Source organism: Aythya ferina (assembly GCF_964211825.1).
Source record: "Aythya ferina genome assembly, chromosome: 22".
Taxonomy (NCBI): Eukaryota; Metazoa; Chordata; class Aves; order Anseriformes; family Anatidae; genus Aythya; species Aythya ferina.
This window is the reverse complement of record NC_140320.1, coordinates 4,270,183-4,412,875: the sequence shown is the minus strand read 5'-3', so window position 1 is coordinate 4,412,875 and position 142,693 is coordinate 4,270,183. Positions and strand designations below refer to the sequence as shown.

General features: G+C 48.6%; 2 long non-coding RNA genes across 2 annotated transcripts; both read right to left on the bottom strand.

Moving 5' to 3' along the window:
* Positions 1 to 32,912: 32,912 nt before the first annotated feature.
* Positions 32,913 to 119,871, bottom strand: LOC311422452. Its single transcript, XR_014685368.1, has 3 exons — positions 119,702 to 119,871; positions 37,276 to 37,402; positions 32,913 to 33,761 (listed from the first exon to the last, which is right to left on the bottom strand). It is a non-coding gene; the product is annotated as an uncharacterized lncRNA (long non-coding RNA).
* LOC311422453 lies at positions 101,217 to 102,329 on the bottom strand. The gene is made up of 2 exons (XR_014685369.1): positions 102,224 to 102,329; positions 101,217 to 102,028 (listed from the first exon to the last, which is right to left on the bottom strand). It is a non-coding gene; the product is annotated as an uncharacterized lncRNA (long non-coding RNA).
* Positions 119,872 to 142,693: the final 22,822 nt, after the last annotated feature.

The following is a 142,693-nucleotide window of genomic DNA, read 5'->3' as shown; positions in this document are numbered from 1 at the left end:
TATTGCTATGACACAGCATAAATCCACCCAAGTTATGCTAACAAGTAGGATTTGGAAAAAGTTTAATCAAAGTTTTCCTACGGAGTTGCAATCAGTAGGAAACTGCTGGTTTTCACCACTCCTCTGTCTGCCATCATCACAAAGCTCCTGAGAACAGAGAAAAGTGAAAGCTTCAAGGGTCAGAGCTGGAAATCAAATAATTGGGACACCAGTCTGTTCACATTTTCAGGCCCGTATTTGTATTGCCATCAGCAGCACAACAGTAGTACCGTGTCTTGCAGGGCCCTACGAACGGAGGGATTTGAGTACAGATTAACAAGGTTTGGGGTATCTATTTCTGACACGGTTTTATACTGCCCTGCTCCTAACAGCTGTCTTGTAGCACAGTGAGAACTGCAGCAGTCACCTTGTTTGGCTCGTTCCCTCTTTAGCCTGGAGCTCTGAGCACCAGCTCCATTTCAATCCATCACTCTTGAGGCTGGATGTCTCCTCCTAAGAAAGTTCCATTCCTCTGATCAGCTCCCCTTTTCTCCTACAGAATTTCAACAAGAACTTGGGCTCCTCACAAAGCCAGGATGTTCTCCTCCCCTCTGCATATCAAAAGCCAGAAAATTGATATTTCTAGACTCTGGGTAGCAGGAGATGAAGGTTCATTCTGCCCCCGACCTCACTGGCTGGGTGATAACGCAGCGTGCCGGTGCATCCTCCTGCTGCCAGCATTGCTACAGCAGCAGCAGGGAATTGCCCGTGTAGGCAAGGCTCACAAACAATTTCTGCAAAGTGGATGATAGGACTGTAATTTCTTGTCTGATGTTGTCAGGGACTCATGGCAAACTCAATTAAAAGTTGAGGCCAGAAGGGGAAAAACTAACGATGTGTATGCCTATACATACATATATATATGTGCATGTGGATGTGTCTGGGACAAAAATGATGATTGAAATGTTCCCGTGCCCCAGCAATAGGAAGCGTCTGCTTTTGGCAAAAAAAAAAAAAAACAAAAAAACGGGGGAATCAGAATGTGCTGAGAAAAACCAGGAGCACAACCGGGAAGGAATCCAGCTGACAAATTACACTGAGAAAAGATCTCCCAGGCACAGGAGGCAACGAGTTGCAGTTCTGATTGAATAGACTTGTTAATAAAAATACATTGAACAAAAAAATGAAATCGAGAGCAAATCCTTTTAAATAAGATTTTAGCTCTGCCCTAAATCCATGGCTTTATTTATGAGTTCCTCTGCCCTCGCTTGCTTAACAGGACAGTGGAAGAAAAGAGGCGAAACCAGACTGAAAGGTGGCCTGTCCCTCCCCAGCTCTGACCCAGAGGCACAGCTGTGGGCAGAGGTAGCACACCACAACAGCTTTGGAACATATTTTCCCATCTTTTAAAGTTAATTTTTGCCATCTGGTTTTCCTGGAAGTGGAGACAACCTTGAAGCAGTGAAATCTCGGTCATCATACTGTATGCACAGCTCTGTCCTATAGTAGGCCAATACCGCACCTTTACAGCAGCAGCTTTGGTCTCAGCCCCCTCCATGGAGCTCTGTTCCCTCTGCTTTGGTGTTTTTCCCTGTTATGAACACCCTGGAGGTCCGTAGCAGGTCCCAGCTCCTTGATATTATGGCTGGAGGGCTCCATGGAGCAGTGGCTCCATCAGCTTGTGGTGGGACAGGAGGAGAGCTCTGTCTGGGGTGACCCTTTTTGTGAGGCACAAGGACAGAGCACTTTGCAGACTGGGGCACTGCACTTCTGTGTTTCACAGGTTTGGTTTTTTGGTTGCTGGAGTCACACCAGCTTCTCACCTGTAATGAAGAGGCCAAAGCCGTGCTTCATTAGCACCCGTTTCAGGTACATGATTTAATTGTCAGCTTTGGGAGACACCTTTAGTGTCACATAGGGAATTGGGAGCTGGTGCAAGGGACGTGCAAAGACACTGCAAGGAGGTGTGAAAAGGGATGTAAAACTCGCAGGGCTGAAGCTGCTTAAAAAATTGAGCTCTGCAACGCTGCTGGGTGGTGCTGGGCCAGCTCCAGCGCTCCCAGATTGCTAAATCCCAGTGCATATCATCCTGATCTGTCCTGTCCAGCCTGCACCGTCACTTGTCTCATCCCCACAAGTATCACATTGCATAAAAATTGTCCCTTCCTACCTGTCCTTGCTCAGCATCGCTGCTTGGACTGCTTTTTGCTACCTTACTTGGTGCAGAAACATGACAAGCACCACTGGAGGGCCCACAAGTTGTTTAAAGGAGTCTATCCTGTATTTGCCACCCCCTGGAGTTAAAATATAATGAGATCTATAAATAATAAATAAATCAGCAATTCTTTTTCATGTCTTTAGTAAGGCTATTCTCTAAGGCTACATAGCTTTTAGAATTTTTAATGGAAGTGGAAGGGGGGAGCTAGAGAGTTTTCCTTCTTGATTTTAAAGATAAACACATGATTCCTGGAGCTGGAGCTTTAAGAAGAAAATCAAGAAAATGAAATCTGATGAAACTGTCTGTTTCAGGCCAGTGCAGAGGAAAGACAGAAGGAGAAAATGGACCAAATTTTGCTTGGAGTTTCCTAAGAGAAACATCTACTCCCACCAGAAAAACAGATGAAGATTTTCGTGCATGTATATATGGCAATTTGAACAACTCCTTTCATGCAACAGGGTGTTTGAGAAGCGAGCTCAGTGCCTGATAGATCTACAAAGAGGGATGATAAATGGGGAAGAGGAAACTGGTTTGTACTTATTACTACAGGTCTTGTGAGCTGGTGATCAAAACAGACAGCTTTGTGGTCACTCAGTTCAACAAGCAGGGCAAAAAATAGCAATATTAATCCCCCCCCCCATAGCTGAAAGGTGATTGTACTAAGTCAATTCAAGCAAAATACCACTGATAAAACTGAGGAAGACCAAAAGAAGAACCCATCTTACACCCCCAGGTTCTGTCTCAGCAAAGCCTGCTCTGCCTGCTTCCTTCCTAATGAGGCATTTTACAATGCTGATGAGAAAATTCCCTGGTGGAATGGAAGCACCAGGGTGGGGACTGGGCATGTGCTCAAATTTATACACAGGAAGATGAAGGAAGGCACATGGGAAGATGAGCAAAGGTAGACAAGACCTCAAGTCACAGACCTCAACATTTGCAGTGTCTCTTTACCTTCATCACCCCCCTTTCCTCCCCCTAGAGAAGGAGCCAAACCAACACACAGGAGACCTGTGCTCTCTATTTACGAGAGCCTTCTACCCAGTTAGCCAGGCCCAGGAGAGCTTTTTTGCTTTTGTTTTCCCAAGCACCAGAACAGCACGGCTAATCCTGCAGAATAATATTAATGTAATCAATATGATTATGCCCAAGAGAGAATGTCAGCCACCATGAAACAACGGAGCCAAAGGGATCCAGTAACAGAACAAAGGCAAGGACAAGAGCTTATTTTGGGATTTGTTTTGTTCTTCTGTCATTCTCCATCCAGTTTTCCCTGTACTATGCAAATAGAAATAGATAGAGCATTATTCCTGGGCACTGCCAAAGACAGCCAGCCTCGTGTTATGGCTGAGTGCTGGGGAAAGACCCTAGCTGAAGGATCTGCCCTGCTGGCTGGCTGAAATTACCCGAAGCTATGACTTCGCTGCCAAAAAAACATGAACATGCTGCCCATGCTGTCTGTACCTTGGTGCTCAGATGAGTATCACACAGCCCAGTCCTGATGGGGAGCACCAAGCTGAGCCTCCTGCAGCGGGGCCGAGCAGAATTTGTGTGCTGCTGTCCCCAGACAGCCTGCCTGCAGCGGCTGCAAGCGGTTAGCACAGACCTGAGGCCATGCTCCTGAACAACAAGCGCTCGCATCTCTTTGCACTTGAAAAGTTGACAAACGCAGAACAAGCCGATTATCTGAGATCTTGAAAGCACTTCCCCACACAACCCTAATTAAGTGATTTTCTAGTGCTCCCACAGCCGTACCTGGATGAGAACCTGAGTCCTGTATCACAGAATCACACTCGTCTTCTGAGACTGCATTTATGGAGTGAGTCACTTCCTAGCTCAGGAAAACCTGCGGCTTGCTTTTGAGAGCATGGAGTTTTCTTTCTGGAGTATTTCACAACACCAGAGCTGGAAGGGAGGATTTGTCTCCAACACAGCTGTGCCTGCATATTCCCTCAGCCTGAGCACGGCTCTGACCGCAGCCACCAGCCACCCTGCTCACATCTGCATTGCTGAGAAACTTTTGGTTCAAGTTCTCCTCTTGGGGTCAGCATCTCCTACCCCTTCTCCTACCCCCTGGTCCCTTCAGTCTTTTTCTCCACGCTTTTAAATCTCCCATTACCGCTTCTTCTAAAAGCTCTGAGATGGTCCCCAGGGGCCATATGAGAGAAGATAAATTGAATGAAGATTAAAATGCGGATCTAGAGTTGCTAATGCCCCTCAGGAGTTATACAAGCATCCACTTGGAGAGGGTCCCATCTGGATAGCAGCAAGAAATGCTGGAGAACAAACCTGGAAGGTTAGTTAACATGTTTGCTTTCTCTAGATCTCACACCCTTTGACTTTCATCCCTTTTTTGGTGGGCTGGGAAAGCCTGGATGATCTTCCAGAGTATGCCGGACTTGTGCACGCCTGGCCAAGTGCTTTCACCTCCTAAAGTCTCAGAGGATGAAGGCTACAGCACAGACAGGAGACCAAGGCCAGCTAAGAAGGGCTGGACTCAAACTATTTGGGAACAGTGAGAGCTGCTCAGGTGAACACAAGAATTGGGCTTGCCCCTTAGGCAGCATCAGAAAGTGCAACAGCAAGGTTCAGCTCTGCAAGCGGCGATGCCTCCAGCCCAGAGGTGTCTGCACTAATCACCTAGCAATGCCAGCTGGCTGTGTTTTAAACCAGCAGAGTAAAAAAAATATAAAAAAAAATACTTTTGAGCTGCAGTTCATCTCCTCCTTGCCCAACACACCCTGAGTTTTTTGCTTGGGACCAAGCACGGTCCTGAGCTGCCTGCTCTGGGAGTGCTGCAGCCCTCTCTCCTCTTCAGCAGTGTCTGCAGGCAATGAGCTACTCGCTTCTCCCAGATCCTCATATGCTCTCGTAATGCCTTTGTTTTTGTCATAGATTTTTGTGTGCACACGTGTTAAATCTGGGCAGGAATGCGTTTGAACCTTGAGCCAGATTAGCCTGGGTTTTATTTATTCTTGCTGGGACTTGCACTCCAGCCCCTGGCTGACATTATATTAATTGTTTCTGTTGTGTTACCCTTACAAGCAAAGGCTGTGTGTGTGTGTGAAGAAAGCCTCGTGTGCCTTACAAACATGTTTCAGCACCCCTTTGCTTCCTCCCCAGCCTGTTCCAGCACTGGCACCCCCTGAGCTGGTAGCCCTGCTGCTCCCTGCCTCTCCCAAATTCTGTTCGTCCCTCTCCAGGACCAGACTCATGTCCTGCTCCATCCTCCTCCCTGATCACCCCACACCCTCCTGTGTTTCTCCTTCTCTCCCTGCCTGCCTTCGTTGCCTTTGTCCCACAAGCAGCAGCCCCCAGACCCCAAATTCTTCTGTCTGTGGGGTCGGGGCTGCTGCTGGGGTGAGCCAGCAGTGCTGCCGAGCTGCCCATGGCCTGCTTGTGCCTTGCTTCAAGAGTGGTCAGAGACAGTCACCAGGTGCCTCATGCTGTGCTGTGCTGTGCTGGCAGGTTATTTATATGCAAATGCCCTGGCTGCTTATAAACACGATAACAAAACCTTGCATGGAGCTGGGACACGGGCCTTTTGATCCTGTGGCCCTCCCCTGCACTCTAGGCCCTCCTCAGGTCTACCAGGGTCCCCCATTGCCCTCTAGCTCCCCTAGAAAGCATCCCAGTGACCCCCAGTTTCCTCTAGGATGCCCTACAAGCCTCCTTTTGCACCCTAGAGGCAAAATAGGGACTCTTCCTGGAATGTAGAGGTCACTGGAGGCCTGGCAGGGCTCACTAGTGCACCCTTGGGCACACTGGAGGCCTCCCAAAAGCATCCTGGTGAAGAAACCAGCGAGCAAGCAGCTTTACCCGGGGGCTGCATCCGAAGCCCGTAGTGATAAAGCACCCCTGCTCCTCGCCTCCTTTCTGTCTGTGCTCACTCCATCTCCTGGCATGTTTAATTTAAACCGTTTGAGAAGACCATATTTCCTGGAGACATTACTCCTCCGTCAGCACCAGAGGGACCAAGCTCTACCTGAAGCTCCTGGGCAAAAGCACTACACAAGTGGTATCTATCTGACTTACAAACGTGATCCCATTATAGTAATAACATCACCTCCGATGGTGCTGAGGTATAAATAACCCCCAAACTCTGCATTCAGATCCTTATTTATTAATTCATTTTGAATCCCTACCTCTTCTGAGCTGGGAGGGTGCTGTGAGGACTACTCCAGCTTTAAGACAAGGAAGCATCCCCTGTGACAAAAACAAAGCACGTGTGGATAATGAAGAAAATGCTGATTTCACATACATCTGTAAAGGCTGAGTACGGGAGAAGGGGATCTGGATCCTGAGCCCATCCCTTAGGATGACAAGGAACAGAGAGCTGGTGGCAGTGGGGAGCTCTGCGGGGAGGTGTGCTGTCCTGCTCTGCACCCCAGCCTCCTCTCCAGCCTCGGACACAAGCTCTGCACAATTTTGGCACCAGCATGAGAAGGGTCAGAGCCCTCTCCCCTCTCCCCAGGGACTGAGCAGCTCTCAGCATGGCACAGGAGCTGTCTGCACCCATTTGGTGCCCTGGCTGGTGACTTCCCCATGGAGCTGGGCACTGCAACCCCTGAAGGAGCCCGTCAGCCAGCGCTGCGAGCCACGCAGGGATTTCTGCTGGCAAGGGCGCAGTAATTCATTTCGATGACACTTGCTTTCTTAATATTTTAATCAGGCTGTTAAGCTCATGACTGGAGAGACACAGACGGCTGCCACCCTTCCCACTGTGCCTTCCCCTGCCGGAGCCAAGCCCCGCAGCGAGCGTGGCGCTGACAGCACGCGGATCTCCGCTTGTCCCAGCTCCTGCATCACACTGCCTTCCACGCCAGTGACCCAGGGACACGTTACCCACCCTCCTGCACTGAATTCAATAGTGCTCATGTCTTGGCAAAGCAACAAAACAAGGGGGAAAGTCAAGGCTGAGGCGCAGCCAGGGCTGCAGGACTCGCTTCTGCCTTCCCTACTGGCTGCAGATGGCTAAATGCCACCACAGGCTCACTTTCCAGCCAGTCCCGCGTCATTTTCTTGTGAGTGACTGGTAATGAAGGCATCAGGGGAAGGACGGAAACCCTCAACATTCAGCCCACGTGCAAGATTCATGGTATCATTTATTGCCTAACAAATTCCCCGCTATTTCAGTAACTTAGGACATTTTTGATGTCCTTGATCTGTTTTGCTTTCTTCCCTCAGGTTTCTGTAGCTGGGGAGCTTTTGGTCTCATTTTAAATGTATTATCCTAGCGTTTGCGTATCCTAAGGGAATGTTTCCAAGACTTGTGCACAGAGAGGAGATTTTCAAGATGCTCGCGGACACATCCATTATGGGACTGCATATTTGCAAGGGACGAGGTTTGATGAGCCAGATGATTGCTTCTAATCCCGAGTCCTGCATCGTATTAGTGTAAGCTGCAAATTTACAGTGATCATATCCAGGTGCTGTGTTCATCTGATGCTCGTTGTGCTCACAGGAGTAATCAGGCTGTTTCAGAGAGACTTCCAAACAGGTACGGAAGAGGAACCTGGTGCACAGCAGAGGAGGGCAGAAGACTGCTAAAAGCTTTCCTCACTGTGATTCAGCGAGCACAGAGATGAATACTGCAATGAGCTGAGATTTCCAGTTCTAACCTGCAGCTTCACACAGTCCTTTCTAGGAGAAAGAAAACAAGGCTCTGAGGACTACATGTCATCAGCTCCAACACTCAGTGCAGAACTAACTGGGCTGAGCCGTGGCAAGCTCCAGACAAGGGACATAACAGAGCAACTGGGAAGGCAGTGGTGGACATCCCAGTCTGCTCTTCAGTCTGGCAGCTGGGTTGGACCCAGCCCTGCACAACACAAGATCGCAGGAGGGAGTCGGGTCCTTTGCAGACAGGCCAATAAATCCTTCCTGCCACCGCCTGCACTCCTGCTCCTCACCAGTACGGTTTGACAGGGAGAGAATTGAATAGCGTTGCTAACAGACAGGGAAAAAGTTACAGGGTTCATTTAGAAGGCAGTAAAGAGGGAATTTTCAATTTCCTTTTAAAATCGCAACGTAATAATTCTTTCATAGTGGTTTCAACAGGGGAGCAGGAGCCAAAGGGACCTCAGAGCATCTCAGCATCCAGCTCCACGACTGGCTGGGTGCTGTGCTCTGAACAAGAAAACAATGGTATGCAGGAGGGGACTGCAGGCAAACACAAGGGCTGGTGCAAATTTTCAACACCTGCAATTCCAACTAACACTATAACAACCTCTTTATGTTGGCTTATGTTCCAAACAGGTAAGGAAAAGACCCCTCTAAAGCAAGCTACAGTATCCTAAGGTAAGCAGGGCGTTGGGGTAGCCCTGGGGAACGAAGCCCTGGTGACATTGGGTGATGTGACCGAGGTTTTAGAGACAACCTGTGGCACTGCAAGGAACTGATGCTGAGCTGGGTCCAAGTTGAGGGTGAATGTAAAATCAGGCTTCTGCTTTGCGTGTATTCACAGATATATCCTGTAACAGCCTGGGAGCGTGTGCGTGCTTGCACAGGGTCAGACAGTCCTGAGGATACATGTGATGGAATTAAATTCCTACCATTAATTAATTCCTGTTGGTGCCTCCTGTTAAATGACTGGGATTTCAAGGCCATCCCTGAAAGATTGGAACAGATATCAGGAAGGTGTGCTGTTATTGAGGCAGTAAGGAGGGGGTCCTGGAGGGGCTGTGAATACGTGCACATGCCAGTGCAGCTGAGTCACACAAGCCAAGGAAGCCTTTGCACAGAGCTAAGCCAAATAATCACAGGCTTGCTCGGTGAACTGTTTTCCCATTCTTCTTGCCATCACCTTGTAAATAGCTACAAACCAGCCTCAGCTGGACATACAGGGAGATGATTGATGCAATCAGCTTATATGTAATTACTGACCAAAGTAATGAGGGCAGTCTCCTGGTGTTTCATTGGGATCTAATAACAATACATACATAATATATAAAGATACACACATACCATTTTCACACACTTGTATTTATATTTATGCCCATGGTTAGATGATTAAAAGAGCTGTGAATAGTCCTGAAGGCTCTGTTTTGCTATTGTATTAGGGGTTTTGAGAGGATGCCAAGAGCTGATTGCTGCTACAATGCAGCAGTTCCTATTTGGATCACACAGGCCACACATAAACATATGAACTCCTATTTAAATCCATTCTGCAGTTCCCTGCTCTTTGCATCTATTCCATTTTGTATTAGTATTTTTTCTCCCTCATCATATGGACAAGAGCTTCATTTGTTAAAGCCAAGTGTGATGCCACAGGGATCAATAGCATAATGATAAATTCTCTCTAGCTCAGGATCTGATTCTCAATCTTTTATCTGAATTACTGTATTGATCGGTGGAAAAAATGGATTACAAATAAAAATACAGGACAATTAAATGCTACGCAATTAACACTAAGCTTCAACAAAGACAACTTAAAGACAAAGGGTAGAACTCAGTAATCAGCTTTTGTTCCTACTTTTTTTTAAAGATACAAACCCTTATGCCTCAGTGGTCAGGCCAGCCTCTAATTGGTATGTACAAGGAAAAAGCTTTCCCCATGGGGAAACAGGTCTAGTTACCCACTGGTACCTTCTTCCCTAGCATCTGGAGCCATTTATTGCAGGAGGCACAGGCTGCTCTGGTAGCCCAATGGCTCGATCCTCTAAGGCTATTTCTCTGGGAAAACAGCCAGGCTTGGATACCAATTATCCCATCTGAAATCTGGAAAAACTCCACCGACTTTAATAGGAATGGTTAAATTTGGAATAACTTCATGTAGAGGGTTCATCCAGCCTGAAACGTGCACGGAGGAGGTATATTTCAGCTTGAACTAGAAGGACCTGAAATGCAACGCCACTGGGAACAGCAGGAGGGAACAGGGAGCGCCCTGAGTGCTGCTTGGAGGCAGTGTGACAAGAACTCCTCCCCCAGAAAACAGTCGCAAATTGGTCCCATAAATCTGCATTTGTTGCTATCACTACGGATTGGGGGGTGTGGAAGGGGAAGGGACAGAGCAGTGGGATTTATTCCTTTGGGAACAACACCAAGGCACCCCCCAGAAGCAGAGACGCTTTGGGATCGATTAAGCTTGACCTTTAGGCTATGCCACGGTAGCAGCCTGGCCTGGTATTATCTTTTGAAAGCACTGGTAGGAAATGGCTTCCAAAGAACACAGAGCAAAGCTGTTTATAGGCCTTTATTCCCAATATATAAGCAGCTCGGAGCTTGATAGCTCGCTGTTAGACAATCTGTGGCTGTAGGTCACTCTCTCAAATCTTCATTTATGTCAGGTAATGCCATGCATCATTGATTTCAATTGAGGAGACGCTTATTAATAAGATTTAGTGTATTGGATTCTAAGACTAGCAGAAAGACCATTTATGTCACCATAATGATCCAGAAAGCTGGAATAACTCATCACATCACCGTGTAATTTTCATTAGATGCTTGCCACCATTTTCAATGTTAACAGCTTGCCTAGAACATCTGGGCTCTACCGCAGGTCTCAGGATCTGAGACCCATATCGCAAATAATGTGGAGCTTGCAAAGGATTCTCTGTTAGAAGAGATTAAAAATATTAAGATTAGATTAGTCAGGGAGGAGATGAATAAAAGGTGACATGATAGAGGCATGTAAGGTAATAAATGGCACAGAGAAGGTCAGCTGGAGGCTCCTGGTTTTACTTTTCATAATACAAGAATCCAATTAAATTAAAAGGCTATTCATTTAAAACTGATGAAAGGAAATACTCTTTTCACATACGTGCAATTAGGCAGCAGAACTCCGGAGTACGAGGTGCTGCAGAGGCAGGAATTTAGGATTGCCCCAGAAGAGGGCGTGTTCTCAGAGGCAGAGCATCTTAGCTCTCATCTTGAGCTCTGCGGGATAAAAGGCTTAGAGGGATACAGACTCCTGCTTTGGCCTATAAATCAAGTGCAAGAGATTCAGTCCGAAGCTCATAACAGCTGGCCCAAAGACTTCCTTTCGTTTTAGAGGGGTTTTCTCCTGTCCATGGCTGGTGTAGGTGGAAGGGAATGCCCTTGTGTAATTTTATTGCTGGCCTTTACTGGGAACCACACACTTTCTGTCCTCTGAAACAGCAGCACCGGGTTTGGCTGTCATGGGATGCAGATTGAAGTAGGCATCACTGAGTCTGTTGATCGTGGCAGAGGAAAAATATCCCTACCTCCATTCCTGAATGAAAGGATTTCAGCCTTAAAGTGAAGTGATGCAAACTCATCTATCTTTCTGAGAGAAAAAATAATGTTTATAATTAAATTAAATACCATTTTTTAAAGCAAGCCTTTAGGAGGCATCGTCTTCAAGGTACGAGTGAGAAGACACGGTTAATAAATCTGTCTAACATATGCTTGGAATATCAGATGAGCAGTCACCAGCACAACCATTACAATAAAGATGCAGCATTATTTCACTATCGTTATTTATTTGCACGCCAGCAAATGCCATCCAGATTAGGCTCCTGTTACGCTAGGAACTGTGTATACACACGGTAAGATAAGTGCTGCTAAAAAGCACTTGTGATCTCAATTTAAATTAAGCACAACAGGTATAAGTAACAAACAAATGTGGGCAATGAAAGAAAATGGATAAAAGCTTGAAAGATAAGGAGTGCCCAGAGGCTGCTTTTTTTTTTTTCTTTTTTTTTTTGTTAAGAACCATAGCTAATGAATGGCCTGAAAAAAAATAATGTATTAAACACTGTTTTAAGCAGAAACATCCCTAAAAAACAAATTCAGAGTTTCATAATGATAAACATTTATACAGGAAATCTGATGCTGAGAGTTATGCTTATCCAATCAGGGATTTAAAATATGCTGTGTAACCACAGACACGGATCAAAGCTGCTCCAAATACACTTCCCCGACACTCTTAACTGACAAGATTTAGGCCAAGATTTATCAGTTAGAAACTATTTTTAAATATCATGTTGCCATTAAACATGTTTCAGAAAGTTGCAATCACGGAGTATTCACAGAAAGCAAAGTGGCTGAAACTGCCACCAAAACTCCTTTTGAATAAAATGAATGTGAGGACTGAATGGCACCATTTTCCATTTGAAAATGTCATTCTCTCAAAATCAAAATATGTTGTGAAAATGCACTAATTTTGACTGGGGGATATAAAAGAATATTGACGATGATGAGATGTCTTGGTTTGGCATTTTTAGCGTAACAGTCTCTGATGTTTCCTTGTGAAATTATTTAAATTCTACTTTTTTCACCTGATAAAACATAAACATCAACACTGAAGCAAACAATTACAGTTTTGTCAACTGATGAAGGTCCACCTAAACAGCTTGGTGGGTTTGTGTCTGTTCCTGTTATATCACTCCTTATAAAAACCATCTCATGTCTGAACTAAATGTGTTCACAGACCCATCTGTCAGGTCCATTTTTAGCTTAAACCAACGAGACATGGACCGAGAACGACAAGAACTCATCTCCAGAACCTCTAGAGCCGACCACAGGAGCGACTGCAGCCCGCGATGGATTATCAAACTGCTTTTACTGGGATAATTCCCTGATTCTTGCTTCACATCCCCGTTTTGAAAGGATGAAACAAACCGGGGGTGGTTCTGCATGTCCTGAGCTGCTGCTGGGGCTGTCCGCAGCCTTTCATCCACACATTTGGGACCAGCTCTGCTCTCCTACCAGGTAACCTGCATGGACAAAATGCTTTAGAGCCCTTCTGTGTGATAAAAGAGACTATTTGGGCTCAGCCTCTGGCTGGGGAATCCCACTCGCCCACTTTTCTATTCTTTACCCCCATTTCTGAGCTTCTCCCTCCATTTCTCCTGGCCATTACCTGCCATTGTGGGTGACCTGTGGATGCATCCCCTAGAGATGACAGAGGGAGGTTTCGACAAAGGTCTCTGAGCTGAGCCACTCTAAAAGTGACAAAAATGTAAAACCCCGCTGAGCTAAATGCAACATGAAAAGGGCAAAGCTAAAGTGAGCTCAGCAGAAGCAGTCCCCCTTGCTCAGAACAGACTGCCTCAGCAGAGAGCAGGGCTGGCCTGCTGTTACCTCGCACTTCTGAGCAACAGGGCTTTTAATTCAGCACCCGGGGGCGAGAGGGAAAGGTCTGTGCCTGATGACATTTCTTGTCTCTGATCCCATCTGCGGCCACCAAAAGTTCAGCTGGCGTTTCGGAACACGATGCCTGTCCGGGAGGCATCATGCTGCCAACAAACTCATCCCCGAGTGGCTTCAGCGTACCAAGAACTCGAAAGGGAAAACCTCTCCCACCCTCAAAACCTCAATTAAAATGAGGAGCGGAAGGTGTAAGATGCCCTCTGGTCATCACACACGCACCTCTTGCCTGAACCCATGCAGACACACGAAGCACACGCCGTCATTTCCAGCACTGGGAGAACGGGATGTCATGCTGCATCCCAGGGGAAAGTGACCACCAGATTGGAGCTGAGTATAATATAGACAAGAGCACTGTGAAATGTCACTCTGCTTGCTTTAATTTCCCCACACAAGTGGGAGAAAGTGCTGCTGAGTTAAGCTTAGGGTCTGGAAAGGCGATGTGCGGAGCGAGCCAGCTGCCCTGCGTTCCCATCAAAACCCCTGCTGCTGCTCTCCTGGAGGGCACACGCTGCTTCCTCCTGCTCTGCCCCTGTCCTACAATTCATGGTGCACACTGAGATTGGGAAAGCAACACAAGAAAACAGTTGAGATAAATATTGTGGAAGAAGAGCAAAACTTTGGCAGCCAAGCAAAGCTCCCATGGAGGGACGTGCAAGTGCACGCACGCCCGTGAGCGGGGACACTTGGGCTGTGCCAGGGAGCAGGATGACTGACAGCAGCCTCTCGAGGGCTACGAGCCAGGCACAGCAAAAAGCCACCGCTGTAAAGAAGCAATTTGGCAGCGGCTGGTGCGCGGAACCACTCCACGAAACAGCAGCAAAGACCAAGGTGTGAATCCAGCCCACGCAGCCCTGGCAAAGTCCTGCTCATTTCCTCGCAAAATGGGCTCTAAAGTGCTGTGAATCACCCAATTCCCAATTTATTTCTGAAAGCCATTCAGGAGAGGGAGAACGACAGAGGAACATCTGTGCTGGTAAGATATACTGGAACCCAAACAGCAAACAGTATTTCAGTGGGAATTAAACTTCTTCCCCTTCTTCGTGCTTGCAGTTGACAAGAATTTTCATGCAACAAAGGGAAAGGAAAGAAAAGCATTTGGCAACACCTCGGCTGTTGTTCTTTTCCCAGACAGCTGCTTGAGCAAGGTTTTTATCTGCCCAGAGGTTACAGCTGACTGGTTGTGCCAGCGTCATTAGCAGATAACACGAGCAGCTTGTCTGGAAAAGACAAGCCCCCATCTATCCCGCTCCTGCTCTCCTGTGGGGGTCACCAGCAGATGTCTGGATGAAAACACGACAGACACACTGCCCTCCCCAGCTTTCCCAGCTCCCAAACTGTGACTGTAGGGTTTGGAAACACTTCTAGATGAGGGATCCCAAGGATGCTTTCTAATTCCTGACTGGAGCACGCTGCCCAGGCTGGCACCATCCCCTCGGTGCAATGGCAGAGAGGTCCCTCTGCTTCCCGTGGGATGATCTCCATGGCAAAAAAAAAGCAGCGAGGACCAGAGCAGAGATGCCCTTGCTCCAAGGGGACAGCCGTTCAGATGGCAGAGGGCTGGGGATGTACACTGTGTGCCCAGCAGGGAAGGCTGCCTGCAGCTGTGGCACTTCTGCTCTGTGGCACCAGGATCTCAGATCCTATCCTGGTGGTTCCCTAGGATTAGAATAATACCGTGCTTTGGTAACAGCACAGTGCCCTTGAGGATCTCAGCACTGACTAGTCATTTTGTATCAGCCATGTGCTGAAAAACACTCCAACAAAACATGTATACAGAGAGGAGAATTCCCATCAAATGCCTGGATTTCAGTAGAGCTTCACGGGACTTGACAGACTCAGGCAAAATGCTAGGGAGGGCACTTCAGCTTGCTACTTCTCTGTATGGGCTCATTAATTAAGGCCTCGTATGAAAGCATCCCATAGTTTTCTCCTGTGGTGGCCAGGCAGTTCAGAGCAATGCTGCCGCTGTTCTTTCAGGGCTGTTCCTGCAGCACACACGAGCTCTGAGCTAGCAGAGACAGGAGCAGCTGCTCTCGGAGGAGCCAGGAGGGCAGCTCCAGCACATCCACAGCGCTGAATAGCTGACAAAGCTGCAACAAAATTTTCCATCCTTAATGATGTTATTCCCCTGATCAAAAAGCATCACCTCCTGGCAGTGCAACACGCATTTTGGAGAGTTTTTGTGTGTACAGGGGCTTGGTTATAGAAGGGCTGCTGGGTAGAGTCAATTAGTGCATGAAGAAGAGCGCTACGGGACTGAAGACCTCTCCACCATCCTGGGGACCCTGTTCTCACTGCCATGGGGTGGGTAACACCTCTGCCTGTGCTGCAAGGTGAGTGTTTTGCCCTCTCTGCAGTGGCAGAGGGAGAGGGGGGTCTCCTCCAGGACAATAAACTCTCAGCCTGCTTTTTCCTGCTTTAAAACCCATCAGTAACAGTGCTCTTATCACCAGCTCTCTGCATCCTGTAAACAAATGCAAAGGGCTAAGGTTTGAAATGGAGACCCTGCCTTGGCCTGAAAGGAATTCCTGGTTCAGATGGTGGAGTTGTTCCTCCGACCAGCTCCAGCCAGCTGCTTGCCTCTGAAATGGAGCTGGCCAGCTTTCTCAGCAGCTCCAAAGCCCTCACTTCTAGCTTGCCCTAACTTGGCCTTCTTCCTTTTTCCTCCATGCCAGCAGGAGTATGAGGACAAGGAGAGGTAAGAACAGGTCCAGCTCTGCTCTCGTCTCATCCTTGCTTCTCTCTGGAACCTGGGCATATCTCAGTCCTTTGGATTTCCTACAAAATGGGATAGTTGCATCCTGGCAGATGAGCAGAGCACTCACCTCCACGGTAACACATCTCACCTGAGGATGTAATTTTTCCTTATTCCTTTCCCCTGTTCCAAACCCTGCCTATTTTATCGTATTAAGACTCAGAACAGAGTCCGTTCAATCCGAAGAAAAAGCGTGGCATTCAGCCTGTGAGGACCAAGCAAGGAAGCAGGGGACATAAAGAAAGAAAACAAAGAAAAAACTCACAGGCGATAACTACAATCAAAATGCTAAATACTTCTAAACACACATGGCTATATATCAATTCAGATAAGTAGATATAAAGCTTCCACAAATATATTTGGGTTGAGAATGAAAAGGTTTCTGTCCACCTCCAGAGCAATGAAGCTGTGGAAAGGGGCAGGGAGGGACACAGGCACAGCCTGGCTACTTTGAGAGCGGAGTCAGAGCAAGACATTTCATTATACTTTCACAAGGAGCCCTGAAAATGAATAAAAACTGCAGACAGGAGGCGGGGAGGAATAAAAGGGAGAGAGAAAAATGTCCTTTAAAAGATCATTTCAGATGAAAGAGCATCATTTTCCATGGTCATATTACATTGAAGATTATATACTAAGGTACAAAAAATGTCCCTAAATATCAGGCTGGGACATTTACAGTCCTGGTTTAGAGATACATAGATCCCAAGAGCAAGACACATCTTGATCTGTCCAAGCAGAGAGAAAGCCACGACTCCTGGATTTTCCACTCGGTTTTGCTCTCCTCCTCTCCCAAGCTCTCTAATACACCACCACCAAAACTAGTCTTGGAAATCAAATTTTTGGGAGAAACTTTGGGACAGACAGTGATCTTTCCCATCCTTCCTGCAATGGGAGGAGAGGAAAGGAGACCTGAAAAGCTAATTGGGTCTGCAGAATGCTTTGAAGACCTGCAAACTGATGAGCTGTGCACAACAAAATGCAAAGTCCCATCATTTTACTGCTGTCAGCATCCCCGTGTCAGCCCGGGAACTGAGCCTGCAGCCCTGCCTGACACAAGGCAAACAGAAGCTGGGACCTCTCCTGTCTCCTGCTGCTCATCTCAGGAGCTGTGCCTGCAGGCTCAGGAGCCCTGGCCCTCTGGGGAAGGTGGGCACTCCAGGCCCCAGGGTCTTTGGTGGTCCCAGCTGCTTTCCCTGCTGTCCTAGACAAGTAATTTCCACTTGTCCAACATTTCTCATCTCTCCTTTCCCTCTCACCTCCAACACCATCAAACGCTGCTGGCCGTGAATTGCCTTTTGGTAGAAAAAAAAAGATCAGCTCCTTCCTTTTTCTGATTCTCTGAATTTAATTAGGCTCATTCTGCACTTGCCTCGACGACACACGAAGAAAATTAATGTTACCAGCAGCCATCGCAGACTTCCACTGGGGCCCGTGGGAGTCTCCAATTACTTCTACTATTGGGCTACGTCAAGGATAAGAATAAAGGGCTTTAATTATTGACCCTACAGTGGTGGGGAATGGCAAGAAGATGGATACTTGGCTACCTCACGGGGTCAGCACGGGATCCTGATAGCTGCATTTGGAAGGAAATACAAAAAGGGTTGTCAGGAGCAAATAAATTCTGAGTGTGGAGCCCTCCAGCAGCCTACAGAACCGCAGGGCAGCGTGATGAAGAGTGCTCCTCGAGTTCACAGGAATAGTGGTGATGCACGTTTCTGAGCAACTTGCACAAGTGCCAGCCCTAAAATAGAGCAGCTGAGCATCCGCAGACATCTCTGCACACAAAACTTCCCATTTCACTCCCCTCGGTTTAATCCTTCATAACACCGCTGCGCTGAACACGAGCTATTGCATGACCTTAAGGGCGAGCAGAAAGGGGAGATTATGTGCAAGAAGGAACATGGAAGTCAATAATATTTTTTTTTTCTATCAAATAGATTTTCCTGGAGTAAAATGCTTTCATCAACACTGAGGGGAAAAAAAAAAAAGGAAAAAAGAAAAAAGGAGAAAAACTAAGGTTTCTTACATTTTGGGGGAATCAGACACTGGTAATGTAGAGGAAAACTTTCACAACAGAAATTATTTTTGACAGCAAAAACGTCTTTAAAACCATGTTTTACATGTTCTAAAAATGGCTGCGAACACGCCTAATCTCATGTGTGCGCACACTCACTTGCAGAACAATTTTAACAAAGCCATAAAAAAAAAAAAAAAAAAAAAGACATTTCTCATAGGAATAGCAGAAAACCAAACAACAAAAAAAATCACCCCTAAGCGCTCTCACCCAGCCATTTCTAGATGGGAAGGTTAAAATCCACTTTCCTGAGAATTCTAGCACAGAAACCAGAAGTGGTGGAGGTGCCAAGGCTTGCATCAGTCCACTCGGGCCCCACACTGACCTCGGCACAAATCTGGCTCTTTTCTAACCCCGTTCTTTGCAAAGGAAAGCTCTGAAATGCTTCGGACAGATGAGCTAAGTATGTCATGAGGTTTTAAACAGCCCCAGCTTTCAAGTCATAGTTTCCACTAAATAATTCACTATTTCATAAAAAAAGAGGTGACACGTTTATTACCTATATTTTTATGGGGTATCCAATGAAATTTTATAGGAAGTGTTTGGCTGCTGATGAATCAAACCCTAAAAAAAAAAAAAAAAAAGAGGGGATTTGTCATCCCTCTGTTAATGCAGGTCTATATTTCCCATTAAACAGTTCTTTGGCTTCGCTGTAGCCAAGTTAGCTGTTCCCAGCGAAGGCAGCACGGCGTCCTGCTGCAAGCTGATGAATCTGGGTCTTTGCGGACCGGCGCCGCGTACCTGCCGCCGTCGTGCTGCACATCTCCCGGCGCTGCGTCACACCCAGCTAGCACAGCAAGTACGTGGGCTGAGCACCATATGGAGAAATGTAAGCAATTTAGGAAGATGCGAAACATCTATTTGGAGCCTAATTTAGCCAGGAGTCAACTTTTTTTCTTTTCTTTTTTTTTTTTTTTTTTTTTTTTTTTTTTTTTTTTTCTAGGAAGGATTTTCAACATATATATGGAGAAAGTAAAGGGTGAAGATATCTCTGCATTCAGCAGATGGGTCAGACCCAGCATTAGTGTTGTGAAGGATGCAAACCTTCCTTTACCATTTCCCTGCCAGCCAGATTTCTCCATAGCTCTTCGGGTACAGGACAATTAAAGCAACGACCCACAACAAAGGCTCTGTGGTTATGAAACACCTACACCAGGAAGGCAGCTTCATCCTGCAGCTCTAAAGCTTCACAGGCTATAGGAAAAAACAAACCAGCCTTTTTTTCTTTACTGCATTGTCACCCATCTCCAAATCTGGCCACCACTTTCCCTCAGAGCCCTGGAGGAAGGTGGGAACAAACTGGTGTCCATTTTCCCTAATGCCTCATTGCAGGAAAAAATAGGTGTCATTTTTAGGGTCTGTATTGCTCAGCTCCAAGAGGCTTTCACTCTTTTCCCTTCTTGAATGGCTGTAAAATCTCTCTTAAGGTTTTTAAGACACATAAAAACAGCAAAGCTTGAAATGCTATGTAGGTGGGTATGACGTATGAAGGACAACTTCACTCAATCCTACAGCCAAATAACAGCTCTTTGGGTAATTAGTATCTGATATTTTTAAACAGATGGGTCCCTCTGGCTGTGGGCACCTACAAGGCTGAAATCAATCCTTAACAAGTATTATATTAATTTCCAAGATCCTAGTCTCTGTGGACAAAAACCTGCTGTCTTCCCACGAACGCTATAATGATGAGAACATTAATATCAGATAATTATGACTTTGAAAGATTAAATGAAAAACAGTGATGATGAGGAAAAGACATTATGTTAAATAAAACTACTGCTTGTGTAGGCTGTTAAGACTCGTCTGTTGACAGATTCAGCCCGAAATAATAAAAGCAAGAGGAAGGAAGAGGTGGTTTCTTTCTGTCCAAAGTGGCAGAGGTGCAAATCTGAGGAAGGACTCCCAGGGAAACAGAGTTATTCAGAAAGAAAAAGCATCTCCATTGATCTATAGTAAAAATGCTTAGCCCCTTTTTATAATGCTTTTCATCCTCAGAGCTTTTCATCTTTTCAGTGCATGCTCAGGGTTTTGATTTGCCCGATTATGCTTCTAACAATAAAAACACAGAGCAATCCTACAGTCTTTCTTTGAAGGATCTTATAGGGTCAGGGAGAACATCTGCCTAACCTGTGATATGGACAACTCTTCTTATCTGCCATCAGAGAGAGAGAGTTGTACAGGACACGGGTGCAGGTGGGCAAGCCTTGAAGTTAGAGCCAACATCTGAAGCCAAGATTAAGCCTGAGTGTCTGAAACTACAAACAAGAATCAAGGTAGTCAACAAAGATCAGGAGCTGAAGAGAGGATCAGTGAGGGAAAGATCAGAAGATGCCACTGGAGCAAGCTGAGAGGTAGGAAAGAGATGGGCTGTAGCCATCGGATGCCTCAGCTGTCCTCCCAGAAAACAGCTACTGTCTCGCCATTGCCTGAAGCAGAGCTACAGCCTCGCTGCTCCATCACCCACACCGAGCAACAGGAGCAAGTTCAGAGCCCCTCTTCAGGCCCAGCAGCATTAGCAAGCAGATATGCTCAAAACAATTGAAAAAGTGAATCCCTAGGTCATTCCGGTACGGTTCCCTCCTTGCATGAGGTCCCGTACCTCCTGCTCTCCTGGCCAAACAGGGGTACTGCAGTGCCCCAGCATCCCAAATCCTCAAACCCTTGCACGTCCCTGATGCTCCCATATTCTTATTTCAGGTTTTTGCCTCTCTCCCTCTGAGGCAGAGGGAGAAACAGTCCCTTAAGAGGTAGAGACCAACCTGTTCATGCCTGCATCCTTTGCTGAAGGCTAGCACAGGGCAGAATTGTAATTGCTCGCCCAGCCCCATTCCAAGGCGTGAAAGAGGCATGTTTTCTTCCCACCTCCTTTCATTTTGCTTGCTCCAAAGGAATTTTAAGAATATAAAACCTTACCGCTGTGTAATAAGCACAATCCTCTTAGAGCAAAATTTGACAGGCGCTGAAAGTATCTTAATGGATGTATTATTTCAAACGCTCCTTTCTGTTTGATATCTGGCAAGCAGAGGGAAATGTGATTAGAGGATGCTGGGGACGCCGCATAGCTGGCCTCCCTCCCTGCCTCTCCTATTCAGATGGTTTCCCCCCTGTTGGTGACCTTTTGAATCTGGCTCTGATCTGGACCCAAATGAGAATTTCTGACCCTTTGATGGAAAAGGTAGAAAAGTTTGTGTGCACTAAATTCCTTTTCTGCTCCTTAAAAAAGTTCTTAAATAAGGTTCAATGCAATCCTTTAAGCCAGCCGCTTTTATCTATTTTTATATGGAATTTAAAGGTTTGTTTCCCACCACCACTTCCCTGTTGGTTCCTTTTTGATCGAATTACATCAGTAGCCAAGGGTCGAAATGTTCCTTGTAGCCATCATGAAACTCCAAAACGAAGATGCTGCATTGCACACCAGCAGTGCTTTCAGCGGTGACAGCTCTGAGTCAGGATGCAAGCATCTCCTTCACCCTCTTCATCATTACGGTTTGAATGCAGTTTTGGCTTATGAGCTGGTGAGATGCTGCATTTTTCAAGCTGTAACCAGGCTCTAGTATCCAGGCGTGTCGGGCTCTCCATTACCAGTCATGCCTTCTCCTGTGCTCTGCCCTGCTCTGTACAGAAAATGTTGTTTGTAGCAGTCCGTTTAGTGGCTTCAAGGCTTGGGCAAGCCTCCTCGCTACTCTCCCTTGAGGAACATTATGTCAACAGATCCTCATCAAATCTCTAATTATAATAATTAGGAGAGGATGATCTAGGAGCTAACAAGCGTGTTGACTCTGTTCGTGATGCCGTCAAACTTCTTCTTTCCCCTTCACTCCTCTCCCCAGCACGCAGCCAGGGCTAAAGCCTGACCTCCCCACTCTGCTTTCCCCAGCAGGCACACGGGCTTCAGGCACACCGGGGTGCTCTGGTTACAGCAGGGGGGGAGATTCCCAAGCTACCCCAGCTGCTGCAGCTGTTAATCAGAATAAATGAAGATAGATCAGGAAATAAAAAAAGAAAAAAAAAAAAAAAAAAAAAAAAGAAGCTACAAAATTCAACACAAGGAAAACTCTTGAACTCAGATACTTTGAAAACTAGACTGTGCTCCGGACTTCAAATTTCATGGCCCTGAAAAATTCCTATTGATTTTAATAGCATAGATCAGGTCCTGACGCACATCGATTTCCATTATCTTTCTCTCTCCTTCTGTTCTGCTGCTAACACCCATTCCCCTGGGATGCGACAGTCCTATTTTAACACGCTGCTTTCTCTGCAGGGGATAGTGCTTCATTAGCAGTCTCGAAAGGTGGGAGGGAAGCAAGTTAGCTCTGGGACATATGGCTGGGCCAGATCTGTCCCTGGTGTAAATTCAGCTAGATGCGTGCACGTGTTCTAGAAGCAAATCTGGATGTGACCCATTTCTGTGTGGGATGCGTGCTTTTAGTTTACTGCTGGGTTCTGAGCACAGCAGAGCCCCGTTTGGATACACCGTGAGCCTGCGGGGAGGCTGAGGGCAAGGATCAGTGATCTGCAGATGCAGAAGCGAGCAGGTGGAGGGAGAGATCATGAAACACCTCCTCATCTTTATTCTCAAGAACCAGATACGGAAGCGGTCTAGACAAAAGTGACAAGATGGGTAAAATGATGGTAATCTGCCTTCCCTCCTCTGGCTCGCTTCCCCCCAAAAACTGTTTCAAAGAAAGGAAGGAGAAATCTCAAAGCCAAAAAAAACACATTTTCTCCATTAAGGTTATTGATTATCCGAGCAGACCAGAACAAGATCAAAGTGAGAGGGGGAAAACGGGCAGCTAATTAGAGAAAAAAACTATCCACGAGAAAAAATATCGGAAAGCAGAACCAGACCCTGGCATAGGTGGGGAGGAAGGCTGTGAGGCAGGTTGGATGCTCAGGACCTGATGCTCCAGCAACACCCCCAGTCTCTGCCCACAGGTGCACTGCAAGGAGAGCCTGATTGCAAGGGAGCCGTGCAAATCCGTGCTGCTTTTATGGTCATTGGAGCATATGTTTAAGGCTTGGTTTTCAGAGGTGCTAAGCAACCTGTGCGGTTCAACAAGAGCTGCTGTCACATTTGAAAAATCAGAACAAGAAACATTCAGTCACAGCAGTGTGCTGGGTGCTGCACAAATCAATAGGGGGATCAATAGAACAAGATTAGTATGGGGGCACGGGTGTACCAACACGTTCCTAACTCCCAGCTATTGGTAAACACTTGCACATCCCTCTCTAGAAATAAATACACTCCCTCTCACATGCAGATGCTCCTACACACGGATAAACAAATGCTCATATAAATTCAAATGAGAAAAATACTTTATTGACGTGACAGGCGCTACGAGCGCAGCCAAAATGCAAGAGGAGAGACCTGTCAGGGGGAGATAGGATTCAGCAGCCGGGTTGAACATGCACAGCTTCACCTAGCATGGGACATGGAGGGAGAGCAGAAGAGCAGGGAAAGCAGTCCTGGGCCACCAGCTCTGCCAAGGCAACCTGGGGCACTGCGCCTGCGTCTCCTCGTGCAGCCCCAGCGCATCCCTGGCACCCTCTCTCTGCCTCAATGAACCTCCCATGCCAGGAGCACTTCTCCTCCTTGCCAGCACGCTCTCAGGAATGCTCTTCCCTTTCTCCCATCCAACACAAGCTGTCCCCTCCCTTCCCTGAAGTTTCCTTCTCAGCTATCAGGCATTCCTGTCTCTCGTTACCTCGCACCTCTACGGCTTGTCGGGCAGGGTGGGAGCGAGCCAGAGCCTCCCAGCACTTGGCAGAGCTGATGGAAATGAGGCATCAGCGGGTTCTGCACCCACAGGAAGGTCTGCGGCCAGTTGGGACCAGCAGTTGTGAGAGTAAAAGTGCAAAACCACTGATTGTAAGAGACGGGGGTGGAACCTGCTGGGAAGAGTCCAGCACCGCACACATGAATCACGAAGAAAGAAAATCTGAGGCTGGAATAGAATTCCCCTCCGGGTTGCGAGGGTGCAGCTGATGGAGATGGTTGTGGTCAGGAAGGAATTTTCCCCCAAGGGACCTTGGCAAGAACCAAGGGAAAAGAGGACAAAGATATACATGTATTTTCTTCTTGAGCACAAAGCAAGAATTCCAAGAAGGTGAGCAGCTCACGCACTGAAAACACTCCTCTAACAATCAAGTCCCTGTAAATGCCAGGTTTAATTCCTCCCTGTGGTACTCTCTCAGCCTTTTGAGGTCCAGAAAATCTGGGATCCAGCCCCTTGCTCATCTCAGACAGCACTGCCAGCAAATACTGAAGGAAGAACAGAAATGCAAGAAGTGATTCTACAAGTTAGGGAGAGATGATATTAAAAGACTTGATTTTATGCATCTCCAGATAAAAGCCCAAGCCATGGAAGAGTTAAGTTAAATACTGCTGCCTGCTGCATGTATGTTGACCCGTCGTTCTGCTCCACTAAGATCTTTCTGCTTACAGGAAAAGCCAAGTTAAAAAAATCAGGTTTTTGATAAACCATTAAAACAAAAGCCACTTTCTATTCCAAACATTCACAGTAGCTGCCTCCACAGGTGACTGCTAAGTAGACCTCTAGCAAGAGAGCACATCTTGTTTGCATAAAATGATCATCTCTGCAAGTAAAGCTAGACATTTATGGCTTCTGAGATTTCCCCTCCTCCCCAGAAATTTTGCTGGGCACCTCCTCCAGCTCTGATTCAGCATGAAGCGAGGTCTCAGCCCCTGGGTGGGACAGCCCATGTTTCCTATGCGTCTGCCCTCGTGCTCCTTTTCTTCCAGAGCTCTGGGGAACATCATGGCACCCAGTGCCCAGGGCTGGTGGGTGCTCCGTGAAGACAAGGGACCTTTAAAAACAGCACCCGTGTGCCAGTGGGGCTTTCATAGCAGAGGAACAAGAATTCTTTGCATTTGGCCCTCATGAACATCTGTGTAGCTGCTCCCTGGGGATAACTGTCCTCTCAATCACTGAACACACTGTCCAGGCAGTGTATGACTACATCCATGCCTAGCTCATATAATTTATTCATTTCCCAAGGTGGAGCACAGCAGCTGGGTAAGGCAGGACACAAGGACAAGCCAGAAAGGGACAGCCAAGGAAATGAAGGAGAATTCAACGTCCACTTGAATGTGCAGAGAAAATCTTAATGAGACGGCGGGATGCAATTACTCACGTTGGAGTTCTGCCAGCTAATAGCCATGCAAAATACCACAGATCTGAAAGGACAAAGGGTTTGGGGACCTCTGCTGTATATCAGCAAGACACAGCTATCCTGCTCAAGGACAAGGATGGGAAGCTGGAGACACTGAGGCTGGCATCCCACTATACAAGAAGAAGACAAGTGCTGTCAGAACAATGTAAGGAAACAGAATGTAAGAATATTGCAAAAGCTTTCCCAAAGTGGAACACCCCAATTTAGTCAGACAGGACAGCAACAGAAGAGGGTACAATGTTGTAAGGAACACTTTGCCCTGTGAAGGTAGAAGTGAAACAAAATGCAGAGGGGAAAAAAAAAAACACTACCAACCTACAGCATCCAGCCAGCCAGCCCACCTCCTGCCCCATGGGAAGGTTTGAGTTAGAGGAGCTTGCCTTGCGTTGGCTGATTGCAATTACACCATCCGCTGTCTGGCTGGAAATAAAATGAAATTGCAACAGAGTTCCAGCTTTAATTGAAATTTCCTGGGATCTGTTATTACACGGCAGAGATTGTTCTGCAGCACTAATGAGCCTTTGCTCAGATGATTATCCAAGTGTCTCTCCAGTCGCTATTTCATTATTGTATTATTAATGATCAGATAGGATTGTCACAGCTGAGATGAAGCTCGAACATCAGACAACAGGCAGAGCAGCACGCGGCTCAGAGCACGCAGCCAGGGCTGCTCCGACATCCCCCTGCCGCCGTGGCACCGCTGGCGTGCGGAGCATGAGGTGCATCCCAATCCTGCTGGGGGGCAGCAGGGGCACTGTGCTATTTCTTTTTTGGTGCATTGCACTACTCAGCTACACGAACCCTGCCGTCCCGATGAGTTTAGTGTGCTGTGTGCGGGGCGCATTGGAAAGGCTGGTGCTCTCCAGACTCTGTCTTCCAAGGGATATTTCTTTTTATTCTCTCCATCTTTGCTCATGCTGTAGTTACGAGGCTAAGACTAAACAGGGAAGCCTTTTAATTCATTTATTGTTATCATCCAGTGAAAGGAGGACTGTAGCTTTCCCATTTCATTACTGGCCTCAGGAGCCTCCAAGAGTTCCCCTGAGTGTCCAGCTGGGTTTTGCAGCGTGAATCAATCACCAAACTTAACATTCAGGAGCTGCTTACCAACCCCCTTTTCAGTTGCTTGCAAGTAACTCAGACCCTCTCATCCACCAGGCTGCCCTGTGCAGAGTCCAGCACGGATCCTGCTTGGCATTGAGGCTGGCAGCTCTCGGTGTTGGCGAGAGGAGACCCGCAAGGTTTGGCAGCGCAGAGGAAAACCTGGCTCACTGCAGCCCGAGCAGCTCAGCAAGCGGCTCCCCCCGGCCTCCAGGAGCAGAGCTGCTCACAGCAACGCTGCTGAAGGACAGTGCTGCATCTGTGCAGTTATGGGACGTCACGTTTGTCACCGTCCCTTCGCTGGGTCTCCAAAAAATACCCGAGTAAAGCCAGCTCCACTGTCAGCTGCAAGACTGCTCCATTGCTGAATGCAAGGCAAAAAGCCATCGCTCATGAAAAAGCCTGGAACAGCACGAGATAAGCTTGCAATCTCATGTTACCACACACTCGGAGAAAGATACGTATTTATGTGCCTGAAAGGCCCGTTTCCCTTTCTAAATAACAGTGCTAAATCCCATTTCTCTGCTTTCAACAGCACGGCACGGCCCGGCGCTGCAGATCACCAGCCCATCCAAACCTGGCTGCTCAGCATCATCTCGTGGCTAACTGGCCAGAACATTGCAAGTAGGCAGAGGCATCTCACAGCCAGCTCTCAGATACACCACACAGGGCCCTGAGCTCATCCAAACTCTTGAAATGCACCATTCTTCCCCGTTTTGATCAGAATCCAGGAGTTCTGGTTCTGTTTCCTTCCAACTTCGCACGCTCCTTTGTGTGCGGTGTCTGGCAAATTACTTCTCTGTATTTCAATTACTTCAGATGCAAAATGGGATAAAATGTTAAATCCCAAAGCTGGGTGGCATTTCAGGTGTTTTATTGGTGGTTTTGTGTGTGTGTTATTTTTGTTGTTGTTTTTGAGATGTAGCCAGAAACAGAAAAGGAGCACTTTCAAAACAAGGGGAAATATCTGCAAAGTCAAGGTGAGTTTAGGGAATATTTTCAGTTAACAGAAGCATTTGTAAAAATGCAGAACTGTCAAACCTTTATTTTATATTTATTTGTCACTACAACTATTTCTGATTATTATTATTTGAGCAAAATGTATTAACCCGTGAAGGAAAGATAATTGCTCCCCTGAAGCTGGCTGAGTGCTTGAGCCATTATGAATTTTTTATGGAGGCTTTGTTGCCCGAGATCCTATGCATATACTGGTAATTGGACAAAAATGTATTCCACTAATATTTGGTTTTGCCATTGAATAACTATTCCAATATTTGAATAACCTTCTACACTCAGGAGTGCAAAAAGTTTGGGGATCTTTGTGAAGGAAAATACCCTGGTAAGTGCTAGGTATTGTTCTTAATCCTAATAAGAGGCAATCTACATGTCTGGGAATCATTTTCCTAAAACCCTAGCATAGATTCTTGCTTTTCGTTTTGTTCTTTCTCAAGAACACATCACACACGATTAGATCATTATGGTCTATCAATTTGTCATATTTCAGCAATTTTTTTTTCCTTTAAGAATCCAAGATAAGAAATCACTAAAAAGGTCTAAAACTAGAGAAAAATCATTTTGCAAAAACAATTGCTCCATTTCGATGTCAAAACACACAATATTCTTCTCCTCTGAAAGAACATAAGAGGAATCACGTCCCCCTTAGCAGCAGTGATTTCCTCCTTATTGTCGCACGCCGGGGCTGCGGGTACCCGGCGTGGGGATGATCGGGGAGCTTGGATTGCTACAGGGGGCAGTGCCCTCCTGCAGCCACCCCCCATTTCAGAGCAGTGCCACCTTGCACACTCGGTCAGCCTGCATACACACATTCATACACACTTATCACTCTTGGTGGGACCAAGATTACAGAGAAGAGGAGGTTTTTTGAAGTTCTACGTTAGCCAGGAACTCAGCAGAAGCAAGCCCAGTGCATTCCCAGCTCCTCAAGCACGCCTCAAAGCTGGCTCGGATGTGTCTACCCGAGCACCTACCCTGAATGTGGGCAAAGCAGACTGGTTGTGGTGTACAGGAGGATTAGTTCAGTGTGAAATAGAGACATGATGACGAGACGTGACCACGTTAAATTGCTGGCCCAGCCCGACTTCACCTAAACATGCTTCAGCAGCACCGGCTCCAACCTGCACCCCAGGTCATTAGTATGCCACGCTGGTGGGTCAAGGAAGACAAAAAGGTCCCTGAAGCTCCCATCTGCCCCACTAGAAAGGATGAGCTGATTACGTTTCACATTCAATCACAAGAAATAATCAATCTGTAATTAAGAGCCTTCTCTCCCACCCCTCTGTCAGGTCTCTGCCTCTCACCCCCCTCTCACCCCTCACCAAACCTTCCAGCATGGAGTCAATTTAATGAGATTTCTCAGTAACAAATGACCAGTTTGTAATAATTATATTTTCTTCCGCAATTGCTGTAAAAATGATTTAAAGCAGAGAAGGCTCCAATTTATTAAGCATCAGATTTTCTGCGGTGAACTTTTAACTATGAAAAGAGCCTCTGAGACTCAGGGAGCTCTCCTCCCCCACTCAGGGCTTTGCCACAGCCCTGAAATATTGATGGTTTGTAGATGAAAACGTAACGGTGGAAATTTGACTCCTTTATGAAAATAAATGAATCCTGTGGCAGGCGGAGCCCAGCTGCACTCACTGCCCTTTCATCATGCCTTATGGCAGCATGGCAAGGGAAGAGGAGGAAGGGGTTGCTCACAGAACAGATCCATCCTCAGCCACTTCCAGTCCCATGTTCTCCTACCTAATCCCTCTGCAGCTTTCAGGCTATAGGGGAAAAGCCCAGAGCCAAAGGGAGTTCAGGTTCTCAGCCGTGGCACATCTGGGCTTGGTGGGTTCACTGAGAACCCTAAATAACAGCAAGCTTGGAGCTCCTACCACTTGGGGGACCAAAACCCTGCTTCAGCTCTTTTTTGGACCAAAAACCTGCTTCAGCATGGGTTTGCGGCTCAGTGATGAACTTTAGAGGAAAGCCTTGAAGGTGGGGATTTAATTGTCCCAAAACACAGCTTGTGCACAAGGCTAACCCCCACCAACAGACCGTTTTTCTCCATCTCTGGCAGTCTTGGCTTTCCCTCAGGCCTGCCACCCTACCATTAGCATAAAACCTACGTCCACTTTTTTTTTTTAGACCAACCTGCCATCTGGACCTTTAAAGCAGTGGGGACAGAGCATCTGGAGGAGGCCTAGAAATGATGTTCTGACTTTAATGCTTCATTTGGAAAGCACTTTACCAGCCTTGATAAATCACAACACTCGAGTTCTGTAATTGTTTCTACTTTAGTCAGAGACCATGGATAAATCAGTTATGTAGGCAAAGTCATGCAGAAAGCTCCAGAGGAAGCAAGAGGCCAGAATATTGACTCTTGCGGTGCCTTGGCAGTGCACCACATGCCAGAGCTGGGAAGAAAACCAGGAGTCCTGGTCCATCCCCTTCACCAAACACCCAGCTCTCTCCCTGAGCGTTCTTCTCCATTAAACCTTGCTGAAGTTTGCATCATAAGTCTTTTTTTGCAGCAAATCGGATGCTCTTTCATTTTTATTACAGCCGATTATTTATATCACAAAGGCAGAGTCACCCAGCTGTGAGGTGATATAAAAACGTCACTAATGCTAAAGAAATTGATCCCACGCCATTAGTTTTCCAGGGGCTCTCGTCTGGAGCCAGCAGCATGTCCTGCATTTGTGGACTTTTGATATGTGAGATCTGCAGAGAAGATCGTGGGGAATTTGGCATAATCAGCAAGCATCATGCAGGCACAAGAAAGCTGCCACAGTGGTTTTATCTTGCTGTTTATCGGCGGGGCACGGAGTAAAAAGATGCAGGTGTAACACGGGACCTGGCACAGCCTGGCAGTGTGCTGTGAGACACATTCCTGGTATCCTGAATCACTACAAAAAAGCAGGCAAAGCTTTGCTGTGTTGGGAGGATAAGTAATAAGCAGCTGCAAAGCTGCAGCATCCTGATTCCTCCCAACATGGGTGTAGTGCAAGTGCAAAGTTCAAAACCTGGTCCCTGCTCTCCTGCAGTCTGGGCTCCGCTCAGCACACTCGGACCCTTTTCCACAGCAGGAGCCAGTGCTGCATGTTAAAAATTGCCCCAATTCCTCCCCAGCTGACCTGGCCCTACCTAGAGCCCTTCTGAGCTCAGCTGGATGAGCAAAGCGGGTGGCCACCACCTTGCAGCGGAGCTGCTCACTGTTTAAAACCTCCCAAGGCCACGTCAGCAGCTGCTGTCCCTGAGTAACGCCACAATCCTCCTGTCCAGCTGTGAGCCTGAGTGCAAGGAGCCCAAAACTGAGGTAGGAGGAGGAAGAGGATCAAGTCCATGCCATGAGATGAGCGTATTTCTTCACAGAGGATAATGGTTAAAAAAAAAAAGGTAATAGTTCTTTTTTTTGCCCCTATTTTTGCCTCCATTCCTACAAGTGACTGGTCAAAAGAGAATCTGCCCTGAGAGTAAACGTTTTGCTCTCCAAGCCCCCACACAAATGGTTGCCTGAATTTCTCCCTGGTGCCTGTGAAAGTTTGGGTGAAGACCTTTTTTTATTCTGCCTGGTCTCACCCATCCCAGCAGCTCCGAGGCTGAACAAACCCTCAGCACCCAGCACGGAGCGCATTGGCATGCAGACCGCCTGGCAGCTGAGCAGGAAAGGAGGCAGCCCTGCAGCCGCTGACCTTTCTGCCAAATCGCCTGTCTCGCTACAGGGCAATGATCCATGACCCAGGGCGGCGTGGATAATTACAACCCACCAGGGCCATCATTGCTAAAACAAGAAGCTACTGGGATGGCTGGTAGCTGTTTCCTATTTCAGGTGGGAAACGATATCCTCAGCACCTCATCCTGCCCATCGTCCTCCTCCTCATCTCCCGAGGAGGAGAGAATGGATGCAAACGGTCGATTCCCTTAATTAGACCAAGGGGCAATTTGGGCAGGCTGTAGGAGACTGAACAAGTCTGGCTCATGGGGGAAGAGATTATTTTAATGAGGCCTAATTCTATTATATGAAAGATGATGAACAATCAATGTGCAATCATGCTGACAGGGAGTGGTTAAAGATTTTGGTCTTTGGCATGCGTGAAAAAAACAGATTTTCTATACCGAGCCGAGAGAAGGGAAAATACAAAAGAGAAGAGGAAAGATAAAAGGGGCCAGGTCTTTGCAAAAGGTAAATTGGCAGAATTTGACTGCTTTCTGATTAACGCCAGTGAAAGATGTGGCCGAGAGAGCTTCAACCAGCACAGTTTACCAACGGCTGTTGGAATCCAGCGCCTTGTTTCAAAGCACACTTGTTACATGAACCTCCAGCACGCCTACAAAAGGCTGTTAATTTAATTAATTATCCCTGGTAAATGGACCCCTAAGGGCTCCCGGAGGTAACATGCATCTTGGCAAGGAAACAAAACAACTGACAGGAGCATCTGCCTCCCAGAAAATTACAGTGCCCACCTAGCGACAGCAAGTGATGGAGAAGCAGCTCGGGCTCCTTGCTGCGTCCTCACAGGGGGCAAGGTGCCAGCCACCGGCCCTGGACCTGCCTGGGGACTTGTGCCAGTGTTCAGGGGCAGATAAAGGCTTTGTTCAGAAGGGAAATTTCCTGCCCTGGTTATAAAAGTGGCACTGTATCTGTTACAGCTGGCTCTGGGTGTTTTCACGCAGGCGCACACGCTCAAACCCAAGGTTTTTGTACACCAGGTTTGTGGATTTCTGCACACAACCTCCCCCTGCTCCACCAGGTTAGCGCTCAGACGATCAATTTTCTTCTTTAGAAGCTAATGAGGCCATTTTGAACAAGAAGAGCTCAATCACACCCATGGAAAAGGACTGAGCTGCCTGATGATCTCCACCAAATTGACTAACCCAAGGCATAACTTTCTCCTCCTGCTATCCGCAATTGCCAAATGAGCTCTAACTGGAGTAAATCAGATGAAGCCCAGCCCCTTCAGTGAAGCTTTGCCGATATTTGGAAGCTGAAGATCATGCTCAGAAGACCTTGGGAAGGTCATTCCACACATTATCTGCAAAGATCTTGTCTCCTATACCTAGAGGAAGGTCTATATATCACCTGAGGGGCCTGTTTTATTATTGCTCTTCTTCCTTGCAGTAAGTGCGTGGATGGCATGCAATTTTTTTCTTTTACCTCTAACACAAGCAGACAAAATAGCACAAGCCTGACTTACCAACACCACAACACTTTGTTCTTCTATATTACTGCATAAAGGCCAAAAAAAGAAAGTTATCCTGACCTCTGTGTTGCTATCATTAGAGCTTTTTTTTTTCATTAATATGTTCATGCTTGTTAGCGCGTTCATTTTAGGCACATGCACACATAAGCCTCCCAGAAACTCTACAGCTGTGGTGGAACTACATGACAAGAAGACGACCAACTGCAAAAGACTGATTATTTTTAGCTTAACAAGTAAGAGGACAAACAATAAAAAAGCAGGGATAATGCATCATGAAATGTACTTTGTTCATTTATTTGACAACTGCAGTTTAGTTGTAATTAATTATGATAATACATTATGGCATACCAGTTAATATTCTGTAGTATAATTCGTTAAAGTCTCAGTAATATGAGGGCTCCCCTCCAGCCTTCTGCTGCTAAATCTCTGTTACGTAGCAGGGAAAAGCCTGAAATTTTGGGGGTGACAATTACAGAGGGCACTGCAGAGGGAGGGGCTAATTAAAAATTTGCTTTGGGAAATCTGTCACAGTCGCAAGCACAGAGAGAGGGGTTTGCAGCTTTGCCTTTGACTTTCCTGAAGCAAATACAAGGGCCCACACAAATCATTGACGCTGTACAGAAGGTCTCCTGTTGCCATTTTTCATGGCTGTGGCATTCAGCTGTAGCTTGGGATCCCCGCAGGCAGTGCCCAGACCCCGCTCCCTGGCTAAGCCTCAGGTCTCAGGCTGGCAGCTCCTTGCAGCATTTTGCCTTGATCCACATCCCTCCCATCCCCACTTAGACCATTATTGTAGCAAGAGCCTCCTCTGAGTTCCTACTGCATGCACAGTGGGAGCTGGGCTGCAGACGTGGTGCAGCATCCTCTGCCTCCCCTCCTCAGCACGGAGGGCATGGGAAGCCACCGGGTGCCACCCTGGGAGCATCCCTGAACCAGCAGCATGGACAGGGAACGTGAGCCAGGAGCATCTCAAACATCTCAAACCATCACCATCAGAGCCTGCTGGGGGAGAGCCAAGCTGTGCCAGGTCTCAATTCCCCAGCAGCAGTTCAATGTGCAAAGTTTTTATGACAGCAACTCTCCCTGCACAAGGGTCCAGGTCCCCGCGGGAGCCTTTAGGTGCTGGTGTAAGACAAACAATAAATAATTGTGTCTGTCATGGAGCATGGACAGCACGTACAGCGCTGTAGGCAGCTGCAGGAGCTTTATACATTTATCCTTCAGGCCTACATAGCTTGGGTAGCTCCTTCATAGGCTGAAATTATATTGGTTTCACACTATATATTGGTTTTCTTATTAGATCGGGCCAGAGCAGTTCTTGTCTAGAAACCAGCAACTGTCACATTAGCTTTGCCTAAACGCATACAGCTCTCTGGACAGGCTCCAGCCTAAGGACAGATCCATTCCTGCCTGGCTTAGGGCTCGCTTGCTTTCCTCTCCCACACAGAGGGGTCCCAACGACCCCTTCCCATCCTCACCCTCTGCTTCTTGCTGCACCTGGCTGCCAGGCCCTGTGCAGCGCTCCAGGAGATGGAGAAGAAGCCAAGCAAAAAGCACTCGACTGCCTTTCCCTCCCATAACAACCCTGGGGAAGGGCAGATGGCTATCAAAGGGCTCCCTAATATGCCAGGATACTTTGAGTCTTTGATGGGAGAGAGGAAAAACCACCCTTAACAGTGAGATGCCCTCTCAGGATTGCTCCAGACAAGCCTCTCATCTCAAGAAAAATAATAAATAAATAAATTCTGTTGTAAAATTCCATAGGTTAAAAACTTTCTTGTAAAAATTCACCTTCCTCTAGGGAATCTTACTGTTTCAGGAACACTGTCACCCCCCATTTATAGCCCAGCCAGCGCCAAGTCAGGTGGGCTATAAGCTGGTACAGGCTAACCAAGGTCCGGGGATGTAGATGAATCCAAGGCAATTTGCATTCATTTACTGGTGATGTGCCAGGCTGCACTCCTTCAAAACATGGCCTTGTGGACATCTTCAGACAGACCTGCTCCCTCTCTGCTTGGCTTAATGTCCTTGACTGACAAAGGCGACCCCCTAATGTCCCCTCTCCTGACAGCATCCTTTCTCTGCTCATGCAGTTTTTTAAGACGAGAGCTGCTTTGCAGATGCCTAAGGCAGGTCCGCAGAGAATCCAACTCGTGTCAGACAGGTAGGAAAGCTTCCCCGGAGCATTCACACTTTGCCCTGCCCATTTTCAGGAGGGCAGCTCAGCAGGGAAGCTCGGCACACGACAGGCCACAGCAAGATCGAGCCCTCTCCATCTCACAAAGAAACCAGTGATTAGCTGCCTCCCGGAGAGAAGTGACACGGGGCCGGGAATAAAGAGACACTGGCTGCTCAGGCGACAAGAGCAAGTGGAAATTACTGATAAGCCGTGGGATTCAGAGGAATCTGTGATTGCTAACTGAGTATATAATGACTGCGTGAGCAGAGGAGCTCCCCGAGTGCCCATCTCTCCTCTTCCTCGCACCGCTGCAGACACCCACGGTGCCCGTCAGCCGCTGTGCTGAAGCTGAGCAAGTTAATCATCTCTATTAGGATCCAGATGGAGATTTACATGTACATTCCCCCTTCTGGGGGAGGCTGCACAGTGTTTTACTTCATTGCTTCTGCAGGACTGGCTGCCAGTCCCTCCACCTGCCCACCCCCAGGGACAGCAGCCTCCTGAGTCGTTCAGACAGAGGCAGCCAGGCTGGGGGGTTAATTCTGAGTTTCACACCTACCAATACTTTATTTTTGACTTCCACTACATGTGACCACTACTGCATTTCATAGTCACGTGAAGCTGGTTGGAATAGACCTCCAGACAGCACCTAACCCAACCTATTGCTCAGGGCAGGATTATCACAATCAGACCAGTTCAGTTCTGGTTTTCCCTCTCAAAAACTTGCAGAGATTAAGATTCTTCTGCCTTTTGGGATAACAAATTTCAATCTCACACGGCCCTGTTACTGATGTTTTTCCCAGTGTTCAGTCTGAACCGTCCCATTTCCAAGTTACAGCCATTTCATGTTATCACAGTCAGATGTCACCCAACAAGCTGTTTATCCAGAGCCCACTTGCTCAGTTTCCACGTTAAAAAGCCTTAGCAGGCATTGCCAAAAGCTTTACTAATGTCACGGTAGAGCGTGTCACTCACATCACTCAGGAGAGTAAGGCATTCTAAGCAACTTTGTGTCCAAAGGGGGGAAGAAAATAAAATAAAATAAAATAAAATAAAATAAAATAAAATAAAATAAAATAAAATAAAATAAAATAAAATAAAATAAAATAAAATAAAATATAAAATAAAATAAATGCCGTCCTTGAACATTTGAAGTCCCTGCAACAAGTCAAAAGACAAAGCTGTCTTACTCTGAAGAGCAACCCTCAGGTCCAACTAAGACTTGCTCAGACCCGTCAGCTCCAGCACCCTGGCCTCTACGTTATGCTTCCTGTTATGCTTTGCACCCCGAGGCCCTAGTCATGGATTATTATAATACCATGATTCTTGAAGAGGTGCTGCTTGTACAGAACCTCCCAGCCTTCCCTGGCACAGGCACAGCGATAAATATGTTTATGCAGAGCCCATAAACACCATCAGGGATCCAAGGAGAGAGAAACCTTTGCTGAGTACAAAGAGGTATGGGAAGAATTTGCTGTATCAAATTCTCAGTATTCTTCTGCTTAATTACCAAAGCCTTTAATGACTCCTCTAATGAGCTGCAAAAGTCTGGATGCGTCCCTCCGAGAGCCATTAACTGCTGAGCAACCCGAAGAGAAATTCTTTCCTCACCAGCTTGGGGAAAGCCTGGGACAGACTCCCAGGTAGAGACTTTAAAAATAAATAAATAAATAAATAAATAAAATAGTATTGAACAAATCAACTGTGTAGTGCTTAGTATGAAATATTGGCTGTCACTTTTAGGATTGCAGGGTCCTCTTTTAGATGCTGCTGATGGAGTGGCCTTGTGGGAGAATCACAGAATCAGAACATCCTGAGGTGGAAGGACCCACAAGGATAATCGATCGAGTCCAGCTCCTGGGATCCTGATGTTCCTCCTCAACACATGTTTTGATTTTTTGTGACTTTTTTTTTTTTCTGAATGTCTCTCGTGGTGCCTGCAGCAGTAGTCATTAACAAGGACCTGATCTCTCTGAGCCTTAAACTGTTCCCACAGCACGAGTAATAATAAATATAGGCAGATTGCAGTGCAGAAGAATTATCAGGTTTCAGCAGCTGTAACAATATCTGAATTATCAGGTGAAAGCCTTATGGAAAAGCAATTAGGTAATAACAGACTTGTATCAGAGTCATCAGGGACTTTTCATGCTGTGCTAGAAAATCAGGACCCAGAATGAATTTGATTGGATTAAATAAAAGAACCGATCTAACCTTGTCATGATCTCCTACACTGAGCTGAAGCTTTACAGGGCTTTGAAAAAGCAATCACATTTTGTTTCAAGATTTCCTTCCTTCCTTCCCAGCCTCGCAGTAAGAACACAAAATAGGAATCACCTCTGTCCACTTTCTCTCCCAAACACCTTCTTACTTCATTGCATTTTTCACGAGTTTATCAGCAATATCTCCAGACCCCCAGCCCAAATCCCACCAAGGAACAGAAGGAGGTGAAAAGCTGACCTGAAGTGTTGGCACCGCTTGTCCAGAATGCAGAAGTGGTAAGATTGCATCTCCTGCCCATTGCCAGTGTGCCTGGAGCTCTCCAGATGAGACCCTTGTTTGAGGATGATATTCCGTGCCCTGCAATCTGAATACAGCAAAGGCAATCAGCAACCCATAAGAGCCACCTGATTTAGGCTTTTAGCACATCTGTAAAACAGTCACAAAAAAAGGCGAGCCCATAGCTGTAGTGGTGCTGAATGCCTCTTAGTTAGCTCCGGATTTTCTGTTCCAGGCTCATTTTCCTTTGTAGCTGGGCTTTTGTTCAGCTCCCTATACCCAACTAAACCTACACAGCAAATTAAATGGCACAGCCTCGGTTTTACCAACGGGAGCCAACTGATGGCCTTGCCTGGCCATCGAAAATTGCCTTTGCCCTGCTTTGAATGAATGCCCTGCAATCGCTGCCTGTTGAGATCTGCTCCAAGCCCCTCGAGTCGCGGTGCAAAAAAAAACCTAGAGGGATCGCAGACCTCTGCAACCAAAGAATAAATACACTTGGAGACTCATGTCCACAAGCTGCACATGTCCTAGAAGTTTCCCTGCTGCTTTTGGTTTAAAAACAGACAAATGGAAATTGAAGAAACAGGGGATATTTACTAAAGACACTGCGGTTCTGAATGTTCTCGTGCTGCAAGAGGGGAGGAAAGCCACTGGAAAGCAGGTTTTGCTTCCTGATTTTAAGTAAAGATTTACAGGCAGAGCACTTGCTGAAATGCAAACACAAAACCCAACGTGTCTCTGCTCCCCCTCCCAGCACAGGAAGGGGATGGCACGACTGAAATAAAATCAGTGCCAGTGTGGTAGTGAATGAAGCCACCACACAATTTTCTTGTGTGGGCAGCAAAGCCTGAAAGCAGCAGAAAGCAGGCTGGATTTGCATGAGGATACCAGGCAGGACAGCACTAGAGGCAAGACCTAATAACCTTAGCAAGCCAAAAGATGTGCAAGCTTAGTTTGCATTTTTATTTTACTTTGATGCCTCCCCTCTTTTTATTTCCCATGCACCTGTGATGATTAATATCAAAGGGTATTATTGCACCTCTTCCTCCTGACATTCAAACCAAGCAATTTCAGTGCCTGTCAGTCAAAAATAAGGAAGGGCAGGAGGTGAGGTCAGCTCTCCCTCAGATCCAAGCTCTTTTTCTATTTACATTAATACAAGGAAGAGCTGAACATGCAGAGAACACACAGGAAATGTCATCTCTGTTCACAGACTTTTGCATTAAAGGTAAGACCTGAATATTTATCTCCCTTTCCAGCCACTGAACTCTGCAGGTCCATTAGCTCAGGGGCAGTCATGTTTGACTGTGGGGCGTAACGACGACTGTTGTGGCTTTGGGATCCCCAATATCTACAGATCCTTTCATCTCTTTCCTCCCTTAAAAAAAATGTTAACATACTCCAGAACTGAGAATCAAAAGTAGAAAAAGAAAAAAAAAAAAAAAAAGAAAAAAAAAAAAAGAACCAATATTTTATTCTTTGAGCTTGAGAGAAAAAAGTAATTTAGCAAACATTACTTAAAATAAGGGCTTTATAAAAGGACTTGTGCTTTTTTTTTTTTTTTTTTGATTGTTTCTTCTCCTCTCTCCCCCTTACTTCTCTGCAATTGATTGACAGCTCCCTGATGATAAATTCTCTCAGTTGGCAGGCATTTTTCATAATGTTTCATTTGTGGCACTGCAAACTGGATGGCCCCTCTGTACCTCTTCCAGTTTCTCTCCCTTTTCAATTGCTTCTAGGAACGATGGCAGCAAAGATTGCAGAAAGCAGAGCACCTCCACGCACGCTGCGCTCCTGCAGTGGCAATAAGGTGCATCGGTTTCCTAACCTCTAAATCCCCCAATGAACGCTTCCATGATAAGAAAAATAAAAACTAAAAAAGAGTAGAGAACTGAGATTAGTGCAGGGGACAAATGAGTATTTTGCTCTAAGTACAAGACCTGTTTCTAAATCCCGTCTGGGTCACTCAGCATGGGCATGGGGGGTGCCAGCAGCCCCCCAGCACCCCAACATGTGTCTGCAGTGCTGGAGCGGTGACAGCTCCAGAGCAGAACGTAGACAGCTCATGTTATCAGCTCGATGCATCATTTCTTAGGCAACCCAAGGGATTTGAACACTCAAGTGGCAGATTAATTTAAATCAAAACTGATCGGAGATGAGAAGATAACCGCACCATTTATTTTGTGGGCAAACAGCAATTCCTTTTCAGCCTTGATCTCAAAATACTTTTCCTTTTGTTGTGCAATCACAGGCTAAAACACAAATTCAAAAGAAGCTCAGAATAAGTCCATATTTCTCTAAGAGCAATTTGCACAAACACTGTGTTTTCCATGTTTACTTTGTTTGCCAAAATTAGAAGTGAAAGCCAGAGCAGCAGGACGGGAGACACTCCCCTGGTTGGAATTACTTCCACTTTTCCTTGGGGGTTCTTACTGACAGTGTAAATTTGGGGCTTGTTAACACATTACAAGACATCAAGCATCACACAGCTTTTGCTTTTCAATCTGCTCATTTCTGGTGCTTCGTTGTGGTGACAGTTTAAATCTGAGCAGGAGCAGGGAAGCCTTTGTAAGGGGAATTTTAGCTGCCAGCCTGCGCTGCTTTTGCTTTTGGTCTCCAAAAAGGAGAAGGAAAGGTCCTTCCTAAATAACTGGAAGTCACCAAGCTGGGAAAGCTGGGATTGCAAGAGGCTGGGCACTTGATTCAGGGATTTCTCTACTAATGGGGAGGAGAAAGCAGGAGTGGTGTTTAGCCTGCTAATCCTGACTTCCAGGTGTAGCTCCTGCTTTGATACAGAGCCCAATGTGATTATTTCAGCCAGCAACTTTGAATCGCCTCTTTAAAAGGATTAAACCTCTAAACACCTCCAGAGAAATTAGGCACCTAAGCGTGGCTGAGGAGCAGGGCCTGGCAGGCCAGAGGAGATGTGCAGAGATCGCGGTGCCTCAGGATGAGACACGGCGTGCACATCGCAGCCTGCCTGACCCCAGCTTCCCATCAGGAAAATTGGCGATAATAGGGCTCCCTTGTCTTCCTAGGGGGGAGGAAGGAGAAAGACATTAAAGATTGTGTGATGCTCACCTAATTCAGCCCTAGGGAGCAGATAAGTGAGATTTTTCTCGAGTATTTTAACAGAGAATAGCTCTACTTACTTCGGCGGCGAAATGGAGCCAATTTGCACAGCCCAAGGATCCAGCTCCTGATGCTTATCTAAAGCTCCTAGGACTACAAATGAAGGCTGCAGGTATCACAGACACATCCTGCTGCATGCTGCTATGAAGTGCAACAGGAGCGATCAGAACAGCAAGGGGAAGTTTCTGGTAACACTGCCTTCGAGGTAGGGAACACATCACGAGCTTTTCCTTGCTGGCAGCGGATAAGACGAGCAGTAATTCATCTGCTCGTGGTCGAAGGGAACGGAGAAGTGCAGAAGCCCATAAGAGGGTGGGAAAAGCAACAGAGAAGCTGCCCTGGAATTCTGGAGTGGGTTCACATTCAGCCTCTGATCAGATCCTGTGGCCTTCCTCACCGTATTTCAAATGAAATCAGGCTAGATTTTATTTTTATTTTTAAACCAGTCACAGCCTGCAGCCTCCATGTTCCCTAATCAAGACAAGTCCTCGCTTCTCAACGTCTCGCAACAGGTTCCGTCATTTTTCATCACCTCCCCCCTCCCACAAAGCCCAAGTTGCTGTTTCCAGCCAGCCAGATTCCCCCCCAGCTGGGCATTTGCCTGTATCTTGGTAACTTCAGACAGCCACCTACATGCTGATCTGTCTCTTCCCAGCGCTTCCCACTTCCACAGATGCCACCAAGATCCCCACTGAAGATCTAGCACCTACAGATCTGTTCCTGAAGGACACGCACCTGCCAAAGAAATCCTGCCCACCCCTTAATGCCAGCCTCATTCCCAGGCTTACCCACAGGTCATGCTGGAGTTAGGAACAATTGGCACTGCCCTCTGCATGAGAAATTATATCTTGGCCATTATCGGTATATTCTTACTGCCCACCAAGCCTTTATACAATTGCCAGTTAGGGTTTTGTTTATTTGTTTGGGTTTTATGGTAAATACAGTTAAATATTCAAGAGGGGAAAACAAGAACCACCCTTTAGTCCTAATATCAGAAACAAAGTCCACACATGCTCAAATGCAAGGCTGGAAGGAACTTCAGAGGAATCAGTGGAAGCTCAACTGCCTAAACCCCAGCCTTGCCCTTCCTGGCAAGGACCACTGTGACAGCTGTAAATTCGGAGAAGCCTTCCATGCCAAGAGAAGGTATGGCTTGAAATAATCCACAACTGATATGCAAAAACATTTTTAAAAAATGCACAAAATAAACCAGTGCAAAAAAATGACAGCTGGGAAAAAAAAAAAAAAAAAAAAAAAAAAGACTATTTGATACATTGCCAGACGCTGTTGGAGAGCTCTTCCCCTCTAAGAGGGGCTTCGTACTGCTGTCTGAATAGGATGAGTGAGAAGAACTACATCAGGGATGGAAAAAACCTGCTTCCTGAAAGCTGTCAATCTGCAGGCTGTGTTTCACAGCTGAAATGTTGATGTTAGCTTCATATCAAAGACACAAGGCTTCTGGAGGACTCGTTTTTAGTGCCAAGCTGATATTCAAACATGAAGGGGCAGGTCTTCTTGCCGGAGAGGAGCCCTGGAGGGACAGACAGGACCTGAACTCCAGGAACGTGTTTTCTCTAGGAAAACAGGGCTAGATAGAGAACAAGAGGGGACCAGTCTCAACCTTCACTCTGAAACTGCCCTGGACTCAACAGAAATATGGATGGGATTTGGTTTAAGCCTTGTGCAAAACCTGCAAAGAATCTACTGTGGAACTAGGATAAATTCAGGTCATAAATAGAGGAGATGATGGGAAGGAACAGTTGGTACATATGCTGTTTTCACACAACACACATTTAATAAGACACATTGCATTTACTAACCCTTCTGCTCCCAAGGGTCACGTCCCCCATCCACTTAAACTTAGCCTCTGCTTCAGCCTTAAGATATAGCTCTGTAAAACACGCAGGAGGCACGTCACCATAAATACATGTGTTTTGTCTCTACGACAGCCTGGAGCACCCTGCCCCAAGTCAGCACGCAGAGAAAAACCTCAGGCACACACCAAGTGGCTCGGCTCCAAGCTGGCACTGCACAAGGTAGCAGAAATTCTCAGACAAGCGTACGAAAGGGCTGGGGAATTTTAATATCTTCTTCCCTACAAGTAATTTCCAGTGTTTATGCTCTGTGGAGCTCCTCACGAGTGTCAGAGCAGAACAAATGTCAGTTTTAATGGACTTGCTAAATCATAAAAAGCGTTTGCAAAATTGCAGCTGATTAAAACACGCAAACGTGCCATTATTCACAGGAAGACCCCAGGCAGCTTGCGGCAGTGGGCTGTCAGGAGGGAAACCTTGGCCCACAGGACTTTACCTCGGTAACAACAAGTAATCCTACAATGCACCCTAGCCAAATAGAGGCATTTTCCCAGAGAGACGGAACAAAGCTCAGCATTCATCATTTCATCGTTAATTCTTGTAGCAACACATAACCACACGCGACACAATGTGAATCACAACGCACGTCTCGGCGGCGCGCTTTGTCGTTGGCAATATTCAAGCGCTTCGGAGATGTAGATCACAGCTCCCTTTGGGAGAAGGCCAGCTCTGGAGCAGGCCAAAATATTTTGCTTCTAAGGTGGCTGACACGGGGAGTGTTTCCTATTATTTATCCCCATTCTAACCTGCCCACATTCACCAAAAGCCCGCCTCCTGCTCCATATGGAAGGGGAGTAAAAACGGAAAATTCTTTTCCATATGGACAAAGCAGATGTGGCAATAGAATATATATTATAAATAGGGGCTGCTTTAGAGAGTAAATAGCACTAAAACCAGAAAGGATACCCATCAAAATTATGATGTTATATCATTTACTGGCAAGAATGTAGAAGCTTAATTCTAACTGTGCTCTCTAGATGGTGATGCAGAGCAATTATGCTTTATTTTCCCGAGTATGTAACCTTTGGTAACACTACGTTCTGAAAAGAGACTGAAAGCGATTTAGCCAGACATGCCACATCTAGATAGCTGCCTACCTCCTAGATGTCAAACAATACATCAATCAACCTTGCCTGTTAAGCTGTTATTTAATTTTCAAGGGATTTGTTTCTTCCCCAAACTAGATTTTTACTTTATTTACTAAATAATGCAGCTTCAGGGGAAGAGGTAGGAAGGGAAGCAACATTATTTATTTATTTTTGGAAAGACAAAACATTTGAATGCATCCGAAGCCAAAACATTTTATTTCAAAAGGATTCAAACTCTTCATTGTGCACATCTCCAAAGAGCTGATCACGTTCTGGTTTCCACGCCAGAACTGATGTATGCATTGCTTTATAAAAGGGCAGAAGGGCACAACTAACCCCAAAATCATTTCTTTGGAGGTCGCCAAAGCTGAATTTTCCCCATGTGGGTACAGATGTACCTTGATCTGACCATGTTATCCTGTCACAGGTGTGTGACAGACAGACTGGGATGCTCTTACATTGCCTCCAGATGAATCCATACGTGTGGCTGAAAACTCTTTCCAGACTCTCAAAGCATCCATGTCCATACTGGAAAGGCCTACTGCAATCTGCTGTGCAGAGAAATTCCCCTCTAACACATTACCTGGCAAAGATTCAAGGAGAGCCAAGTGTTGTATCATGGCTGAATTAAGGCAGGGGTGCTCCGAAGTAGCTGGATGAAGATGTCAAGGAAGAGTAACAATCAGGCTCTCCATCAACGCTGCTGCAGTTATTTTCCCCATATGCCAAGGGGTGTCAGAGAGATGCTGAAGTCCAACTTAAGCAAATTTCCTACCACTGTGCAGCACAGCTTTCATGCAAAGGTTAATAATTCCTGGTGCGTTCTGTGAAGTCAGCATTTCTCCAGCATTTTAGCTTGATGTAGTGCCCTTTTCACCACGAACACATTTCTTCCTTCCTCCCTTCTGCTAATCAGTTTTATCAACACAGCCCCAGCTGAAGAATGGCTTTCGAGATATGTAGACTATGAGACAGAAAGTGTTGCTTAAACCAAATGATAACAGTCAACAGAGTCCTATTAATAAGCTACAGAAATTCAGCCATGGCCCAGAATCACAGCTGATGTTAACTGAAATAGCAATGACAATTTACACCAGAAGACAGCCTGGCCTTGTGAGTTTATAAATCTCAATGCTCTTTAAAAACAAAGCCCTAAATCATTTTGCCTGAGAAATGAGAATATCAATTATATTGCTCTATATCCTTCCCTTCTTCACCATAACCATTGATTTGTGCTTCCCTATTTCATCCTAGGATTTCCAAAGACAGCAGGAAATTTATGGCTCCGTTCTATAAAGAGGAAACCCGAGGATCTTGTGAGTTGGTGGTGGGCACCCAGCTGTGGGAGACAGAATCCACCTTCCCCTCCTCATCATCCCTCCAGAGAACAAATGCTGTTCACATCACCCCGAGTAACTGAGCCCTTAAAGCCTGAGAGCCCATTTGCAGAGCCAAATTGCTTGACGGTGTCTCAGCAAGTCTAAAACAGCCGCTGTATCTCTTGGTGAGTTTGGAAGATGTCAACATAACATACACTCTTCTCTATTCCCTGCAGTGCACGGCTTTGGGAGAAGAATTGCATACAATTCTGCAGGCACTAAACTTAATTCCTTGCTCCCTCCCTGTGAACAGGTTATTTTGAGTTGTACAAAAGTTGGTGTTGGGCCAGAGCAAAAGAAGCTGAATGATTCATGAGAGAATCACTCTGGGAGACCTTTGCTCTCCTGCTGCAGACCAGGACAGGAGCACCCTGACTGCTGGCAAGTTTGTTCTCCAAAAGGTCACTAAAAGGGTTTCCAGTGATTAATACATATGTATTTAAGGCTGTCTCCTGGTGCCAGGCATTACCTGACCTCTGGTGTCACAAGAGCAGTGGCTTTGCTTTCCCTCACCCCGAGAGGTGCTGAGCCCTGGGCTGGCAGGGGGTGACAGCAGGTTTCCCTCCCACAGGACCCTGGCACGAGGAGGAACAGCTTCTCTAAAGGTTGCAGTAAAGCACCTGTAGCTGCGTTTGATTAAAAGTTGTATTAGTGCTTAGCTCTTGCGTGGCGTTTGCCATCCTGAGACTTGAAGTGATCAACGCAATCAAACCCTGCTTAACGCGCGAGGAAGCGATTGGCTTAAGGTCATGCAGAGCCTCGGGGGAGGACAAGGATTAGACCAAGCTCTTTGGCTGAAAATACCACGGAAAATGTTCCTCTCCTTCCCCTCTCAAGTTTTTCCTTCTAATCTTGCTTCTCTGGGTCTGCAGTCGGGAGGGGACTCTTCTGTGTAACCCTCCCCAGCTTCCTGCTAATGCACTGATGTAATCACGGTGGTGAATGGCTTTTTGGATCTTTCCTTCTGATCTAAGAGGCGTTTCTGCTGTGCACCCCCCAGGCCTAAGGCAGTAGGCGAGAGTCAGGGACAGACAATTCTCCCAAACCTCCAAGGTCAGGGGCAGACCGGACAGGACAGGGGACGTTCAGCTCCTTCCTTGTAGCACAGCGACTTGGAACAACTGAAACAAAAAGTCACACCACTCCACCATCAGCAAGAAACTACATGGAAAGACTCACATTCGTCAACTTCTCCATCTTTAAATTAAGAGCAGGGGGTTCTCAACTGCATCTATACCATGGTGTGCACCTTCTCTGAAGTCAGGGGGGAAGCCAATGCTCTCTGGGCTTCCAGCACCTCCTCTGCAAGATACTTCTTGGTTTAGAAGGCATTTCTCTTGGTGAATTGGGACCCCAAAGTGACCTGGTGCTCCCCAGAATCAAAGCACACTGAAGCAGCACCTGGTCCTGGTGAGGAGCTGCACTCACTGAGGCACAGCTTCAGTTAAAGAAAAGAACAGGACGAGCACCACTGCTTGTCCCATGGTATCGGTTGCAGAGCTGCAGCTCTTTTCTCTGCTTGACATTGAACTTGGGACAAAGCTGAAAGCACGAATCTTTCCCTGATGGGAGAACCAATTAGTGCCTTTCAGCTCACTTGACTCCTCCATGTTAGGCAGATGGGATCACATTCCCTAGAAACTGAAGTACTTCTACTTGACATCAGAAAACGTTCTCAGCTACAGCAAAACCCATCCTTCCCATGACCCTAGCATGTTGCCAGCTTACTCCAGCTGAGAAGTTGGCCTATTGCATATATTACTTACAAAACATGGGTTCTTTGGTTTATAAGCTCAAGAATCAAATCAAAGTGAATCACGGCGTAAGGTACAGTTTCATTGTTTTCCCCACATGCTGCCTTCCCTATGAAAAGTTTAAGGCAACGCTCATTTAAAATATCTCCCTCTATTAAGATCACTCACTGCTGTGACAAGGGAGCAGAATCTTAAGAGGTACATTGCATAATGTGTTCCACAAAGAACGAGTACAATGCATACAGAAAGAGCAGAAAATGTTTGCACTTCGAGGGCTTCAGAAGTATGCAGAAAGTGATGGAAAACCACTTTTGGTACGGAACCTCCTCAGCTCTAGATGGCAAGTAGCATCGTGTATTCTTAGCAGCAGTTTAAGTTAGAAACTGGAAAGAAAAAACAAAAATGCAAAGATTGAGTTTTTCTGACAATTCTCCTGACACCCTGGCTGGTATAAGGTGTGACAGCAGCTTCGCAGTGGATGCTACAAGCTCCTGTCACAGGACGGCTCATCGCAGCTCTTTAAACCCATTCATTGCTGAGATTTCAGCACAAGATTTGGAGGCAGGAATGCCTCCATGTCAGAAATCTCAGGAATGACTGCAGTGAGCCAGAACTGTGAGCCAGGACAAAGCTTAGATGCTGCTTATATCCCTGCTAATGACTGCAGGGGATGTGCCAATAAACCTTTTGCAAAAGAAACGAGATAGCTTCCAGGAATATCTTGAGGATAACAGGCAAGGACAAAACACCTGCAGCTTTGAAAGAGACCGCAACCAGAGGTGACAAGAGAACGGAGTGGACAATAATCATCATTTCTCTCTTCCCATACTCATTCTGCAAACTTTACAAAGCCAAAGGCTTTTTGGCTCAAGCTGCAGAGAATCATTACTGGAGATCAACATTGACCGCCAATTGCTCCTTATGTATTATCGACACGTTGTGGTAAGAGAACCTCAAAATGGGTATTGGGAACATCTAGTTTGTCTTGTTAGCATAGATTTGCCAAACTCTAACCAGCAAACCACATTTTTTTTTTAATTTTCTCTAAATTGCTAGCAGCCACACAAAGGAAAAAGAGAGAGCCTCAAAGGTTTCTAATGCAGCAGACCAAAAGGGCCAGAGCTCGCAGCTACAGGGAGGGAGAACACCTTATCTGTCGGTCCAGCTATGACAAGCTTTATCTGGAAATAACCACCCAGGCTGCTGCAGCTACCTGGTGGCACCGAAGGGTCCAACCTTCACCCTTCAGCCAGTGCCCTCAGCTGGGAGAGAGGAACAGGCACTGCGGAGCTGGGGGAGAAATGCTGAGCAATAGCTGCATGCCTCTTGCCAGGTGATGCTGAGCAGACTGCAGGCTGCACATTTGCTTTCCTCCAAATGAGAAAGCTCTGTTTTGGTTTGTTGGTTGTTATTTTTTTTTTTCCTCTTTAGTCTACCGCATAAAAACAAGCCAGGAAAACAGATATAAATGTCCACAATATGACAAGATTATGCTGCAGAGCTGAGATGTGGGAAAGCAAGAGAGGGGAAGATGTACTGGTAAATCTTAATAGAAACCACAACTGATAAACTGTAAGGAACAGGGAAATCTACGCTTACTTCTCACAGCCTTGTTTATGTTAATAAAGGTTTGGTAATGAATTACTGGTAAGTGGCCTCCTTTAGTGGGGAATTATTCAAGCAAACAGGTGCGGCTTAACAAACATTTATCTTCTTCAGGCTGCAAGGCACTGCAGGAGATGTGCTGAAGGGACAGCCAGGCACGAGCTCCTTGTCCAGACATCTGCAGTGGGGTGTCAGGAGGGGGAGACACATGGCAGGAACAGCTGGGTGCATGTGGGGAGGGAAGGAGGCATCTGCTCAGGCGCCCAGCCTGCTTGGTGCAAGAGCCAGCCTCAAGATTCAGCATCCCCAAAAACACAGCCCTCAAAATCTTCTTGGCCCCTGGAAAGCTGGTTTTATCATGCTCAGAAACCCAATTCCTGAGCTGCTTGAGGATCAGGAGGAAGGTTTGAAGCCCTAAGGTAGGATGCAGAGATCTGGGTTCTTGGTACCACACCAGGCCTGACTGAGATCTGCGATCGCATCTTTCTGGGGCTACAACTCCACCTCAGTTCCTCTGTTTGCAAAACAGAAAAAAACAGCTTTGCCCACACTGGCAGCTAAATCCCTTTTTTTTTTTTTTTTTTTTTTTTGCTTGAAAAAGGCTCAGGCACTAACACAGCACTCATCCTTTTAGTTCCTAGATGGATAAATATTCTCACTGCCGCTCTAAGCTGTCACAAGGATTTGTATCTGCCTTCATTACATCCCTTCCAGTCACAGGATAATTACATCCGATGTTGCTTTAAGTCTCAGTGAGCAAAGGAAAATTCAAGAGATTAATCAGAATATTTTTTTGTAAAGAGTTCTAAAAATATTCTAAATAGACCAGAAACCCAGATGAGTGGCATCCTCATTTATTACTGAGCCAAGCTTTGGATACAACAATCAATTGACTTGATAGATAACACAGATCTTCTGCCTCTCCTATTTCTTTCTAGAAGTTCTCATTCAGAGCCAGATCAAGATACAATTCTATTATTCTCTCTCTCTCTTGCTGGAGTTTATTTTTGGATGTGTGTTTTCAGCATTCTCTCCAGGGGTGTGCTGTTGTCATGATTTTGAATTAGGTTTTTCCTTTCTCATTGTCCCCATCCAGTAATAAAATTTTGGAGCACTTGTTTCTTAAGATGCTGTTCAATCCTGTCCTTCCAGAAGCCTATGATAATTTTGTTGTTGCTTTCGGGGCAGTCATGATGTAATGCAATAGAAATTTCCCATATGGTTCTCAAGGCTTTTATATATATATATATATATATATATATATATATTTAATTTAAACACAAGCCTAGACCTGGCTTTCCATGGCACATAATGTGATGTTTACGAAGCCCTTCAGCAGTTTCCTCCTGGTCTCTTCTGTTCTGACACGACCGATCCCCTTTCCGACAAAGCAAAGTAGGTTTATCTACACCATCTTTAAGAGTAACTTCGGGAGCTTTTTGCCAAGCTAATGTTCTGACCGCATCCTCACGTGTTTTTGTCGCAATGGCATAAGTCTACGGGCTGGGCAGAGCTTGCAGCTGATTTACGTCAAGAGCACAAGAACAAGGCGCTCGTCATTTGCAGCTGGGCCAACCGAGCTGTACGGAGGGATGTAAATATTCCCACTGGAGCAAGCAGAGAGATCTGATCCAGGAAATTTTCAGTGCTTAGATCAGTGTCACTTTAGCTGCTACCAAGAGAGTTTATTACAAATATATAACGCAATAAAATAAGGCAATTGCTTTTCATGGTGTAAATGACCTTGCAAAGGTAAGAGGGATGATAGAAGAGGGCAGTCAATCTCCATGCCTCTTTGGTGAATTCCTGCTCTGATTCAAAAACTTTAACTCCTGAGGAACTCCAGCTGTCATTTGCTCTCCCTTAGGGCAGCGGTGGTGGAGAGCCCAGGCTGTGAGCTTGTGCCACCTTAATGTCCTCTCCTTCCTTGCTTGTGCATTTCCCTTACACAGAGAAGTCTTGGGTCTGACAAGCACCGGCAGGAACTGGCTCACAACCAGAGAGGAATTTAAAGCTCCTGATGCACCTGACTGTTCACGGCTGCAACAGAGCCCCTGGGAGAGGTAACTCACTCGGAAATTAAGAAATAAACCAGCGCAAGCTCCAGAGGAACCCAGCCTGCAATAGATTGCCTCGATACACAACGAGCAAAGGGAGTGTAAGATGGGCAAGGCGCCTGCAAGATGGAAATTACATGGGGATAGAGGTAGGTAGCACTGGAGGAAGGAAAGGATATTAAAAACAGAACATCATGATTCAATGCCAAGACTATTAGGAAAGCAAAGGAAATATGCTAGAAAGCAGCATAATCCATATCAGTCACTGGCTGCTGTTCCACTGGGGAAGACTGGAGGTGCCAAGGTTGAAAAGCCTGCCATTCATTATTTTTGATTTAGTGCTGCACAGACAAGAAGAGCTTGCATGATGCATTGGTTGTATATTCTTCTATTGATCTCTCAGACTTCGTTTTCTAAACCCACCATCCATCACCCCCACCAATCCCACTCAAATTCCCCTTGAGGGGAGGCTAAAGAGAAGTGTCCTGTCTCTCAGGGCCACGCTCCAAATGGTTTATGAGCCAAGGACGGATGGGAACTTGGGTTGATCCACTGCCTTTCTGAAGGATTGGCAGCACTTGCAGATATTACTTTCCCCCTACTAGGGTGCCTCTTCTGAAGGACAAAAGAAGCCCTGAGCAAGCTGAGCTCCCCAGCCTGCTTGGGTGAGAAACTGATGATGGGAGACAGAGCCCACCTCCAGTTCATCCACCACTCAACTCATCACTCCACCTCCATGGAAACCAGCTCCGAAAAGAGAGCCTCCTCCAGGGGATGGGTACACATCTCAGCACCCTTTTTATCTTGGCCACAGCCTCGACACGAGCCTTGATAAGGTCACGTCACCTCCCAAACTGCACCGCCCTCGGCTCCTCTCCCCCATTTAGCCCCGTCGTGCACAAAGAGGGGTACAGCAGAACGAGGAGACAGCTTGTGAAACTAATGCAAACCCCCAGATACACCCACTTATCTGCTTTCTGCTGGGCTATCTTTGCCAGCAAGTGCTATTTGTGGCCTCTCTTGGTCTGGCTGGGCAGGAGGAGGCTCATGCTACAGGCAGTGGCAGCATCTAGAACTATGGTTAATCTTGAGCAAGTTTGGACTTAAAGAGCTGTGTTTTTGTCATAAACTTCTTATCTTTCAGATATTAGGATAAAACAATATGGAAGGACAGATTAGCATTCCTCTTTTTTTGTTTTGTTTTGTTGCTGTTGTTCTTTTTGTTTCTTTTGTTGGTTTGTTGTTTTTTTTTTTTTTTTTTTTTTTTTTTACTTTCACCAGGACACTTTAAAACTACCCTTTTGCTAGAGAACACACAGCATCTCCTACAACTCAGCTATCATTACCAGTTATCTTATCTAGTATGTAGAAAGAGAAAGGCCCCTTCGTATCATCAGTGGCAAAATACCCTCTGCATATCTAATAGTTATTTCTCTGTTGCCCCAGACAAAACTCACGGAAAGTAGTCATGGTTTTGCCCCAAGCAAGGACTAAAACAAAACATCAAATGAATCGTTTCGGGATTCATCTCCCGCATGTCCAGCTATCATTTTCTTCTGCTGTGCTCTGCCAAACGTCTCCCAAAAGCATTGATGGCTCTGACAGGCTTGAATCCATCACCTTAATTCCTACAGAAACTCTGCAAGGATCTTCACAAAAATTTTCACACAGCTTCTCCCCCGCCCCTTTCTTGTAAAAGATGCAGATGTTAAGAACACAAAGCATTATTCATTTCCTCCCTTTCTGACATTTCAGGTATAAAAAAGGAAGCCAGGTATGAAGGGGACGCGTAGGTTAAGAGCAATCTGTCTGCGCTCAATAAGAGAGGGGGAAAAAAGGAAAAGTGAAATTGTACGTTATTAGATGATCTTCGGTTGCCCTCGCAAAGCAAAGAGCAGCAGCTGAGGAGACAGCGAGAGTTTAAAAACCATAAATGGCTCCAAGGGAGCAGTGCTCAATGGGGGAGGGAAAAGCGTTGCTGTTTTAAGAGGTTACATGCCAGGAAATCTCCAAGTTTAGAAGGAAACTGAAGAAGATTTTTTTTAATTTTTGGCTCTCTCCAGAAAAAAAAGGTCTTTAGGTAATTACACAGATTGGGTCTGGGTTCTGGTTTCTCTGTGCATGGACAAACACTTCAGAGTCCAGGCAAGCACCGAGCAAGGAGAAAAAAAGCAGATGTCACGTGTGCCTTGCCTTGGTCCAGAAATATACAAAGGGTTCAGTGCATCCCAAATGCAGCCAGAAACAACCTTGTCTGGAGGAAAAGCCATGACACAAGCTTCAGGTTTAGAAAAAAGCAGATCTGTTTACCTCTTACCCAGCAGCTCTGCCATTAACCAATTACTGCGGGGTAGCTCAGAGCAGCGCTGCTTGCTGGCTTGCCTGTTGCCTTTGAATATTTCAGGGCCTGCTAATGGCAGATAAATTCCCCTGTGGGAAATTGAAGGCAATTAGAATCATTTTAGCAATGGTTCAGAATGGAACTGACCTTTGCTTTTGCATGCAGGGGTCCAACAGAGATATAATGCTTAATATTTTTGTATTTGTTGCGGAGGAAAGCTTTTGCTTGCAAGTACCAGAACAACAACTTCGGTGAAAAAAAAAAAGAACCAGTGCGAGCTGGGCTTTGGAGAATTGTCCAGGGTTGAAGTCTTGGATTCTTGTCTCATCTTTGTCATCGACTCAGTGTGACAGTAATTCTGCCTGGCTCTGACTCACTTTACCCACCTTCAAGGCCTGGCTGACTCACCAGCAAACCCTTCCTTCCACCCAATGCTTCCCCGCATTCGGCATTGACACCTTCCCAGAGCTCACAGGCAATTATCAGAGTTTCCACGGAGAAACCACCTTGCCAAGACAGCTGAGAAGCCTGGTGGGAAATCAAATCATTCAAACGGGGAAGTTCTTTTATTAGGATACAGATTAGGGGTCTTTTCCCAGCCTGCTTTCCCCAGCTGATGCACAAAGCAGCCCTTAACCGCTAGCTGAAAGGCTCGCGCTAGTTTTAAACAGCACAAGCATTTCAGGGGGGACTTTTTTAACACAGCCATCAATGAATACTCTTGTCTACAGCCAGTCAGAACTGGATGGACATCAAAAGCAACTCTTTGCATTTTCCAGCTTACATTTCTTCCTCCCTTTTCCTCTGCTGTTCTGTGTGCCCAGCAGTGCTCCCCAGTCAGCTGTCTAACCTCGGGGTCTGCAGCTACCAGTCAAAACTCTTGGAAGTCTGGCATCACGGGCTTAATACACAAAGTGCTTATTTTTAACACAGACTGATGGCTTTTCTCCTAGATAATGATGATTGATTCTGTTTTCCATCCTTTGTCAAAGCTCGGCACATGCCTAGAATTTTAACTAGCTCTTCTTCTGATACTTCCATGTATCCATCTGTTCCTCTGGATCTCTCATTCTCCTGCTTTAAATAATGAACTTTCCTACAGTCAGAACAATCTATTAATAAATAACAATCTCAGAGATTACACAAGCCAATTAATAGTAAAGCAGCATCAAGAACTGAAGTGATGGATGCCAGTGAATGGGAGAGGTGTGGGAGGGTGGTGGAGCTGCCGATCCTTCCACACACGGGATTAGCACAACTCTACAGCAGACTGGGAGCAAAGCCCTGCAAAAAGGCATCATGAACAAACCCAAGGTGATTAAGCATGCACACATGTGCACGCACACGCTTGTATGCAAATTGTGCCTGGGCAACACGAAGGAGGCCGCAGAGCCACGTTAATACCAAGATACCAAGTGAGAAGGATGTTTTTTTGTAGCTACAGCACAGGCACAGCAAAGCACAGCTCGCTGAGCACAGGGAATAAAAGGGTATTGATGAGTTTTGCTCCTTCAACATGTTGTTTTAATGTAGCACAAGCTACCTGGCAAAAGAGACAGAGGATATCCTTTAGTATTCCAGCTACGGGGAAAAGCCGAAGCCATGTCAGCCCATTTTTGGTACATACAGCATCTTCCTTTTCTTGCTATAGAAACTGTATTACACATCTTCCCTCTAATACATTTCCCTGCTGATTACCCCACTTTATTCTACAACTGTTCCTCAGCAGAGATCTTGATCTCACGGAAGAGATAAAGTGGAAGCACTGCCTGTGTGCACAGAGAAGGCAGGCTGTATGGATAGGAAAAACAAAAGATAATCTTCTCCAAATTATAAGTAGGCAATTAAGGCCCTGGAGCATTAAAGCCCAGCTCCTCAGCAGGGCTGGGATACCCTCAGGGAAACTCAAAGTCTTAGTTAAATCAGTTGTTTTGGGTTCAGCCTAGAAAAAACTTGGAACTCAACTCAGGTACCTTGGTCTCGGGCAGGAAATCCACATCCTGATATCTTTTGTGCTTGCTGTTTATCTCAGATCTTGCCGTCTCACCTGCCTCGCTTCCCTCCAGCTTTAAAACACCAAAAGCTACCTCTTAGCACCTGCTGGGTGGCTTTGCCTCTCCCTCACCCGTTAAGCAGACAAGATCCTTCTTTCTGCCACCATTTCTTCCTCCTTTTCAGCCTCGAGCAGAGAGACCAAGGGCCAAAAAGGCACCAGGGAGGGAAGCCTCGTTAAGCTGTATTTATGGGAAGGGAGGTGGAAATTGCTGTGGACTGGATGCATCTTTGTGGTTCTCAGGGCTTTGAAAAGGGAAAAAAAAAAAAAAAAAAAAAAAAAAAAGTAGTTGCAGGAACCTCTCAGATGCCAGTGAACGAGGACAGGAGCAGCATTAAATGAAATGTTATTGAACACAGACCCACTACTGCTTGTATGGCTGCGGCCCTGCTAGGCAATGCAAAAAACCCTCCTCCAGCAGAGCAGCCAAGGCCTTGCTAAATTTACTCTAACCCTTTTCCTATCAGCCCCGTGTTTCTGCTCCCATTTTCACCGATACAGTAAAACCCAGCTAAGCCCTTTACTCAGCTAAATGTTTGCTTCACCTGATGTTAAGCACGCACTTGAAGGTTTATCTGAATGGTTACTGATATCAGTTTACTGTGTTTGCCATCTCAGCTTGTCCCTTTTATTTTCAGTCTTCATTCTTCTGTCCTCCCCTCCTTTCCTTTCCATTCCTCAGTCTAACTCCTGTGGTTTTTTTTCTTCGTTTCTCCTCCTCTGCCCTTCATAATGACTTAATCTGGCAGGCAGTGTGACAAGCGAATGAATCGAACATGGAGTTTTCCCGCACTCCAGATTCATTTGAAGATTTCTCCCAGATGCAGCTCTAAAGCCCCAGATTCAATTTCCCTTTGACATAATAACAGAATTAGTCTCATATTGTCATACATAAATTACTTGCAAGCCGGGTGCCAAGAGAGAAAGAGAGGAAAGAGAGAGAAGAATAGGATTCAATGGAAGGTGTGACTGTGACAAGCAACAACAGAATAACAATAGGCGACCAGTGGGTGACATCTATCATATCTGACAAACAAGGAGAAAACCATCTCTATATCAAGCGTAAGAATTATTTACCTTCTTCTCTCGGCCCTTGAGCCATTAAACCTTATACCGAGGATTTCTGTGTCTTACAAAGGACACGCAAAGTCTAAATAACTCTCAGATTGAAAATTATTGTATCTGACTTAGTGCTGCTTTTTTTTTTTTTTTTTTCTCCTCCTTCCTCACAAGGCACCATTCAAAGAAATAACCCTGCTGCCCTTAGCTGAGGGAAAGAGATGGCTCCCAAGAAAGCCATCAGAGATAAGAGCCAGGCGATGCCCTTCCCATCTCCTGAGCTGGCTGAAAGCCCTTGGCTGCTCCCAGACACCAGCTAAACCCCAAGCTGAGCTTTTCCTGGGGCCCAGAAGCCGGCACACTGCAGGCAACCACTTCTTGGTGCAAGCTCGGAGCCTCCTGCTCCTGGTGCTGGAGGATGGCCCAGCCTAAGCCGCATCGGTTCAGTTCCCACCTGCCCACCACCCACGGCAGGGAGCAGACGAGCAGAGCCAAGCTTATCAACACCAGCAGAGCCCTAATTCTCTTGGGTTTGGGCAGGCAGCATCCAGGGTGTGCAATGCTCACCTCAACGTTGCCTTTAGAGGACTCCAAAAGCCACAGAGATTACTCGTATTTACTTTAAAGAGATGCCTTCTACTTCCCAGAAGAGACCATAAATTTAATTTCATTACCACAGCTTGCACTCCAAAGCAGAAGCAGCAGCTTCAGGCTTTGCACTGAACGTGCAACTTCCCCACCACCATAGGGAGTCACTTCTGTTACTTCTCCCTTCCCAGACACTTCAACTTCTGGTCGAAGCAGCCTGAATGCATACAAATAAATGGAAACCTTCAGATCAGAGAGGTCTGCCTAGACAATCTGCTGTGACTCAGTGACAAAACGACCTCCTCGCTCCTCATCCACACAGCGCACAGAGCCCTCAGCACTGCACCCAGGGAGAAGGCTTCCAAGCCAGCAGGTGATCTTGATGGGGTGGAAAAGTCACCGTTCTGCGCCAGCCACGGCTCCACTTCGCTTGCCCAGTCTGTGAAATTCATCATCTTTGCTTGCTGAATTACTGCTGAGAAGAGACAGTCACTGTGTCCCCTCCACTCCCCGCATTTTGCCTAGGGAGCTGGGCAAGGGAGGTGATCAACCAAAACAGTCCATCAAGCCTCACGCTCAAACTCCGAAAAGTAACAACCCACTGCATAAAAAAACGCTTCCCTTTGTCTGCTTTAAACTGATCTATTTTCAATGAGCGCTCCGCTAGTTCTAGCGCTGGGGGAATTGATGAATAGCAGCTCAACTTATCTGCTGTCCTCGTGATTCTGTAAACCTCTATCATAACTCCCCTCAGCTTTCTCCTTGTCTCCGTATCGCAGGGAAAATATAGTACATTTGGAAAGGTACAAGGAAGGGCAGCTGGAATGACAACTGACAGATGACTGAAATGACAGTTTGCTGTCAGCGTACAGGTGGAGAAAGTTAATGGCAAGGAGACTTGGAGAGGCATCTGGCTTTATCTCGGTACTCAGATGAAGCATCCAATGGTGAAAAACATTTAGAAAATGAGTCTTTTTTTTTTTTTTCAGTTACGATCGTGGCTATGTTCAGTGAAGTTCTAGCCCGTAGATTTTAGGAGGCTGGCAGAAAGATAAACCCCTGAAACTATTCCATTTGTGAGAAGAGGACTAGATGGTACAAATGCAGGGTGATTGATAGGCTTTGGCCGTGAAGCCACTAATTTAAACGCAGCCCAGAGGTTGTACCATGTAGTGGGTGCTTGTGGACGTTTTCTGCATGACTTTATTGGGCCAGGCAGCCCTCAGTAGACTGGCACACTCGTCTGGAAAGCCTGCCCCACACACCTGGGTCTGTAGAGGGCAGTGAGATGGGTCCCAAGAGAGCTGCCTGGCCAACGCTGGAGTGCCACCGCCATTCAGCAGCCTCCTCACCCAGCCAGGCAGCAGAATTGATGCTGAAAGGCTCAGCCATCAGCCCAGCATTCCCCCTAGCAGAGCTGCAGGTGGGAGAATAAAGGCAGTGATTGGCACGGCTCCTTGTCACACATGGACGTGGGCCATAAAATTCAAGCAGCGAGCACCCTACTTGCAGCACGGGTGATGGGGTGGAGGGCGGGCACCAGCAGCTGCCTGGGCTGTCAGAGGACCTGCTGTCAGCTCAGCTGGGATTAAATCTGCTGCTCAGGTTCGCCTGTCACAAAGGTAGCACCCAGGACGATGCTCCGGCTCCTGCAGCACATGGGGCTGGCACGGGAGGGCAGCCAGAGCACGCGTGGTGGCACGGCCCTTCTCTGCCTCATCTGACCCCTGGCTTCAGAGGCTGTCTGTTCTGCCGTGGCATGGAGAAACTGGCCACTCATCGTTTTTAACATGCATTAGCTGAATATTCAGGTACGTGCATAAAGTTATTGAAATATACAGGTGTGGGAGAAGCAGGCAGACGTAGGAAATAGAAGAATGTTTACTTGTTTGTTGTGATCCAAACGGGCATTTGGGATCAACAGTGACAATGTTAAAAGCAGTCAGACTTTCTGTAAAAAATTTATGGACTCTGATACCACTCTGTTGACTTCCCTCAAGGTCCAGGTACTAGAGATTGAATGGATCCCTCTCTGTTGATTCCAGTTCCAGTTTTCCCCAGCATTCTTAATTATTTATTTCATCTCTATCTTTTAGTGTCAGAAAGCAGGAGCTACACCTACCCATAATTTAACCACGAGAGTCATGAGTGCTTAAAGCCTTTTGTTCACCTACCACTAAAGCACAAAATGCTGCTGCAGACTTAGGACAGATTTGGGACTCGGACATCACCCCCATGGGCCTGAGCACTTGGAGAACACCAGGTATAAAGAAATTACGTGGTTTGCCTTGAAAAAAAAATATTGACAAGAATTCCGGGTAATTTCATCTTTGTCAGTTGAAAGCCCAGGCTGATACTGAGGCTGTGCACTAAACAAGGGAGCGAGCAGAAGACCAGCATCACAGCAAACAGCAGGTTGAGAGAACTCCTTGCCAGGTGTCTGCAACCCAGGCTACACCTAAAGGTTGTGCACGATGCTTTTTAGGCATGGTTTGCAGGGTTGATCCAACACGAACTTGCAACTGAGCAAAACGCTGCCCGCAAAGGACCCGATGCTTGTGATTGAAGGGTGTATTTTGCCCTGTTTTTTTCTGCCTGCCTTCCTGCTGAGATGTGAGCCCACACACAGCACTGCTGTGTGCCATTTCCATATCCACATGCCAAGTGAAGGTGTGCTCAGCAGAAGCCTGAATTCACCCAGCTGCAGCCCCACACCCGGCTCCTTGTCTAGCAAAGTGCTCCACGTGCTGCCGCGAGCTGACCTAAACTGAGCCAGCCTCAACCTTTCAAGGAATCCTGACAACCTCATGTCCTTGATTAGGTGGCTCCCGTCCTTCTCTTTTGGTCTTTCGGCAGTAAATTGGCAGTTAGAGATTTAATATACAAGGTGAAACGGGGAAGATGTCAGCAAAAGGCACTTGACTGAGCAATTCATAGCAAAGCCGTGAGTACCCACAGGCTGCGCCAGGGCAAAAAAAAGGACACTATTACACTCCAGCTGTCAGTCTGCTTTGAAGCCCTCCAATTAACTTCGCTTTCTAGGCACAAGCAGCTGACAATGCTCACAAAAATCCTGACACCTGAGTACCACTTCTCACCGGCGCTCCTGTCTGAGGGAAGAGGAGGGAGAAAAAGGCCCGGCGCTTTTCTGCTGCTGACCTACCCCTTTTGTTGGCTGTGTAAATACGGGCCGCTGGATCACCCCCCTGAATGAAACAAGGAGCCCCGAGTTTATAAACGCCTTGGGGGAGGATGTCCAGACCCCGCAGAGATGAGTACGAGCCTCGGGGATGCTGAACTTCAAAGCAAAGCCAGGCTTTATTTGTCTGTTGACAGAGCGAATGGCTTTGCTGGCCTTTCTAACCCACCTCGCAGACTGCAAAGGTCTCTTTAATCTCACAGACAGAGGCATCACAAAAAACAGTGGCTTAAAGCTGAAGCTAAAGCCATTCAGGCTGGAAATAGGACAGGCTTTATTTATTTATTTTCCCAGCAGAAAATGCAATAAGCCATTGGAGCTGTTGGCCTAGGGGACGCAGCAGATTGGGTCCCTCTGTCTTCACAGTTCAGTATGCCCATCTTCACCTTAAAAAATAACCACAAAGCTCTCTTACTCACGGAAAACTTACAGGCTAGGTGGAGGGATTACTGGTATATGTTTCCTGCCATGGCTACACAGAAGGCCAGAGTACATGATCCTAATGTTCTTTTAGCTCTGCTGCAGAAAATGTAACCGATCTCAGGATCACCCATTGCTTTGGCTCCAGACCAGCTTAGAAAAATCAAGGTTAGCAAATGTGAGCTATGAGAAAAACAGCACTCACTGTTAGTCCCATAACGTGCGGAGCCTGGGGAAGTCTGAGCGGTTATTAAGGCTCATGACGTTCCTGGCTGAGATCATGGCAGATATTTGGGCTGATTTCAGGCCAACAATTCCCCTACCTCCTGTCCAACACAACTGGAGCACACCTGGGCTGCCCATCTGGCTGCGGTGTCCGTAGCTCTCTGATGATGGATTCCCTTGGCACAAGGAAGAGGCAGCTGCAGGTCTCCTCCTGGCCTCCTCCACTAAAAACCCTTTACACCCCAAGCATTACTATGCTCAGTGCTGGTGGCTGACCAGGTGCTTTGTCACTAAAAATAAAAAACAAAACAAAAAAAAAACACACACACACACAAAAAAAGAAACAGTCTTTAGCACCTTTCTCTTTTATAAAGAAACTAATAGACTTGGTTGTACATGCTACCGTGAAAAAAAAAAAAAAAAAAATCTTGCAGAAATAGTAAGGTATTACTAGAGGTAAGTTGGCAAAGTGGAGGAATGATTTCAATATAAGTACACACATTTTAAATGGCAGCAAGGCTGATTGAGATTGGGCAGTGGGAAGCGCTATATAATAGTGAGGGGTTCGAAGCCCCAGAAGAAGTTGTCCAGGTTGGGGTGGAATCCACCAGTGAATGGTTTTCCTTTCAGCTTGCAAATCCAAGCTCATGGGAAGCTGCTGGAAACATGGAAGATGCTCTGAAGAGGCTACGGTGACTTTGAGATTGCCCTTTCCTGAGCATCCAGTGCCACATGAAAAGCCTCTCTCCCCTGTTTCTTTGCAGGAGGTGCAATAACGAAGTAACTTAATGCAGGAGAGGCTGGAAGATCCCTCTCCCTCCTCCTCCTCCCTTCCCAATAACATCAGCCATTGACCTTTTCAAACACAGTGCTTGCTGTAAAATATTTCCCTACAGTTATCTCCAGTACTGGTGGAGGAAGGGGCTTGGGAGAAGTCTAAGGCTTGCCAGCACGCGAGATAAAGGGCTGGCTGGCTGTTACAACCTACAAGGAAATTTTATGACTATATCTCTGGCATTTAAAATTAATATAGTTATTAAGAGATATCGTTTTACAATGGAATGGCTTTTTAACAAGGTGAATGCCATGAACCCCTGCCTTAGAGGAGAGGAGGAAGAAAGGAACATGGAGAAGCTTTTCCTACACTTGTGCCTCTTGAAAGAGGGAAGATCAACAGTAGCAGAGCAGCTTTCATGACCGCTTCCACCCCTCAGAGAGGCTGGATTTTAATTTACGTCACTTCTGTGTTTTTAACCCTCCTGCTGTGCGCAGAGGTCCCTGAAGAGCAGGGAAACGGGACAGATTTAGCCCAAGGATGCAGCCATCACACTGTGATGACAGGCTGGTGATAGACTACTCCAGGGCCAGCAAGCCTTACATTCATCTCTGCTTTCAGCCCTCCTCTCCTGCCCTGGTTTCCTTGGCTATTCAAACAGTATCTCAGCACACAACAGTGCTCATCCGAAAGATTTCTGCCTAGGGCTCCAAAAACCACCACCCCCAGAGCTAGGGCACAGCGAGGAGGAGACAGCATTGATTTTAATTCGCTGAACTTTATTGCTACATTTAACGAGACTTTTTTTTTTTTTTTCTTTTTAATAGGATAAACCAAGGAATCAAGAAGTGAAGGCGACCAGCTTTGCCACTGGCTGGAGAGCTGCTGAAACATTCTTCCCACAGCCACCAGATAAAACCCAGCTAACCCAGACACAGTCTATTCACAACAGTGACCCTAAAAACACCACAGACTGTGTCACTTCTGCCAAAGACTGCAAAGGCACCAGAATTGTCACTGTCTGGCCCCAGAAATAGTCTGCGCTTTGAGAACATCTCATTCAGGAGCTGGGTTCTTCCCTTGTTTGTACCCACTTAGCTGGGGATTAGTTTTGCTATGAGCAGGATGCTATTGAGCCAGCGTGTAATTGTGTTCCTTGAGCTGTAGAGAGGCTTTGACACCAGAATATTGTGTAACATTTCAGTGGCAGAAGCAGTGCTACACAGCAGGTAAAACACTGTCCAGCTACACACGAGCTCCCAAACCTTGAGATCCCAGTTCCTAGAGGCACCGTGTGCTTTTAGGTGCTGGAATGCAATTTTTTAGATTAAGACCATTTAACCATGCAATTCACCTTACAAATAATACAGTTACTGTCACAGTGTAACATCACAAATCTTTAGCTCATCTGCAATCCAGCCCTGCAAAGGACATGGATCATCAGCTAAATCATTAATAAAAGTATTGAATAGCTGTGGACCAAAATAATCCATCCCTGGAGAACCTGCTTGAAACAACCCTGTTTATTGATATTGTTCCTTGAACAACTGCATTTTGAGCTCCATCGCTGAGCCAGGCTCTCATCCGTCCACAAAGTGCCCTATTAATTCCACCCCGTGAAAGTTTTTCTTAATCAAAATGTCAGGCAATGCCAAGCCAAATGCCTTAGAGGAAACCAAGGATAAGCCACCAACACTGCTGCTCTACCAGCCAGAGCTGGCCATCTGTCAAAAGGACAACAGGTCTATTTGACAAGGCCTACCTTGGAGGAAACTGTACTAATTTGCAGGAATTCTACGTTGAGTCCCTGATTTGTTGTTGCCCAAGTACCTCAAGTTTTAATTCTCACTACTACCTCTCTCCCATTTTGGCTTGCCTCCTTCTACCCTTTCTATTCAAACCTTGCAAATCTCTGGAGGATTTGGCAGAATGCTTCAGAGCAAGGACTGTGAAGGGTTTTCGTCTCCAGCGAGGCTGGAAGCCATATAAGCCCGCCGACATGTGCTGTGCTCAAACACACACACCTCGTCTTTCAAAAGGCCTCATTAGCTAAAGTAGCTCTATGGCTTCTAGACACCAGAGCTGGCTCGCCTCCAGCCAGATCAGAACAAGGGCGCAATGAGCTCATGTCTGTCTGCACCTACCCGTGTAGATGTTCCCGTAAAGGGGGGAGAGCCTAAATTAACACCTTGTTTGCTAAGTCAATTTTAATGCCTCTGTTTTACGTATTTCTGCGAGCAGAGTAGAGCTCTAGGTACAATACAGCTGGATAGAAGGTCCAACTTGTGATGGAGAGGAAAATGTTCCTTGTTGGATCATTCAGACCCATAAAACTGTGTGAAAACATCAGCATTGAGACAGCGTAGGCCTGGTGGCAAACTACCTTTCACAAGAAACTCTTTTGATTCTTTTTGTCCCTGCATTGCATACCCAGAACATTTGTGGGAGCAGCCAACCCCATCCTCCCCCAGCTATACAACGGGGGCAAGAGGAAGATTTTGTTTCAAATTCAGACTTCTGAAGTCCCTGTGTTGCTGTCACTCCTTCATAAAACGGGAAGTGCTCCCCTAAAACTCACAGCAAAAGCAGCCTCACAGAGGAAAAAAAAAAAAAAAAAAAAAAAAAAAAAGGAGAATCTGAGAAGTATTTTTTCCAGACTGTGCCGTGGCAGGAGATAGCTTCCCTTTTGCGAGCATGACCCAACAGATAAAAAAAAAGTGGCTAAATTTCAGCTCAATCCTTCAGAAGGCAGTGGGAACATGGGTGTCCCTGAAGGTCACTATGAAGCTGGATCTCTGCTGCCAAGAGTTCTCCATCCTGACTTATCAGATCTACGTCTGCACACATCGAGGTGCTGGTGCACATGAGACCAGCAGCCCAATGCTCACCAGGACAGGACAGCCGTGCACCTCCTTGCTTTACAGGCAACAGGCGCTCCAAGAGGCTTGCAAGGAGAGGGGATAAATAAGCTCTGAGTGATGGTTTTGAACAACAAAATCATTCTGTGGACAGAGTGTGTAATGAGTTCCAGTCAGAGCCAGTTATGGAGGAATAATTTCCTAGTACCTGGAGCTAGCAACCGCTTCCATGGATGCTTTTTATTCCTGGGTTGTAAATTGATTTTATACATCATTTATCAATGGAGGCCTGGCTATATAATGGGTAGATTTTAATATTTATGCCTCTCCACCCTCACGCTCAGCAAACAAATGGGAACAATAGGACATGGTTGGTGTGACAAGTCACTGGGATATCTCCCCCTGCTCCCAGGTAAGGGTGATGAAGGTCTGCAAGTGACAGATAAACCCAGGGAAATTTGATTACGGGATGCATAAAGAACGACTCCTGTGTTGCTGAAGAGGATTAAAGAAGTGCTGAGGGCCTAAGTTTTGTGCTGTATTTCCATGCACTGCCTTTACAAAAGCAAAGGAGACAGCTTCCACGGAGGGGAGCCCCTTTCCCCCAGCGCCCCTGAGGCTGGGGATCTGCAGCACAAAGCTCATGACCATGGAGCTTCCAAGGCTGGGATGGGGGCACGGGGCTGTTGCCTTGCAGTAATTCTTCCAGATCTCAGCAAACAAAAGGAGCCAAACGCAGACAGAAGGAAAGGTGCATCCCTTTGGATGGAGAGCATGATTTCTGCTCTGTGGATGTGGATATTCTGCAGGTGTGACAGTAAATTGTGGAAGGACAGGGAGCAAACCATCCTTAAAGCTCCTCAAAACCCTCACCCTGTCCCTCCCATAGCGTTCACCCATCTACAGTGCTCAGTTTGTGGTTGGCTGCTGGGAAGCAGCTATTCAGAGTGTTTTCCAAAACACTTCACACCTCTGTTTATTTCCATCAAAACTGCAAATAAAACCTCTGACAAATTCCTTCATTCATGCTTGGGCTATCAGTTCTATTACTGCGCACTTGAACAGGGCTCCCGCAGGAAAACCTTGTGCTAAACCTCACCGCTCGAGGGATGAAACATTAACATTCACCAGAGAAGCCAGGAAAATACATTTACTCCCTACTCACAGCTAAAGCCATTCTTTGGGCAGCTCCTTAATCTGTGGACAGCATCGTAGCTCACTTCTAGGGGGGAAGAAGGACACCCGGGGCTCTCAGGCTGGTTCTGCTTCAGGATAGTGGACCTGGCTCATGGAGCACACGGGGAGGCTGCTGATGAGCCTTGTGCTGTCCTTTACTCCCCAAACCCCTCCAGAGCCACGAACTGAGGGAATTAAAGCTTTCAGCTGCAATAATTACCTCCCCGTTACTATGTTGATTAGGTGAAGGATGCTCTCTGCTACGTGAAATACTGGATTTGTTTATGGACACGGGTACCATCAGGAAGCATCGCCACCACAGCCAACAGCAGCAAAGCAGGAGCAGCTCACACACAGCTCCATTTCCCTTCCCACACCATGCATCGCTGTCAATGACAACACCCAGTTAGCATCACACAGCAACACCAAAAAAGCACTGTTCCTCTTCCCTGCTGGGGGTTTACCCCTGGGAAGACGAAACATCAGAGGGGTGAGGTGACTTCTGAACCCTCCTTGCTTCAGCCTGAACCCAGCACCCGAGTGCCTTTTCAAGGGCACGCAGCAGATCAGAAACCATGCCTGGAAGCCCCAAAATGGAGCTGAAAGCTGCGGTTACATCCCCACAGCTTAATGTTTTGCTGCGTGGCAGTCAGGCGTGCTCGTAGCTTGCAGCAGACTCAGCCAGCGAGGCTCAGCATCACAGTCCTCCCTTAATGGGTTAGGCACTGCTTTATCTGCCTCTAGATGTGGCAATAAGGAAAGCTGTAGGTTTGGTATGGAGTGGGATGGAGGCTGGAGAGGGGAGGACAGCAGTGGTTAACCAGGCAGGTAAACAGCCCCGGTTTGACAGCATCCCATAACTTCATCGCCTATTGCCGATAAAGGAGAACATTAGAGAAAATTCAATTGAAAGGACAAGGCGTAATGCGGGTAATGTGATGTGCTCATCACAGTCCCAGGCTCCTGGTAATGAGCAGCTGACAAATGCTCTGGAGAACGGGAGCACTGCATGCAGGAGGCAGCAATACTGGGTTCTGATGGTGGTGGGGGGAAGGCACGAGGATCCAGGACAGCCTGGAAGTGCCCCTTACTCTTTTTCCCATTCTGCCTCTTAGCTTGGGCTCTCCCCCTGCTATTTCTCTGAAGATTTTATTGAAACTTTCCCAGTTCCTGTGAATCTGAAGGCCTTTGAAGAGCGGCATGGCTCTGTTCACTCTCTTACCTTCAGATCTTAATGTCCTGTCTCCTGACAGATGCTAACTTAGCGATGGCTAAGTGGGTGGAACCTGTTTATTGCTTCCTACAATGAGAAGGATTTGAAGTTGCTGGCTAATTAGACCACAGATAAATTCAACATAAATTCAACAACATTTGCCTGGAATCATCAGTAGTATTAAAACAGTAAAAGGCCAGATATGACAGATGGAGCTTACTCAAGATTATATAGCATCACTTTTCTGCTTTTTCTTTTTTATTTTAAATACTTCTGATGGTCCCCTCTGAACATTTCTGACACTCAATTAAATAACTACTCAGAGCTAGAAATCTCCTTGGCTGGTTATGAAAGGTGATGGTGAAAGAGGGAGGTACAGAGATCCACCCAAAACATAATAAACTCTAATTCCCAAGCCATAGCTATTCTCTAAAACTCCTGTTGCTGCCTACCCAAGGAAATGGACAGAGGAACGAGGTTCCTGACCTCCCAAATGACTCCTGCAGCAGAATGTACGAGCAAGAATCCTCCAGTGATGAAGACCACAGATGAAGGAAAAAGGAAAACGTACTTGGATATTTGTCTGTTCCTTCTCAATTTAGCACTGTCAACAGAGGCGCTGCTTTTTCTGGTTACCTCATTAACAGAAAGAAAAGGAAACATAATTTAATCTATTGTTAAATATTCAGACACATCCCTGCAAACAGGATTATAAAGGAGACGAGGTAACGTCAGATAATCTTCACCATCTACGTTCTTCTTTATGCATTCAGTTTGCTCAGGGAGTGTTATAGAAGAAGAAAAAAAAAAAAAGAAAGAGAAAAAAAAAAGCTCCAGACTGCACAGTGCCTCGGAGGACTTGCAGGAGGAAGGCTGTCACCCTGAGAGAGCTGTCCTTCAGAGTGACAGGCACCTCCTAAAATCAGGGCATGTCCCTTGCCGTACCCTGGGGCTCCTACTGGCTGGAGGGGAGCATGGGTGAGAGCTCAGCGCCGTGCCAGCGGAGCAGCACCGAGCGGGGCCGTCACCAACAGAAGCTGTGAAAGGGAAAACGCCAGCAGTGGGATGGAGACAAACCAGTGGGGGATGCTGCTTGGCCTGACTTAACTCAAGGAGACAGTACAGAGGTTATTCAAGGCTGCTCTGGGGAGAAACACACTGTTTTAGCCAGCCAACCCAGAAAACCTGCTTTGTCAGGCTGGAACAGCTTCCTGCCCTCCCGCCAGTGGCTTCCAAGGTCACCCCACCGAATTACCAAGCACGAGGAGCCCCTGAACTTATTTAGCTTGACATGTCAGCTTGGTCCTACAGGCTGCAGGCCAACATCTTGGGGGAGCTGCAGCCCGTGGTCGTGGTGGGAGAGTGGCCAGGAGAGCAGCACGGAGCCACGGCTCTGCCCCGGGTGACACCGGCCTGACAAATGTCACTGCAATGCAGCCGGGAAGGGAGCTGAGCTGCCACAGCCCTGTCCCTCCAGGAGCCCACCGAGCTTATCTGCAGCGATGTGTTTAAGCGCTCCGTTTAACAAAAGCCACGGCGTCGGAGGAGGAGGCTGGGCTTGGAAACTGAGCCTTCCCCAGCACCTCCTTCAGCAGAGGGGCTGGTGGATCGAGGTCAGGTTGGTTTTCAGACACGAGGAGGGGTTTGGCAGGGTGGGTTGCGTGTCTGCAGCTGGCTGCTCGATAACCTACTCATGCCTCAGCACATCAGCCTGCGCTCTCGGGTGATTCCTCAAAGAAAAAGGAGCTGGAGGTACTGGAGGGGGAGCAGGAGGTCTAGGCTTATTCCCAGCTCTGCCACTAAGCCCTACAAGATCCCGGGTAAGTCACTTAATCCTCCTTGGTCCATAAACTACTGGGAGAAAAAAAAATCAACATCACCCTTGTCTGTGCTGGCCATTTGTGACTCTGGATGCAGAGCTTGATGCGATGGAGGGCTGGTGTCCACAGGAGCCCGGGGCACTGGTGGAGCACCAGTAACCATAGTGATCGAGGCTGGAGCAAGTATGAAGCCGTAGCTAGAATTGCTGCTCCTCAAGGCAAAATGAGAGCAGAACACCATGGGTGAGACACCCACGGCCCAGCGAGTAGCGCCAGGCCAGGCCCTGAACTCAGCAGGCAGCGGGGCTGCTGCTTTCCTGCAGAGGTCCCCAGCCCTCACGTTTTGCCTCATCGCAGCCCAACCTGAGGCAGCAAAGCACTGCAAACTGTCCTCCCTGCCCCATCTCCATCCTCTCCTGGCCGTTCCCTCCCCACAGCCCCCGTGGCACTGCTTTGGGACCAAATCCGTCCCTTGGCATCCTGGCGAGCACACGGCCTCACGTCACTGAGCTCTGCAGGGTCCAGCCTGGCACCAAAGCCCTAGGGAGCACGATCTAATTTCTCAGCCCTCCTGCTCCTTTTCACCTCCTGATTTCCCACTAAGCTCCTATTAGCTTAATCCACAGTTTCAGCCAGCAGATCTATGGTTCCCTGGCAGCAAAAATTCTCCTGTGAATAGAGACCAAGTCACGAGCCCCTCGGTTAACTGCAACGACAAATGTCCTGCTGCACGTCCACGCTCTTTTCTCCAGGGTATTTCGTGCTACCAGGTGGCAGATCCCTAAACACTGGTGCTTGGAAGGATGCACAGCACTAAACAGACCCCGATAACTGCTGGCTTGCAGGGCAAGGGGTCACTCATCTCCTTGCTGTGCCCATCTCCAGCGATGCCCCTGCACACAACCATTCTGCTCCTAAATGGAGAAGCACACCCCTGCCTTAACGTTCCACCCAGCTGCCTGCTGGTGCATTCGTAACCTGTCACTTCATTCTCTGAAAGTGTCACTCTTGGGCAGAAGTGCCACCTGCCTCCTTGGGGTGGGCACGAGAAGGGCTTGAAGTGGAGAGGGAAGATGCCAGCAGCTTTCTGCACTCGTTAAATTCAAGGTGGTGCTATGAAAGAGAGGACACCAACCCTAAAACAGAGCAGGCTCTTTCCTGCTGTGGTTCAGCACCTGTAGTGCAGGCCTCAGCTGCACTGTCTGATTTCTGTCAGAAACAGTGACAATAAATCCTATAAAATGCCTCATCCCAAGTTAAGATCAATTGCTAATAAAAGCACTCATGTACATTATTTAGGGACCTTTGTTGGCATCCCAGGGGGCTCAGAGGAGGGTGGATACAGAGGCTAACCCAAACCCAGTCTCCATCACAGCAATTGGCTTTCAGGGCAGCACAAGGCAGAACCTTAAATACCTTTAAACTATGGATTTAAGGATCACACAAGAAAGCAACCATTCCCAGGGTGGGACCTGGCACCGAGCTAGCAGCAAAGTGACACCATGATTTAGGGCCTTGCCTCCTTTTGATGCCACGCTGAATGACAGCCAGGGACCTTCAGCAAGCACCAAAGCTTGGTGCTCCTCCACAGCGGGGCAAAACCTCTGCATCTGCGAGCTCTACGAGGAGTCCCTGATAGCCTCATTCAACAAGCCCTGGGGAAAGAAATGAGGTTGAACTTTGTATTCAGTGATTATGGCTTCTCCAGACCTTTAGTAACTCTAAACACTTGCTTTTCACCCGATCCCTTTATTCTCTCTTTTTTTTTTTTCCCTTGAACTGAGCTGCCTGAAATCATTTTTCTCAGCTCATAAACACATTTCCATTTAGGAAAAGAAAGTAACCTTTGCCGCAGAATTGCTTCACCCTTCTTAGCTGTGAGAGCTCCTATTCTTCTCTTCCCACCAATTCTCTCTCCCAAGGGAGGTGGGAGCTGCAGGCAGGGAAGGGGGCTCAGCGTGCGCTGCAGCCTCCTCCTCCTCGAAGCATCCTGCTTGGTGCTGACAAAAGCCTCAAAGCACACCCCGAGTGACTGTTTATTGAGAAATTGTTACCGAGAAATGGTTGATAAAGGAAATTCATCCAGGGACATGCAGCCTTTTTAAATGCCGTACGTGAAACAGTATTTCTGCTTTGCAGGTGGGGAGCTGAGGCACAAAGGGATGAAGAAACTCATCGGTGGTGAAGTCAAGGAAGCTGTGTCAAAGCTACACCCGTTTTCCCCTCTCCAAACCTGCCTCCTTTCTACTCTCTCCCAGGGCTCTTTTCTGATAGCCTAATTGGCTATCACGACAGCACTTTCTGGATCTTGAAGTATTTATATATTTAGCATCCTCTGCTGCAGGGAAATCTCAAAAGCGCTTGTTCACTTTGTTCCATTTTCAATGGAGAACAACACGGCACACACTGGTTTCAGTCATTCTCGAGGCAGGATGGAAAATGGGGATTGTCAGGCACAGCTCCCCGACAGCAGCCAGACTACAGGAATGGAAGAAGATGCCTGCCCATATTCCACGTCTCCTTCCATACACGAAAGCATAAAGCTTTAGATCCCTGATACTTTGTCTTCTCTCAAGACAGTAATAAAACGCATTCATTACTCCTACTTCAGTGGATGGAAAAATGAGGAGAAAGTGGTTGTTTATTAGATGTCGAGAAATATCAAACCCTTTTAACTTGTACTAAAAATAAAAATAAAAAAAGAAAAAAGGTAATTTTCCAGGAAGCTCCTGTCACTATTTGAAGACAGTAAAAAAGACTGCTTTTACTATCTGCTTTATTTATGGTTACTTCGTAACGACACAGACAAGTGCATTAGATGCTCAGCCACTTCTCTTCTGCCTTTGTAAAGACAAAAGAGAAATCTAACAGGTTGGTTAGAAGCACAACTCGGTACTAAACCAAGAGTGGTTTTCATGTACCTGGCTTGGGAAATTGGGAAAGGGGAGCTGTGGTGCAGAGTTGGTGGAGACCTACAGAGAGACCAAGCAAGGAGGGAAAAGGTAAAGTGACTGGTCCAGGATTTCCTGCCTCTTTCTGGGATTATGTTGGTTTTAAAACTGTTAAATGAGAATATCTCACCAAGACGGGCCTGCAGTGCTGTCAGCCACAAGAAAAAGGAGCTAAAGCATCAGCGACACTGCCCGTGCCTTAGTTTAGGCTTGAATTCTCTAGAGCCAAGAGAACTGAGAAGCAGCAAAGTTAGACAAGAAAGTTGTTCTCAAAATGTGACTGACAGCCTCAGTTCTCATCTCAGCTGAGGATCACAAGGGTCAAGGCCAGAGACAATAAATTGTGGGGTTTGGATTCAGATCCAGAACGTTATGGTAGAGTTGCTTCAGGATACCTCAGCATCAGGTGGAGGTAAGATGCCAGAGCAGGGCAGAAACAGCTGGAAAACTGCAGCAGGAGATCAGCCGTGGGGCCAGGACGGTGGGGAGGGTTTAAGGATCCAAGGGAGCTGGTTTGGATTTAGTGTCCCTGCCTCAGAAACTGGCTGTAATTGAAACCAACCCTTGGCTTCAACGCCAGCAACTGCTGTAGGATAAGGCTCTCAAGAGAAGGGAACGACAACCCTGTCAGTGCTCCTTCAGCACCCTTTCCTTTTCCCATATTTAAGAACAAACAAAACCAACTCAGCAGCAATGCAGCCTGTCTACCTGGTGCCAGCACAGCCTCCTAGGTGATGCTGCAGGCATTTGCTCAGACCAGCACGTAATATTGCCTGGAAAGAGTACGGGATGGGGATAGGAGGAAAGGGGCCCTGGACAAGGCAATATTCCCTCCTGAGCTCTTCAAGGAGCCCAGGCCATGCCATTTAGTGTGGAGACTACATCCACTTCAATAAATCCTGAGGAGTTTTTTCGGTATTTGATATAGATTTTTTGATCACCTCGTACACACACTATGATACAGCACGGGGCTTTCTTGCTACCGGGCACAGACAGTGCTTAATTAAGTGGCTTAGCTCTGTAGTTATTTATACTGCACACAATGATCTGCGGATCCAGCTCCGTATCACTGGGGTCCTGTTGGCTTTCAATAGCAAGTACTTAAAGAGATTGGAGGTCTTTTACACGCAGCTGTTTAAGGTGAATGAACAATACATCCCGCGAACATTACAGGAGCCAAAAGGAAATGACAGAAGCGATGTGATGTGGCCAATAAAATCTGCTTCTAATAATTCAGGATGGACTCGGAGCTATCCCAAACATCCTGCTACGAGGCAGTGTGTTAATATGCTGTTAACCCATCAGGAAACAAGCAAAGCGGGATGAGACCAGGAAACTGATGGGGTGCTACAGTTACAAAGGGAAAGGGGAGCAAAGCAACGTGTGAGGAAAGAAAGGTCAGGAGCATCAGGATCCGGGCCAGCACCTTGTCCAAAGGGTAAGAGTTGAGGTCTGTGCTGCCACCTGCTTGCTTCTACCCTTTAATGAGATTTGCAAACATTCTCCAGCAGAGGACTTGAAGCTGTCCTGCACCTATCTGGCCCCTGCACCTACCTCCGAGGAAGGAGCAGGTTGGCATAGCAGGTATCATATGCTGCAGGAGGAGAGCAACAGGCTGCTGCGGCGGGGGTCACCTGCTCAGCCTCTCACTTCCCACCACAATCTGCCCGACGCTTGTTTCCTCAGGCACAGCGAGAGCCAAGCTGTTCTTTCCCTTGCGCATGCCCCATCTGGCCTGCCAGAGTTTCAGAAACAGGTCTGGGGAAAGGAGAGGAACGTCCTCCAGCAGCTAGGGGGAAGGCACGGGGCATGGCAGCCTTCCCTTGACTGGAGGATGAACGTGGGGGAAGCTGGGGGAGAGGACACACCTGGGAGCTGGTGAAGAACAAAACAGGGGCCCGTACCCTGTAAGTAAAACCAGACCTAAACCTTCTGCTTCTCATTTTGTCCCAAACAAGACTCCTTTCCGCACAGTGACTTATTTTTCACACGTGGCTCTCTCATCATAGCCCCAGAGCGCAGCACCCAGCATCCTGACCTCTGGTGGGACCCAGCAGTGCTGCTGGAATACCGGTGCACAGAAAGAGGGTCTTGGTTCCCCCATCCTGCACCCTGACCCAGCACCACAGAAGGAGCATTTTCAGAGGAATGATGCCTTGCAGGCAGGCTGCACGGGGGGAGAGTCAACATCACCTGCCAAGCATCACATTGCTGCTCCTGCTAGGACAACTGTGTATCGTGGCATTCAGCACCTGCGACCACAGCGGCTGTTACAGATGAAAGAAAACCCAGCTACCCAGCTGAGAAATTGTGTCGGTACAGGAAAGAGCTGCAAACAGCAATAAGGCCACAAGGAAGCATCCTTTCTGAGTAGAAGGGTCTAGAAGCTTCTGCAAAGATAAAAAATCCCTCTGTGCTAGGCACTGCACGCATCCGTAGGCAGGAACAGCCCCTGCACGCTGAGCCTGCTAAGGGGAGGAGGAGGCAAGCATGGAGTAGGCGAAGGGATTTATTTTGTGGAAATAAGAGCAACGAGGCACATTCCCTGCCTTAACACAGCCAGCAAACCCTACCAGCACCTGACAGCAGACTGGTAAGTGGTAAGAGTCCCACCACACAGCAGCAGGGTCTCGGCTCCCTGCCCATCGCAGGTCTTCCCCCAAGGCATCCTGCCAGGTCATTCTGCCAAAACACCAAAGGAAAACCTGCTTGGGCTCTGAGGGAGAGCTCCCACCCCATCCCACCCTCAGCCCGGTAATACACACAGCCCTGCCCCTCATCCCTTAGCACACGGGGTGGCTTGGAGCAGAGAAAACACATCCAAGGCTGGGAGAAGAAAGGGCGACCACCAAACCTAAAAGCTCCCCAAGCCTTAAAACTCCAGGCAGAAAATCTCTGATAGGGCTCAGGGAGAAGGGAAGAAAAAAGCAGCCCCATCCGTCTCTGCCAGCAGCAGGCACACCGGGCGCTAAGGAGTGTGCTGTTAGATGTTTTTCCTCTGCTGATTGATGGCGTTTCCAGAGGGTTATTAACTGCGCTGGACTCTAACACTTTGGGGTGATCTATGGAGCAGTAGCAGCTTTAAAGTATTTGGCACTCCAGCCGTGGATTATAGAAAAGAGTAAAAATTGAAGCAGTCGCTCAGAGCATCGCCATCTGTCAAGGTGTGTGTGAGCATGTGTGCGCGGACACCGGAGCAGAGGAAGGGCAGCTGGCTGGCGCCATGCATCACCTCCGAGGAACAAAGACACTCCAATTTGTTTCCAGAGGCCTCAGCTGCTCGCAGGAGTGAGAAATTGGGTGAGCGCTTTCAGGAAACCAAAAGGAGGGGAAGGAGAGCCGGGAGATGGGAGGAGAAGCAGAGGTTTCGGAATAGAAATGTCAAAGGAGGGGCTGACTCAGGGATGCTGTCTCAGAGGCTGAGGGCAGACGAGGACCTCGGTTTGAAGGCAGGCAGTCCTTACCTCTAGTGCATGAGGAAGCCACGCAGCAGCACGAGGCTAACCCTCTCTTTTTTGGAAGCTGGGCACCTGCAGTGCTTGGACCACCTCGTCCAGCACTTCCCAAGGCAGGTGAAGGCACAGCGGGGCTTCCACCCCCAGCTACGTGCATTTTGCTTGCAGTGAGCTGGTGTGCAAACTGGGTGAAGACAGACCAAGGCTGAAATATTCCCCAGGTACACCTGGCCTGCCACTTAGCCCTGCTCTGAAAACAGAATTATGACACTTCAGCGGGAAAGGAGCATGACTTGAGACCCAAATCACGTTATCTTGAGGATAAAACAACTTGCTTTGAACAGTTTTCACACCTGGATTGCGATATACTGCCGTACGATAGTCACGGTCCCAAGACTGCCTTCTGCAGCACCCTGAATCTTCCAGGACATAAAAATAAAATAAATAAATAAATAAATAAAAAAGAGCCAGCCCCATGCCTGTACCATTTTGGTGCTCCCTGACTAGTTGTGCAGGCCTGGCTCCCCACACCACCCCTTCCCTCCCTCCCTCCTTCCAGCCGAAACTACTCAAATTCAGTTCTAATGCATAAATCATTTCAGTAACCACAAAACTGACTCCCAAAATACTTAATTGCAGAATATTCACCTGCTACGAAACGCTGCCCTGTTCCAGCTTCAGGAACCTAATGAAATCATGGCAGAAATTTGGGGAAAAAAAGCATTTTTCTAGCACGAACAGAGCTGACCTCAGCACATTTGCTCACCGATAACCATCACGTGGAAGCGCTGAGCGCCTGGAGGGGAAGCTGCTGCACGTGCCGTCAGTCCCCAGCTTTTTTCTGGCTGATGGAACTCCTCAAATCTCTGTCATCCTACAGACACGTTCACAGATAGAAATGACTTGACCAGCTACAAAATCCCCCTCCCTCACCCACTGCTCTCCAGGAAATAAAACTGCAAGAAATCACACGTGTGGGCTCGGCTGCTGCAGGAGCTGTGGGCCAGCCACGGCGCGGGGCGGTGGGAGCCCGGAGCGGAGTTATGAAAGGCGACAGCTATTGCTGTTGGACAGCGTTTGAAAATGTGAGTAATCATCAAGGTGTCATTTGTATTCTTCCTCTGATCAAGGCAAGAAAGCGATGGGCAGCAAAACATCGGCTTCTGCAGGGGAAACAGGCGGAGGTGCCAAGGAACCCACGGCGCTGGCTGTTAGGCATCCAAAGCACTCCCCAGCTGTCAAGAGAAATTTAACTGTTTATGGCCTCCTGTTCCTGAGAGCCATTAAAAACAAACAAACAACAGCTGCTTCCTTCTCCCCGGCATCTAGCGGGGCTGGGTTTGTTCATTATTAATTCCATTTGGCAGCTACATCACAGGGGTACAAAACCCTCATAGCCCAGCCCTCGTGTTAGACGCTCAGCGCTCCGCCAGCAAACACGCGCTGGCTAACCCGGTGTGCTCGGCGCCTCGTGGTGCTGACTGTGCTGCTTCCATCCAGGCACATCCAACAGTTTTTTGGTGTAGAAAACAATTATTTTCCCTATATACATGGCAAGCAGCAGGCAGTCTGCCCCCCGGGTTCCCTGGGTGCTGTCATCGCTGTGAGACCCCAGCCGCTCACGGCACGGTGCTGTGCCTTCCCATGCTGGTGTCAGCTCAGCCATGCACTCTTATGGCCTGGGATAACAGACCCCAAAGCTCCTGGGAAGGCACATTCGGGGATTTGAGGGTGCAAGGATCACAGTGAAAAGCCCTGAGATCAAGCCAGTTTTTGGCACGGTTATACACGGGGATATTCACAGAAAACCAATAGATCGTTTTGGTCTTATCTCCAACCAGAACCCACATGCCCCATCGGGATGTGCCCACCTGATTTCCACGTCCTTTGGAAACGTCATCCCCAGCCACTGTGAAGTGAAAAGGCCAGAGGAGGATTTCAGGAGCCTGAGGCTCAACGTGAGCACAGGGAGCTGCTGCTGCTGGTGCTTGCAGAGGGGTTTGCCCTAAGAGGTGTAGGTAGGGTCGTTGGTCCCAGAGGAGCAACGAGTCCTACAGAGCTCTGCTGCCTCTTCAGAGCAAAGTGGGAGAACTTGCGCTCCGCCAAGACACGTGTAACTCTGTTTCTCTCTGCTCAGAAGCATGAAATATTTATTCAGCAATTAGCTGAGGCTGCCACATTGTCCCTGTCCCTCGGAAGGGGAGCACTTGCTACACACAAGTAATGAAGAGAAGAGAAGAGAAGATAGATGTGGCAGGGGAAAAAATCCCAGGTGCTGCCCAGTTGAAAGAACACAACTCCCCTGCACAAAAGCCCAACCCCTGCCTGTCTGGGATCCTTTCTTGCAAAGCCCCAGAGCCCAATTCCCCCCTGTAACATCCCAGTTTAGTCCCTACCCGAGCCTCCTCAGCAGCTCAAGTGAGGACATGAGCCCCTGAGAATCTGCCCCAAGTTCCTTGCTATGCCAGGGGAGAAGGGAAAAGAATTTGGAGTCAAGTTTGTGCTGGTGAGAGTGTCTGTGCAAGGCAGGAGGGAGGGACAGAGCCAGCTCAACAGCTTTCCTCAGCCAGCAGCACTGCTGGCAGGTCAGCACAGCATCCTGCAGAGCTGGGTCCCAACATTTCCACCCCGCACTCATCCCCAGGATGCCCCCAAGGCTGAGGATGCAGGACAGAGGCTGGCATCGTGCACCAAGCTGAAAAATCAGCTGGGCTGCGGGAGGCAGCCTTGTTATCACGCCCAGCTCCAGGCTTTCAGAGCTGGCTGTTGCCAGCTGATCCCAGCTATCACACCAGCGTGGGGTGGGTGGGGAAAAAGCCCTGCTCGCTGGCTGGCTCCAAGCAGGAGCACACAGCAACACAGCACATCGCCCTCCTTCAAACTCCTGCTGCTGTGTCTGACGCACAGGCGTCCCCCTCCCGTGAAACAAACGTCCCTTGGGGAGGAGGAGATGAAAAATAGCTCCTCAGCCAAACTCCCCCTCTCCTTGGCTCCCTCCCTGAAGTTAATCTCAGTGTTCCTGCACTATCTTCTCCTCTCCTTGACCTATGGCCATGCCTGGGGGAGTTTCTCCACTACTTTCTTTCGAGTCAGTTAAAGTGGTGGGAATATTCATCATTCTGACACAGCCCTTTGCCAGAGCCCCTGCACAAAGTTGCCATCCATCTTCTGTGCTCTGAGCTGCCCTCTTCTGCATGCTAGGGGGTCTGGGCACATACTGTGTACAGGGAAAAAATGGGACCCCCTCCCCTTTCATTTATCACTCAGGAAGGATGAGAGGTGGGCAATGAGGCCACCCCTCGGGACAGGTACACAGAGAGCTCCAGACAAGAGGCCAGCTCTGCTTTCAGCTCCTCACTCCATCCACCCCTCCCAGGAGCAGATTAATGTCTCATTTATTTTCTTCCTCCCCTCTGTACGTGCACTGTTACCTGTCCATTTACACTGCTGCATTCATCACCTCTCCCCTGCTCCCCCAATCCTTTATCTCCTCTTCTCTCCCACCTCACTGGAGAGAAAAAGCTGTAAAATTATTATTTTTTTTTTACCCAAATGGGAGGCTCTTAGGGCATTAAGCACAACAGATGCTAAAAAGAAGCCTTCACACTCCTCAGATACCCATAGGTATGGAAATATTAGAAGACACACGGATGCTAAAAGGCCACTGCCAAGAATTTTCCTTACGCTGAGAGGTATCCTCATTGAGCCACTGGGCAGCTGCCTGTCTCACCCACCAGGTGTGAAGCTCGGGGAAAAAAAGCTTAGGAAATACTGGAAAAAAACTGCTCAGGCTCCTCACCCATGCAGCCAGTTCAATGGAAGATGCACTGTGGATGGGCACCAGCCCAGTTTTCTACCGGCAAGCACACACTGCAGCACAACGAGGGAATTACGTTTGTTCAGCTGCCAGCTTCTACCTAAACTACAGGGTTTTTTTCTGCACAAAACCCAACCTTCAGGTACAGCTCATCAGGAATCCCAGCAAAGCTCCCAGACAACTCCACTAATAAAAAATCATCTCCGTTGCATGTAGCAATCAAGAACGAGAACAGATGGGTCCCTGCAGCGCCTGCCTCCTCTGCTCGGTGCTCTTGACTCCTCGCTTTTCCATCCTCCTGGCTTCCCTCTCCCTCCCTGCCATCAGGGCTGGCTGCTCTGCAGCGCAGATTCCTGGGGTGGGCACCAGAGCCTGCTAAATTTGGTGGCTGCGGGTAAGATTTGTTACTGCAGTTGCACAGAATGAAATAATTTTGGACAGAGAGCTGCACTTCTTATCCTGTACAAGGGGCAACCCCATTCAGAAGTTCCTGAGCTGGAACCCACTGAAAAAACTCCCTGGATTTTGCTGAATCTCAGCACTGGAATGGTGGCACAGGACACGTACCACAAACTTTGTTATGTTATTCTGAGAGCTTATACGTGAGATCAGGGCCAGCAAGCCCCGCAGGATGCAAAGCCCAGGACGAGTCATTCCTCTGTGCTGGGAAGTGCACAAAACCGAGCAGATAAGGCAAAAAAAAAAATCACTTATTCAGCTCCTACACCCTGAGGTGCTGGCCCATAGCTGGGATACAAAGCTTATTATAAACACTGGAAGTATTCTTGTTATTCCAAGCTCAGCAGAGCAGTCACAGCAAGAGCAGGCACGGATTGTACTGGGTGGCCACAGACAACCCACCCGAGGAACAGGAGGATGGAGACATTGCAAGAAGTGAAAAGAATGATTAGATGCTGAATCAGGAGTCAAGTTTAAAAAATAAATAAATAAATAAGTCTTATTTCCCAGCAAAAACAGGAGGTTATGGTTCCCTGCACTACAGAGGATGGAAAAGAAGTTATGGAGAAAACTGCTCAGTAAAGGAGGAAAATTTTGTCTTCCCCTTTCTATTTAAGCCTTTACAAAGCTGTGCAGGTTGGACTTCATCTACTGCAAATCCCCCTCTCTGTTGTCAGTGCTTGGAGAGTCAAAGTCTTTAATTCTCCTGCACACACCATAGGCTGGTTGGGCAATATCTGTTTTATCCTTCCTGTAATGAATCCCATCTCCTCCTCCTCAGACTGCCCTGGCTATTGATTCCAGCCTTACACTTGGGTTTACTCTGTCAGCTCAGACATCCACCCCACAGCCAGCCAGGCAGTTCCTTGTCTGTGTTTTCCTCGTTAATTCTGAGACCATAAAGCTTTGCTGCATGGAGCAAGGTTGGGATTTTGCCTCGATGCAGGGCTGCTTTCGGCAGTCTCTCCCTGGCAGGATTGCTCCGGGAGCAGGTCAGCAGCAGGGAGGAGGACATCCAAATCTCTGCAGTGCTCAGAGGATGTCTTAGCTCTGCAGACCTTCTGCAGTAGGCTCCAGGAGCAGATCTGAAGGGCAATGGCACCAGGAGGGAGAACAGATTGAGCAGCAGAGCAGCTGGGAAGGGCTCACCCAGCAGCAGGGCAGAGCTCAGCTGCCCCACTTCGTGCCACCAGCTCTCAGAGCCTGTTCCTGGCCAGCTGAATACAGCGAGCCACCAAGTCACTACGGATCCTCTAGGTGTGAGATGGAGGTGTTAAGACACAGAAAGGGTCAGGCATGGGAAGGGGCAGTGGGGGAAGGAGCTGAGGAAAGGCTTTTGTGCTGCATGGGTACGTCTGCAGCCCTTAAGGGCATCTCTGAGGATCCCTGGCCATGCCTGACCCCCAGAGGACAAGCTGGACAGCAGGAACAGCCAGCCCCACCATGGCATTACTGGCAGGGAAAGCAGACTGACCCCTGCTCCAACCATCCCATGCTTTATCACATTGGATTTCAGTGCAGCTGGTAGCAGAAATGCCAGGTCAGTAATTATCATTAAACCCAAGCCCCTGGAGCTGATGCAGGCATCCCCCCTCGCAGCTCTCTGCATTATCCCTGCTCCCCTCCGCTGCATGCTTCTTTTGTGGAGAAACTCAATCCCATCCACGAGCAGCGGATGCCTGTTTTGGAGATAAAACCTCTCATTCAGCAGCCCTAGGCTAAACAATGGGATCTATCAGCCTTCCCAGGTCCTGAAAATCTCCTCCGATGAACTTTTATCTGCATCTCTTCTGCTGGCATCTCCAGCAGCATCTCTCATTACCTTTGTTTGCCTTTCAAAGGCTCAGCTGCAGAGCTGGGCCTGATCCTGAGCCCACGTGGGAAGGACTTGGTGGCCCGATGCCTGTGCTCAGAGACAGATCTGAGGGCAGCAATAAATCCCACACGCTGCCCTTGGGAGCACTACACCTGCTGCTGAAGGAGGAACAGCAGCCGCGAGCATCACCCTGATGGTGAAAGGGAACAGCAGGATGGGAGCCTTGCTTTGCAGGTGGGAAGCTGAGGACCAAAATGTTCTCAGCAGAGAGCCATGAAGACTTTTTCTCCTCCAGTTCCAGCTGTGGTTCTGCCCCAGGAGCTGGCATTTGCTCCGGGCACATCCCCACCAGCACCACTGGAGGAAGGACTGGTTACAAGCCCCTCCTGCAGCAGCACCCAGCAGGTACCCAGGGGTGTTGTGCCCTGGCTGGTGATGAGCTGCCCCCTCCTGCTCTTTGCTTCCACAATTCAGAGCATGCACAACAATGAGGCCTCTGGGGAAGGCACCGAGCCCAGGGAGCTCGTTGCCCTGAATGCTGCACACTGCAAACATCTCCAGCAAAATCCCTCCCATCTCGCCCAGCTCTGTGTTTTACACAATTACCTGTTTGCGTTCAGGCACCCAGCACACATCAGAGCCCCTCGCCTCGTTTCAGGAGGCAGCTCTCACCCCAGGGACCTCAAGGGTTGCCTGAGGACAGGACACAAGGGGCAGAACCACCCAACTCTGCTCCGCCGCCAGCTCACCTTGCCGGCAGCTATTTATAGGTGAGGTATTTAAAGTTTTAAGCCTCTAATAATGCATCACTTATTTCTGTGCTGCCAACAGATACACGCTCAGCCCTGTCGGCTTCTACCTTGTCCTCAAGGCACGGGGTGGCAAAAACAGCCAGGATGGGATGTAGGAACAGATTGAGGGAGCTGGGGGTTCAAGGAGTATCTTGCTCCTGCTGCAGAGAGGCCAGGATTTAGTAATTTATCCATTTGTGCAAAAAGCTGAGAACTGACTGGGTAAATGGGTGGGTCTTTCTTCAGTTCCTACAGCCATTTCTGGCAACATTTTACAGCCCCCTCCCCTTTTTATTTAATTGCAATGCAAGCCCTAGAAGGTCAGTTTTCTCTCTTTTTTTTTTTCCTTTTCCAAAAATAAATTAGACTCATTATCTGTTAAAATGTCTGACTTGGAAAGAAAAAGTGAATTTGCAAAGAAAAAAAAAACATTAATGAGATCCAAGAAATATTAGCAAGTCTGGAAACCAGAGGAAGAGAGAATGTAGGAGTGTTAATTAAAGATAACTGGCTCCAACACAAAATGGGGACATTCAAAAACTGCTCAGAGAAGAATGCTCACGGGCTGGGTTCTCCTGAGGCTGTAAGTTTTGGGGAGGATTTGTCCATTGTGTGTGGGGGCTGGAGAGGGGCTCTCCTCTTCCCTGCCTCCCCTGCCCTCTCCATCCCATTAGGAGTAAATCTGAGAGAGCTGCAGCATTAAACAAAAAACATTACCTTAAACCCCCCTGCGATTAAAGGAGGGACAGTGTAATTCCACAGCTGTTTAAAGTGCAGCCCAGAAAGGTTAAGTTTAATATCAGAGAGATGAGATTTCCCCTCTCAGGGGCTGTCAGTCACACCTGGTCCAGGGAAGCTCGTGCAAGAAAGCTTCAGGGGCCTCTCCCTTGCCAGGGCACGCTCCACAGCCTGGATTCACATGGACAGAAATGGGATGGAAAGCTGCTGGTGTGTTAGCAGGCTCAGAACATGGTGTTTGTGCAGGACAAGAAGCACCTGCTCACTGCAGCTTTGGGGTTTGCTGCTGTCCTGCAGGGCTCGCTGCTGACCAGCTGTGCCAAGGGAGCTCTCTGCCATTCCCCATCCTTCTACCCACACAAACTGTCCCCGAGAAGAGCTGGTTTCTTGGCTCCCACAGGAAAACCACATGAGTGCTGAGATCCACAGAGACCACATGCAGTAAGTTACAGGGCAAACCAGCCTGAAACCCACATAAAGAAGAGAAAAACTGACCTCTGCTTCCTTGCCAGACAGTACAGAGCTGCTGCCCCTCGTTTCTCTAGGCACCCCGTGTTAGCTCACAGGCAGCCAGGCTGGTTTTCCCCAGCCCCCCCATCTGTCTGGATAGAAATCTGGAAGTTTGTACTTGAAATTCTACAGGTGTGCTTGTATTTGCAGCCTCTTCCATTAAGCAGATTTTATTTCTCCAAGAAATGGAGATAGCCCTGCTCCCACAACCCCCTCCATCCGACAGGGGGATGTCCTTTGACCACAACACTTTCAGTGCCACCTCCTATGGAAAAACCCTTTCTCCCCTTGGAGCTGGCTGCCACGCGGTCCCTTCTGTTGTCATTCTCTCCACAGCAAGAAAGCAGCAGCAGGGCATGAAAGAGGAGCAGCAGAAAGGCGCGAGGTCGCCAGCTGCACTGCCTTCACCGACTGCTGTATTTAGGAAGTGCTTTGTGTTTTGCAGCAGTGCTTCATCCACTTCACCCCGGTGGCTCCCATATCCCCTCCTTCCCAAAGCCCTCCAACTTCTCCATCCGTCCTGACCCGGCTCCGTCTCTCAGATGAGAATAGCTTGGCACACAGCTATTCACAAAGTCTGAACGCACTCGCCTTTGAATTCCGAATCGCTGCAGCTTCGCTGCTGCATCGCTAATGCAATGTGAATTCAGCAAAGTCAATAAAAAATCCCAACAGGAGACATTGCTGCATCTGAAATTGCCAGCCAGCAAGAAAGGGAGAGAACAAAAAGAAAAGCAATGCTTGCCCCCAAAGACAGAGTTAGCTGGCTGGGGCTGCAGTCCCTGGCTATGGCTGCTCAAATCCATAAGAGGAGGGAGGGAAATATAAGGATTGGGCAGAGGGTGGGTGTGATGAGTCCTAAATGACCAGACACTTTGCTGGAGCAGGACATACGACAGTTGCTGCTTGAGAAGAAACCAGCAGCCCCCATTAAAATTCCTTTTCAAGCTCCTGCCAGCTCTGACTCTGAGCAAGCTGCTCCTTGGGGGAGTCACTGAAGGACAAGTTTGTGCCTTGGGATTATTTGCTGGCAGTTCAAAGAGCCCTTGAAACTCCCTGTCCACAGCACTGCAGAGTGCAGGATGTAAGGGAGCAGCTTCTGGAAGCCTGAGCTCCCTGATTAGAAACCTGACGGGGAAACCTGCACTTTCCCTGGAGATTAGAAAGGACAGGCTGAGGGAAGGCATCTGCCATCGGGTGCTGAGGAGCACCATTCATCGTCTATGCTACCAGAAATGACCGCAGGGCTAAAGCGCTGCGTGGGGACACCAGAGATCTGTGCTCATCTCTATCAAATCCCCTCCGTGACTATGACAGGTCACTTCGCCATGCTGTAAGATGAGCAGAACAATCCTTTTCTCCCCGTTTGCCCACCTCGTTGAGATTTCTCAGCATGGAAAACGTCTGTCTCCTGCCAAAGCATTGCCAGCAGTGCAGGGAGAGGCTGGTGGCACCAAAGGGTACCCCACCCTGGGGATGCACAGACCTTCCTTCCCTGATCCTGCTGCCCTCTGGAGTGTTATTACTTGGAAAAAAAATAAATTAAGGTCACAGTGAGCTGCCTCCTGTAGCAAACCAGCCCCACTGTCAGCCTTCACACTCCATAGGATAAATTTCTGCTACACCTCAGCACAGACTCCTTCAGACCTTTGCTGGCAAGATATTTCCGCAAAAGGTAAAGCTTTAGAGAAGGTCAGAGCTTCCTATTTTATCTGCAGCCAGTTCAGAGGCAGCAATGAAAGCCACAGATGTCCCTGAGATATCGGGAAGCGTTCGAGCCCTGGAACTGTCAGGCTGGGTTAGAGCAGGCGGACGTTTAACCTGGTCTGTTCCCTGCCCACAGCCAGCACCGAGGGCTCTGCTGCAAGGCGCAGGAAGCCTTACAGCAGGTGGACGCGAAACCTTTCCCCAGGGAAATCTTCTCCCTGACCCCAATTAATGAGAAGCTGCCTGATGCCCTGAAGCATGGAAAGAAACACCACGGGGAGAAGCTGGAGGTGGACAAGGGCTGCGTCCAGGGGAAGCAGCAGCCACCTGCCTGCTACGGCTCGCACTGCAAATGGGTCTGCAAGGGGGCTTAAAGGCATCTTAAAGTGCATTTTCCTGCCATAAAGCGAGACGCTTTCTTCCTTGGGAGCCGAAGGGGGTCTCCTGGGCTGAGTTTCATTTCCTCCATAATGAAAATTAATAGCAACGGGAAGGACCGAGGCAAGGAGGGGAGGCTACGGCTTCCTCCCACTCCGCAGCTCCATGCCTGCCACTCCACTGCAAGCCTGCTGCAGTCAGAAGAAGCAGGCAGTCACTACATTTTAATTATGTCAGTAATATATTTGCAGCCAATATTCCCCTCGGAGTCCACACAATAACCATTTAAACACAAGGTCAATTTGCTTGCCGTAACAGACCGCAGCTCTCTGAGGTTACTCATTTCCACAGCGTGCTCTCTTCCAGGCAGACAACTTCCCTCCCCTGTGCCTCCTGCTCCTGTTACCCCTTGCCAGCCTTCTTCCCAGGGAGAGGATTTCTGGCCAAAGCCAAAAACAAACAAGGAGGAAGGCAGCCATTCCAGGAAGATAAAAGCTAGCTGTGGGAAAAGCTAGGACTTCGCAGGGGAAATCTGGATTCAGGCTCAGAAAGGAGCAGTGGGAGCAGCCCTGGCATTTTTTCTGGACAGATGGTTAGAAGTTAAAAAGGAGGAGAAAAAAAAAAAAAGGATTGACAGTTAAGGCATGTGAATGTCAGAAATATTAAGAGACCTATAGCAGATAGACCAGCCAAGGGCAGCAGTGAAGGCTTCTTGTAGGAAGGAACAGAATTTCCACTGCTTGGGGCCTAGGAGTTATTGATACGATCGTGCAAGTAATAGGAGTGAAATGAAGAGAATTAAATAGTCTAAGGAGCAATCGTGAATTAAGCAAAGCCAAATGGTGACTTGGGGGAAACAGATCGATGTTTAGATTTTTAGATTTTGACCCTAAAAGTCCTGGAGAGGCGAGAAGTGCCGAGTGCTGTGCACCCTGAAGTAGTTTTGCAGAGGTGGCACGGAGCAGGATGCTCCTCCTGCTTCCACCCACCCTGAGACCTTCCACACTGCTAACACCCTACCTGCAGAAGGGGTTGTGCTGCAGTCCCAAAACACAACCTTGCTGTTCTGGGACTTGTTGGGAGCCTACAGTTGTGAAAGGGATCCTGGATGCCCCCTTGCTGCTGCCCCAAGTGCTGCAGCAGTGCCCCAGCAGAGAATTTCTGCCTCTGGCAGCAGGACCCCAGCCTGTTCTGGCTCTCCTCACTTTCCCCGCGTTCACCAAGCCCACCTCCACATATGTTCGGTACTTTGGGTTCCTGCAGAAGCTCCATCGATGCAAGAATTTCTGGGAGGCTTCCAGGAGCGGGGAAAAGAAACAAAGTACAATTTATATATATTTATACAGAGACAAACTGGCATGGAACTCAGGAAATCACGGACTTTCTCCTTCCCAGATGCACACTTCTCCTTCCCAAGGCCTCCAAAATCAGGACAACCTCTCCACCAGCCCACAGGAACACTGCCCCCAGGTCCCACCTTGCCCCTGGCTGCAGGAGGAGCAGGGAGGATGCTCTTGGCCATGGAGAAGCTGCACAAAGCCCCACACCACAGTAACGTGTCCTCCTACCAAGGCATTTCGGGGAGAGAAACTGGGGAGAGAAATGTCTGCACACAACACTAGTTAACAACAGGCCTCCTCCACGGGGTAACAGCATCAGCAGCAGGCTCTGAAGACAGAACCAGGAGAGGCAAATTTGAGGGACGATTCTCACTCAGGCTTTATTTGATTTTTAATATTCATGAGCATTCCCAGCAGGGGAGCTGGAATTTTTCACTCCGAAATCTCACTGCTTTATAAAAGCCTAGTTAAGCTCTTTGGTGGAAATAAAGAAACTATGGCCCTGAAGGTCACTGCCTGCCACCCCACGTCCCAGAAAACTCACAGCTCTTCCTTGCACAGCCCATGGCCAGGAAATGCCCCCGAAGTAGCACATGGTACAGCAGAGGACCTCACGAATGCTAACCCAGGTCCTGATGCTGCTTGAAGAGGATTGAATTTGTCTTGTCTGGGAATGAGGCAGACCCCAGGTGGGGCTGGAGATCAGCCTTCAAAGGACAGGAGGAGTTCAGATAAAGTGAGGACCTGGACTTCTAGAACTTAACTGGAGGAGGAACTTCCTCCAAGGGATGATTTTATAGGCAAAGCAAGGCCTGGACACACTGAAGATGAGCTCAGCTGAGCAGATCGCTCTTTCTACATGGTCTGATTCATGTGGAGGGCACAAAATTTGCAGTTTTCTGAAGAAGTTCTTTGGTGAAGACGTGTTTTCGACCAGTTTTCAGCCAGGACATTCTGCAGTGCTGCCCATTTTTTCAAGACTTTACTTAGATTATGGCTGCTCCTGCTAGAGGAACACTTCCAAATCTGAGATTGCTTTTGAAATCGCAGTTGTGCTGAAGCCACTGCACTGATTTCAGTATGACACAGCCCCGTGTTCAAAGGCTGCTCAAGAACTGCCTGAATTCTCTTGTCATGGAGAAGTGGGCACCTGCTGGAGATGCCCGAAGCACAACTTGTACCAGGCTGGCTCCTCTCAGAGCACCAGGGGACGTGTGCTGGTTGCAGGACAGAGGGGAGGGCTGGATTTATCCCAGCGCTGAGTCACAGCCAGATGCTCCTTCAGTGAGTCACGTTCCTGGCAAAGGGAAAGGTGACCGGACTGACAGGGACTTCTGCATCCCAAATCGTGTTGCATCGTGTGGAAGTGACGGCAAAGAAGAAATCTGCAGGTCTCCACACTACAAGCAAATCTTGGGACAGCAGGGGCTGGATCTGCTCGCTCTGCAGTATAACAACCCATTCCAAGAGTCTGTGAACGAGGTCAATGAAGCACTTGGGAGACAATTCTGCAATTTCTTTGAAGATAGCATCATCTGTTTTATTGTTTCCAGCCACAGAACCTTTAGCTAGAGTTACTCCAGCCTCTACCAGCAGTGCTGACTGAAAATCGCTGTCCTCCTAACATGGGACAGTTCTCACCTCTGCCCAGCTGATGTAAGGATTCTTCGAATACCTATTTCAATTTTTCTGTCTTCATTTTACAAAGCTCCTGCCTGCTCTCACTGCTCGCAGCAGTTTCACCCCCTTCCTTGAGGAAAAGGCTGAATCAAATTAAATACATCGTCATGCACATCATTATTTTTTTTTTTTTTGCCTTTTCCCCAGCTGCTCCAGCTATACTGGTGCTGACTGTGATTCTCGCAGCCCTAGGATCTGACACAAGAAGTTCAGCCCAGGCCACAGCCATGACAGGGGAAAAAAACCAAGGCTCCTAGGACGAGTTCCCAGCTCTTGGGCTCAAGGCTGGCCCACGTGGACTACAGAGAAAAGGGCTTGCTGCTGGAAAGGTGCTGTCTACATCGGGGGTAACTAAAAGAAACGAAGGAAAACAAGCTCCTTTCAGCCTCTAAGATTCTTGTGCATTTCTATTAATTAAAAATCCAAACGTAATTTGTCAGGAGATTAACTTAGGTGCTACAGCCAGCTCCCAGAGCAGGTAATTGCATTTTGTCCTCGCTGCTACACTTCACTTCCCCGCTCCAAACGGTGCTGCCTCCTTTTCATTATCCCAACCTAACGCGCTCCAACAAGTGTATTTGGGATGTCAGGGTGTTACACGGCTTCACCCCACACACCAGCAATCAAGGCACAAAAAGACCAAGTGATGGAAGAGTCGGTGCAGATCCCAACCGGAGAACTGGGAAATGCTCCATCTCCTGCTCACCCTTCCCTGTGCTTCACACCATTAATTTTTAGCCACGGAGGGACAGTTCCTTATCAGTAACCCTCCCCTGCCCCGCAGGACTTATTCAGGGAACCCCAGGGCCAGGCTCCCACCCTATAACCCTGCTTCCAGCATCTCTGGGGCTTCAGCCTCCCAGCCAGCCTCCAGCACCCCAGGCCTGGATGCTGGGAGCTAATCAATACCAGAGGAACAGATTAAGGGACTGGTTCGCAGCCATCAATCAGCACCATTTACACAGGAACTGTCAGGCTGCAAATAGAAAAAGAGGTGATGTGAAACAATCCTGTCTGAAGGTTTTCAGCACTCTTTACAAATTGCTGTGGTGAATAACTTGTTGCCTGTATTTATCCCTTTTCAAATTGTCTCTTAGCTACAGTCATCCATCTTCATTCCTCCCCGCTTGCTCCAGACACTCTCTGCTGCTACCTCATTATTTTACATTTGTACACTGCCACTTGGCTGTGCCTTGCTCAGAGGCGCACAGCGAGCCCAGGAGGATTGATCCTTCCCTGGGGCAATGCCTCTGGCCTCAGGGCTGGTCCAGCACTGGCCTTCACACCGAGGGATGGAGCACTGCCACCAGGACACCTGGGGGACAGAGGGACAGCGCTAAGGGCCTTGGAAAGCAAAGCACCTGATCCATATAATGGAGGTTTTATAGAAAGGAGGTTTTACTGGCCAAGGTGGGGCTTCCCTAGAGCACTTTTACATCAATGGCAGGTCAATTTATTTTTTCCTTTTTTTTTTTTTTTTAAGAAAGAAATTACAAGTCCGAGATGCCACCAAGAAACAGACGTCATGCCAGGCAGCACACGGACAGGCTCCAGCTGTGCTGTGTCTTGCAGCACCCTAGGAAAGCACCCAACACACAGCTAGCATATGTCTCCCCATCTTCAGAGTGGCTTCCACCAGCTCAGTGCTGTTCCTCTCCAGCTCTCAAGCTCCTGGAGGAGTGCCATGGCCCTCCTCTCCCCCTGGCTGCAGGCACACACCTCCACCAGATTTTCCCCATCCCTCAGCTTTTCTCTCCTTCATTTGCCAATCATGACTGGATACTTTGCGTGTTTTCACTGGCCAGCATCTCCAAACCACCGCTTCCTCTAATTTATACTCTGCACTGACTCATTTTATTTGCCACCGAGAGGAGTCCAGGGAACAGTGTTTGTATAAAAGATGCTACACAAAATAAACTCGTATCGTGCCATAAATCTCAGCCAAAGCACAACTAAGATGGGCGCAAAATTATAGGCTGCAAGTAGGTGGTTTGAGAGCGCTCACTTATGTGGGAGGGCAAAACCATTCCCTCCACGCCAGCCGTCGCTGGGGAAAGCTCTGTAGCTCGTGTTATTCCAGCAGCCAGGCTGGGGAGGGCTCTTCTCTTCCCATCCATAACTCTAAAGGTCAGGTTTTGTTAAAAGAACATTGACAAGATCAAAGCCCCAACGCCCTGGGGACTGTGTATATCTGTCTCAGGAGATGACCCTGCCATTTAAAGGAAAATAAAACAGAAATGCCTTGGTCAAGGGCAGCATGTAGCTCAGTGGCAGGAGCCGGACAGACCCAGAGATACCACATGTCCACATTGTGCCAAAGGGAAAAAAGATGGGGTTGAACTTGTTCAACGTTCAGATGTAAATGGGAGGAAAGAATCACAAAACCAGAGCAACATCTTGAAGGAGGAAGAGCTTTGGGGAACAGAAAGCAATCCTAGAACACTAAATGTTCCCTGTTCTCCAGGAAAGGGAGGTGTCAGGGTGTGTGCCACTGCCCCAGGCTCCATCCTCAGCTTCCCGTGCCAGCCAGTCCATCTCAAAGCCTCCTCCATTTCACTGAATCACAACTACTTCAGACATCCTCTGTTTTCCCTTTCTCCCTAATTGAAAAGCAGACTCCAAAAATCACTGTGGGCAGCAGCCCTCGGTCTCAGACTCATTCCCATTTCTTCCTGCTGAGATAATCTCGACTTCCCAAATCAAGTGGCAAGGGGCTGAGTGCCCAAGCCCGGTGCCAAGAGCCATCCCATCATCTGTGCTGCTGGCTAGCTCTCATTGGCCCCAATTTATTCAGTACCAATGCTAGCAGCCTGCTAACAGACAACCTTAAGAGCTCTTCCCTTCAATCCAGGCCCTGCCTTTTGCATTATGTAACATCTCTCCGCCTCAACTATTCCCCAAGCTGAAAAGCTGTTCGTATAATAGATGAATGCTCCGGCTGGACGTTTTTATTTTTATTATGTTTAATTCACTTTATCCATTGCTAATTTCCCCTTTTGCTATGTGCCTGTCAGGAATCCATGTCTCAGCAATTCACGGAGCCGAGCAGCCTGAGCGTATATCAGCCCTGGAAATAGCACCCCAGCGGCTCGGGCTTGCTGACAGAGCTGCCGAGCATCACTGATCCACAGTGATCTGCCTCTGGAGGCACAGCACGCCGGGTCAGATGGGGTCACCGGCTTCCAGCTCTGTTTCCCTGCTTGCCTCCCCCATATCCTCCCTTCCCAGCTTCACTGCTGCTGTATAGGAGCCCCAGCAGCCCCCTCCGAGTCTCCCCAGAGGGATGGCAATAGGGAAAGGCAGCAAAGGAGCTGTGACCTGCTGCTTCAGAGGGATGAAAGGACCAGTTCTCAGCACTGGGGTCACAGCTGAACCAGTTGCCAGCCAATTGCCAGGCTCCACACACCCAGTAATCCCACTGCCAACAGCATTGGCATCACCGTCCTCTGCAGGCAGCCAGCAGCACGTGGAATAATCCCCAAGGTTACACAGGAGGTCAAAACCAGAGCTCCTCCCCACGAGCCACAGACAGAACTCATCTGCCACCCCAAAGCCTGGGACTGCTGCTGCAAGGCTTGCTGTTCACCTCGCAGCCAGCAGCTTCAAGTCCAAATTGCCCCAAATGGCAGCTCAAATAGGTTATCGTACAGCAGCAAAGAGCACTAGAAATTGAGTTCGGTGCAGAACAATTATTTTGATATGCCAGCCAAAACTGAAGCAGCTAAAAATGTTCTTTTCACGTCTATTGAAAATAAACCACTTTCTCATGGAAATAATGCCTTCCTCCCCCCCTCCCATCCTTCACAGCCCCTGTACGTGCAATCATATCATTTGGAGTTGTGCAAAATGTTTAGCTCTTTCTGCTGAAAATTATTAGTCCGATGTGGCGTGAGCTCATGAATAGCTCCAGTCAACAAATTGTGTTTTCCAGCACAGGAAAATAGGCAGCCTCCCCCACTCCTTAAATCAGCTCTAATTACAGGAGCAGAAGAATCAGAGATGCCCTCAGAGATGGCAAGATGAGTGTTACTCGATATAGACAGGACTGGCAGAAATAAAGCAAAATTTTCCTGAATTGGGAGCCAAAGGAAATGTCTGGGGTGGGTTGGGCTTGGTAGCATCAAGGGCAAGTTATTTATGCCCTTCTCTGATGGTCGTGCCTGTAGCAGCCTGCCCTTCCCCACCACATCTTTACACCCTCCAGCGGGCTGAAGGAATTGTCTCCATCTCCATCAGTGTCCAGGCAGCCAAAACTGCGTGTGGAAACAAACCTCCCCTCACTTTCTCCACCCAAAACAAGCACTGCTACCTGCTGAAGAGCCCACAGGGATGTATGCAGCCACATCTAACCAGCATGAACCAAGAGAGAATGTGACAACAGCTTCGGCAGCGTTCACCTTGCCTCCCCCCAGGTCTATGTTTAGGACCAGCAGGGCTCGTAACCCTTCCAGCCTCCCACCAGGCAGCATCCGTGCAGATAATTCTCCTCAAAGCTCCGCTGCTGAACAGAGATCTTAACCGTGGACAGCAAGAAGGAGAGCAGGCTGACAGGATGAAGCATCGCCCTTTAAACCCTGCTGTTAAGCCATCATCCTTTTAGATGAAATGCTTTGGGCTAGAGACCAGTGGTTGGTATTTTTTTTTAGCACCTAGTGTAACCGTAGTGTAACTGGCCTCCAGCTGCAGTGCTTGGACAAGGATAGGCAGTTAGCTAATAACAAAACCACAGATTTCCAAACTCTTCACAAAAAAAGAGGCAGGAATTACTGTGAGCATTTTACTGATAAGGTGATGGACATGGAAGTGCTTCGGGTTGGAGATCCTGGGAGAACATCCAGCACCCCAATCATCCATTTGCATCCACAGCTGGGACCAAATAATCTCACAGCCCAACAGCAAAACCAGAAGCAGGCTCTGCTTCTCTTGCTAGCAGACTAAGAACAAAACATTTCCTAAAACCATTAGAATTCCAAGGCTTTGTAGAAAGGTAGAAAAATTGCAGGTAGCATTTGCGGTATCTTTCAGAATACTCCCCATCCAGCAAGAGACAAAAGAAAGAATTTAATCACAAGGAGGAAAAACATTTGACCAAGTTGAGGGTTTGTTTGATCTCATCCAGAAATTCTGCCCTGGGCCATCATTTGAATCAGGTTTTTCTTCAGATTCTTCTTATTTTCCCATAATTACATTCCTTTTAATAAGCATAACTTAGTAAATATAGAACAAGAATGCCCAGTTTCACTGCTTCTGCTAAAAAAGAAACACCAATTAGAGGAAAACAAGAGCATCAAGATATGGAAGTGTGTAAACTCACAGCCATTAGATGAACTGTCGGAATGTGTTGCTGGTGTATTTTATCTTCCCCAAATCAATTTCCAACTGACCATACGAATTCACATCTGGCATTACTGCTTTCCTAGAGCCACATCAGACATTTGAAGCCTGCAGAGACAGCAATCCCAGGGCATTCCCAACAGCAGAAGTAACCAAAAATATGAATACAGAGCCAACAGAAAACAAAACCTAACCAGGTAGGTGGATTTTTTCCACACTTTGACATATAGATAAAGCTCTCAAAAATATTTTCAACCCCTCTCATGAACAAACTGAGACCACTAAGCCTTGCTGCATGTATTAGAGCCCCTACCCAAGGGCCTAACCCACTTCCAACCCCCCTGCTTACACAGAGCAGAAGACAGGCTGGGCCATCCCAAGCTTTATCACTTTTTTCACTTATTTATTCTCATTGCTTGCATTGAAGCACAGGAGATGGCCATTGTGGGACAAGTCATACCCAGCAGCAGAGATGGAGCCCTGGTCCATAAAGACCCCAACACCCCTTAGGACCTTCTTCTCCTCCTCCCCGTGCACACAGGACATGGGAAGCACACAGGACAGTGCACTGGAAGGTAAAGATTTTCTGTCAGAAAATACAACTTTTGAAGATCTCACTAGAAAATCAATTATTTCAGGACAACCAGCAATCTTTTACTTGGAAGGATAAGAATTATTGAGCTGCAGGTCGAAAAGAGAAGAAATATTTTGGACTATATCTAAGAGGAAACACAGGGAGAAATAAGTTAGCTCAACGCTCTTTAGCAGATTAAAACTGGAAATTAAGCAAGCTGGCGTGCAAATGGGATCACATTTGATAAGCAGAGTGACAATGCAGTAGGAACACCAGCAGAAAAAGATACAGGAAGGCAGAACAATATTTACCAGAAGCAGGAGGTAAATATTTTTATAGAGCATACAGTGTGTGCATCTCCCTTGTTTTCAGCATTGCTCTGGGTGTAACTACATGCATTGAGCAGAACGTAATGGGCCTTGGAAAATTGGAAGAAGGCATTGTACAGAGCAGAAACGTGCTGCATGCCACAAAGGTTAACGGTGGAAGCTGTAAGACAGGCTGTCAGACAGAAGCACGTTGAATCAATGAGAATATACTACCCGGTACACTCGGTGGCAGTTTTAGCTCGTCCTTTATCAAAAGTTGGTGTATATATCACCACGAAGATACCCTGGTCACTTCCCAATGTCCTAAATCAGAGCTCGGGCGTTGTTATCCCCGGCACATTGCTAGCACAGCAAAGAGCTCGTCTGCAGCCAAATGGCATGAGCAGACAGATGGGCAGAAGGGGGAGATTCTGTAGAAAAGCAAATCAGCCCAGGGAAGGAACAGTTTGGTGCTCACTTACAGACTGCAGAGCCTGTGGTTTGTTTATCGTCTTTTGAAATTGCTGGCCTTGGAAGTAGGAGAGGGAGAGGACGAAGGGAATTCGTGAGGTCTCCTGGCTGGTGTGCTGAGTTCAACGGGCAGCTTACCCTGCCTGGACCTTAGAAGAAGAAAAAGTGCAAAAGAAAGAAGAAAAGTGCAAAAACCTTGTGGTCAGTGTCAGCAGGTGTCCCCCAATGGGCCACACTGACACCTTTGACTTCTCAAGTGCTTTCCATCAAGGGCTGCACTTTCCCATCACAGCACAGGGGTTCTCATTAGGAGTAATTTTGCATCAGGGAGATGCAAGCTACATGCTCATTAGGCACCAGGTTCTCAGAATTACTTCTGTGCCTGCTAGACCCATGTCCTCCCCAGCTGCCAGCCAAGGGCAGGGACACCCCAAGACAGACAGCTTGCTGCCTCCTGACATTTTGGGGTAGGACAACTTGTGCCCTGTTATTGCTCCTGAGAAGCCTCCCTCTGATCCTGAGAAAGCTTTTTTTAAAATATGGCCATTTAATTATCTGCCTTCATACTTACACCGAGCTCATCCAAAAATCCAGTCCGAGCAGAGGATGAAGCTAGAAGAGGCAGTGAAATCTCACAGCAATGTTCTTCCCTCAGTGACTGTTACAGCAGCAGAAAACATGGCCCGAATAACCGGATCATTGGATCCTCACTCAGATAGCATAACAGGCTCGTCGTATGAAAATACTCCTTCCCTCTGGATAGTTCTTTTTGCTGGGCTGGTTTTTAAGAGTAGGAGAAAATTTGAAGAAAAGCAAGCCTTGATACTAAAATATTTTGATTTCCTCTTTATTTGCTTCTGAAGTGGAAGAGGATTTAGTTCAGCTTTTTTTTTTCCTCCTTTTTTTTTTTTTTTTTTTTACAAGGCCGTGACCAAACAGAAACAATTGGTATATGTTTCCGTAGCCAGTGTCACAGCAGCAGCTTTGCTGCTGATTCGGGAATGTTACCTACAAGCGTGCTAATAAAAGCACGGGCATACATGCACACACAGAGGCACCTAAAAGCAGTGGAGCAAAGCAATTCTCTGGGAGTAGCAATACAAGTCAGAGTCAATCTCCTTTCACCTTATGCCTCATTAGAGGAGAGGTTCTTCTCTGCCTGAGCTGGGTTTTGATATTAGCTTTCAATTACCCAGTGTACATTTTAAACACTTCCCCAATTACCTCAGCCACCTCTCTCCCATTACAGCCCCACAATCGATATATGGGCTATATTCCTTCCCCAAACTCTGGTGGAATATAAAAGGCAGCCCAGATAACTGCATCCTGCCTGTAATCCTGCCGAGGGGACATGCTTTCTTACCCTCTAATGTAATGTCACTCCCTCCCCAAGCTGAGCCTGCCTCGGTCGCTGCATATCACCTCAGCTCGCTAATGATTATTATCTCCTCCAGCAATAAATAGAAAGACTCCGAACTGATTCCGCAAGGATATTTATTGCCCAGGGTGCCCTTTGATCCTGTTTAGTCTAATTGAGCCTGGCACACAGCTCCAGGTTGCTAATGTATTTCCACCATAAACTATATCTGCAGACAGATGGAAGTCGCACGATTGCCTCCTTTCGCCGCTATTAGCGGAGCAGTCGGCTCCTTACTTTTACTTACAATTTAATTACAAGGCATATGGAAACGTTGAGAGCACCAAAGCCAAGGGCCTTGCACAGATCTCGGTACTTCTTTTGCCTCCAAGCCACCTCCCTCCTTTTTCAAAGGCTTGAGAAAGTTCTAAAGCATCCCCTCTGGCTGCGCTCGGGGCAGGGATCCCTTTGGGAGCCACGCATGGGGACCCTGGGGAAGATGCTCCTGGTTTGTGTGAACTCAGAGAGAAGGAAACAGCAGCTGGAAAAACCTCACCTACATTTCCCCTACAACAGGGCAAGGAGCAGAGGATTTTGGTGAAAGCTGATCGTCATCCCAAGAGGATCACTGGCATTGCCAGGCTGAGCCAAGCAGCTCAGGGACATGTCCCGCTGCCACCAGACCTGGTGGTTGGCTTGGACAAGGACCTGAGCATAGCTGGAGGTGCTCAGACCTCCTCAGCTAATCACCTGAGCATTTATTAAACAGCTCTCTGAAATTAGTGAAGAGCAAGATGCTTCAAACTCCTGCCTGGTTTTAAATATCAAGATGCCATTAGCTGGGCTCATCTCCTTCCAGGAAGCAAATGGGGAATGGTGGCAGCTCCTGGGCTCTCAGCATCCACTCTCAGCTCCTTTTGCTCCACATTACACAAGGATTCAGCCACCTAGGCCTTGCTAGAGAAGGATGCCTTCCAGCTGCTCTATTTCTTGTGCTTTTCACCCCAAAGCAAGCTGCACACTACCAATAGCCAAGACACAACTAGCCTCTGGCTGCTCTAGGTGTCCCGGTGCAAGTCAGAGCACAGCAGCAGGCATGGACTGAACCACAAAGCTGAGCATCTCGAGCCCAGGGCGATTTCCCCCTGAAGGCTGACTCCTTCCCTGGCACTGACAGCATCTTCCAGGAAGGATGCAGAGGAGAAGGACACGGCCCTGGTGGTACGGCCCCGCAGCCCTTCCTGAGGGAAGCCCACTCGAACAAGCTGCTCCCGCTGCAGCTCAGCCTTTCCTGCCGCCTCGTTATCTGCTATCTCCTTGTTGTGTTTCACTGCTCTCCGATGGAAACAACAACAATAAAACAGAACCTGAGGATGGAAACGAGCAAAAGAAGGGGAGGGGGAAGGGAGGGATGGAAACGTGACATTCATCTCTTCCCCCCCCCACTTCAGAAGATGCCTGACAATTCTGTTGCTGAGTAAATGACAGTTGTATTCAGGGAGATAATTGAATCCCTGTCAATTAAGCAGAAAAATCAGATCAAACCTACAATAAGATCCCTGTAAAAAAAAAAAAATAGAAAAGGATAAGAGGAAGAGACAATGAAAGCAAACAACTTGTACAGTGTGGTCCAAAGCACTGCGGGCCCGAATTATCCCAAGACTGATGTATCCTGCTGTGGGAGAGGGCAGACGTGAACCTTCTGGAGCAGGAACGCTGCCATCCATCTCCCACAGCTTGGGATCAGTGCTGTGGTCCCACAGACTGCATGCACCTCCCATCCCCCAGCTGGCTCGGGACATGAGCAAACCCCGACCTGTCCCCATCCCTCACCTCTCAGAGCCCAAAATGCCCGTAGTGCTGAACTGGAAAATTCCACCCTATAATCCTGCTGAGAAACTCACAAGCAAAATTCCCACTGTCCTTGCCAAGCAGGATGTTTGTTCCCATCCCAAACATTGACCGCACTGGATAACCCTGAGTCAGCACCAACACTTCCACGTCTCTCTCTTCTCACTTTTTTCCTTCTTTCGCTCCTCTACAGAGAAATCCACCTCTTTCACTCCCTGCCTTTACTTTACCTGTGCTTTTCTTTCCTTCCTCAATTTCCATCCCATTTCCCTGAGTTCAATTTAAGCCGAATTGCTTTCCTGGTGCCACTGAAACACAAGGATTGCAAAAGCCATTTAGAAACGGGTGCAAGACATTACATAAAAAAATATTTAAGGAAGGAATTCACCAGTAAATGGAATCAATATATTCCACGTGAAACATTACCGGGAACAGGAAAACAACAAAGGAGCGAAGTCAGACCCTTGTTAAGTGCACCACAACTACTCAAAATGCAGAGCTGGTAACGTGGTAGCACACAACCAGCAGCATCCCCGTTCCTGCTGCTGTGCTCGCCCCAGCTGCCGAGCCCTGGCTGCAGCACAGCCCTGCACAAAGCGATGATCTCTTGCTGTTTCGGGGATGCTGGGCTGAGGGAGCCCGAGCTGTTTCCTCTGGATCCCTTCTCTCCGCACTGCTGCCAGCGCAGCCATAGATCACCAGCTCTGGCACTTACCAGCCGCATTTCGGATGCAGCAGGCAGGCGCTGAGGATGGGGAGAAGGAATTTACATAGCGATTCTAGACCCAGAGGGGGAATAAATCCACAGCCGGTTTTGGAAGGCGATCCTGCAGCAGAGCTGGCTCCACACTTGCTTATCTTTGTCTGAGCCCTCTCTGTGATTAATTCAGATGCCCACGGACACTGGTGGCACGGAGGACTCACTCACAAGAGCAAGCAAATCCCTGCTGGACCCTGGGAATTGTGCTGTGCTACTCTCCTCACACATTCATGAGCATTTCCCTCCTCAAACCCAGCTTAACAGCAGCCTTTCCACCTTATCACACCGTCAGCAGGCAAACCTTCACCTGGGGGAGTTTGGAGTCCCCCTGAAGGGAACAGAGCTCTGTGGGAAACACGGGGACACTCAGACCTGCTCCCCACAGACCAAGGTGTGGTTTCAAAACCTAAAAAGCTCCTAAAGCCAGGCTCAGGGGTAAGTGTGCAGACATTTTCAGAATATACAAGCAATCTGGAGCTCAGACTAGTTGGCAGTGATCACAGTGGCTTCTCTGGGATGGAATTAAGAGGGCCAGAGCCCTACCAGCACAGCTGGGCACATCACATCTTCCTAGTCCCCTTCTGCTCCCCCACAGCTCTGCACCCCAAGCAGCACAGCACCCTGCACCACTCATGGGCCCTCCTGGATCCATTTTCCCCCCAGCCCAGGGACAGCCTTGCTCTGAGAGGTGAGACAAAATTCCTGGGTTTTGCTTCTCCCAGCTGCTGCCGAATTACCAGCTCGTGTTCCTGCCAGCCCCCGGCTGCCCCAGGAATCCCAGCACAGACAAAACACTCTCACCTCTCCGGGAAGAAATTAAGTTTTCCCTGAGGAAGTAATCAGGCAGTGTGTTCCACTTACTGCGGAGATTAAGAGGCCTCTGCTAATAGCCTGCTTCCTATAGCAGAGTGTGTCAGTGCTGCCTCCCTGTCTCAAGCAGCTCCCAGCACCTCTGGGGCTGCTGCACCCTGCACACCTCTGAGTTTCCTTCATTTTCAGATCCCGTGAAACACCTGCACCTGGATTTCCTTCCTCTCCTCCTCTTGTGCACCCTAAAACACTCCCAGGGACAAGTGATAACCCAATTGAGGGGATAAATCTGGTAGGTAGTTCTTTGCACATCCCCTTTTAGCCATTTTCTCACCATAGTCAACCCAGTTTGTTTCAACATAATGGGGTTGTAAACTCCCCAGTGACCGTGTTACTACCAAGCATGGGTTGTATCAAGCATTTCTATCAAGCCGTGGACACGGCTCTACCCTCTGTAGGTGCATTTAGAGAGTTTCAGGGTAACATTAGCAGAAACTAACAGCAGACTATCAGCCTTAAAACATCCCAAACATCTCCACAGACTCCATGACCTGGTAATTAAATTAATTTTTAAGTGGGAACCGAACTCTTCAGGGGTGCCTTTTGAGCCTGTGACCCCTTGAGTGCCCTGGGTCCAGTAAAGGCACAACCTCCAGTCCAGGTGGAGCCACGTCCATGAGGAAGCCCAACCAGAAGTGGCACCGATGCATCACAAGAGTGGGAAGAGCATCAAGCATAAGAGCTTGCAGAGATTTGCCAAAACACCACCCCAGGCACCCCCTCGATCTGTTTCCAGCCAGACCTCCAAGCTTTATTGTAAATTACCTCTTGCCAAAGGCAGCCCGGTGCTTACAGACAGGGATTTCAGGACAGCATTCCCTCCCACGGGGAAACGAGAGCACCGCAAACCATAATCACTTCTGGATATATAATGGACTAATCAATATTATAGGGATAGTTATCTCCTCCAGCTCGTGTGTCCTTAACAGCAGATAAAATGCTTGTAAAAATAGCTTCCCGTTCAGTGTATGCTGACTGTTTACTTCCAAAGCACAATTCCTCAGGGCTCTTGTTCTGTGGGACTCGTTACCCACAAAGCTTTGGGCATTAACAGATCTGGTGGACCTCACACGGCCTCTGATGATGGAATGTGGCTTTTGTCTGCACTTTTCTACGGCTTTGTTTCTTATTGTTAGCCCCCTGGAAGCCTCCTAATCAAAATGGATTTTGTAGCATAACGTGAAACAAGTGTGCCCTGGAAAGGCCTCAGATGAAATTATGGGTGATGCTCTCCATTTAAACAGCATCTTCACGGCTGCTTTTACCAGACTGATTTCTCTGGCTAGGCACCACAACACACTGCTCCGAGAGGGAAAGATCACAGACCCAATTCCCCAGCAGCAGGTAAAACCTCTCCAGCAGTCCAAGCTTTCTCAAGGCTGAGTCTCCTCCCTCCTCTCCCCAAAACCCTCATCCCTGTCTCCCAATTTTCTCCTGCACCAGTTCACATCCACCCACTGTTTTGGTTAAGGGACTGTAGAAGCAGAGCATGTGGCAATAGAAGTGCTGAATGGTCGCTGTACCCTTCACGGAGCGTATTCAGATCAACATGTAAATTATAGCCCTGCCTGCCTCTTGCTTTGTCCTCAAATGGGCTAAAGAGCACCCAGCAGATGTTCTGGTGCCCATCCAACACCACAGTAAAAGGTTGCTGAAGGAGGGATAATTGAAGAGAAGTGTCAGTGAGGAGGAAAACAGAGATGGATAGCAGCTAAGGAAGAAAAGCCCTCCTTGAGCGTGAAGGACCGTGCTTTCCTTTGAAGCAGCTCAGTGAGAAGCACTCTGTGCCTGCAGGGCAGCAATTTGGGAGAAGGCTGGAACAATCCGACTGTTTTATTACCACTGCCACACAGCTCTGAGAACCCTCCCAACACTCACAGAAGGGAATACTGGAGGGAAAAGACTCTAACCCTGAAGGATAGGCAGCAGGACTGGACAGACACTTGCACTGCCCCTTCCTCCACTTACAATTAGGGACTGCAGCCCAGAAACAGCATCTCCACGAGGCAGGGCCACTTTCTGCATGGGAAGGGACAAAGCCATTTTGGGTTTATGTGACGAGGTTTTGGTGACACTGGAGCTGCAGGGACCCAGGCAGAGTTAAACCATGGTCCCACAGAGGCAGGATGCTCGCAGAGAGCAGGGCACACCAGCACCTTAGGTACCCCTGCTACCACGCACAGAGCCAGCAAGGAGCCTGCTGCCCACTTTTTCCAAAAGCCTTTCCTTTCTGCTCATCACAGAGCCTGAAATAATTCCCCCATGCTATAATGAAAACGTTTACAAGGGCCTGCACATGTTATTTTCTGGTTTGTGGCCCCAGAGGAGCAGGATCTTGCATTCTCTGTATAAACGAGGGCCAAGGTCTCCCTTCCCTCCCACCAGCGTCCAAGACAGATCGCTCCTAGCCAGCCGTGCCGCAGGAGGTACCCACAATTTTTCAAGCACTGTCTGTCAAGAGCACTTAGATGAAAGGCCAAAGCAGCGAGTTGCCTTAACTCCAGTGGAGAGACAGCTGCATATCAGCCCATTACTGCCATGATCTGAGATTTGTTTACTGTCTGGGCCATAGACAAGCAGAACAACTTGTAGCAATGAAAGCGCCTTGGTGCTCCAGCACAGAGCTCTGTAATTTACCAGCTATGTTCATCTCTTCCTCCAGCAGGGAAGCCAGAGACAAAGGTAATCGCTCTAGACAGCATGCTGTGAGCTAGTCTGAATGCCTAAGAAAACAGAACGAGCTGGAAGATGGTTTCCTCTTCTCCCATCACCAAACCACGAACATCCTAGCAAGCCCTGCCGCTCAGGAAAGGAGGCAGAGGCAATCCGAGTCCCAGGAGGCAGGGCAGGGTTAGGTGGTCGTCCTGTGAAGCCAGAGGATTTCTCAGGCCCCACGCATGGTCGATAACTTCTGCAGAGCCACCAATTCTAAGAACCAAACCAGAAGAAAACAAGACTCACAGGTGATTTAAAATATCTTGAAATACACCGAAAATGTTTTCCTTCTAAAATGGAAGTGTGGCCAGTGCCCACAACACTCCCCTGCAACCCCCAAGCGAAAAGCAGCCTCTCCAGAGATTAAGTTAACACTCAGGAACTAAAACAGAGGATAAATGCTACCACCGATGCATTCATCAGGAGAAATCCCTGCTGAGAGCACCTCCATCAAGCCCATCTGGTCTCAGACCACTCGCTGGAGATGGGAGCTCCTGCTCTGAGCCAAAGCTCTGATCGCAGCAAACGGCAGAGCTCTGCCCTCTGATGTTATCACCTGCCTTTCATTTCCACATCAGCTTTCATTTAGCTGCTTTAGAACACCTGGTACCCCACTAACTAATTGAAGATCATTTTGAATCCTGAACATTATCAACTGAATTATGTTTATCACCTATTTTTTTCTCTCCAGTCCTTGAAATCCCTGGCCTGTTTAATTAGCAGACCTTCAGCAAGAGCCTTTTAAAGGCACTTGAGCTTACAATTCCTGTTGAAATCAGATAACCACATCTCTGCAATGTGGCCTCAAACCTTACATTTCAGAGACAAAACAGAGAAGTTCTCCAGCAAGGAAATTGCTGCAGTACCAAAGAACCCCAAACAGAGACGAGGTCCTTGTTACCCGAGCAAGTAATCTAAGTCTAGGCAACAAAATGAGGCAATTAGAGATAACGACCCAGCATTTATCCTTCTCACTGAGGCTCATGGAAATGAGCAGCATTTTGTTGTAGGTATATTTAGCTTTTGGGGGTGGGGAGGGACAGGAAAGGGATTGGATTATTTCCCAGTTAGTTTTCCCCTTAAGTACCGAAAGGAGTTCTTCAGTGCAGACAAGTGATAAAGCAAGCAGATACTGAAGGAAAAGCAGTGAACAAAAGCATCTTTTACCCATCCTGCCTCAAAAGTTTGGATGCTGGCCTTCAAGATGCTTCTGTTGCCCCTGCAGGTTCAGCTGAGCCCAGATCCTGCACCCCAAGCATGGTACGGGGCAATCTGTCCCTAACCAGGATTGTCACACGAGGAAAAGGAGACCAGAAAGGATGACAAAATATTGAATTTTCCCCATGAACTCCATAAACTAAATGGCATTACACAGAGGTGTTTTTAGCTCATGGATCCATAAGGTTTTGCTTTTCTTTCCGTTGCAAATTTATATGTACCAGCATAACTTGTAGCAATCTGGAGGGAATAAGACTTCTCGGGGATATTTTGCAACTTCCACTTAAGCTCAGTCTGTCTTTATATTCACTGTCATCTAAACTGTGAATATATTATTTTTTCCCCAACTTTCCAATTTTATCATCTACCATCAGTGTCATTTATGTGCAATACTGCCTAGATGGGAGCCGAGGATTTTTATTTATTTATTTCTCATTCAGTAACTTCACCTTAATGTGTTATAATACAAAACATAAACAGCCCTTACTGGCTCGGATAGGAAAGTTAATATTTCATTTTCTGTGTTTTATGTCCTGATGGCTTCCTACTAACATCAGAGGTAATTCTCACATATTTCACCAGGAAATGTAATGGGGTGGAAAGACATTCCCTAGCTCTGCAATCGCTGCTCTAGCTGAGACAGATGGAATAGGGACTTGCAGAAATGCATTGGTGGTGTCTATTCTGGACAGACTCTGGGCAATTTATATAAGTTACTAATACGTTTGTCAGGGAGACATCAGACATTTTCTTTCTTTTGTTTGTTCTCCCCACAAATTGGAGAAAAAGAATGGACGCATTTGCCGAGATGCAATCTTTAAGTTAGTGGTGTGGAAAATTGCATTGATACTTCCTGAGCAAAATGATCAACTTTATTGAACAGCAGCAAGAGCTGAACATTTGCATGAGGCTTTTAAAAAGAAATCTTCATCTCCTCTCTATGACAAGTGAAACAGGAAGTAGAGCAATTTTATCTGGATGTACTCCAAGGCACAAGGGCTTAATTGGAGACCAATTTATTTTTGGGACAGAAGAAAACCTATTGATCAAGGGCTACATCGAAATAAGAGATGTAAAATTGGAGACAAATTGAGCTGAATGTGCTTTGAAGAAGGAAATTTGACAGCTTACAGTGCTGGAGCATGTAGCATGGTCCTTTCAGCCTGAAGATGCCAGGTCAAATAACTCACATTCAAGACCTGACTAGGTGTGAGCAATTCAAACAGCTTGGGCCATCTCTTATTTTCATGTCAGGCTGCAGGTTGTCCCCCTACAGCCACCAATATCTCTTGTACGTGCAATTCCAACTTCATCAAGAAAAATAAATGGAATCCGGAAAGTGAATCAAATAACACGGTCCCACAAAGCCCAAGGAAACCAGGCTAGGAGAAATGGAACTATTTTTATTGCCAATATCATTTCTTCACTACTAACAGAAAAAGACCTCATCCCCATCATAATCTTCGCTTCCCAGGTCAAGTCCAAACAGGGTCCTTCTAAATAACAGCAGTGAAACCCATCACTTGGTCTTCTGCACATGGAGAACAGGTGTATATTTATTTCATGTTAGGACCTAAAAGGGTTTCCAGAGAGATTTCTGCCCTGTCCACTCTCCATCGAGGCATATTGCTGTTCAAGTTATTTACAAACAGCCCTGCCTTCCACATCTACAAGCTTTTAACCCTGTTGCCTGGATGGTTTAGGATCTCATCAGTGCTGGCAGACCTCCTTTGCCCTTAATTTTTGGATTTCATAACAAAACTCCTGAATCACTCCAGAACACCACCTTTTTCTGGGTTACAGGTAGATTATCCCCCCCAAGTCCCACATTCTCACTCACAATCCTAAAAAATCACATGAACTCACTCACATCCATACCCAAAAGCTTACTTTCCTGCCTTGAACATCAGAAATCTTTTGTGGATGCACACACGAGTCTGTCCACACTTCAAATAGTTTCGCCATCAGGTATCTGAAGATTGTCGCCCTGATTTCCAGAAGCCCTGGGACTCTGCGAGCCTCGCATTCCCCATTAGATCTCATGTCTGGAACATTGTGGTAAGCGATAAGTTTATTTAAAGGAAAAAAAGTAAAAGCACATAGAAAGCCACAGCAGTCCCAGGACTTTCATTACGATTCAAAGGAAGAACTCCCTGCAACTGCTGTCAGCAGCGTGGCTGGCATTCTGAGCGAGCCTCCAGCACCAGTTAAAAAGAAGCTCTGCCAAAGAGGGGCGGGGGGGAACATAAATAATCCAGCGGTCACAGCTCGCACCAATCGGCTGAGCTTTGTGCTTCCCAGCTCCCTGCCTCAGATCAGAAGCAGCCACATCACACGCTGACATGAAAGCTGCTGCTAGGGTCCTTCCGAGCTTGAAAGACCTGGTCTTGCATTTCCTACTCCATCCCCTTCTTTACCCCTGCTCCTCACTTGCACTCCAAGCCCCTCCCTTGCTCACGGATTTAATTATTCATAAAGTGAGGCTCTATGGACTCCCATTAATCTCTTCCACTCTTCCCAGTTGAGGTGAGCGACAAAGCCACAGCAAAGCACGCAGTGCTGATCAAAGTATCGATCGGCAAAAGATCAGAAGTATTAGGATCACAAGTGCCCCTAGCATTTGCCATCCTAAACTGGAAGTCGGTGCCAGTCGGTCCCACTGCACCCCTAGGACCCAAGCTGCAGGGATGCTTTGCTCTGCCTGCAGGGATGCAGGCACGATGCTCAGCACCAGGGCACGTGCAGCACAAGGGGTTTAATGCTGGCAGCCTGGCCCTCTGGTAAAGGGGCTGCCAAGGAGATTAGTGAAGCAAAGAAATCCTCAGGGCTCATAATTCTGCTCTGGGGATTGGGATAATGGCATTTGCCAAAAGAAGAGGATAAGCCAAGAAACCTTGCTCTGTAACACGCCCTTTGTGCAAGTCTCAAGCAATAGACTCATGCACAGCACCAAAGCAAGCTGCTCTGCTTTCCATCACCCAAATTTCTTGACAAATTCAGCTTATTCTTCACGCTCTGATCAGGTTATGTCCCCTTTTTACACATTTGGGCTTGAGGATTTAGAGGTGTGAGAGAGGGAAGGCTGCATTCAGCCCCAGCTAACAGACAACCCCAGCTGTGCTTTAGGGCAGTGACCAGCAAGACCCATCTGCAGAAGCTGTGGAGGGAAGGAGACTGCCTTGTAAAGTCAGGGACACAAACTTATGGTCATGTTTTAGCCTGAAGCAGCAGGATGAGGAATTTTCAGGCAGCTATTTTTGACACTAAGGATGCTATAATCTCTTGCCCTCTGTGCTGGCTTTGTGCCTGTTCTGTTCCCTAAGGAGATTTTTAAAGGTAAAGTTATAAAACAGGGAGAAAAGGGAAAAAGAAACATGGTTTCGGGTCCCAAGTTAGCATCCAGAAGTATGTGGTGGCCTAAAAACCTCCTATTAGTATCAGCGATGAGCAGAGGCGGAGAGCCCACATCCCACCTGGGAACAACCTGCATGTTTTGGGTGCTGAGGCACCAGCAAGGACTTTCAGGCCAGTATCTCAGGAGGCACACGTGCATCTTCAGTCTGCACACAGAGGGCAACAACCCAAGGATGCAATGTCTCCAGCTTCAGGGGAACAACTCCAGCACTACGCTGCTCTGAGGAGCACCAGTCCCAGTCCCCTGGTCCCCACTGGGCCACAAATACAGAGCTGGATGTCCACATCTAATCTGCTCAGCACAAGCATATTCCCATAGAATGGGGTCCTTACAGTGCAGCACCCATGGGATCCTCAGCAAAGGTGGAGGTTTGTGGCACCCTTCTTGCAGAGGAGTTCCCCTCACCCCCAGGCAGCATCCCCTGCTTGCTTCTGCCCACAAAACACTCAGAATTCACACACGAAGGCCAGCAGGGCTGAACACAAAGCATGTCAACATTTAGCTTTTAAATCAAGGGCTGCAGGGCTCTTTCAAGAGAGATATTCCCTTGCAAGGCACCAGCTTTGAGATGAAACCCACCAGAGACAAGAACACATGAACCTGCAGAGCCTTTGCATGGCAAATCCCCCTTTTGCCAGACACTGCCTGTGTTCTTGTCTTCAAAGCAACTTCAATTCCCTGTATTGTCATCAAGTAGAGGAAAACCCTCAAACCCAGGGGCATGTGAATTCACATCAGTGACTTCATTTCTGCAGTCTCTCAGCTCAGATTGTTGCCTACGGGGCTGAGCTCAGGTCTCTGTGCATGTGTGCAGTTTCACCTCATCACTGCTGAAAAACAGCAAGGTTTTCACATGTTTTAATGAAAATTCATTGTGTTGGCCAGCTACACACTCCATCTCTCCTTGCTTCAGAGGTCAGGAGAGTCCACAGATGACACCTTCATCCCAAGGGCACTGCAAATCCTTACCACCAAGCCTCTTTGGGAAAAAGCCAGCTGTGGGGGCACAGCTAGAGAGTTTGAAAGGGATGCCCATGCTCCCAGGACATAGATGGATAGAGAAGCATACACCTGGACTGAAGCATATCCACAATGCCACCCTGCCAAGGGATACTGCAAAACGAGTGCTCTCATTTTGTAGACACTACCCTGGTCTGTTTGTTCTTCCCCTCTCAGGACAGCACAATTTCTGCACTTCCCAGGATGTCTCAGTAGTTTTCTGTAGCCTGATGAATTTTGCATTGGAGTTTGAAGATGGGAGACACGAGCTGAATATGCTACCAAGTCGGAGCTGATTCCCATTTCAATTCTCCAGGAACACATAAGTGAATGTTTCATTTAATCATCCCATATCCTCCAAGGACTCTGCCTCTCACTGCTGTCTGAGGGCTCCTGTGCATACAAACACACCTTGAGCAGGAAAGCCACCTTCGGTGAAAGCACACAGGTAAACACATGCCCGAGTACCTCTCCTACCACAAAGACACCACTGCATGCGTACAGCACACAGAGCCAGCTTCAAAGCAGCCCAAAGAGCAGCGAGAGCCCCTGGGGGCTGCTGTCACATCTGCACGGGCAGAGCTGCAGCCCCGAGGGTCCTACCCCAGGAAAACAGCTCCGGCAGCACACAGCTTGATGAAGAAGAGCCCAGCCCTGCAGGGAGCTGTCTGGGTACAAAAACTCTCAGTGCTCAGGCTCTGCTGTTCCTCGTTCAGAAAGGATTCAGAAAGGAGAGAGGAAAAAAACACAAACCCATGCCAGAGAAGAAGCCAAGTGAATTGCCTGTTAGCATTCGGAGCACAGGACCTACACTGTTCACCTGGAACCCAGACCAGGCTGTGCAGGGTGGAGGAAACATCCTGCTGAAGTGTTTTGTAAACTTAGCCAAGCAAGGATTTGCTTTGTATACAGAAGGAAATGAGACAGATGTCCTACAGGAAGGTTTGTGGCAAGGACAGGATTTTATCTTAATGTAGCTCTCACCAACAGCATCGAGTGAGGGGCCTCTCAGCCCCTCTGCTCCGATAGATTTGTGGCATCTGGCAAGACAAGGCAGAGGCACAGCTTTTATCAATATTTGACACAAAATCCTGTTTTCTAAAAGTCACCAGCTCCTTTCTGGGAATGCAGGGAAGCAACACTTAGCCAGCCAACTCCATCTCACTGCATTAGGTGATTCTTCAAGGGTGCAGAGAAGTTCCCTCAAGCAGGCAGGCTCCAAGCCACTGTTCAAAACCAATTCTTCAGGCTTCAACTGCCTGAAAACAAGCCTGGAAAAGCTGCGATGCAGCAAGAACATAAATATTCACGTCACTGAATCCCAGGCACTGCAGCCCGGTGTTTCCAGCCCTCCTCAGTGGCCAGGGAAGAAAAACTCTCCCGGGGTGATTTACAAAACCTGTCAAGATGGCCAAAGATGGACCAGAAATAAGAGCTATAAAGGAAATAGGGGAGATTGGGAGCTGAAATTGGAGAGCTTGAAGAGGAAAGTGAAGGACCTCAAGCCTGATGAGGCTAAATCCATAAATCCAGGCTCCCAACATAGGGTTCTTAACGCTGGCAGCTCATGGTCTCAGGACACGGCATGAACCAGTGCTCATGGCTGTGCTATTGGGGTCAGAGCTGCTCCCAGCCCTACAGATCTGAGGGGCCTTCCCTGACAGACACCCTGACACCAGGACACTCATACTGGTGCCAGTGCCACCACCAAACTGGTTGGAGGAGCATGGTGGTGGGGAAGCACCAGAACGTGGCACAGCTGGGGGAAGTAACCTCGGTTCTTCCCCTCCTAGCATTTTCAGTTCAAGTCTGTCTCCTTGAGAGAGCAGGCTGTGAAGCAAAGGTTTTTCCTTCCTTCTTTCATCCATTCCAAATGTCAAGCAAATCGAGGCCAGCTCTGAAGGGCTAAAAAAAACAGGCCTCTTGCAGCTCTGGAGTGCTGACTTGCATCACTTCGGGGATCTTAGCTCCTTGTTTTGTAAATAAGTCAAGGGCAGCTGGAATAATATACCTGTCAAACAGCAGCGAGCCTCCAATTTCCCCTGACAGCACCAGCTCACATGTGCTGCCTTTTCCAAGAGCCTGCCAGAAGGAATCAATTCTTTAAACATGTCGACATACAAACACGCCCTGTTGCTTCAGTAGCTTCTGGCCATTGACCACAGACTTGAGAGAAGCCTCACCTCCAGTTTTGGCTCCTCATTTCGGTGTCGTGCCAGATTTGGATCCAGCCCTCTGCTGTGAGGTTCACTCAGGCAGTGCAGGTGAGCTGCCCAGCACTTTGCTTTATGACCCCATTTTCAGCTCAGGACTCACCACAAGCTCAGTTCATCTAAAGCTTTCCATGCCAGGGGCCTGTATCTTCCATTAATTCTTTTGGGGAAGTTGCTTTTGGAATAAGTTTGCTGTTTTTAGAAAAATGGGTTGTTTTAGAGGGGGAAAAACACATTTTACCTAAAGAAAAAAAAAAAGCAACGCTTTGGCTCAATCTTTACACTGGTCTCTGTACTAATAGAAAAATCATTAGAAAACTGGAAATCACTGAAGAAAAATAATTAAAGAATAAATAGATATAGTGGCTGTGCAAATAGAAACTCATTAAAGTTCACAAAGCACTCTGATATTTTGAGAACTGCGCTATGGCGAAGCTCTCGTGGAAATTCAGTGTTGTGTAGTCAGAGCAAGGATTAGAGACTGCATCATAAATAATGCATACAGACAGACAGCTTGTGATGAGACCAAAAAAAATAAGAGTAGCCCTGCAGTTACCACCAACAGCTTTCGTGCATGGAAGGAGCCACGGGTCGTGCAGAGCAAGTCAGAGGTGCTTGAAGATAGAGGGATAAGCAGGGAGAGCTGAAGTTATTTAAAGCAACCTCTATTTGATGTTTTCAGCCTCGATGTTCTTCTCAGAGAAAAATCAAGTACAATGTTATACAGCTTGTATTTATGTGCTCCAACTGCTGTCCAGGGCCCCCAAAGGACACTACAAACCTTCATCAGCAAGGCTGAACCCCATGCACCTGCAGGTGGAGAGGGATCAAGAGATCCCATTCAAGGATGGAGAAACTCAATCTCGGGAGAAAAAACACTTGCTTAAGGTCAAAAGATGCCTGTGATAAAAGCAGAAACAGAAGAGGTGGCATGGCTCGATATTTGGGACACATCTTTGGTGCTATAAACTGGAACAAGTCTCTGCACGCCTGCAAAGCAAAGGCAGCAGGCTCCTGATCTCGCTCCCAGGGCCAGCAGTTCCCTGCACGAAGCCGTCTCTCACTGCAGACGCCACACCAATACCAAGAAGTGACACAGCAGCAGCAGAGCATTTGACACAGAATTAAGCTAGCAAAGCACCTGGGCATCGAGATCACACACCACCTGTGCTCCTGGTTACTGTGGGGCTCTGCACCAAGCAGCTCTGCCCCTTACACCACAGAGTAAGGCAGTGGAGGAAGCACAGCAGCAACAGTGCAAAGGCACAGAGAGCTCGAATTGAGTCCTCTATTCAAAGAGGAAACAAGGCACTTCTGATTGTCAGGCCGGTAAGTGATAGCAAGGGTGAATTCAATGTCTTAATTGCAGGCTTACCATGCTGTGCTGGGTCAGACCCACGCTCCCTCACATCAGCACCCAGAAAGCAGGGGAGAAGAGAGCAGAGCAAACACACCCAAGTCTTCCTTTATCACTGCTCTGAGCACTGATTCATCAGTCCATAATCCTAAGGGTAATTGCATTAAAATTATTAAGACTCACACTAAGACCTGGACCATTGAGCATAAGCTTCGGCAAATTATTTTTACTTCTCCACAAGTCAGTGCACGATCGTCTCATTTGCCACGCCGAAGGAGCAGAATTTCACAGCTCTGCGGGGAGCTTTCACCACGTTCCCCCCACCCAAGGGCAACCCCTTTGCTGCTTGAGCTAGCAGAACGGCTGCTGGCAGCAGAAGGCTGTTCCCCCCACCCGGAGCAGGGGCTGCACCAGGCATTTACAGCTTCATTAGGTGTCAGGGCCTGCAGACAAACAGCTCCAAAAGGCAGAAATATCATCGCCAGGGACACGGCAGCCGGAGCCTGGGAACATCAGCCAAAGCACTGACCAAATGTTTCCCGCTCCGTGTCAGGAAACAAACGCAAATGTTGACAAATAAAACACAAGAGCTGGGCTGGGCAGGAGATCCTTCAATATTTCCCTGTGTCTGGCTGGTGCTTTCAAACACGGACACACGCAGAAGCTTCCTACTGTGCCCAGAGCTGGGAACAGGGCCCAGAGCCCACGGAAGGTGCCAGCCCCTCCAGCAGGCACTTGCCTGTCACCATTCCCCAGCAGGATCTCTGCAGTCACACACAGATCATCCCAGACCCTAAAACCTCCCTTTCCACAGGCAGCACTTGCACTGCTCTTCTTGAAATCCCTACCATGTGGATGAACTGACCAGAAGCAGCAGGTCCTGTGTGCAGAACGCCCCCACACACTGTGGGGAACTTTGAGGGCTCCATCCAGACATCTCCCCTCAGCAGGTGCAGTTAGGATCTACCTACAGGGACAAGCTGAGCTGTCTTTTTTTTTTTTTAATGCTCCAAAGCTTCTCTTCCCAGCCCTGGGGCTTCTCATTTTTCAGGTGATCACCACTCATCTACCCCAGACACCTTCCATTTTGATGGAAAACTCATTGATGAGTTTTTCTTTTTTTTAGGATTTTATCACTCCAGGGACCTCTTGTTGCTGATCATTGGCAGGGAGGAAGAAGGATCTGAAAGTTAAAGGACAAGACCAGGACCAGATCTGCATTTGAGCAAGTTATCCAGGAGCCTTAGACACTGAACCAAGAGGAGCAGGTGCTTGTAGGGAGCATTGCATCCACCTACATCCCAAAGCAGACACCTGGACTTTGAGAACCTGCCTTATCTGCTCCTCTTTCCCTTCACCACAACAATGCAGCAGATAAACAGCTGTAGCCATAGGTTTGCCTTCCTCAGTGCAGCATAAGCAAGATTAATCTCAGAAGCATCTGTTTCTGGCAATGGGGCCCTGCAAACAAGGGCTCCTCCACTCCTTTCCTTCCATGCTACAGCTGTGCAGACCTGAGGGGGAAGGATTTAGATGGCACTGTCTAGCAAGGCCTTCTAATGAGCCTGGTTTTGGCTGCGAGCACAGCAACACATTTGCAGAACCGCTACACCACCCTGAGATGCCATCTGACTCCGTTTAGGGACGTCTGCTGCCGAGCTCCCCTTTTGTAGAGCTCCGTGAAAACAATCACAAGTGGGAGGACCGCAAGGAAAACGTTCTTGTGAGCAAGCCTGGGTTGTGAGTCAGGCTGGGACAGCACACGAAGGGAGAAAATGGGCAACAGCTCGTCCTCCCCAGAGCTGGCTACATTTCAGCATTAGAGATCAGCTTGTGAAGCACGGGGAGCAGCTGAAGATTTCGAGCACGTACCATTCGCCATAGCCAAAGAGAAGCAGCACCATGAATAGGCCTTTGTGAACATGAGGACCAGATCTGGGGGAAGGTGTTGACAAGGTGTTTGCCTCCAGTGGTCAGCTTTCCTTTTGATGGGGAAGGAACTCAGCCCTTCTGGTACACAGATGCTTTGGTGTTTTATCAGGAGCCACCCAATCTGTCCCCAGCTGAGCCCCAAACTTGCAGCAATCCAACACCTGAAGCCTGTCCTCTGCTAAATGTGGCTGAAACAGGCTAATGGTGCAGAAGTTATGAGAAGCATGTACACAGACACCACTTATGCAAGCCTCATTTCTTTAAGAAACCAGGCTAAAAAAAGGCAATGAAATCTGCACCACCTTCCACATGCTCCAAGGTTAAAGGACCCTTTATTTTAAGCACCTCAAAAGCTTGCTCAGGTTCTTTCCTGAAAGCTTGAGCAGGTTCAGCACCAGAACTGCTGCTGTCCTCTCACAGCCGACCCCATCTCCAGGAGGAAGCTGTCTGAGCGGTGACTGATGGAGAAACCACTTCATCACGCCTCCCAGAGGACATCACGACAGCAGGTTTTCATTCCAGAATAAAAAAACACTCCAAAGTAATTAGCATCCTTCCAAAGTGAAGTAATTATGCTACAGCAAAGTCACTTCTGTTCCAGAAGAGTGTCCATGCAGGCAGCTCTTCTGGAAGGCTTCCGGCTGAACAGCTTATTCGGCAGCAGCAATTCCCATCAGTTCCCCAAACGACAATGATCTCTCACTTCCCCTCCTACAGGGAGGAAACCAGATTAGGAAAGCTGGTGCTCTTCAGGAGACATTTCAACTAATTTGACAGATCTACCAGTTTACGGGAAACAATTTTGGTGTGTGTGTGAGTTTTATAATCACTGGCAGATAATTAGAGAAGGATCAAGTTCTTTCCCTGCCCTCAAGGAGAAGGCAACAGGAGCTCAGCTATGTGTTGGCCATCCAAGCATCCACGGGGCAGAGCTTTTATGGACTCCAACCATGCACAGAGCATTGGGAGCGTGCATTTTATTACACACCAGAGAGTCCAACGTAAATCACAAGCCTGGAGGAAAGCTGGCTGCATTACTCACAGCTCCTGGAACCACTTGTCCAACAATAAAAGGGACATGAAAGACAATATTTGAATCTGTAAGTGCAGTAGCCACAGGCAAAGCATCGTGTCCAGCCCCAGGATCAGGGCACTGAGCATCTCCACTGCCAGCAGCGATGCTGGGCTGCTTGCAGCCCCGCAGGATTTGGGAGAACATTTCCAGCCCTGCCTGCTCGCCAGACTCCAAGTTGTGAAGGCAGAAGGGTTAACTGAGCCCAAAACGGCCTGGGCTGATTTTGCTGTGGGCTGGCATGTGCTTTAAGTGCACCCATCTATCTTTGGCGCTCCTTAGCATATTTGCTCAGCTTATTTGCATACACAAATATAAACTGTGCTCTCCAAAAATTGCTCAGAGTCTGGAGCAAATTAAACACTCAAGCTGAGGAGAGTGGGAGGAAGGCAGTGAAAGAAAACTGTAGCTACACCATGCTCGGGGCCTGTGGCTGACATGGCTTAAAGCAAAGAGGCCTTGCAAACATCGAGTACAAGGGGAAAACATTGAGAACATGACAGGGAAGTCGTGCTGCTGTAAGAGAAGAGATGCATGAGTGGTTTATTCCTGCATATTTTCGCGGCTAATATGGAAACTGAATCTGTCTGCAGTGATAGCAATTCTATTTAACCAGAGAAAAACAGTAGTGGAGGAAGATCAAGGCAGAGAACTGATCCAGAGCTTCTTGGGATGAGGGATGCAACTGATCTCCATGCCTTTAGCTGAGCACAGAGTGGCCAGGGGAATTAATTGCTCTGCAGACACCAACTCCAGCCCGCATGGGCAGATACCAACACCCAGTTTTGTCTAAACAGAAACTTTTTACATCAAAAAAAAAAAAAAAGATGGGGAAAAGGCAACCCATGCTGGCTGCCCACCCCCTGGCAGAGCAAGGTGCTCTGGTGCAGCTGAGCAGCTGGTCTGGGGCTCAGCAACACAAAAAAAAAAAAAAAAAAAACAGGCTCTCAGACCTTTTAGCACAGGGCTGTAAATATCTGTGATTTTTCCCAGCCCGGAGAGCCACGGGAAGCAAGTTGCTTAGTCAAATTCTGGCGGGCAAAAGCTCACATCGAGCTCCATATCAACAGCTCGCACATTGAGCTCACCCAGGAGACAGGATGGGAGGCTTAAACGCAACCTCAAAGAAAGGTCAAACGAAATAGGTTTGCTCAGCCCAGATAAGAGTTTTCTGAACTGGGGATATAATAACAGACCTCTGATATGTAAAAGGTTGGTCTGAAAAGGGAGGTGAGCAATTATCCTTTAGGCCACTAGAGGCAGAACAGAAGAGAATAAGGTGAATTTTCAAGGGAGGAAATAGGAAAAAAAAAAAGGCAAATTTAGGTTTGTTGGTTGGATAAACTTCCTAGTGCTGAGGGTAAATAAGTACATAAACAGACTGTTCAGGCAGGGGGCTGAGCCCTTGTCAGAGGAGGATTTTAAGAACATCTGCCAGGGTTGGTGCCATCTAGTCGGTTGTGCAGGGGGTAGGGGATGGATTGGAAGTCCCACCTACCCCATATATCTAAGATTATTCTCTGTATGAAAAACAGAAGAAACAAAGAAATGAGTGTTCTGCAAAGAATGAACCAAGAAGGACAAATTGAGGGTTTTGTCCACATAAAAAGGAACACACAATGTGAAATCCAGCACATGGTCCCCAAAAGCAGGGGCTGTGCCTGGTGTCACAAAGCAAAGTCCCTCCAGCAGTTCCCATTTAGAGTGAAGAAGAGAAACACCTCCCTTCCTGCCCTCACTGCCCATGTCCAGACAATCCTTGGGCACATGAGCAAGAGCCACCAGAGTCCAGAGGAGTTTCAGTGTCCCACCTACTGTCCAATCTGTAGCTGGGTCCAACTCCCGATGCCCCAAAGCAGGCAAAAAGCAGCAGCACAGAAGTTAGAGACTTCTAAGAGAAGCTTCTTTAGAGTAAAAAAGCATTTCAGGTCTATTCTAGACTGACTGATTTATCCTATGGGGACAGGGCAATGCTGGAATACATCTATACTAGCACTGTATGCTCAAGGGAAAAGGGTAGAAAACATTATGGAGGCTCTTTGCCAACCTTTTTGCCCCTCACTCCCTCAGCACTTGAGCTCCCAGGTAGAAATCATGCAGGGTAAGAGAGGCAGGAAGGGATGCAAAGGGACCTACCATGCTGGAATCAGCCCAAACTCAAACTACCTCTTTTTTTTTCCCCCTCCAGCCATTGCAGATAAATTAGGTCTGCCTCAAAATATCTTTCAGGAAGACGTTGTGTGGAAAAAGTCCCTGTCTGCCCTTTACAAAGGTCAAAGCTCTTCTAACCAAGCCCTCCCAGACACTTGATCAAATCAAGTGGACCCAAAACCACCTCTGGAACAGACCCAGGCCCAGCCTCCACCTCCAATCAATGAGTTTTTCATTTGGGAGATCTCAGCCCACATTTCTAAGCAGGACAAGCTTCATCAATGACAGCAGAGCTGGCACCACAGCAGGAAGACAACCCAGGATTTCCATGGCTCTATTAATTCTTGGCCTTATTTTATATCTCCCCCTTAGCCATGTAGCCCAGGCCTGAAGTAACATCCCCACCAGTTTCTGATGCTCCCTGCAACCTCAGCACCAGGAAATCTGTCTCCATCTGCCGAAGTGTGAACCACAAACCAAGATTCTGTTCCTGGATTTACAACTTCTGACTCTACGTGTCTGACTGCAGATGGCTGTGACCTCCAAACGCACTTGCGAGCACTTCTGAACTTGGGAACATTTTGAACTCAATTAAAACCTGGTTCCTGCAGTCAGATGCTTGGTGTAAGTTAATCAACGGTGATTCTAACAGGAGTTTCTCACCAACATGGATTTTTCCCTCAAATTTTGAATTTTCACCATGCCCAAAGTTGCCTGTAAAAGAACCAAGGCAAAAACATTGACTTGCCTGGGGGAACTTGGGTACACTCAGTGACAAAGACGGGAAAGGATCCAAACAGTTCATCGCTGCTTGCCTTTGATCTGCCACACTTCTTGCAATGCCAAGGAGCATCTTGGGCACATTTCTGAAGGAATTAGTGAGGAATCCTGCAGCTGAAGTTCCCAGTGAATAGCAGAGCTGCACACAAAGGATTCTCAAACATTTACAGAAGAGCAGAGTGAGGAATCCTCTTTGTTCTGGGCATGTAACATTAGAGAACCTGTCAGCTCTCATTTCACTTGATGACTTGGATAAATCTCTGTCTTTGTCTTTCTGCTTCTCTTTCTTTTATTGTTTTTCCAAGAAACAGTTGACATGAAAAATGAGAAACAAGAATTGCACTGTCAGTTAGAAACACATACATGTAATGAATTGTAAACTGGTTGACCCTTCCTGGGTATTGATTCTGCTTTTTAACCAGGAGGGGGACCATGGACTGGTTTGCAGACGCTAATGAAAAACTACCAAATAAAAACCAAACCCACGATTTTCATATTTTAATCTTAGGCTTGTCACAGGGCTGGCTGGAGCACTATAACACAACATAATTCTCACCAAAAAAAGGCTTCTCTAAAGTACCCCTTTCTGTCTGAACGAGAAACTTGCCAGTTTTCATTTATCAGTTTTAATCATGAAGAAAATGTAAATAATTGAGACCATAGGCAAAAGCAGGGCTCTAAAAAGAAAGCTCAAAATATTTTGCTTTCTGGGATTTCTATCTCCCATCAAAACCTTAAAAGATGCTCATGAAATATTTTCACCAACTGAAAAAGCATTTTTATGAAAAAGCATATTTCCTGAAAAAATTTGCATTTCTCAAACAGCTGCAATAAATCCTCATCTCACAGGGATGCTGTGAGAGGGATGCTAAGCTTTAAACAGTTTTAGAAATGGATCTTCAGCTGGCATAAATCAGCCTAGTTCCATTGAAACAACAGACTCGAGGCTCAGATGAGTGGGATGCAACTCCAGAGCAGCTCTCCCAATTTACACCAGGTGAGTATTTGTCCCCTTAACATCCCCCCCAAGCAGAAACAAGAGCAGCCATTACAACACATTCCTAACTTGAAGCAATGAACATTTTTAATCACCCCAGCCAAACGCCTGGGTAAAGCTGCGCTGCTCCCACTTAAAGCCTTAAGCGCATTCATCAGCATCACAGCTACTGTTGTGCATTGCAAATGACCGGGACCAGGTAACAAAGCATTCCTCTAACTTCCCCTGTCATATGATGTATGTTGTTTGCATTGCAGAGAGCAGCACCGGGTTGATTGACTGCATGCAGTAACACAGACTAAAGGACAGGTGCTTAAAACAGACTTGCAAATGAGAGCAGAAACACCAAGTGCACTCCCAATACACATATACATTCAGCAGATATTTCCCTCCACCCCACCCAGGCCAGCAAAAATACATATTTTTTTTTTTAGCAAATCCTGGAAACAATGAGCCTTCAGTCTTGGCTACCAGCACCCATGGAAAGGGTAGGTAACTCAGGAAAGTATTCAGCCTGCTGCTTTTAATCACACCACTGCCTGCATTAGCTACATGTGCTGCTTTTTTCCCCCTCTCGTTCTTTGCAAAGATGGCTTGTAAATAACTTTTTCCAATCTCTCTTCAATCAACATCACCCAGGGTGTCTGGAGCTATCAGACACCACAGCATTGCTCTGCAGCCCAGCAAGCAGGCTGAACTACCAGACCCAGGGGAACATCTACTCAGACAAATGCAGGTGCCTGGAGATGCAGAGGGCTACCTGCCAACCCACTTTTGGCCACCAAATCCAGGGGTGCCTTTCCTAAGCCTTGCAGAAAGTGATTGCAAATGGCCTCACACTGAGACAAAGTTCCAATTTTTAGCAAAACAATCCTGGCTTCAGAGCTAGATGGGGGTTTTCACAGGGGACCAGAACCCCTGCCCAATTTCTGCCCTACACTCAGACCCAGGGGAGCTGCAGGAGCATGAAGTGCTAATGGAGATCTCTGGTACAGGCACCCTTAGAGGCCAGCAGGTGCAAAGGAGCAAGACACTGGGATGTGGGAAAAAACATTAGCAAAGCCACAAGGTTAAATGCCCTCAGCACATACTGAAACACCCCTGCCATGTTTTACATCTCATAAAAGCCATTTATTTGTTCCCTGCCCCATGCAGCCCTGCAGCATCCCCAAACAGGACCCTGAGCTGTGCTGGGGTGCACAGGCAGTGCCTGGCCTTATGGAGGGGCAGAGGGACAGACTGCAAGCTCAAAGCCAACAGATGGGCATTTCTGGATGAATTTTTAGCTGTTCCCCTTGATACTATTTATAGCAAATCAAGACCTCCTGAGGCACAACCTTGGTAAACTTCCACTCATCTGCCACTACGGAGTGAGGGAAAAAAAAGCAAAGGGAGGGATTTGGGGCTAGGCTGCACAGTCATCAGAGCTTCTTCCAGCATTTTGTCCTTCCCTTGTTATAGCCCCTGGATACACAGAGCAAGAAAAAAAAAAAAAAAAAAGAAAGAAAAAAACACTCAAGAAACAACCACAGAGAGAAAAGTGCTGCATCGACATTTCTGGGCCAGATCAGGAGGCAGAGATGGAAATGAATTCCTGTGCAGCTGCTGTCTCATTGACAGATATCACTGCTCTTTAAAACACACTTATCTCACTGACAGATCTGCTGCACTTCTCCACTGCCTGCCCTAGCACTCCAGGCTGCAGGGAGGCGCATGAGACAGAAAAATAGAAGCAACAGAAACTTTTCCTACCTTATCCACGCAGCTGGGAGGTGGAGGGAGGCAGAGCCGAGCAGATCCAGGAGCCAGGCTGCCCCTACAGCCACTGGGAGATGCAACCACAAAATAAAAACAACCAAAAGCCTGAGCCCAAGTGGGACAGGAGGCAGCAGACAGCCCTGTAGCTACCATACAAAAAGTTAAGGAAGGGCTGAGCTGCTCCATAAATACCCTCCCTGCACAGTGCCCCCAGGTGCTGCCTGTGAAGCCCCAGGGCCTTGCTGGAAACACCTGGGCAAAAAGCTCTGCAGTACATAGATCTCAGGTGGAAGGGAGCGAATTGGGTGATTTTTAGTAGATTGAAGAAACGAGGCGTGAATAGGGGAGAAGTAATTTTCCCGAGAAGTCTAAGGAGAAAAGTTCATTGTCCCCATTAACTGAGCCAGCTGCGTGCCTAAGCCAGGCTGACACCACCCTCACCTGCTTCGTGGTGAAATGATTTTGTTGTCTGTGTTTCTGGTGCTTTGTTGTTTCTCCCACAGGAGAGGGGACAGCATACAATAGTAAAATTCTGACAGATTTCTCCGTTTTAGGGCTGGGGAGAAACAGTTCCTAGGAGTCTCCACTGAAGGAAAAGCTACAGCTTGAGTCCTTTAGGCATTGAAGAAGCTCTCCAAAAGCTCATTTCTGGAATTAGAAGTCCACAGGTTCCCCTGCTGCAAGGACTTACTTTGTAATGCATTTAGGTTTGCAACATGGATAAGGTTTCTTTACTCTCATTCCTTGCTTGGATGGGTGGAAAAGAACCCCCCATGTCAAGCTGGTTCTCAAATGTCCCCAGGGAATAGCTGCAAGTATTATCAAAATTGCACTGTGATGTAAACGATGATTGAGCATTTGAAATTTTCCACCTATTAATACTCATTGAAAAGACTTGAAATTATTTAATTCCAACAAAACTACCTGGGAAAATATGGTCTTACAGCATAAGGGTTTTCCTTACACTGTCTTGTACTGGCTGAATTTCTGAACCACAGCTGAAAGACTGGCACCTGGAGCTAAGCCTCAAATGAGTTTGAGTTATTGCCCACCTCTTGATCAAGTTTTGGAAGAGAAGAAAAGAAGAGCCGCAAGGTCTAAATAATATTCATAGTGATGGGGGTAGCAAGGGAAATGCTTTATGCTGATCACATGGAAATAAAACAACAACAAAAAAATAAAATAAAATAAAATAAAGAAACACATCAAAGCCTGAACAAAAAAAGTGAATTTATTAAAATGGTCAAAAAGAGTTTATTTTAAAATCAATTTGTATTGAACCTCCATAACAAAGAAATCATAAACTCCTTCCAGTGTAATGAACTCGAATTGACCTCAGCCACTCATCCCGAAAGCTGTGGAGCCAGCAGTCAGCGCAGCCAGCCCCTCACCTGCTTCATCCGCGCACCGCTCGATTCATAAAAGCTGTAGCTGTGTAATTTAGAACACAGGCTCTCCAATCCAGAAATGAACTGGCCTCTAAGCAATCAAATTCAGCAACCACTAAGCTAGTCCATTCCCCATTCTAAGTACATCAGCGGTTTCAAACATAGCGACTGTTTTATCTGAAAAGCAGTAAATGGCATAAATCTAATGCTCAGTAAAATACTTTCGGAGTGAGGATGCTGCACTATCAATTTGCAGAGTCTACCAACTAGTATCTAAGAAATCTCTCACCAGCCTTGTTGTCTGTGGACATTACAATCAGCTGATCTATGCTGGATCCAAACTAAAATCAAAACCCGCTCTAAAACCTAATGTCTGGCTTAGATAACAAAATGCATCAGCCTGGGTGAGCACTTTTCCATTTTTTTTCCCTTTCTTTCATTCCTTCCCCTCCCCCTGTTGCTGAATCCTTAGAATTTTCTCCTGGAATTGCAGATCCTGATATAGCAAACACAAGTCTCCTGCCAACTGGTTTGTTTTCACCAAACAATTGGGGATAGTCAGTGGGTTGCCTGGAGCCCGTGGACTGCAGCTTGAAAGCCAGCACTGATGTGCTGCTACACAACATAGGACGAGGCAAAACATCTCCTGGTGCATCTGCTGACCTGCCAGTCCCATGCAAGTGCTCAGAGGAGAACAAAGCTCCTTGCTCAGCAATAAACAGCGCTGCTGGATTAGGAATAGAAGATCAAAAGAGAAATTTCTTCTTGTGGCCAGTGAGTCAGGAGCCTTTTCAAAATGGTGCCGGGACCTGCAGCACTTTAAAAACATGACACCAGATTTAAGACATCCAGCTGGCATAAAAAAAAGAAGTATCGTTGTGAACCATGAGCTAACAAAGCATTAGCTGGCTGGGGAGGCTCAGTGCAACACAGCTCTCCCGTAACAAATGCGTCGCAAGCTGTGACGGAGCCTTTTCTCTGGGCTGAGCAATCAGCCTGCCCCTGGCCTCTGTGGGCTCTCTGGTGGCTATTGCCACTGCTGTGCTCACTCTTCAGCTCTCCTTTTAGCTGGGGAAGTAATGTTGGGCTCATTCTTCTAGCTGGCAAATCCCATCAGAACTTGGACCTGCTGAAATCAGGCAGCGGGGTCAGGCTGATGAAGGGCAGGGCTGGCAGGCAGGCAGGGACAGGGAGCTGGGCTAAAAACACTGCTGAGTTTGACTGCAATAAGGAACAAATAAAACACTTAATAGTTATCTGTATGCATTCCTATAAAAAAGGATTATCCCCCCTTACATCCAAGAAAGCCTTTACAAAGCAAGCTGGCCGGACTGAAAGCCTGAAGCCTGTTCGGCTGCGGAGCACCCCAGGGCTGGGGGAGGACCACGTCGATACCAATTACGAGTGAAGGGATAGAGCTCTGTCCTGTCAGCACTTTTAGGTGTGCAATTAGTCTCCCTAACTGTCTCGTGGACAGGTGAGGCTGCCTGCTGCCGGCAGCGATGGGAGAGGGATGCTGTGTGCATCACGAAATGGCTTGGGGTGCCAGCGGGCATCAGCTCCTTGGGAAAGTGCTGCAGCAGGGGAAAAGTGGAGAAAAGAAATTGGAGTTGCTCTTCCCCTTGCCCTGTGGCTTCCCACACCGACTGCAGTCACTCCAAGCTCTTTGGAGGCTTGGCTCAAGGGAGGGCCATCGGAAAGGGAATCACAAGAAGGAGCAGCACGCCGTGAGCTGTCGTTGTGTGTGTAGGGGAGCATCATGCATCGGGCTGGTTTGCAGGTGAAAATGCACAGCCAGCCCCTCAGGGTGTGCATGTGTGTGCAGAGACCGCAGCTGGATTCTGAAAATAAATTAAATAAATAAACGGAAAAGCAAAATCAGTCGAACATGGAGTGGAAGGGCATCTTTATCCACCTGCTGCCAGGATGATGTTTCTTTCTTTGGGCAATGATGGGAGGCTTTGGATCTGATGCCAGCACAGGGCACGTGGCTCATGTGTGCCCCTTGCTCCCGGGTGGGGGTCCCATGGGTCCCGCTGAGCCTTGCCTTGCCCTGCAGGGGTGCATGGCAGCATGTTGATGCTCAAGGGAGGGCTTTGCAGAGGTCTCCAGAAAAACAGGGGTTTATTGTCACTGGGAGGTTTCACCAAATCATCAGCAAAACACTGAGTGCAGAAAAATACTGGAAACAATCCACCCACGTGGCCAGAACAAGAGTTTAGGTCATGATAAATCTGTATTTCTCCCAGACATCTGCCAGACTTGGCCAGCGTTGCTTTGCAGGAAGTTCCTAAGGGTGTCAGTGAAAGCAGAAATGAAGGAAACAGCTTGAAACTAAATACCAGGCTTTTCTTCTCCTCCTTCCACCTAGCCCAACCATCACAGGTCCACCAGCTTTGACCAGATCCTGGCCAAAGCCTTGAGGAGTGCTTCTCAGGGGCCTGCAGCCAGCTGGATGAAAGCTGGGCATCTCCAGGGCCAGGCTCAGGAAGAACTTGTTGGAGATGCTGATTTTGTTTTCCCACGTCTCAGGTACTGGAACGCAACCGGCATGCTTGGACAGATGGGATTTTCCGAAGCTTGTGGGAATTTCCTTCCTCGGAGACATTTCTCTCGCTGTGAGAGTCAGGGGAACGAGGCCAGTGGGACCAGAAGTTATTACCGGAGCGAAGCAGCCAGACAGCAGGTTGCACACACCTTGCCTCCCCAGGGAGGCGGGCTGACATCGAAAAAGAAGCAACCGACAGCACAACGCTCTCCCTACAAGCCCGTCTTTATTTTTAGAGCCGCGAACCAAAGAACATTTTGTCTCCCAACCAGATCAGAACGTCTGGAAGTGTCCGGGGGGCAACTCCGCTCCTTTTTTTTATCTTTTCTTGTACAAGCAAAGAGCAGGGGCAGGGAAGGGAGCTGTGGTGACACAGCCCGGTGCTGCCATCGCCGTTATCAGCCCCAGCGAGCTTCCTGGGAGCGTGCCTGGAAGGATGGAGAGGCGTACAAGGCAGAAAAAAAGGCTTCATTTAGAAATGCATTTCATTTACATTTTTATAACAAAACTTCAAAGTTCTGATTGATCATAAGGGCTTCACTTAGTACAAAGAGCAGAATGATTAAAGCTCACATAAGCAATGATTGTGAGCCAGAAGTGAAGTCATTCTCCCTTCCTGATGGAGGTATGTTTATCCTGCAAGGGTTTACACCTTCTCCCCGAGTCAGAAAAAAGCTTCCCGGCAGGCTGTATTTATATTGAAACCACATGTGTGCAGGCAGGGTCTCCAAGACTAAGGAGAGGAGATGCAGCCTCACTCCCAACTGTGTGTTTAATAAACCACGCCGCGAGCAGAAAGCGCAGGAGAAGCTGTGAAGGCAAAGCTCCCAGCCCTGTGCGTGCTACGAGAGGGGCCAAAGGGTGCCGAGCCAAAGGGTGCCGAGCCAAAGGGTGCCGAGCCAAAGGGCGCAGGGGCAGTGGGTGCAGGGGCAGTGGGTGCAGGCAGGCGCTGCCCATGGGTGCTGTGTGGTTCTGTGCCTCCTGGGGACCTCAGCCCTGGTCTGATGGAGCCAAGGAAACCCCACGGTCCCTGCAGGGCTTTCCTCGTGGAAAAGGAGCAAAGCAGCAGCCCTCAGGGCTGTGGGCAGAGCCCTGGGTCCCGCTGTGGCTCAGAGCCCCCAGCTGTACGACAGCAGCAATAACAGCCCTGCCCGCTCGGCTCTGCCTCTCTGCTGGCTGCCTGGGCACCCTGAGCTTGGGAATGGGATTTAGGCTAAAAACCCCAACGGGGTAAGGCTCAGCCACGTCCTGGGGTAGGTCCACCACAATGTTGGGGTCATAAAAATACCAGTTTTCACTGCTCTCGGCATGGAGCAGCAGGCAGACACCGTTTGAGGTGGTCCCCACCCAAATTTGCAGGCTCTTGCTCAGAAATCTTGGAAGCAAAAAAAAAAAAAAAAAAAAAAATCCCACTAAAACCCATTCCATTATAAGGAAAAAGGATCAAATGCTGGATAACGACTCTGCTTTGATATTTTAGAGAACTGCTTCAGAAACACCCCAAATGGCACAGCGAAGGGCTGCAGACCAAGTCCAGCTCACCTTGGGAAGCTCCAAAGCAGCACCGGGTACAGGCAGGCAGCAGCTCTGCACTGCGGCACCGTTTGGAGAGCCCAAAAGCTGCCCAGACTTGCAGAGCACAGTTTTAAACCAGTGGGTTGAAAAAATGAGGAGCATTGTATGTATGAGAAAGGAGATGGTGTTGTTAAATAAGTTTGGAGTTTTCGGATAAACCTTCTTTTCCTTGGGAAATGGTCATTTTAGCAAGAAACCTCTTCTCTTCCCCAGCTTGGAAACTGTAACCCAATCTGACCTGAAATAATAAGGGGTGAAAGGACTGACAGCCTACAAGTCGGTACCCCAGAGAGGAAAATGTGGGCTTACAAGCATCCTTGAGATTTCCAGCCTGCATCAGGCAGAGCAGGAGTTAAACCATCCCATACAGATACCATTTTAATATGCGGGGAACAGCTTAAATCTGTTCAGAAGCAGGCAGCAATATCGACTGCCTTCATTGTTGTGATAGCGAAGTGGAAGCAGCCTCAGAATTGGAGGCAATCCTGAATTACTGATCCCACTTAAAAATCTTTGCTTGCTCCCAAAGCCTCTCCCTTAAACAGCAGCTGAAGGACGAGCAGTCGGAGACCTGAATGATTTTGAAATTGCCCAGATTTTTATTTTATTTTTTTTATCTTTGTGCTTCCTGAACATAAGCCACATCTTGATTTAGAGTGTATCAGATCTTGAATTATATATATTTCTTTTTTGATTGAGAATACTCTTGTGGTGAAAGGAGCCCGGCGCGTTTTATTTGTGATGCCATGGCTGGGTTTAAGATTGGCCAAACACGGTGATATATGCCTGGTTTGTTCTCCTCAGAGCATTTTTCCGGCTCTTTAGCGGGAGGTTTATGGCTTTTTTGTGCAATATGCATTCGGCAGCCTGCGTGTTGTGTTTTTTTTTTAAATAATAAATACAATGTTTTCAAGAATAAAACCTCAGCCCCAGCTAGCAGCACGCACCCGCGTACCCGTGTCGGTGCCAGAGGCCGTGAGCCCTTCCCGGTGGTGGCACCAGGAGCGAGGCCGCAGCTGCACAGGGTCCTCAGCTGGCTCCAGCAGCTGCTCCTGGCTCGCAGGGAGCTTGGCAGCTCCATTCCCTTTACAGCTCACCCCAGCACCGTAGCATCGTGCATGGGAATGGGGGAGCCCTGCTTTCCCCCGAGCCCTGGTGCTGTGCTCTGACAGCAGCATCCCTCTGGACCCATCCCCACGGCTCCGTGGGTCACCAGCCCGGCTGTGGCAATCAGCTGGGCACATCTCAGGGCTGATTTGGATCCATCAGAGCTTTCCCCGAGCTCTGAGCTAACACATTCCTCGCCCATTTCTGGTGTCAGCTAGAATTCCCGTTGCCAAAGCAGGAAAGGGCTTAACCCCCTGTAATACCCCACGCAGGACACAGCTCTGTGATGAGAGCAACGTGTTCAGCTCACCTGGGTCTCTGCTGCCCAGGAGCTGGTGATGGATCCAGGAGGGCACAGGTATTAAACCCTTCTTGCTGCCTAGCACAGCGATAACCCTGCCATCAGGAGTGGGGTTGCCAACACCAAACCTGCAGGTTTGCCTTTACTGCAGTGTCTCCTTACTAAATTCTTATTTTTTTTTTGTGGAATAGCAAAGACAAATACAGGACGCTGTAGAAAGTGAGAGCCGAGAGCTACGGAGAGGCCGTGGCCAACGAACAGAACTAATGGATCACTTTTTAATAATAATGCTTACACTCCGATAGGTTTGCAGCTTCAAAGCGCTGTGCAAATGGTAGCTAATTAATCCGCGCCGAATCCCAGCCAGGTATTACTGGAGCCTTCCTTCCTCGCACATCGCGCAGACGACTGCAGCCGCTAATTGTCCCCACGGTCACAGTGGGGGAATGCGGAGATTGCTGAGATAGGAGGAAGCAGGTTCGTGCTGCTGTGAACCCCACCACACACAAAATGAGAGGTTTAGGCCCCGGGGAGCAGCACTGGAGCTAACGATTCATCATCTGCCAGCCATCCCGAGGGCTACTGTTGTTATTACCCTAATTTGCACGGGGAGGAGAGAAAGGAGCATCGGGAGATGAAGTGCCCAGGTGGGGACTGGGCGGAGGAGGAAGGTTAGCAGCAGCCACGGGGCTCGTCCCTATGTCAGGGAGCAGCAGCAGGGCTGGGAGAGGGGCTGCATCTCCCTGTTATCCCTCAGGGGCTCATCCCTCGCTGAGCATCCCGAGCAGACACAGCCACGGCATCTCCATCACACCTAGAAGCTCCCAGCTCATCCCCGGCTGCTCTTCAGGACCATCCCATCCCCGTTCCATCTTCAGCCAGGAACCACCACGGGCTCTCCTGCATCGTCAGGGATTTCTGCACACCTTTCCCGTTTTCCATGCCCTTTGTGCCCGTTCAGCCGGGGTGACAGCACAAGCAGCTGATCTCCTGGCCCGCCAGGCACCTCGCCATCAGCAGCTCAGCACAGGGGAAGGGAACAGAATAATTTCTGTTCTTTGTCACCAGCCCTCACGCCCAGATCACAGCGCTGAATGGGATCAATGAGAATGTGCTGCTGCACTTCCTTAATGCTTTATTACAGGCACCAGGGTCCTGCTAAACAGCATAATAAAATATCGATAAATAGACTGGTTGCTGTAAGGGCTCCTTCTGCTTCTGCAATTTCTCCACCTCACGCATGATTTCTGCAGCTCGGTGTGTTGCAGCTTGGCCAGAGGGGTTTCTGGCACGCGGGGAGGGATGGGGATGGATGCACGGACTGGCAGCAGCACAGGGCTGCCTGCTTTCGGAGACCAGCACAGCACCAGAGGAGCTCTGAAGCCCGCTGAAATTGTTCTGCTCTCAGCTTCCCACAAAACACCAAACCCCAAAATCATCCACGAAGAGGCAAGAGTGATTCTCCTCGCTTAATAATGATTCTGGTGGAAAAAGAATGTAGTGATTTTTTTCTTGCAGTTTTTAAAGCAAGACTTCAGGGACTGCTGCTATGAAGAGATGTTTCATTGCACAGGTAGCTAATGCACGTACAGGAATAGTGCAAAAAAAATATAAAAAGGCTACACAAAGCTGAATTGTTGTGATAAAGCTCAGACAGAAATGGGTTTTGATGATTGATGAAAACCACCAGGATTTTCATTCTGGAAAAAAAAAATAAAAAAAAAAAGCTTTGACCTTCCCCCCGAGCTGGAAATCCTCTACCCAGCCTGTTCTTCTGACCTGCCTCATTTTTGATATAATCTCATCTTCAGTGCCCCTGCCTACAATATCTCAGCAAAGTTCCTCTGCGGAGAGGCAGCTGGGGCTGTGCAGCAGGGCGGTGTGACACACGCTGCCTTTTTATTACCAGCCAGCAGCCTGCCCGAGCCCCTGCTTATCCCGGGCTCCGTGCAGCCTGGCTCTGAATCTGCGGCAGCCTGTGCCTGGAAATCTCTGCTGACCGAGGTCTGTCCCGCAGCTTCCCCCAGGGGCTTTGGCGAAGCACCTGATAAAGATGTCTTCGGCATGTCTGACATGGAGCTATCACGCTGTTTACAAGAGATCTGTCACAGACAAGTGCCTTCTGCACAGAAGCCGTTTTCTCCCTAGGCAGAGAGCAGAGGACGTCCTAAATTAGCTCCCGAGGATGGAGATGTTCCAACACACCCAGGCACAAACGAAGCCGTGCTTCGAGCTGCATGGAGCTGTGCCCTGTCGTGAGCCTGGCTTACGACTTGTGCGCTCGCTCCCGTTTCTGATTTTCCTTCTTTCCTCGGCTTCCTGATCTCGCAGCTTATCCAAGAAGTTCAGCTGGAGAGAAGGTGAAGTCGGGAGAGGAGGGGCAGGTGATGGAGAAGCTGAGGAATGCCTGCTGGGAATGCTTTGGAAATCGCCCAGAAGAAGTAGGAATACATCACTTAATGGGAAACGAAGCCAGGAGCCCTGCTCCCCTGCTGCTGCAGCCTGCTCCTCCTCTCAGACGTGTGGCAAAACCCAGGAGTGCACATTACAGGAGATGCTGTTGTGCCAACAGGTCTGCGGGCAGCATCCAGGGACCCTGGGCATCCAAGCGCTTGTCTAACCACCAACCAGACCTTCACTTCTGCCTGCAGCCACACAGGAGCAGAAATCAGCAGAAATCCTCCCCAGTCCTCCATCCACCAGCTGGGGTCTCCGTGGCTCCTCTTCCCTCTCCATCACGGTGCAGGGGAGCAGAGCAAGGTGCCCGCGTGCGTGCAGCGGGGTGGCGAGGGGTTCGTTTCCCTCCTCATCATTTCAGCCTCCCGTAAATTCAATGCCTGTGACGTCGGGAAATCACAGAGTAAGGAGGGGAAGGCAAACAGCAGCACGCGAGGGGAATGGGAACGCAGCTGGGAAGCCGGGGCCATCGCTCACGCCAGGGGCTGCGCAGCTCAGCCAGGAGGGCCAGGTCGGGGTGCTGCAGGGGTGGAGGTGCCCGTGATGGTTTCCCCACTTCAAAAAGGGCAGCATCGGCCTCTGGGCTCACCTCGCAGAGGCAGCATCGTGCAGACAGAGCTGGGAAGCATCCCTGTGGAGGCTGACTCAGCTGCGCAGACACTGGGGCTCAGTGGCGGATACCTTGCAGCTCCAGCAGGCTCTTAGCAGCCAGGCTTCATCAGCTCTGCCTTTCTGCACAGAAGCTGACATTCCCCTCCTTTTCCCAGCCTTGTTTTCCCCGGGGGAATAGGATTTCCTGCACGTTTGACACCCGTGGTACAGAGCTGGTGCACAGCTGTGCAGATGACAGTGGATGGTTCACAGCAGCGGGTTTTGGACACCCCAAAACTGCCCTGCGGATTGCACCACCTGAAATCCCCTCCATGGCAAGGGGCTGCAGATATTCACAGGGATGAAGAACGAGGCATTTGTGGCCTGACACTTATGGGAGGTCCCCAAAGAGTCTGGGAGATGCTGAGAGCTCTGTCCCTGTGCACTGAAATCACGGCTGAGCCCACCCCACAGACCCAAACCACCAGCTTTTGTGCAGCCCTTCCCTCTGCATGGCAAAACCCGTTCCCCCTCCATCAATAAAGTGCCAGTGAGGTAGCTGGCGACAGGTTTCTCCCCTCTCCTCCTGCTCCTGTAAAAAATCTTCACCCCATCCACAGAGCCTTGGTGCAGGAGTCGCGGGCAGGCACAGACATTTCTATTTGCAGCCACCCCAGCACCTGCGCTTCACCCGCTTGCTGATAAAATGCTCCTCGCCACACAAACAAGGAGAAGCCTCTGAAATAATCCGCCCGCCTTCTACCTCCGAACCATGCTTGACTTCTGACAGGCAGCTCGGGAAAGTTCCTAATGATGTCCCCTGGACACTTCAGAGGCGACCCGCCCCGGAGCGGGATTTGATGGCTCAGCGAGCGGATGGCCTCGTTTGTACCGCCGAGCCAGCTCGAGCCTCATCAGCTGGGCTTGACCTAGTTTCTCCCTCGCATAGGTCAATAACAACACAGCAAACAGAGCTAATCAGACACTGACGATGCACAGTTAATCTGGGCTGTTCCAGGCTCACAGGAACACGGCAAACCCTGCTGTCATGGAGAAGAGGAAAATAAATCTTTCCCTAAAAAGTCAAAGGGAGCTGTACAAAGAACATGCTGCAGATAATGCACGAGCTTTGCTATTCTTTCTTTTTCTTTTTTTTTTTTTTTTTTTTTCTGCTTGCTTCCTTTTTGGTCTGCCAGCATCTGGAGGATGCTGCACGGCTCTCCCTCCCCAGACAGCAGCAAGGGTTGGTCCCGTACAGCCAGGGCTAGAAGCGATCACCAAAAGGGCATGAAATCAGACCAAAATAAATAAATAAAATAAATAAATAAATAAATTGCGCAGCTGGCTCTGGAGTGTCCAAATAAATCCTGGGTAAATGCCAGGCTGCCTGAGTCACCGGCTCTGCGGGACAAGGACGGCTTCTTCCAAGCTGCCTGCGCGGTGCGGGAGCAGCGGCCGCACTCCGGGCACAGCCGTGGGGACAGGGTGGGTGGGAGTTTGGGGGGCACACAGGGAGCAGACACAGGGGACATGCACGCCACAGAAGGCACCCTGAGAAGCAGGCGCCTTCAGCTGGGGACCCACACGGGCATCCAGGGCCATCCTGACCCGCTGCTCGGCTCACACGGGGCGTGTTGGGGACCTGCAGACAAACACATCTGCAGATGGGGCTGCGGGGAGCTGCGATGCCTTCCAGCCACGCACATGCCATCCTTCCCCAGCCCATCATCCCTCCCCAGCCCATCACGCCACGTGGATGTGATGTCTGCGTTCAGGTGCTGGCATAAACATCTCCAGGGCAGGATGCGTGGATGTGGCACCCACGTACGGAGGCGGTGCGCAGGGACTTGGCTGTTTTCTGTGCTCATATGGCTGTTGTGTCCCCCTGTTGTCCGGCAGCCCTTTGCCTCCCAAAAACAGCCCCTAAAGGTACTCCATCCCATTGCCCTGCCCGGATTCATGCCATGCCTTCCCCATGCCTTCTTCCTCATGCCAAGGATGTCCTGCCTCAAATTAAGGCACTCAGGGCTGGGAAAAGCTTAATGAAGGTCTCCCACATCCACTGCACACCCCGCTCAGCAGCTGGAGAGAGTTTGGGGCTGCCTGGATTGGGGCTGATGTCGGGAGCATCCGCTCCCCTAGGACAGCCAAGAGCCACTTTCTCCCCTGATGGATGTGTGCACGGCCACTGCGCTGTGCCCCCCAGCCCCTGCTGCAGAGGTGTCAAGGTCACCCACGCCTGCACTCAAGAGTGGATAAAAAAGGAGGATAAAAGCTGGCTCTGGCTTGCCAGCAGGGCTGAGCTCCCCACTTCTAGATGGGGCCACGGTGCTCTGGCTGGCCTTGAGCCACCCTGGGAAGAGCATCAGTCCCTGCGGGTGCTGAGCTCCCACCGCTCTCCTTCCAACCTGGGCGGGTATTTTGGCACTAGGAGGCAGGTTTCCCCCTGCAGCACAGGGAAAATGCAGCTCCAGGGCCTCGGCTTCGGCTTTCTGCTTCTGGGCGCACTGACAGCAGGAATTCAGAAGAGCCTGACACTTTGAGAGCCTCGCTCCTCAGGGAGGGAGTTGTGCAACCCCAGCTGCTTGCAGTGACAATTTTGGAGGAAGCCAGGCTGTTATTGAAAAGTTATTCCAAAGATTACAGCACCTAATGTTAGCTTGGAAGGGAAGCTCCACCAGCAAGGTCGAGCTCCCAGGCTGGCCTCCTTGCTCTGATGCAAAAGCAAGTGGGAAATGCGGACGCACAAAATAAAAAATAGACCAGTGTTTAAGGACTAAGGTTTCTGGATTTATTTCTTTTTTTTTTTTTCTACCATTCCAGAGAAGAACCAGCATTCGCAGAGCGAAGACATCTTCCTCCCTGCCGGCCCTCACCACGTCCCACTCCGCCGCGCTGTCCCCGCGTCTCTGGTGCCGGAGCATCAGCATAATGCGATGTGACACCTTCCCCCACACTTTGTTATAAATATCATGTGTCGCTGTAACTGTGTCTGACACCCCCTCGGGGGCATTTTCTCCTGCTCCCAGCCAAGATGTGGGCACGTGCAGATCCCCCAGCCTGCGCTGTCCCTGCTGGCACGGGGCTGCCCTCCGTCCCCGCGCCTTCCCCACCGACAGCGGTGTGGAAACCAGTGGCACTGGGACGGGTTGTGCGGGGTGAGCCAGTCCTCTGTGCTCAGCCTGGCTCTCCAAGAAATAACGCTGCAACACCACGGGGCTCTCCCTTTCTCCTCCCACCAGATGGATGCCAACGCAAGGGACTTTTATTCCCCAAAGCCTGCGATTTATCTGAATATCTCACCACCAAGCCTCACCGCTGCCCTGCTACGGGGACATGGACAGCAGAGGTGCTGTTCCCATACAAGCCAAGGGCAAAAACAAGTGTGAAACCTTGTAGGAACTTGCTACGAGGACAAAAAATATTCCTGTGAATAGTGGGGATGCCCTGCAAGTGCCACATCATGGCCTTGTTGTCCTGCTCCCAAGTGAGCGTGTCCTGTCCTAAGCTCACCAGGTCCCAGCTGTAGACATCCAGGAGCACGTCCCTGTCTCACCACTCCACTCTCTTTTTGGCTCTGCTCTCCTCATCTTCCAGGCTCAGCCTGCCCAGCCTCGGGGACCTGCTGTGGTCCTGCTGGGAGCTGTGTCCGTCCATCCCAAAGGGAGCGATGAATCTGCCCTCACGCCGCAACTGCTGCCCCACAAGATAAATCACGGGGACAGGAGCCCTCAGCGGCTCCTTCTCCATTTATCACAACCCCGACCCCTGTTCCTCTGAGCTCTGCGCATGCCGGGAGGGCTGGCAGGCTCCGGAGGGTGGCAGCTTGTCTGGGAGGAGGAGGCAGCCACCGCCACCCAAACACACGTGTGGTCCCCGTCGGGTCCCCGCTCCTGCCCGCAGGAGGAGGCCAGCAGATGCCCTGCACGTGGCAGGGAGCTGAGGAGCTGCTGAGGCTGTGCCAGCTTCCAGATCCACAATATGCAGCCGGGACGGGGCACTGGAGGCAGCTGCCTCCCCTGGAGGGGTGCCGGGAGCCGAGGTCACATCCAGCAGCCGCTGCCCAAGACGCAGCGCGAGGCTTTTCCCCGCGCCAGGACAGCTGCTGCCTCGCCATTCCACCTCTTGGGCAACTCTTTGCAGCAGATGCAGTGCAATTACCAGCACTGATGTAAGTGCAATTACTGCTCGAGCTGCTTGAGAAATGATGGTTATTTTTCGGAGGAAGGTTGGGAAGGAAACCGTCTCTTCTTGCGTCTCGGGAAATTTTGACTTTCCACTGGCTTCTTTTTCTCTCAAAGGAGAAGCAGGAGGACGCTTTTCTTATAACTGTTGGTGCAAAAGCATACTAAAGAAACACAAGATTTAATAAAAAATAGAAAGTGGGAAGATATTTATCAATGAAAAAGGGATTGTTTTATGTATTTTGCTTTATTTAACTAAATCTGTAACAACAAATTTTTGCTTTTTAGTTCCCAGGGTACTTATATTTTTGTGCAATGAGTTTGGCTTGATAAAAAATCAGCCAGCTCTACGTCCAGTTACATCCAGCATTCAGAGATGTCCCTGCCCACAGCAGCAAGGCCGAGGAGGCTGTGCTGGTCCTGGAGCAGGAAAAGCAAATTTCCTCCCCTCCGTTTGACAGGCTGAGCACCAGGTGCTGGGAGGGAAAGGCGAGAGGCGGTTCCGAAACAGCAGAGAGGACTGATGAAAGAGCTGCAGGTAGGTGCTTGGCTCCCAGGTGTGGGGCTGGGGCGAGCACAAAGCGTTTGGAAGTGCTCTGAAGTTGTGTCTGAGCGGCTCCCCGGGCTGATGTGCCAAGGAGCTTCCGATCGCCGTTCAAAAGCTTCCCTTCTCCCCGCTGCCGCTCGCTCCCTTTGTAATGGGTGGCTGTTTCTAATTATCTGTAAATGTTAAATGTTCCCTAATTCAATCAGAACAACTTGTTCACAGATGGCAAACCCTTCATCTGCTCAGCTTTCAACTCAGGCTCTGACTCGAGAGCCATTGATCCCCTCCTTCCCGGAGAGGAGAGGAGAGGAGAGGCTGCCTTCAGACGTGCCAGGGGTGCGAGAGAGGAGGGCTGCAGCTCCTGGGGGATGGCCGGGGGGCTGCCCGATCCCCCCACACCTCCTGTGCCCCCCTCTGCTCCTCAGATCCTGCATTTTGTGTTGTGTTGCCTGCTGGTGCACGGCACGTGTTGACATGGTGTGTCCCTGTTTCCCCTTGCTCCTCTCCAGACGTGGTTAGGGCACGAAGCTGCTGCTCACCACCCAGAAATACCTATAGCAGTGACCCAAAATCAGGAATCTCCAGCCATGCCACTAAAATCTGCAATTTATACTATTCAAGCCATGGGGAAAAACGCAAGGGGAAGGTGAAGTTTTCTTGTTAAATCTGCTGGAAACTCCCTTTCGTGCCCACTCCCAGAGATTTCTTGCAGCACCACGTCTTCCCCTCAGACCCAGGAGAGGGCCCTGCCTCTGATCAACCGGTGACTCACCGAGGTGCTTCACGAGCAAGGCGAGCTATTTCTGCACATGGAAGGGGAGAAAAATAGTCCTGCTCGTCAGCGGGAGGGTGGGCAGGATGAGACCCAGGCCACCCCCAGGCTGATGCCGCATGGGCTGCGCCCCCGGCTCCGCAGCACCGCACGAGCTCCCCGCGGCAGGGAGCTGTGGGGGAGACTCTTACGTCTCAGAGGAAGGGCTCCACGCCAGGATGGGAATAGAAGAGCTGGAATTATCCTCCTCGCCTCGCCTCGCAAGGCTAGGTGTGGGTCTCCGTCAGCCCGTGCCGATGGATCAGGGCTGTGAGCATCTGCCGAGGGTTTGCTCACGTATCCCCATCGCACCTGCAGGTCCCAACCTGCTCTTTGCAATCCCCACCTCTCCTTCCTTTACATTGTAGCCAAAATCTAATCGCTTCCAGATCAGGCAAGCGTGTTTCCTGGAAGATCTCTTTATTCAGAAATCTCTCTCCAAATCCTGGCACAAAACCCCAATCCTTCTAGACCCCAAAACCCTTTCCAGGACATTCCTAAAACCTGCAGCATCACCTCCACTTCCTCCTGCTCTTCGCTGCCTGACTCTGCAAAAACACCTTCGGCTGAAAGGCTCTGCTCAGGGAGGGGAAATGTGCTGTTGTTCAGGACACGAGCAGATGCACAGCCAAGAGCCAGCCACCCATGAGAGACTCCCGGCACAGCGAGAGCTGCAGAATCACGGCTCCATGTCCTCCGACAGCTCACCGAGGAGCAGCAAAGCCATTAACGCGCACGTCGCACTCGCTGGAGCAATCCTTGGGCAGAGGCTTCGTGCAGAGCCCCACTGGGCAGAGTGCTCCGCTGCTCAGGAGCAGTGATTAGGGAGGGCTTGCTAATGAAGCAGATTTTAGTGACTAAAGGCGAGTGGAGAGAGAAGAGAGAGGGAGCGGGCTCTTCATCAAGTGGCACGACGCGGGCTCGCCGCAGCTCCTCTTCGGTGGATGTAAATCAATTCAGCTCGCCCAGCTTTTATCAGCCCAGGATCTGACCCACGGGACGTGCATGTTTTTGGAGGGCAGAGCGCCAAGCACGCCGTAATCACACTGCTCAGCGCCGGCCGCAGATCTCAAAGCATTTTGCAGCTGCCCGGAGCTGTAAAAGCTTCGCTCCCGTCTCCAAGCTCGCCTTTTTCCACATGCTCCCTGAGGGCTCAGCTGCTCCAAATCAGGGCGATCCCCTCGGGGCATGGAGAGGGGGTGAAGGGTCCCTGCGTGGCGGCCCTGCTGCTCTGATCTCGCTGGGCCATCGCCCCTGTGCTGACAGCCAGCAGGATGGGACCAATTTGCGCAGCCCGGGGCCCCGCTCCCAGCTCAGGGTGCGAGGTTTGCCCTGCGTGGGAGATGAGAGGGCAAAGCAGCGTGCTAAAGGGACCCCGAGTGGCTTTACCCATGCACGGATGGTGTGCACGGGGGGGTGGCAAGCCAGCTCCTCACACAACATCCCCAAATGCAGAAAAACATATTTTTTGTTCCTTTCCTCCCTCCTTCAATTCATCACCCCTCGCCCCCACATCCATACCTTTCCTCCCAAGTGCCCAAGGCCATAGGATGATTCCCATCCTGCAGCAGGCTGCCAAATACCCAGGGACGAGCTTTTTCCCCCCGTGATGTGACTCCCCCAGGCCAGGCACCCCTGGAGCTGTGACCCCAACCCTTGCACAGGCTCGGCAGCAGGTCGGGGCTCCTGTGTCCGTGCAGAGAGCCCACAGGGGAAAGGGGGAGCTGGAGGTGACCACACTTTCCAGAGGACCCAGGAACCTTCTCCATGGTTTTCTGGTGGATTTCTGTTAGAGCCGACCTTTATTCTCGGTTATTACCCATAGTGTGAGCGCTCCTAGCTCTGCTATCCCTCCCCACGCCGACCCCTTTGTGACAGGAGGAGTTCAGGTTGGATGGAGACGGGTTTGGGGAGACAGCCCCTTCCCAGAGGGGAACTGGGGAGGGAGGGAAGGAAGGCCCCCCATGGTGCTGGGTGCTGTGCAAGCATGAAAGCGAGAGGTAGAGAGATTGTAATCGGATCTTCCACAGGCTTCCCACATGTCCTTCAGGCACAAGTCGCTCCGTTTGGCAAAACCTTCCAAATCTCTGCAGTTTGCAGTGAAAATGAGGCATTTTTCCAGCCTGCTCCTCTTCACCAGGCAGTGCTCCGCACCCACCCAGCCCTTCTCATCCCGAGGATAGCACCCACTTGGCCGAGCCCCTTCCCACTCAGCCCTCCCCCACCAGGCATTGATTTCCCATATTGACGGGACGGCCCCAGCCATTAACGAGTTCATTTTCCATCACTTAGCTGCAGATGGATTCCCTCAGGAGCCCCAGGGTCACCAAAGTTTCATCAACAGCCACTGCAAAAATATTTAAATACGCTTAAAAAATGACTCAACAAACGGAGTGAGTCCATAGAGCTGCTCCTCTCGGGTTACCTCAAAAGATAACAGCAACCTTTGGTGCCCACAGGACAGAGAGCCCTTAGCAGCTTGTCCCTGCTGTTGTCCACCTCCCAACACATCACCTTTGAAGAGGTCCAGCTTCCCAAAATCCTCCAGATGGAGACCATCTATTTATTCTCTTATCCAGGCTCTGGCTGAGCACCTTCCAGCCACCGATGGCTTTTGGCCTCCAAATTTTCCCGTTAGCCACTTTGGCTGGTGGTAAACTGAGGCAGGGACTGGTGAAGGCTCAGCCCCAGCTCAGGATTTAGGCGCTCGGAGGCAGAAGAGATGTCACAGACAGGTGCTGGTGGCTCTGCTGCAAAGTGATTTCTCATCCCAACCATCCATATCAGGGCAAAAAAATGACACCCAAGCCCTAACCGGCCTTGAACACCACCCAGAAGATTACACAGGAAAATATGTGTCAGAAATGCAGGCTGAGCTGAGGAGTTATTTCTGCTGCTGAAACATCTCTGCCTCCTTCCCACAGACCCGTAGGAGACACGTTGGATTTTACTACCACGAAGCTCCACGTAGGTGCTGGCTTAGCTGTCACTCCGCGAGGGGGGTTGGAAGGCAGCAGCATTGCCAAACCCCCACCAAAAAAACCCGGCCGGGGAAAATTCAGCCCCGCAGACAGCTTCCACTGCGAGCTCATTTGTGTCGAGAGCTCCAACTACACACTCGAAAATTTGCAAACAAAAATGTAATGTGACATTTTTCTCCCTGCTCGGGAAGGGATGACTCACGGAGCTGGGCTGCAGCTCTCGCTGGGCGCCCAGGGTGTCGCAGCGCTGGGAAGGATGCTCGCTATGGTCCCCAGTTATCCCTGAGCACTGGGAGGAATGGGTCTGCAAATAAACCTCTGGGGAGCTCAGCACGAGGATGGTGACCCCCTGCCTCCAGCATCTGCAGCAGGAAGGAGCTAAAGGTGGAGGAGGAAGGGTGCTCCTTCCAGAGCCAGAGACTGAAGGAAACTGGCCCACAAGGAGAGGTTTGTCCTGGGAGGGGGAGCAGGAATGTCATTTCACTGTCCTCACCTCTGTGACTCTGGGATGATGGAAACGTTTCCCTGGAACCTCTCCAAATTCCCACCACAAACTGCAGCAAAATTCCCCCAAATAGACATCAGCCAACCCCACTCTGGCATTTCCAAAACCGGCTGCCAGGGGGATTCGTCCAGGTTCTCAGAAGCCCTCTTTGCCTTCCCTGGATGGTGGCAGGGCACGCACGAGGGCCCTCCCCGGCACGCACAGCCCGGCAGCAGCCTCCCCCTGCTCACCGAGGGGAGAATCATTAATGCCGACAAGGTAAACTCAGGCTGTATTATTCATATCTCTATTTATCAAGTATTTATGCTGACAACCTAGAGGGCGATAAATCAGCATCACCGGGATGTGTTGATTCCTGCGGCCGATGGCGATGCTGACAAGGCTGATGCCTGCCTCGCTGGGTGGAGGGGGGCAGAGGCTGGGTTGTGACAGCTGGGGACGAACGGAGGCAGAGGGTGCTCTTTGCTGGCTGTGCCTCAGAAGCAAATGGCAGGGGCTGAATGGGGAAGAAGAACTGTTTCCCGCTCAGATAGGGATTTTAATAAAGCTGGCTCCCTGCTTCACCACCCAGGAATGGGCCTTGGGCTGCCCCCGGGGTCCCACCACAGCAGCAGGACACGGGGGGCTCCGTGACACAGCTCCGTGACCAGCTGGGGCTGCTCCGTGTTCATAGCAGCGACTGTGCTAAACTCTGCTCACACCACAGATCCCCATTCCCAGCCTGGATTCACCCCAAAATTTGCTGAAATTGATGCATTGGAGCTGCTCCAGTGGCACATCTGGATGGGAGGACATGGTCTGGTCTGACCCCAGCAGTTCCCGTGGGGACAGGGGAGTCACCCTGCTGATGGCAACGTGCCCTCCAGGCTCCCTGCGCTGGCTGTAGGGGCATTACTCCATGTCCTAGCATCAAATTTATGCTCTCATGCTATTGACCTAAGGGTCTGCAAATGAGACAGGCCCACACACCTCTTGCCTGCTTGCCCTGTGATCCGGAGACCAGGTCCCAGCAGAGCTTACTCACGGAGAGAAGCCAATTTGTCCGGCTACTGGAAGCAAAGGGCTTGCTTCCACTTGGAAGTCTACAGCAAAACCCGATCCTGGTTCAGATCCGAAGTCAGTGAATGTCCAGTGCAGAAGAAATCTCTGTGGCTTTTCCCTCCTGGCTGAGCAGTGCAGCTTCTAAACCCTCTGCCAGACACTATTCTGGGTACCGAGTTGGGACTCTGTGTCCTGCCTTCCCCGCCACGCACGGGCATGGCCAAGGCTCTCAGGAAGGCAGAGCTGTGGTGCTGTTCAATAATGCATGCTATTTTCTAATACTGCAGCTGCTGGGGCTCGTGCATGCTGTGAGCAAGCTGCACCAGGGCTGGAGTGTGCATCGGTTCAGATTTTGGAGCTGAGAGATGAGCCTGGAGGAGAGGAGAGGCAAATTCCCTTGCTGGACCTTGTTAACAATGCCTGCAACACACTTCCTTTGAAATATTCCTGCTGGTTCTGATGTATATTTCCCCTTTGTGTTTTCTTTCCCTGTGCCATGGCATCTCCGTGAATGTCACCTTCCACCTTCTGCCCAGCACCTCTGTGCAGGGCCATGTGCGTGCACGATCCCAAGGGGACACACGGTCCCAAGGACAACCCTGAGCGCACGCAGGATCCCAAGCACATGCACAGTTCAGAGTGCACATGATGCCAAGCACATGCATGATGCCAAACACATGCACAAACCTCAGCACAAGCACAATCCCAAGCTCATGCACAATCCCAAATTCATGCGTGATCCCAAGCACATGCATGATGCTGACAGCATGCGCCATCCAAGCCCACGCACAATCCCAAACCCACACACAATCCCAAACCCACACACGACCCCACACACACGCACGATGCCCAGCACACACCAGGTGCCCATGGGGGATCCCGGCGCCCCTTTCCGTGCCCTCCTTGCTGCCAGCTCCTCCACCAGCACCCCCGGTCCCCGGCCCCGCCGCCCTTCCCACGGCCCCAGGGGCGCACGGGGGCGCACGGGGGCGCAGGGCCGGATCCTGCCCGGGCTGCGGCCGCCTCGGTGGGGCAGCGGCGGCGGCCCCGCTGACACTAGGTGGTGCTCGGCGGTTGTGCTTGGTGCTCTGCCCGCCCTATTTCCTCGCAAGGTGCCGGCCCGGCTGCAGCTGCGCCCCTGGTCCTGCAGCTGGAAGCCGGGAGGCACCGCCAGGGCGCTCGGGGGAGGGCTGCTCGCCCTTTTCCTGACCTGTCCACGGATGGAGGCTCCGTCCCTTCCTCTGCCTAGCTCAGAGGGGAGCCAAAGCTAAAGGCGTCTCCCAGCAGGATGCTCGCTGGCGGTGGGACAGGATGCCCAGAAGAAAAGAGCTGACCAAATTGCCGCATGGTGCAGTTGTTTTGCACAAGACGTGGATGCTGCCTGCAGCAGCGTCGCGCCCTCCAGCCCAAACCCAGCTCCAGTTTGGGGCTGTAGGGTTGGGAGAAACCCAGAAGCTGTGGCTGGTCATTTCCAGGGGCATTTGCACTGAAACCCACAGCAGAACCCCCACTGCTTTCTGCAGTTGGGGTTTCTAACCTCCATGGGCTTCTTTTCTCCATGTATAATGAGGATTATGGTGTAATTCCTGCCTCACAAGGGGGTGCTGTGGGGATCGAGAGGGTTAAGGCACTCAGATTCACTGCAGCAAGGCCATTATAAACCCTTCAATGGCAGGGGACAGAAAAAGAAAAAGGAAAAAAAAAAAAGAAAAGAAAAGAAACAAACACTGCTGTTTGCAAACTGCTTAGAACTTGCATCGGCTTCCATTAACTGGAAGGCAATTTTCTTGCCAGTTCGGATTTAATTTCATCTCCAACTGCTGGCACTACCCAGAGAATGGCAGGACGGGAGAAACCGTCGGCCCTGAATTGCCTTCCGAAAGGATGGGGCTTTCAGACCTGCAGGGGTGCCTGTGCTCTGTGCGGTGTGTATGTGAGCGCATGTTGGTGTGTTCGTGTAAGCATGTGGGAGGCTGTATCAGGAGAGCTCAGAAGTGAAGCCAAGCAGAGAATCAGCTCTGGAAGCCCTTTGCACCTCTGATCCCTCATTGTTGACTGCGCCGCAGACACATTATGTGTGTTTACAGATGAAAAAGCAAAAATAAAACTGACGCTGGCTTTAAAATTCTGTTCAGCACAGCCTTCTGCACTGATTCAAAATGTTTATAAACACAGGAGTTAATGTAATCAGCACTGCAGCAAATACACACCAGGTACACGGTGGAGACAGGAGTGTCAAATGCGCTCCCAGCGCAGAATGACAGGCCTCTGCTGGGGGCTCTTCATCAGACAAAAGCAGCTGAAAAAAATAAAAAAAAAACAACACTGAGGAATGTTTTAAAGAGCAATTTCTCCCTCCCCTTCTTCCCTCCTTCCAATCCCCTCTGGTAATCGTAATTGTAAAAAAAAATAATATAAGGTACCCGTTCCCACTGAGCCTTTCAAGTCGCAGCGCGTGTGCGCGCGGGGAGCCCCTGGAAAGCGGCCACTGCTCGGGGTGGGTGCGGGGACACAGCCCCACGTTGGTGGGGAACTGGTATGGAAGGGGTCTAGGGGGACATTTCATACTGGGGGGGCATTTTATACTGGGGGGGACTTTTTATTCCAGGGTGACATTTCATTCCTGGGTGACATTTCACTCTGGGGTGACATTTCTCCTCCATGGCAGGGCGGCGGAGACGCAGCGCTCCCCTGGGGGCTATCCATCAGCCCAGCCCCATTGTTCCCAGCTGCTGCTGGTCCCGGAGCAGATAGGAGCTGCTTCTACAAAGCTTTGGCCAAGCTGTTGTGCCCTGACTCCAACCCAGCACTCTGCTCAGCCCCGGGGAGCGATGTCTATCTCCTGGCAAGGGAAGACCCCATCCGAAGGGGTTGTGTCGCTGCTGACCCCACACCGAGCCCAGCCTGCGCCCTGCACGTTTTCAGGAAGCCTGTGCTCGACCATGTCAGC